Below are 144179 nucleotides of genomic sequence, written 5' to 3' on the forward strand. Positions count from 1 at the left end.
GGGGCCCTGATGTTTTCTTAGTGGTGTGAACATGCCAAATCAGACTTTTTCCCACTTGGATTGGGGCCAGCTGAATATGTCGCTCTACATCTGGTGATCGCTGGCAATGTGGCGACTGTGAAAACAATCAGATCAGGTTCACAGGTGCCTTACAAACATGAATGTGAAGTCTTCAAATGAGGGGAAAAAATGAAATGTGAGCTACTTCAGCTGGCATTTAATCACAAATTGCTTCATTTTGGAGCTAGATCTAGTTTAATAACTCACAGTTGGAATATCTGTGGTGTCAGGAGTCGTGTTGCTCCATGTCCAGCCCACACTGAGTTACATCCAGTCATATTTTCAGGATTTTACACCCTGTCTGTCTGGATTTCTGCCGGAGAGAGAATCCTCAACTGAATCAAGGTAATTAAATGATTGGATTCATGCTAATTAACAACAATGGGGTTCAACTTTCTAATTATCCTTGCTCACACAGCACTCTCTGTAGCCACCCCAAGTGCAAATAAAGCATTCCATCTGCTGGTAATTAGGCTTAATAATTTTAGACAATCGCTCAATGATTTACAATGCACATGCATGATTACAGTCTAAATGTGAGTGCCACGGTGAAATTAGAGCAAAAGCACATCAAGGTTTGCACTCATCACAGTGTAGCTTGCTTTCTTGTATTTTTTTATTTAGTCTTTGCAGAGCAATAAAATAAGACCTTTGTGCATCTTGCAAATATTCAACGTAATGGCTTTTCATTTGCTTAATCTGCAAATTAAACGCCAATTGAGACAAAATTGTTCCGTTCCCTGGCATGGGGACTGTCATCATCCTGAGAGTGCCTTCCTGCAGAGAGTCATTTGCACGAGACAGAGCGCCTCCACCAGGCCCACAGTCAGCCGGCACAGAAAGCCACCTAATGATGGGATGTAGATAATGGTCCTCTTGGAGGAGTGAGTGCCTTTCCAGTTGGCTGCCAGATGCTGGAGATGGAGAAACAGGAGCGATCACACACTGCCACACAAATCATCATGCAGCTAAAACACATCAAGCCAAGCTCTCTCTCTCTCTCTCTCTCTCTCTCTCCTCTCTCTCTCTCTCTCTCTCTCATCTCTCTCCTCTCTCTCTCTCTCCTCTCTCTCTCTCTCTCTCTCTCTCTCTCTCTCTCTCTCTCTCTCTCCTCTCTCTCCTCTCATCTCTCTCTCTCTCTCTCTCTCTCTCTCTCTCTCTCTCTCTCTCTCTCTCTCTCTCTCTCTCTCTCTCTCTGGTCTGAACAGGACCAAACCAAGCATAAAATACCACTTTAATTAAATTAAGCGTTTACTTAGAAACATCTTCTCACAATTAATTTAATCATCAAAAGGTACATGATTCTACTGCCAGGCAAAATTTAGCAGCTTTAATTAACAGGGTAGCAATGTTTAAAGAGTGAGAACACACATTTAATCCATGTAGACACACAAGGTGATGTTAAAACAAAACCAGCTTGTTAGCATATATATATATATATATATATATATATATAGTGTCAGTGCATGAAAAGGTGACGCAGAAGCACGATCACAAGACCAAGCAGATTGTAGAGAAAGAAAAATTTATTTAACACATAATGTTTTTTTTTTTTTTGGGGGGGGGGGATTATTAAAAAACAAACAAACAAACAAAAGACAGTTAAATATCTAATATTTATAAATAGCTGCAAACAAGTAAAATTGGTGACCAGTTTGCACCTTTAAAATATGTATTTGTTTCAAACAATAAAGCTACATCATTTTTGTTTTGTGATCTGTGAATGATAAGAACATTTTGTTATATTTTAACAGGTTTTTACAGTTATTTTAATACTGAGTGATACAAATCTTTGTTACGCCCATCAAGGTCTGTCTGTCTGTTTTTTAGCAGGATTACATCAAAACTACTGCACGGATTTTGATGACATTTTCACCAGACAGATATTAGGCCATGGAAGACTCCATTAAATTCTAGAGGAGATCCAGATCCAGATTTTGGATCAAATTTCACTTTATACAGGCTTTTATATGCCAAAGTACTTCACGGATTCTCACCAAATTTGCACCACATATAGATATTGGGGCATGGAAGACTCCACTGCATTTTGAAGGTGATCTGGATTCTGGATCAGGATTTCGGGTACAGTCTGGGTCAGGATGTGAATCACATATTTTTAAAATTTTGAGTCCTTATCAACCCTTTGGTGGATGACAGGAATCTCAGATTGCTCTTGTTTTGTTGGTGCGTCGTGTAAAAGCGTAGTTGATCCACTGTGGTGACCCTGAAGAACTGAGGCAGCTGAAAGAACAACACATTTGTCTTTGTTTTCTCATGTACCAGGTACTTTGTAAAAGCCTAGTAAAATGTACTGAGTGAACAAAAAGACAAAAGACTGACTACATCCCGCTGAGTTTGTTAACACAATAACTCCACAACAATCTATGCTCTTGTTTTGTAATCTCCAAATTCAAACTGATGACCTTTGATGCACCAGATCAATAGAAAAAGAAACTTCAGGTTCTACCACATGCCATCATGGCTAAAGACTGCTGGATGGATGATGGAAATTGGGAGCAGGTGTGGTTGTCAGTGAGAGAGAGAGAGAGACACTGATTCCATACAGAAATGTGCTAAATCAGAGATGAAACAACACTATCTGATGATCATCTGATCAATCAGATAAGTTTATTCTAATTTACACTTACAGTAAACTCAAATAACACAGTCACAACTCCACACACTATGGGAAGGATTTTTTTATGAATATAGCTGAAGCAGCTCCTTCGTCCTGCTCTCTCTGTGTCTGAACACGTGTGGATCTGAAGTTACATGTAGTATGAAATAATCTCGTTTGTCAATTTCTTTTATCTCCAAAGTCTTGGCCTGGAGGCTTGCGGGTCATTACAAAATTGAAATTTGATTTTCTTTTGATACATTCATGATGAGGCGTGGGGGTGGGGGCTTTAAACACAACATTACTGTCAAAATTATGCTCTACCTAAATCTTTTTGCACACAATGCTAGAAATGTATAAGGATGAATTTGTGGGATCCATTATACATTCTGTACCCATTTATTCTTTGCAGGGTCATTAGAGACAAGAGTCTGAATTTTCTACCATAAACATCTGCAAAATATTTTTGTAAGGTACGTAATGTGAAATTAGATGAATAATGTTCATCTAATTAAAGTGGAAATTAATTATTGAGTGACTTTTAACGCTGCTGTGGGTATGATTCATGGGTGTTTATGAGCAGAAATGGAAGATAGCATTCATAACAGTCTGTTGATTAGTGCATAAATTACCTGTACAACGAATCTATGTGTTTTCATGAGATTAGAAGGAGCACTTCATATCTACATGGGAGCGTGCCCCCTCATGGAGACCACCAGGTTGATACAGTAGCCCAAAAGGGACATACTTTGTCTTTCACATTTTGCAGCATGCCTGGAAGGCAGATTACCTTTCTCAAGAGAAGTCAGGGGAACATGAACCTCTGCATGAAGCATGAAGGGAAACAAAATCATGACTTGTGACACCATAATGCAATCTGCAACCTCACCACTAGATGACACTAACTCCTTCACACTGTGGCATTAAAAGAGACTAGGGCTACAAATTCTGATGATATTCATTGTTGATTCTGTTTGAATGTGTTGAGTATTTATGATTGATAGATTAATAGGTTACAATATTTGCAAAATAAATAAATGAATAAATAAACCAATATGTCAGATCTTTGTGTCCAGCAGTCCAACCCCCCCCCCCCCCCCAAATAAAAAAAATTCATATCGTGATAGACAAGAATTTATTTAATTTTCAAGGTCATATAGGTCAAAGGGCAAAGTAAAAACTGGAAAAATCCCTAACCTTAACATTGAATGAATTTTCCCGTATTCATAACTCTGTCAAAAAAGATCAAATTTCTTTTGTATTTGAGAGCATTATGTAGGATGGTGTTCTTTATCAACTGACAAAGTTTGATCCAGATCTGATCCAGATGACAGATTTTGTGGCCATTTAAATTTAACATTGAAAACTCCTTTTAATGTATATTTTTACATTATATCTTATTCAAACCTGCCCCAATCACTGTCATATTTGAAAGTGGGGTGCAGACTGGTACTCACTATCACCTGACAAAGTTTGATAAGGATTTGCTCCAAATTGTAGAATTTGTGGACATATGAATTTAATATTGAAAAGCCCATTTGATGTACATTTTGCATTATATCTCAATCTAGAGTGTCTCAATCATTCTCATGTGTGACAATGAGGTGCAAACTGGCTGTCAGGCTTATTGGTACAGCATGGCGACACAAATGAAGGATTCATATGACGATAAAACGGTTTAATAAATATCCAGGCAGGGTTCGGTACACAGGTAGGCAGGCTGAGATAAACAACAGGATCCAAAGCATAAGGCAGACAGAGTCAAAAACATGCAGGCAGGTCAAAAACACAGGTAGGCTCAACGGGGGTGGGGGGACAAAAATGCTCAGAAGAAAAGTGCTCAAATGTGGCTCAAGGCTCAACAATCTCACAACCAGATGAAAGGTGTGACTTAAATAGAGAGAGTGATTAGAAGGAAATGCAAGACAGGTGTGTGTGTGTGTGTGTGTGGAAGGATCTGAAAGGGGCGTGGCAGGGAGGAGAGAGGGCAGGAGGGAGACGCACATCACCAAGCATAGACCCAGACTCAAATCATGACATGGGCACTCTCAATGAATGGACCACGTTTGATTTGTATCTCATCCATATTGTGGATTTAGCGGATATTTGATTCTTTTTAATACTGAAAAGCCCTTTTGATCTATATTTTGTACTCGCTGACTTACCCGTTCTATGCACGGGTAACACAAAATTTTAGCCATGTGTTTTAGCCAGATGTTTCCCCAGCTCTATTACATTTCATCCATTTAGCACTTGGGGTTTTACGACCTAACGCCCCTCGCTTCTTGGGAGGCATATCAACAGTCTACCAATCTGCATGCTGTACACAGCAAGTACATTTTAAGTCAATAAATGCATGCCTTAACTCCACGCAGCTCACACTGGCCTTTTTTGGATTCTAATTAAGGTGCACCCTAGCCAGCCGCTACATAGTACACTGAAAAAAATTAAACATGTTTAATTTCTTCCGTCCTACACACGTAGCCCTCAAAATACTGCTATGTAGGGAGCAAAAACTCCGTGTAGAGCTGCTAAAAGTGGGCGTAGCACTGCTCAACTCGGTGTAGACGGTACGCCACAATACGCAGCTCTACATTTGCGCCAGTGTGAAAGGGGCTTAAGTAAAGTGTGATGCTTGCTACCTGACCTGAGTACTGTGAAAACAAAAAGTCTCCAGTGAGCGGGTTGTGATTCTAATATATAAGGTTTTGTGTGTGTGTGTGTGGGTGTGTGTGTGTGCGCGCTTTCAACATAAAAGCCCCAGTGACCGCCCCCTTGGTGCCCTCAGCCACCATAGCAAGTTTGGTGTGGATTGCTTAATTACTCTGGCTGTGCATAGCAAACACACAAGCACACGTGTGCGCACAGTCAGCTTTATATATTATATTATATTATATTTTAGCTTATGAAAAGCCACTTAAATTTTTTTCAAGGTAAAAATTTGTGGAATTGGATCTAGTATTGATGGAGCTTTGCACTCTATGAGCACAGTGTTCTAGTTTCAGTGTGTATTTGTTTTCTGATACACAACCATGTAGTTATTGGCGTGAAGCTGGCTCATGCTACACTGAGTCTCAAAAAGGAAGTGCCAAATTATGAGTCCACAGTGAAGCAGGAAATGTAAAATGTTGAACACTTCCTGGTTTGACAATAAATGAGATCTCGTGGGATTTTGCAGGAATTCAGTGGCAAGTTGAGACTGAAACAAGAAGTACTAAATTTTGAGTCCACAGTGAAACAGGAGATGTCAAATGTTGAACACTTCCTGGCATGGGTGTAGCTGGGTTGCACTGGACTCCCCTGAAATCTAATTGGATACCCCAGGTGCCACCTGGATGATTGACATGCCTTGAAAATTCAGTAAGGTATGTCTTCTATAATATATTCCAATTCTACAGTAAAAATATACTAGTATATACTAAGGCAGTGATTTTCAACCTTTTTTGAGCCGCGGCACCCTTTTTATATTTACAAAATCCTGCGGCACACCACCAACCAAAATAATATTATAATGCTATTACCTCTGGTTTTGCGCAAAACCCAAATATCATTATTATTATTATTAATAGAAAATCGATACAGAAAACACCACATTTCGAAAATCCTCAAGCATTTTGCGCTCTTATCTCAAGTAGGGCTGTCACGATTAGGAATTTCTGGAGACGATTGTCAAATAATTGCGATTGACGAATATATTGTATATATTTTTTTCTTTTTTTCCCCCTTCTTTATATTCTACTATTGTAGTATAATTACACAACTCTGGAAGAACGTTTGGCTTCTGTGAGTGGAGAAACTGGGAATGGTGCAACATTTTAATTTTTATCTTCATTTTACATACAGTCCCAACTTTTTCTGATTTGTGGTTGTTTCTGTTGCATTTCTGAAATTGTTTCTCCTCATCAGTCACATTTTGTGCTTAAACACTGCATTAAGCTCAAGATTGAACAAATAAATACCTTTGGAAAATAACAGCTGTTAAAGTTCAGAGTTCTCACCTGTTTTTTGTGATCTGTGCGTTTGAACATTTTTTTTTTTTTGTGGCTCAGTTCATTCATATATTCTCATTTTTTAAATATGTTTTTAAAGATATATGACCATTTATTTCATCTCATGATCTCATAAATTCAGCAGCCTGTTAACTCCGCGCGCGCGCACACAGACAGGCACACACACACACACACACACACACACACACACACACACACACACACACACACACACACACACACACACACACACACACACACACACACACACACACACACACACACACACACACCGACAGCTCCGCATTTTAGACGGCTTTTGAAGGAGACGACACTGTTTTAATCGGCCGTCAGCCTCCTTGTTATTGTCCCGCCTTAAGACGAGAGCGAGGCTGCAGCACGTTTGACATCAGATTCTGTCGTTTTATGCTTTGTGGATAAAATAAATAATTCACGGTAATCGCGAATATGAAAAATAATCGCGAATATGAAAAATACCCACGGCACCCCTGATGACCCCGGTTGAGAATCACTGTACTAAGGTATATCTAAATATCTAAAAAAGGAAGAGTAGAATAGAAGAGTAGAATAGAGCAGAGTAGAGCCACTTAGGTTCCAACCACTTAGGTGGTTGAAAAGAACCATTTTGAAATCAGTGACACATATTGACTGCTATGTCCCTCCTGTACAGTAGTTGGCACTGTGTTCCATAAAAAGTTCAAATTCACCTTAGAAGAAAAAAAAATATTAGAGCTAGATTTGAATTTGAACACATCGTCTGGACCATGGACTCCTAGTTATATTGGTGAGTAAACAGCCATTTTCTAATGTCTAAAATTATCTTCCTTAAACTCAAACTGATAGCAAATCTCTACAACTTGGTATAAGTTTAATTAAAAATATAAAATACAGCTTTCTCATGGAGTGGTGTAGAGGAGGTTTTTCTTAAAAAAGAGGACCTGAAAGTTCAGTTAATTTGGCCATGTTGTGCAGCCCTATTGTGAACTAGCTGAAACGTTAGTTTTTTTAGCCATACTTATGTTCGCCAGAAACATTTACTGAAAAAAGTCTGAAGGACCTAAACTATATGGTGAGGACTCTTTTCTAGGCATGTGAGATATAAAGAAAATGCTTAAAAATGGTGGGGGTTAAGAGGGCTGTAGTTGGGGGGGGGGGGTCGAAGCTGAAGGTTTTTTTTAGCCATGCTAATGCTCCCCAGAAGCATTTACTGAAAAAAGTCTGAAGGACCTAGATTACATGGTGAGGACTTTTTCCAGGCACGTGAGATGCAAATAAAGAAAATGCTTAAAGGGGGGGGGGGTGTCTGGGGGGCTTTGCTCCCCCAGACACCCCCCATTAGCCATGCTAATGCTCTCCAGAAACATTTACTGAAATAAAGTCTGAAGGACCTAAATGACATGGTGAGATGCTGAAGAGCTTTGCTCGTTCATGTCTGCAACATATGCATATTAGTATGACAAGTATAAAGTTATTGATTCATTCAAACACTGTAAGATCGTACCACAAAATACTTTACAAGGACCCTATAAACTGGTACGTGATCACTTCAGCGACAGTTAAACACAAATGAAATAACTGTCAGCAAAATAGAACTTCTAAGTGGTATTCATTCTGACATTCTGTTCCACATTCATCACTCATCTCATCATGAGTGAGTGATATATATTAATACACAATAGTTAAATTCAAAAATATGCTTAAAGAATATAATACTGCATTTGCAGTGTGGATTCAAGTGTCTTATTGCCCATAAAACATAAAGTTGACGCTGCCATTCCTCCACACTTGTCGCTGAATGTATTCTCATTCGTTCTCTTCAGACCACTGAGCTCTCTGACAGACCACAGGTAGCAGCCAGGTGCTGGGAGAACCTCCCCTCAAAGGCACACATCTGTTTCAAATGGGTCTGGAGAAAAGGTGGCACCTTTTTTAAAATTGCTAAAATGCAAAATCTTTTCTCCTGGCACAAGTGTAGAGCAGAGAAGAGCTGGCGTGAATTGCAGGAGGTGGCAGCAGGCAGAGAGCCAGTTTTTAGCAGTTGGTAAAGATACGGCTGTCTTATTGGCATGCTGGACCAGGTACCCACGCTGTCCTGAGACAGCTGTAAGCCAGTAGCCCATAGCACAGCAATCAGGCGCCTGTTTCTTTAGAAGAATGCTGATGTGCTGCAATCTGCTGCTTTCCGCTTTTTGCAGCCGGTACGTCCATCTTTCCTACATCAGACTGACAGTCTTGGCCTCTATTTCTCATGCCAGATATAGATTCAGAAAACATATTGGAAAAGAGAGTGCATTAAAAAAAAAATCTAAAACTAATGTCGACCTTTGCAAAGAGTAATCTGTTTGCTGAGACAGGTGCTCGCTGTCATCAGTGAGCCAAGTGACCTTTACGTCGCTGTCTCTCTCAGCAAGAGACTAGAAGCATCTATTAATGGAGACCGCCATCATCACTCTTCACTCCAGCAGAAAGTATCAGGGAAACAATGATACTGAATTCATCTTCGTTGTTGCAGAAGCCCTTGTAATACTTCCTCATCAAATATTTCCTGGGGTATAGATAATATGATACACTTGATGTCAAAGAAAAAGGACACAGGAAATCAGTTGGAATAATTAGAAGGCATAATATTGCCCTGATTAATTTAAGCCTTATAATACACTGATTACAGTAGTTTCTGCCCTAATTGTAGCACTCTTTGATAATGAAGTGTATTTTCAGGTTTGAGTTTAAAACACCGCAACTGAAGTAAGTATCTTACATTTTTTTAATATGTTTTCTTGGATTTCTTTTTAAGAGTGCAATGGCTCCCAGATCTGGGGTCTATAGTTGCACCCGAGAGACATTGCTGGCATTGTATCCAAGCGCTGTCTTCAAGATGTTCACTGTTCCCGTAATTGCTGATAGGTGTTCCTCATGGGCACTTGGGTGACCAGAGATTCCCCCTCGGATTTTCTTAAGGTTTTTCTTCATAAACCCTATCACCCCAACCACAACTACAATCACTGTATATATATTTCTTCCAATGACCATGTTGTCTGCAGGTCATTCATGAGATCTTTTGTGATTTCCACCCCCCTTTAGCTCTGTTGAAGCCTGTGTTGTTGTGACTGTGTTTGATCAGACAACAGTCTGCTGTTTGTGTTTTTTGTGATTTCACTGAACTGTGTTGTACTAGAGTTTAATCATGATGTTGTTGATAATAATAAATTAGAAGATAATGAATTTAGGCCGTAGCCACAAAATTAAACTGACAAAACACAACTTTATTGTTGTTTGTCTTTTGGGTCTATATTACTAAGACAAAATATAGTATTACTAATTTCAGAGAATTGATTGTACCTCATCCTCAGGTCAGCCTAGAGAATAAAGGTCTGGGATATTCCCCATACCAGGTTTCCTTTCCTAAAAGCATGTTAAGGTAAAGAATTTACCTTAAAACAGGTCAATCAGTGCCCATGTGGGTAGCAAGACCATTTACTTACCAAGCTGGTGGACTAGAGTGGTACGGAAATTAGGCTGAGGTCATGCAGTGGCGCTGCATGTTGCCTCATTCACCACACTACAGAACTGTCTTGGGTTCTAGATGGCAGCCACCTTAGGCAGACAACGTGTCCATCCTCGCCTCTCGACAGTAACCGTCCATCTTCTTTATCCAGGTAAAAGGTAAACATCCTCTTGGCATTTTCCAGCCAATGAAGTCCTTAACAGTGAGGCGTGTATGCTTGATCATTCCCAGAGAAATGTGCTATATGGCCAAAATGTCATAGTTGAGGCTGATATTTCCTCACATTTGCAGTTCGTAGGTCAAAGGATATTCATGAAAGTCTGAATGATGTTGCCATTGTCTTGCTAGTTAGCATTTGCGTGCAAGGTTGGATTGGCCATTGGGAGTACCAATATTTTTCACGGAGTGCTGATCAATAATGGGCATGGCTGCCATTTTTTTTTTTTTTTTGTGCCTTGCCATGGTAACACTCCCGGTCCAGGGAGAGAGACATGCACCAGGCCACAGAGCTCAGCTGCAGCCTGCAGACACAGCATAGGCCCAGTGGCATGTCTGTCAAAAGAATACCTGACCCAACTGTGGCCCTATGATAAGCTACAGAGGCCCAGGAGTCCCACCCATGCATGTTCTAGACACCTCTCATCCAATCACCTTTAATGATAAGCAATCATAATGAGAGAGAAACAACACAGCAGAACACGAAAAACAAAGTGAGTCACAACATGGAGAAAAAAAAGGAAAGGTGGTCCAAAAAATGGAAGGAAAGAAAAAGCTCTCATGACTGATGCTGCTTAGAGCAGAAAAATTTCAGAGATGTTTGCTGCAGGGGCCAGCCTGGCAGGGGTGCCTGCAGGTCCCTCTCAGCAGCAGCAGCAGGTGCTGTCGGAAAGTGAAAGTGACAGTGGGGCTCCTGCTGATATGGAGGTGGTACAGGAGCAGAACGAGATTGGTGGTGGTGGCAGCGATGATAGCAGTGTGTACCAGCGAGCATGGTTGCACCTACAGGTCTAAGAGATTTACGTTTCCATGTGGACTGTACTGGTGGGCCAGTCTGGACCAAAAAGTCCAGGGCCAAATTTTTGTCCCAGTCCAGTCCTGTTTGCATGTATTCACAGTGGAGGCTTCAACTGTCTCTTAAGATGATTACAGACTATAGACTTAAAATGGGGCTAAAATATTTAAGATACTGATAAGAAACCAGGTCCGATTTGCTGTGCAAAGTGTCTTCAGGCTAACACCTACCCCTTACTGAGTTAGGGACACCATTGTGTAATTTAGTGACAGGTGGGGAGATGCATTTTTTGACAGGTGTGTCATTTCTCTTTGACAGTGCAAGGAACTCTCCTTCACTTCTGCATCATCAGGGTACATTCATCAATGTTTTGGTCATGGTTGTGGTCATGGTTAAGGTTATGGTTAGAGTTAGTGTTTCCTCGCGTGTCACACAGATTACTATGTGTACTAATGTACCATCCATAGACTGTTTATATAGTGGACAAAGCCTGCATGACGTCCTCCGTAGGTGTTCTATAGAGACTAAGAACAGCCGGTATGAAGCCAATGTCTGGGCATCGCCATGTTGGCAGCAGTGCCAATTCTGGCTACATCACCATGAACTTACTAATGCATACAGGAGTGGAGCATGGGTGGCTCAGTGAGTGACAAAGAAACCTCTTTGAGTCTGAACAAGCTAAGCTAACAGGCTACGTCAGTTAGGGTGTTTATTAATTCATATTTTTGGAGGCTGCATGGCAGTTCTCCTCACATTTTCATTTGGTATGGATATTAAAAGTTATGAGCCATTTATTTTCTCAGTGATTGTGCATTAAATGGACATAACAGATCCAGCTACTGACAGCTGCTTAAAGTGCTAACATTGTTAGCATACAACATTAAATGCAAGAGCTTCCCTCAGTGTGAATATTGCAGCAGTGACATCTTAGAAGTTCCGTTAGGACATTTCACGACACAACAAGCCATATTATTCCAAGTATTTGTAATAAAATACCCCACAGCCTCCACAACAGCCACATCCAGCGGACAATGAGTGACTGACACAGTGAGAGACGAATACGTTTGGCTCTGCCGCTGTCACTCAATGTGACCACGCCTTATTTATATATAATGTTATGGCTTAAAATGTCTTAAACTAAGAAGTTAGAAAAAAAAAATCCACCCCCATACAGTTGTTATGGAGGAGGAAACTATATAGAGAGACCAAAACCGTTTTTGTACCAGGCTGGAAACATGTTTACTTCTGCTCTAAAGCTGGACATTTTAACATAGACTGCTATGGGCAGGTGCGCTGTTGTGGAGCTAGTCTCAAGTGGCCAGTCAAGGAACTGCAACTGTTTTCTTCTTCTGGTAGGGCTTCATCTGAGACCACTGAAGCTTACCACTTGGTAGCATCATCACCCTCAAGATACGACAGGCTGAACGCTCACTGTTTGCCCTCTTAATGAAAGAGGGGAAACTATTTGAGTTGTTTCATAATATCCATAACTTGAAATATTCATTATAAAATGTACTCAATAAAACAGAGTTAACTGCAAGTATTATTTTATGTTAACAATTTACAGTAGCGTAGCAATAAGGTATAGTGTCATTTTTTACATTTTTCTTTTAAGATTACCATACTATTCTGAAATCTGAGGTTTGTTATTTTGTCCCAATTTGTTAACTTGAGGTAACTTACATCAACTTTACCTGTCTGCTAACTAAAGAAAGTGTCTCTAAATAAATTTCTTACAAAACAAATGTCACTTGTTTTAAAACAACAAAACTGCCTAAACAAAAAACTAATCCCAATTTAGGTTTGGTTAAAAGTGCATAAGGCTTCTCCTTTTTTAAATGAGACCTTCAACAACATTACCAAAAAGAACTTTTGGTCTTTAAATATGAAGGTCAGTGAGTAATTCACTTCAGGGACTGTATTATGATGGGCGACTGACAGGTTTTGAGACTGATCCAGAAAAAATAGGGTGTGATTCTCCATCTTTTGCATTCTGAGAAACCAACATTTCTAGAGAATGTCTGAAGTTTTGTCTCACTGTGTGACAATGCTGTGAAATGTTGTGTCTGTGTGACAGGCTGGAAAGCACCAAGTTGTTGAGAAACTCCCAATTCAGGATAAAATGATTAAAAAACAGAGAAAATGTTGATAACACTATGTTAAACCCTACTGGGCTTCGTACATGGTATACTTGAAGTCACCCGGTGATTATAATATGCCAGTGATTGCCACAAACATGCCAACCACATGTCTTCTGTGAGATGTGTTCAACTCACTCATTCACCCACCCATGTACATTTTTGCTGTTGAGTGCCAAGTGGAGGACAGCTAATATTAGCACCACCAACAAAAAAGGAAGCAGTAGTTAAGCGCAGGAAGAGTTAAAAATTAAACATTGTAACAGGCCTATCATGTACATTATAAATAAGTTTATTTCTCTTTATTACAGAAACGCGCTCCGTATTAACAGGATTGAGAAAAATCTGCGGTCCACCCTCCGGAGCACTAGGTGGCGGTAATGCACCCAATAGCTGGTTGCTAACAGCCGGAAAAACCAAGAAGACGTGGTGTCAGTTTGTGCGTAGTTTTGCTCAAAATATTATAAATATGTCAAATACGAACGAAAATTCAGAAACGACTGTTCCGTGTGTGGTCATTACAAGCTGCGACAGTACGTTTAAGGAAGAAACCCTGATAAAACGTAAGTTTGGTAACCTAAATAATTGCACGATATGTTAAGCTAATTCGCCGTTAGCCCAGTTGTTGACAGATGATGCTTTCGGGTTGTTTTGTTTATCTTTGACAGTCTGATATAATCACAAAACAGGTATATCTCCTCTCTCGACCTGCCTACTAGTCAGGCCGTGTAACTTAAACAAGCCATATTAGTCAGCTTTTCAGCAAAAGAACACAGCTTTCTTGGATTGTAGCCTAAACAAATCACAGTGAGGTGATGCGTCTTAAAGGCACAAATAAAAGGGAGCAGCTGTTAATAAGGTACCTACCGTGTCCTCTTGTTATTTACATCTTGTGATTATCGCGAGATAAAGAGAGGTTGCAGTAGATACAAATAAAATCAGAAGTTAGGATTAAGGTTATAGTTGTGCATAAACCATGATGTTGGGTCGATAGCAATTAACAAATTGTGTTCAATACCTTATCAATAGGATTGGCTGGTTTTACGTGACTTACGTTCGCATGTGCGCATCTTGAGAATTCCCAACTTGTAACTCGGACTATATGTCAAAAAATTGTCAACAAAACTTGAAGTTGTTAGGTTTTGGAATAATTTGTTCCAATTTGTCTGATCTGATATGTACTTGTATATGGAGCCATTATTGTAGCAAAAGTATTTGCAAATGTGAATTTCGATCTGTGTGTGTGTGTGTACTTAGGTAAAGTTAGAAAGATATTCACAGATTCGAAGTTCACGGCTCAATAGATCTTAAGAGAAACGTTGTAGAAAGACAAACACCACTAGTTTCTAACCTCAGGAAGGTAGACAACGAGCTACAACCTTATTTTTATCCATATGAGCCGTCCTCTGAGCTGAAAAAAATAACGGGCAGGCGGCAGAGAAACGGAAGCTTAGGGACCGTCTACAAAGTGCATACATGGAAAAAAAAGACACCAGAAAATTAATTGAATAAATCATTGTAATAAGGAGTGATATCACCAAATTCACTGCACACATCAGTGGGGTCCTGCTGATTATACTACAGAGCTCAGTTTGGAAAAATGCCATTATAAAAAACATTGCAGAATTTTTTATTTTTTAAATTTTTAATAGCATCAAAGTCACAAGGTGTGGTGTCACCAAATTCACTGCACACAACAGCCATGTCCTGTTGATTATACTACAGCACTCAGTTTGAAAAAAGTCATTTTCAAAAATTTTGGAGAATTTTTTATTGTTTAAATTTTCAATAGCATCAAACTCATAAGGTGTAGTGACACAAAATTCACTGCACACAACAGTGGTGCCCTGCTGATTATACAACAACACTCACTTTGGGAAAGTCATTTTCAAAAATTTTGGAGAATTTTTTTATTGTTTAAATTTTCAATAGCATCAAAGTCACAAGATGTGGTGTCGCCAAATTCACTGCACACAACAGCCATGTCCTGTTGATTATACAACCCCTGGCAATAATTATGGAATCACCGGCCTCGGCGGATGTTCATTCAGTTGTTTAATTTTGTAGAAAAAAAGCAGATCACAGACATGACACAAAACTAAAGTCATTTCAAATGGCAACTTTCTGGCTTTAAGAAACACTGTAAGAAATCAGGAAAAAAAAAATTGTGGCAGTCAGTAACGGTTACTTTTTTAGACCAAGCGGAGGGAAAAAAAAAAGGACTCACTCAATTCTGAGGAATAAATTATGGAATCACCCTGTAAATTTTCATCTCCAAAACTAACGCCTGCATCAAATCAGATCTGCTCGTTAGTCTGCATCTAAAAAGGAGTGATCGCACCTTGGAGAGCTGTTGCACCAAGTGGACTGACATGAATCATGGCTCCAACACGAGAGATGTCAATTGAAACAAAGGAGAGGATTATCAAACTCTTAAAAGACGGTAAATCATCACGCAATGTTGCAAAAGATGTTGGTTGTTCACAGTCAGCTGTGTCTAAATTCTGGACCAAATACAAACAACATGAGAAGGTTGTTAAAGGCAAACATACTGGTAGACCAAGGAAGACATCAAAGCGTCAAGACAGAAAACTTAAAGCAATATGTCTCAAAAATCAAAAATGCACAACAAAACAAATGAGGAACGAATGGGAGGAAACTGGAGTCAACATCTGTGACTGAACTGTAAGAAACCGCCTAAAGAAAATGGGATTTACATACAGAAAAGCTAAACGAAAGCCATCATTAACACCTAAACAGAAGAAAAACAAGGTTACAATGGGCTAAGGAAAAGCAATCGTGGACTGTGGATGACTGGATGAAAGTCATATTCAGTGATGAATCTTGAATCTGCATTGGGCAAGGTGATGATGCTGGAACTTTTGTTTGGTGCCGTTCCAATGAGATTTATAAAGATGACTGCCTGAAGAGAACATGTAAATTTCCACAGTCATTGATGATATGGGGCTGCATGTCAGGTAAAGGCACTGGGGAGATGGCTGTCATTACATCATCAATAAATGCACAAGTTTACGTTGATATTTTGGACACTATTCTTATCCCATCAATTGAAAGGATGTTTGGGGATGATGAAATCATTTTTCGAGATGATAATGCATCTTGCCATAGAGCAAAAACTGTGAAAACATTCCTTGCAAAAAGACACATAGGGTCAATGTCATGGCCTGCAAATAGTCCGGATCTTAATCCAATTGAAAATCTTTGGTGGAAGTTGAAGAAAATGGTCCATGACAAGGCTCCAACCTGCAAAGCTGATCTGGCAACAGCAATCAGAGAAAGTTGGAGCCAGATTGATGAAGAGTACTGTTTGTCACTCATTAAGTCCATGCCTCAGAGACTGCAAGCTGTTATAAAAGCCAGAGGTGGTGCAACAAAATACTAGTGATGTGTTGGAGCGTTCTTTTGTTTTTCATGATTCCATAATTATTTCCTCAGAATTGAGTGATTCCATATTTTTTTCCCTCTGCTTGGTCTAAAAAAGTAACAGTTACTGACTGCCACAATTTTTTTTTCCAGATTTCTTATAGTGTTTCTTAAAGCCAGAAAGTTGCCATTTGAAATGACTTTAGTTTTGTGTCATATCTGTGATCTGCTTTTTTTTTTTTTTACAAAATTAAACAACTGAATGAACATCCTCCGAGGCCAGTGATTCCATAATTTTTGCCAGGGGTTGTACTACAGCACTCAGTTTGGGGTAAAGTAATTTTTAAAAATTTTGGAGAATTTTTGATTGTTTTATTTTCAATAGCATCAAAGTCATAAGGTGTAGTGAAACAAAATTTACTGCACACAACAGTGGTGTCCTGCTGATTATACTACAACACTCACTTTGGGGAAAAAGTCATTGTAAAAAAATTCTGGAGAATTTTCGATTGTTTAAATTTTCAATAGCATCAAAGTCATAAGGTGTAGTGACACAAAATTTACTGCACACTGCAGTAATGCTATTGAATGCTATTGAAAATTTAAACAATCAAAAATTCTCCAAAAAATTTTAAAATGACTTATTCCCAAAGTGAGTGTTGTAGTATAATCAGCAGGACACCACTGTTGTCTGCAGTAAATTTTGTGTCACTACACCTTATGACTTTGATGCAATTGAAAATTTAAACAGTAAAACATTATCCAAACTTTTTGAAAAAGACTTTTTCCAAAACTGAGTGTTGTAGTATAATCAGCAGGACACCCCTGTTGTGTGCAGTAAATTTTGTGTCATTACACCTCATGACTTTGATGCTATTGAAAATAAAAACAATCAAAAATTCTCCAAATTTTTTAATGACTTTTTTCCCAAAGTGAGTTTTGTAGTATAATCAGCAGGACACCACTGTTGTGTGCAGTAAATTTTGTGTCACTACACCTCATGACTTTGATGCTATTGAAAATTTAAACAATAAAAATTCTCTAAAATTTTTGAAAATGACTTTTTCCCCAAAGTGAGTGTTGTAGTATAATCAGCAGGACACCACTGTTGTGTGCAGTAAATCTTGTGTCACTACACCTCATGACTTTGATGCTATTGAAAATTTAAACAGTAAAAAATTCTCCAAATTTTTTTTTTAAAAATGCGATTGAAAATAAAAACAATCAAAAATTCTCCAAAATTTTAGAAAATGACTTTTATCCAAAGTGAGTGTTGTAGTATAATCAACAGGACACCACTGTTGTGTGCAGTGAATTTTGTGACACTACTCCAAATGACTTTGATGCTATTGAAAATAAAAACAATCAAAAATTCTCCAAAATTTTAGAAAATGACTTTTTCCCAAAGTGAGTGTTGTCATATAATCAACAGGACACCACTGTTGTGTGCAGTAAATGTTGTCACTACACCTTATGACTTTGATGCTATTGAAAATTTAAACAATCAAAAATTCTCCCAAATTTTTTTTTTAATTACTTTTTCCCAAAGTGAGTGTTGTAGTATAATCAGCAGGACACCACTGTTGTGTGCAGTAAATTTTGTGTCACTACATCTCATGACTTTGATGCTATTGAAAATTTAAACAATCAAAAATTCTCCAAAAATTTTTTAAATGACTTTTTCCCAAAGTGAGTGTTGTAGTATAATCAGCAGGACACCACTGTTGTGTGCAGTGAATTTTGTGACACTACTCCAAATGACTTTGATGCTATTGAAAATAAAATCAATCAAAAATTCTCCATAATTTTTTTTAAATGACTTTTTTCCCCAAAGTTAGTGTTGTAGTATAATCAGCAGGACACCCCTGTTGTGTGTAGTAAATTTTGTGTCACTACACCTCATGACTTTGATTCTATTGAAAATTTAAACAATAAAAAATTCTCCAAAATGTTTTTTTAAATGACTTTTTCCCAAAGTGAGTGTTGTAGTATAATCAGCAGGACACCACTGTTGTGCAGTAAATTTTGTGTCACTACACCTTATGACTTTGATTCTATTGAAAATTTAAACAATCAAAAATTCTCCAAAATTTTTTTAAAAACGACTTTTTCCCAAAGTGTGTTGTCATATAATCAACAGGACACCACTGTTGTGTGCAGTAAATTTTGTGTCACTACACCTTATGACTTTGATGCTATTGAAAATTTAAACAATCAAAAATTCTCCAAAATTTTTTTTAAATTACTTTTCTCAAAGTGAGTGTTGTAGTATAATCAGCAGGACACCACTGATGTGTGCAGTAAATTTTGTATCACTACACCTCATGACCTTGATGCTATTGAAAATAAAAACAATCAAAAATTCTCCATAATTTTTGAAAATGACTTTTTCCCCAAAGTGAGTGTTGTAGTATAATCAACAGGACACCACTGTTGTGTGCAGTAAATTTTGTGTCACTACACCTTATGACTTTGATTCTATTGAAAAATTTAAACAATCAAAAATTCTCCAATATTTTTTAAATGACTTTTTCCCAAAGTGAGTGTTGTAGTATAATCAGCAGGACACCACTGTTGTGTGCAGTGAATTTTGTGACACTACTCCAAATGACTTTGATGCTATTGAAAATAAAAACAATCAAAAATTCTCCATAATTTTTGAAAATGACTTTTTCCGCAAAGTGAGTGTTGTCATATAATCAACAGGACACCACTGTTGTGTGCAGTAAATTTTGTGTCACTACACCTTATGACTTTAATGCTATTGAAAAATTTAAACAATCAAAAATTCTCCAAAAATTTTTGAAAATGACTTTTTCCCAAAGTGAGTGTTGTAGTATAATCAGCAGGACACCACTGTTGTGTGCAGTAAATTTTGTGTCACTACACCTTATGACTTTGATGCTATTGAAAAATTTAAACAATCAAAAATTCTCCAAAATGTTTTTTTTTAAATGACTTTTTCCCAAAGTGAGTGTTGTAGTATAATCAGCAGGACACCACTGATGTGTGCAGTAAATTTTGTATCACTACACCTCATGACTTTGATGCTATTGAAAATTTAAACAATCAAAAATTCTCAAAACATTTTTAAATGACTTTTTCCCAAAGTGAGTGTTGTAGTATAATCAGCAGGACACCACTGTTGTGTGCAGTAAATTTTGTGTCACTACACCTCACGACTTTGATGCTATTGAAAATTTAAACAATCAAAATTCTCCAAAATTTTTTTAAAACAACTTTTTCCAAAAGTGAGTGTTGTAGTATAAACAGGACACCACTGTTGTATGCAGTAAATTTTGTCACTACACCTTATGACTTTGATGCTATTGAAAAATTTAAACAATCAAAAATTCTCCATAATTTTTGAAAATGACTTTTTCCCCAAAGTTAGTGTTGTAGTATAATCAGCAGGACATCCCTGTTGTGTGTAGTAAATTTTGTGTCACTACACCTTATGACTTTGATGCTATTGAAAATTTAAACAATCAAAAATTCTCCAAAATTTTTTTTTTTAATTACTTTTCCCAAAGTGAGTGTTGTAGTATAATCAGCAGGACACCACTGATGTGTGCAGTAAATTTTGTATCACTACACCTCATGACCTTGATGCTATTGAAAATAAAAACAATCAAAAATTCTCCATAATTTTTGAAAATGACTTTCCCCAAAGTGAGTGTTGTAGTATAATCAACAGGACACCACTGTTGTGTGCAGTAAATTTTGTGTCACTACACCTTATGACTTTGATTCTATTGAAAAATTTAAACAATCAAAAATTCTCCAATATTTTTTAAATGACTTTTTCCCAAAGTGAGTGTTGTAGTATAATCAGCAGGACACCACTGTTGTGTGCAGTGAATTTTGTGACACTACTCCAAATGACTTTGATGCTATTGAAAATGAAAACAATCAAAAATTCTCCATAATTTTTGAAAATGACTTTTTCCGCAAAGTGAGTGTTGTCATATAATCAACAGGACACCACTGTTGTGTGCAGTAAATTTTGTGTCACTACACCTTATGACTTTAATGCTATTGAAAAATTTAAACAATCAAAATTCTCCAAAAATTTTTTTTTAATTACTTTTTCCCAAAGTGAGTGTTGTAGTATAATCAGCAGGACACCCCTGTTGTGTGCAGTGAATTTTGTGTCACTACACCTTATGACTTTGATGCTATTGAAAAATTTAAACAATCAAAAATTCTCCAGAATGTTTTTTTTAAATTACTTTTCCCAAAGTGAGTGTTGTAGTATAATCAGCAGGACACCACTGATGTGTGCAGTAAATTTTGTATCACTACACCTCATGACTTTGATGCTATTGAAAATTTAAACAATCAAAAATTCTCCATAATTTTTGAAAATGACTTTTTCCCAAAGTGAGTGTTGTAGTATAATCAGCAGGACACCACTGTTGTGTGCAGTAAATTTTGTGTCACTACACCTTATGACTTTGATGCTATTGAAAAATTTAAACAATCCAAAATTCTCAAAACATTTTTAAATGACTTTTTCCCAAAGTGAGTGTTGTAGTATAATCAGCAGGACACCACTGTTGTGTGCAGTGAATTTTGTGACACTACTCCAAATGACTTTGATGCTATTGAAAATAAAAACAATCAAAAATTCTCCATAATTTTTGAAAATGACTTTTTCCCAAAGTGAGTGTTGTAGTATAATCAGCAGGACACCACTGTTGTGTGCAGTAAATTTTGTGTCACTACACCTCATGACTTTGATGCTATTGAAAATTTAAACAATCAAAATTCTCCAAAATTTTTTGAAAACAACTTTTTCCAAAAGTGAGTGTTGTAGTATAATCAACAGGACACCACTGTTGTGTGCAGTAAATTTTGTATCACTACACCTCATGACCTTGATGCTATTGAAAATAAAAACAATCAAAAATTCTCCATAATTTTTGAAAATGACTTTTTCCCCAAAGTGAGTGTTGTAGTATAATCAACAGGACACCACTGTTGTGTGCAGTAAATTTTGTGTCACTACACCTTATGACTTTGATTCTATTGAAAAATTTAAACAATCAAAAATTCTCCAATATTTTTTAAATGACTTTTTCCCAAAGTGAGTGTTGTAGTATAATCAGCAGGACACCACTGTTGTGTGCAGTGAATTTTGTGACACTACTCCAAATGACTTTGATGCTATTGAAAATAAAAACAATCAAAAATTCTCCATAATTTTTGAAAATGACTTTTTCCGCAAAGTGAGTGTTGTCATATAATCAACAGGACACCACTGTTGTGTGCAGTGAATTTTGTGTCACTACACCTTATGACTTTGATGCTATTGAAAAATTTAAACAATCAAAAATTCTCCAGAATGTTTTTTTTAAATTACTTTTCCCAAAGTGAGTGTTGTAGTATAATCAGCAGGACACCACTGATGTGTGCAGTAAATTTTGTATCACTACACCTCATGACTTTGATGCTATTGAAAATTTAAACAATCAAAAATTCTCCATAATTTTTGAAAATGACTTTTTCCCCAAAGTGAGTGTTGTAGTATAATCAGCAGGACACCACTGTTGTGTGCAGTAAATTTTGTGTCACTACACCTTATGACTTTGATGCTATTGAAAAATTTAAACAATCAAAAATTCTCCAAAATGTTTTTTTTTAAATGACTTTTTCCCAAAGTGAGTGTTGTAGTATAATCAGCAGGACACCACTGATGTGTGCAGTAAATTTTGTATCACTACACCTCATGACTTTGATGCTATTGAAAATTTAAACAATCCAAAATTCTCAAAACATTTTTAAATGACTTTTTCCCAAAGTGAGTGTTGTAGTATAATCAGCAGGACACCACTGTTGTGTGCAGTGAATTTTGTGACACTACTCCAAATGACTTTGATGCTATTGAAAATAAAAACAATCAAAAATTCTCCATAATTTTTGAAAATGACTTTTTCCCAAAGTGAGTGTTGTAGTATAATCAGCAGGACACCACTGTTGTGTGCAGTAAATTTTGTGTCACTACACCTCATGACTTTGATGCTATTGAAAATTTAAACAATCAAAATTCTCCAAAATTTTTTGAAAACAACTTTTTCCAAAAGTGAGTGTTGTAGTATAATCAACAGGACACCACTGTTGTGTGCAGTAAATTTTGTGTCACTACACCTTATGACTTTGATGCTATTGAAAATAAAATCAATCAAAAATTCTCCATAATTTTTGAAAATGACTTTTTCCCCAAAGTGAGTGTTGTAGTATAATAAGCAGGACACCACTGTTGTATGCAGTAAATTTTGTGTCACTACACCTTATGACTTTGATTCTATTGAAAATTTAAACAATAAAAAATTCTCCAAAATGTTTTTTTAAATGACTTTTTCCCAAAGTGAGTGTTGTAGTATAATCAGCAGGACACCACTGTTGTGCAGTAAATTTTGTGTCACTACACCTTATGACTTTGATGCTATTGAAAATTTAAACAATCAAAAATTCTCCAAAATTTTTTTTAAATTACTTTTCTCAAAGTGAGTGTTGTAGTATAATCAGCAGGACACCACTGATGTGTGCAGTAAATTTTGTATCACTACACCTCATGACTTTGATGCTATTGAAAATTAAAACAATCAAAAATTCTCCATAATTTTTGAAAATGACTTTTTCCGCAAAGTGAGTGTTGTCATATAATCAACAGGACACCACTGTTGTGTGCAGTAAATTTTGTGTCACTACACCTTATGACTTTAATGCTATTGAAAATTTAAACAATCAAAAATTCTCCAAAATTTTTGAAAATGACTTTTTCCCAAAGTGAGTGTTGTAGTATAATCAGCAGGACACCACTGTTGTGTGCAGTAAATTTTGTGTCACTACACCTTATGACTTTGATGCTATTGAAAAATTTAAACAATCAAAAATTCTCCAAAATGTTTTTTTTTAAATGACTTTTTCCCAAAGTGAGTGTTGTAGTATAATCAGCAGGACACCACTGATGTGTGCAGTAAATTTTGTATCACTACACCTCACGACTTTGATGCTATTGAAAATTTAAACAATCAAAATTCTCCAAAATTTTTTTAAAACAACTTTTTCCAAAAGTGAGTGTTGTAGTATAATCAACAGGACACCACTGTTGTATGCAGTAAATTTTGTGTCACTACACCTTATGACTTTGATGCTATTGAAAAATTTAAACAATCAAAAATTCTCCATAATTTTTGAAAATGACTTTTTCCCCAAAGTTAGTGTTGTAGTATAATCAGCAGGACATCCCTGTTGTGTGTAGTAAATTTTGTGTCACTACACCTCATGACTTTGATTCTATTGAAAATTTAAACAATAAAAAATTCTCCAGAATGTTTTTTTTAAATTACTTTTCCCAAAGTGAGTGTTGTAGTATAATCAGCAGGACACCACTGATGTGTGCAGTAAATTTTGTATCACTACACCTCATGACTTTGATGCTATTGAAAATTTAAACAATCAAAAATTCTCCAAAATTTTTTTTAAATTACTTTTCTCAAAGTGAGTGTTGTAGTATAATCAGCAGGACACCACTGATGTGTGCAGTAAATTTTGTATCACTACACCTCATGACCTTGATGCTATTGAAAATTAAAACAATCAAAAATTCTCCATAATTTTTGAAAATGACTTTTCCCCAAAGTGAGTGTTGTAGTATAATCAACAGGACACCACTGTTGTGTGCAGTAAATTTTGTGTCACTACACCTTATGACTTTGATTCTATTGAAAAATTTAAACAATCAAAAATTCTCCAATATTTTTTAAATGACTTTTTCCCAAAGTGAGTGTTGTAGTATAATCAGCAGGACACCACTGTTGTATGCAGTAAATTTTGTGTCACTACACCTTATGACTTTGATTCTATTGAAAATTTAAACAATAAAAAATTCTCCAAAATGTTTTTTTAAATGACTTTTTCCCAAAGTGAGTGTTGTAGTATAATCAGCAGGACACCACTGTTGTGTGCAGTAAATTTTGTGTCACTACACCTTATGACTTTGATGCTATTGAAAAATTTAAACAATCAAAAATTCTCCAAAATTTATGAAAACGACTTTTTCCCAAAGTGAGTGTTGTAGTATAATCAGCAGGACACCACTGTTGTGTGCAGTAAATTTTGTGTCACTACACCTCATGACTTTGATTCTATTGAAAATTTAAACAATCAAAAATTCTCCAAAATTTTTATGAAAACGACTTTTTCCCAAAGTGTGTTGTCATATAATCAACAGGACACCACTGTTGTGTGCAGTAAATTTTGTGTCACTACACCTTATGACTTTGATGCTATTGAAAATTTAAACAATCAAAAATTCTCCAAAAATTTTTGAAAATGACTTTTTCCCAAAGTGAGTGTTGTAGTATAATCAGCAGGACACCACTGATGTGTGCAGTAAATTTTGTATCACTACACCTCATGACCTTGATGCTATTGAAAATAAAAACAATCAAAAATTCTCCATAATTTTTGAAAATGACTTTTTCCGCAAAGTGAGTGTTGTCATATAATCAACAGGACACCACTGTTGTGTGCAGTAAATTTTGTGTCACTACACCTTATGACTTTAATGCTATTGAAAAATTTAAACAATCAAAAATTCTCCAAAAATTTTTGAAAATGACTTTTTCCCAAAGTGAGTGTTGTAGTATAATCAGCAGGACACCACTGTTGTGTGCAGTAAATTTTGTGTCACTACACCTTATGACTTTGATGCTATTGAAAAATTTAAACAATCAAAAATTCTCCAAAATGTTTTTTTTTAAATGACTTTTTCCCAAAGTGAGTGTTGTAGTATAATCAGCAGGACACCACTGATGTGTGCAGTAAATTTTGTATCACTACACCTCACGACTTTGATGCTATTGAAAATTTAAACAATCAAAATTCTCCAAAATTTTTTTAAAACAACTTTTTCCAAAAGTGAGTGTTGTAGTATAATCAACAGGACACCACTGTTGTATGCAGTAAATTTTGTGTCACTACACCTTATGACTTTGATGCTATTGAAAAATTTAAACAATCAAAAATTCTCCATAATTTTTGAAAATGACTTTTTCCCCAAAGTTAGTGTTGTAGTATAATCAGCAGGACATCCCTGTTGTGTGTAGTAAATTTTGTGTCACTACACCTCATGACTTTGATTCTATTGAAAATTTAAACAATCAAAAATTCTCCAAAATTTTTTTTAAATTACTTTTCTCAAAGTGAGTGTTGTAGTATAATCAGCAGGACACCACTGATGTGTGCAGTAAATTTTGTATCACTACACCTCATGACCTTGATGCTATTGAAAATAAAAACAATCAAAAATTCTCCATAATTTTTGAAAATGACTTTCCCCAAAGTGAGTGTTGTAGTATAATCAACAGGACACCACTGTTGTGTGCAGTAAATTTTGTGTCACTACACCTTATGACTTTGATGCTATTGAAAATGAAAACAATCAAAAATTCTCCATAATTTTTTAAATGACTTTTCCCAAAGTGAGTGTTGTAGTATAATCAGCAGGACACCACTGTTGTGTGCAGTGAATTTTGTGACACTACTCCAATGACTTTGATGCTATTGAAAATGAAAACAATCAAAAATTCTCCATAATTTTTGAAAATGACTTTTTCCGCAAAGTGAGTGTTGTCATATAATCAACAGGACACCACTGTTGTGTGCAGTAAATTTTGTGTCACTACACCTTATGACTTTAATGCTATTGAAAAATTTAAACAATCAAAATTCTCCAAAAAATTTTTTTTAATTACTTTTTCCCAAAGTGAGTGTTGTAGTATAATCAGCAGGACACCCCTGTTGTGTGCAGTGAATTTTGTGTCACTACACCTTATGACTTTGATGCTATTGAAAAATTTAAACAATCAAAAATTCTCCAGAATGTTTTTTTTAAATTACTTTTCCCAAAGTGAGTGTTGTAGTATAATCAGCAGGACACCACTGATGTGTGCAGTAAATTTTGTATCACTACACCTCATGACTTTGATGCTATTGAAAATTTAAACAATCAAAAATTCTCCATAATTTTTGAAAATGACTTTTTCCCAAAGTGAGTGTTGTAGTATAATCAGCAGGACACCACTGTTGTGTGCAGTAAATTTTGTGTCACTACACCTTATGACTTTGATGCTATTGAAAAATTTAAACAATCAAAAATTCTCCAAAATGTTTTTTTTTTAAATGACTTTTTCCCAAAGTGAGTGTTGTAGTATAATCAGCAGGACACCACTGATGTGTGCAGTAAATTTTGTATCACTACACCTCATGACTTTGATGCTATTGAAAATTTAAACAATCCAAAATTCTCAAAACATTTTTAAATGACTTTTTCCCAAAGTGAGTGTTGTAGTATAATCAGCAGGACACCACTGTTGTGTGCAGTGAATTTTGTGACACTACTCCAAATGACTTTGATGCTATTGAAAATAAAAACAATCAAAAATTCTACATAATTTTTGAAAATGACTTTTTCCCAAAGTGAGTGTTGTAGTATAATCAGCAGGACACCACTGTTGTGTGCAGTAAATTTTGTGTCACTACACCTCATGACTTTGATGCTATTGAAAATTTAAACAATCAAAATTCTCCAAAATTTTTTGAAAACAACTTTTTCCAAAAGTGAGTGTTGTAGTATAATCAACAGGACACCACTGTTGTGTGCAGTAAATTTTGTGTCACTACACCTTATGACTTTGATGCTATTGAAAATAAAATCAATCAAAAATTCTCCATAATTTTTGAAAATGACTTTTTCCCCAAAGTGAGTGTTGTAGTATAATAAGCAGGACACCACTGTTGTATGCAGTAAATTTTGTGTCACTACACCTTATGACTTTGATGCTATTGAAAAATTTAAACAATCAAAAATTCTCCAATTTTTTTTAAATGACTTTTTCCCCAAAGTTAGTGTTGTAGTATAATCAGCAGGACATCCCTGTTGTGTGTAGTAAATTTTGTGTCACTACACCTCATGACTTTGATTCTATTGAAAATTTAAACAATAAAAATTCTCCAAAATTTTTTTTTAAATGACTTTTTCCCAAAGTGAGTGTTGTAGTATAATCAGCAGGACACCACTGTTGTGCAGTAAATTTTGTGTCACTACACCTCATGACTTTGATGCTATTGAAAATTTAAACAATCAAAAATTCTCAAAACATTTTTAAATGACTTTTTCCCAAAGTGAGTGTTGTAGTATAATCAGCAGGACACCACTGTTGTGTGCAGTGAATTTTGTGACACTACTCCAAATGACTTTGATGCTATTGAAAATAAAAACAATCAAAAATTCTCCATAATTTTTGAAAATGACTTTTTCCCAAAGTGAGTGTTGTAGTATAATCAGCAGGACACCACTGTTGTGTGCAGTAAATTTTGTGTCACTACACCTCATGACTTTGATGCTATTGAAAATTTAAACAATCAAAATTCTCCAAAATTTTTTGAAAACAACTTTTTCCAAAAGTGAGTGTTGTAGTATAATCAACAGGACACCACTGTTGTGTGCAGTAAATTTTGTCACTACACCTTATGACTTTGATGCTATTGAAAATAAAATCAATCAAAAATTCTCCATAATTTTTGAAAATGACTTTTTCCCAAAGTGAGTGTTGTAGTATAATAAGCAGGACACCACTGTTGTATGCAGTAAATTTTGTGTCACTACACCTTATGACTTTGATGCTATTGAAAAATTTAAACAATCAAAAATTCTCCAATTTTTTTTAAATGACTTTTTCCCCAAAGTTAGTGTTGTAGTATAATCAGCAGGACATCCCTGTTGTGTGTAGTAAATTTTGTGTCACTACACCTCATGACTTTGATGCTATTGAAAATAAAAACAATCAACAATTCTCCATAATTTTTGAAAATGACTTTTTCCCAAAGTGAGTGTTGTCATATAATCAACAGGACACCACTGTTGTGTGCAGTAAATTTTGTGTCACTACACCTTATGACTTTAATGCTATTGAAAAATTTAAACAATCAAAAATTCTCCAAATTTTTTTTTAAATTACTTTTTCCCAAAGTGAGTGTTGTAGTATAATCAGCAGGACACCACTGTTGTGTGCAGTGAATTTTGTGTCACTACACCTTATGACTTTGATGCTATTGAAAAATTTAAACAATCAAAAATTCTCCAAATTTTTTTTTAATTACTTTTTCCCAAAGTGAGTGTTGTAGTATAATCAGCAGGACACCCCTGTTGTGTGCAGTGAATTTTGTGTCACTACACCTTATGACTTTGATGCTATTGAAAATTTAAACAATCAAAAATTCTACAAATTTTTTTAAATGACTTTTTTCCCCAAAGTGAGTGTTGTAGTATAATCAGCAGGACACCCCTGTTGTGTGTGTCACTACACCTCATGACTTAGTTGAAATTTTCAATAGCATCAATCACAATTCTCAAAAATGTTTGAAAACAACTTTTTCCAAAAGTGAGTGTTGTAGTATAATCAGCAGGACACCACTGTTGTGTGCAGTGAATTTTGTGACTCTACACCAAATGACTTTGATGCTATTGAAAATTTAAACAATCAAAAATTCTCCAAAAATTTTTTAAATGACTTTTTCCCAAAGTGAGTGTTGTAGTATAATCAGCAGGACACCACTGTTGTGTGCAGTGAATTTTGTGTCACTACACCTCATGACTTTGATGCTATTGAAAATTTAAACAATCAAAAATTCTCCAAAAATTTTTTAAATGACTTTTTCTCAAAGTGAGTGTTGTAGTATAATCAGCAGGACACCACTGTTGTGTGCAGTGAATTTTGTGACACTACTCCAAATGACTTTGATGCTATTGAAAATAAAAACAATCAAATTCTCCATAATTTTTGAAAATGACTTTTTCCCAAAGTGAGTGTTGTAGTATAATCAACAGGACACCACTGTTGTGTGCAGTAAATTTTGTGTCACTACACCTTATGACTTTAATGCTATTGAAAAATTTAAACAATCAAAATTCTCCAAACTTTTTTTTTAAATGACTTTTTCTCAAAGTGAGTGTTGTAGTATAATCAACAGGACACCCCTGTTGTGTGCAGTGAATTTTGTGTCATTACACCTTATGACTTTGATGCTATTGAAAATTTAAACAATAAAAAATTCTCCAAAAGTTTTTTAAAATGACTTTTTCCCAAAGTGAGTGTTGTAGTATAATCAGCAGGACACCACTGTTGTGCAGTAAATTTTGTGTCACTACACCTCATTACTTTGATGCTATTGAAAATTTAAACAATCAAAATTCTCAAAATTTTTTGAAAACGACTTTTTCCAAAAGTGAGTGTTGCAGTATAATCAGCAAGACACCACTGATGTGTGCAGTGAATTTTGTGACACTACTCCAAATGACTTTGATGCTATTGAAAATAAAAACAATCAACAATTCTCCATAATTTTTGAAAATGACTTTTTCCCAAAGTGAGTGTTGTCATATAATCAGCAGGACACCCTGTTGTGTGCAGTGAATTTTGTGTCACTAGACCTTATGACTTTGATGCTATTGAAAAATTTAAACAATCAAAAATTCTCCAAATTTTTTTTTTTAATTACTTTTTCCCAAAGTGAGTGTTGTAGTATAATCAGCAGGTCACCCCTGTTGTGTGCAGTGAATTTTGTGTCACTACACCTTATGACTTTGATGCTATTGAAAATTCAAACAATAAAAAATTCTCCAAAATTTTTTTTTAAAATGACTTTTTCCCAAAGTGAGTGTTGTAGTATAATCAGCAGGACACCACTGTTGTGTGCAGTAAATTTTGTGTCACTACACCTTATGACTTTGATGCTATTGAAAAATTTAAACAATCAAAAATTCTCCAAATTTTTTTTTTAATTACTTTTTCCCAAAGTGAGTGTTGTAGTATAATCAGCAGGACACCCCTGTTGTGTGCAGTGAATTTTGTGTCACTACACCTTATGACTTTGATGCTATTGAAAATTTAAACAATCAAAAATTCTACAAATTTTTTTAAATGACTTTTTTCCCAAAGTGAGTGTTGTAGTATAATCAGCAGGACACCCCTGTTGTGTGTGTCACTACACCTCATGACTTTGTTTAAATTTTCAATAGCATCAATCACAATTCTCAAAAATGTTTGAAAACAACTTTTTCCAAAAGTGAGTGTTGTAGTATAATCAGCAGGACACCACTGTTGTGTGCAGTGAATTTTGTGACTCTACACCAAATGACTTTGATGCTATTGAAAATTTAAACAATCAAAAATTCTCCAAAAATTTTTTTAAATGACTTTTTCCCAAAGTGAGTGTTGTAGTATAATCAGCAGGACACCACTGTTGTGTGCAGTGAATTTTGTGTCACTACACCTCATGACTTTGATGCTATTGAAAATTTAAACAATCAAAAATTCTCCAAAAATTTTTTAAATGACTTTTTCTCAAAGTGAGTGTTGTAGTATAATCAGCAGGACACCACTGTTGTGTGCAGTGAATTTTGTGACACTACTCCAAATGACTTTGATTCTATTGAAAATTTAAACAATCAAAAATTCTCCAAAATTTTTTTTAAATTACTTTTCTCAAAGTGAGTGTTGTAGTATAATCAGCAGGACACCACTGATGTGTGCAGTAAATTTTGTATCACTACACCTCATGACCTTGATGCTATTGAAAATAAAAACAATCAAAAATTCTCCATAATTTTTGAAAATGACTTTCCCCAAAGTGAGTGTTGTAGTATAATCAACAGGACACCACTGTTGTGTGCAGTAAATTTTGTGTCACTACACCTTATGACTTTGATTCTATTGAAAAATTTAAACAATCAAAAATTCTCCAATATTTTTTAAATGACTTTTTCCCAAAGTGAGTGTTGTAGTATAATCAGCAGGACACCACTGTTGTGTGCAGTGAATTTTGTGACACTACTCCAAATGACTTTGATGCTATTGAAAATGAAAACAATCAAAAATTCTCCATAATTTTTGAAAATGACTTTTTCCGCAAAGTGAGTGTTGTCATATAATCAACAGGACACCACTGTTGTGTGCAGTAAATTTTGTGTCACTACACCTTATGACTTTAATGCTATTGAAAAATTTAAACAATCAAAATTCTCCAAAAAAATTTTTTTAATTACTTTTTCCCAAAGTGAGTGTTGTAGTATAATCAGCAGGACACCCCTGTTGTGTGCAGTGAATTTTGTGTCACTACACCTTATGACTTTGATGCTATTGAAAAATTTAAACAATCAAAAATTCTCCAGAATGTTTTTTTTAAATTACTTTTCCCAAAGTGAGTGTTGTAGTATAATCAGCAGGACACCACTGATGTGTGCAGTAAATTTTGTATCACTACACCTCATGACTTTGATGCTATTGAAAATTTAAACAATCAAAAATTCTCCATAATTTTTGAAAATGACTTTTTCCAAAAGTGAGTGTTGTAGTATAATCAGCAGGACACCACTGTTGTGTGCAGTAAATTTTGTGTCACTACACCTTATGACTTTGATGCTATTGAAAAATTTAAACAATCAAAAATTCTCCAAAATGTTTTTTTTTTAAATGACTTTTTCCCAAAGTGAGTGTTGTAGTATAATCAGCAGGACACCACTGATGTGTGCAGTAAATTTTGTATCACTACACCTCATGACTTTGATGCTATTGAAAATTTAAACAATCCAAAATTCTCAAAACATTTTTAAATGACTTTTTCCCAAAGTGAGTGTTGTAGTATAATCAGCAGGACACCACTGTTGTGTGCAGTGAATTTTGTGACACTACTCCAAATGACTTTGATGCTATTGAAAATAAAAACAATCAAAAATTCTACATAATTTTTGAAAATGACTTTTTCCCAAAGTGAGTGTTGTAGTATAATCAGCAGGACACCACTGTTGTGTGCAGTAAATTTTGTGTCACTACACCTCATGACTTTGATGCTATTGAAAATTTAAACAATCAAAATTCTCCAAAATTTTTTGAAAACAACTTTTTCCAAAAGTGAGTGTTGTAGTATAATCAACAGGACACCACTGTTGTGTGCAGTAAATTTTGTGTCACTACACCTTATGACTTTGATGCTATTGAAAATAAAATCAATCAAAAATTCTCCATAATTTTTGAAAATGACTTTTTCCCCAAAGTGAGTGTTGTAGTATAATAAGCAGGACACCACTGTTGTATGCAGTAAATTTTGTGTCACTACACCTTATGACTTTGATGCTATTGAAAAATTTAAACAATCAAAAATTCTCCAATTTTTTTTAAATGACTTTTTCCCCAAAGTTAGTGTTGTAGTATAATCAGCAGGACATCCCTGTTGTGTGTAGTAAATTTTGTGTCACTACACCTCATGACTTTGATTCTATTGAAAATTTAAACAATAAAAAATTCTCCAAAATTTTTTTTTAAATGACTTTTTCCCAAAGTGAGTGTTGTAGTATAATCAGCAGGACACCACTGTTGTGCAGTAAATTTTGTGTCACTACACCTCATGACTTTGATGCTATTGAAAATTTAAACAATCAAAAATTCTCAAAACATTTTTAAATGACTTTTTCCCAAAGTGAGTGTTGTAGTATAATCAGCAGGACACCACTGTTGTGTGCAGTGAATTTTGTGACACTACTCCAAATGACTTTGATGCTATTGAAAATAAAAACAATCAAAAATTCTCCATAATTTTTGAAAATGACTTTTTCCCAAAGTGAGTGTTGTAGTATAATCAGCAGGACACCACTGTTGTGTGCAGTAAATTTTGTGTCACTACACCTCATGACTTTGATGCTATTGAAAATTTAAACAATCAAAATTCTCCAAAATTTTTTGAAAACAACTTTTTCCAAAAGTGAGTGTTGTAGTATAATAAGCAGGACACCACTGTTGTATGCAGTAAATTTTGTGTCACTACACCTTATGACTTTGATGCTATTGAAAAATTTAAACAATCAAAAATTCTCCAATTTTTTTTAAATGACTTTTTCCCCAAAGTTAGTGTTGTAGTATAATCAGCAGGACATCCCTGTTGTGTGTAGTAAATTTTGTGTCACTACACCTCATGACTTTGATGCTATTGAAAATAAAAACAATCAACAATTCTCCATAATTTTTGAAAATGACTTTTTCCCAAAGTGAGTGTTGTCATATAATCAACAGGACACCACTGTTGTGTGCAGTAAATTTTGTGTCACTACACCTTATGACTTTAATGCTATTGAAAAATTTAAACAATCAAAAATTCTCCAAATTTTTTTTTAAATTACTTTTTCCCAAAGTGAGTGTTGTAGTATAATCAGCAGGACACCCTGTTGTGTGCAGTGAATTTTGTGTCACTACACCTTATGACTTTGATGCTATTGAAAAATTCAAACAATAAAAAATTCTCCAAAATTTTTTTTTAAAATGACTTTTTCCCAAAGTGAGTGTTGTAGTATAATCAGCAGGACACCACTGTTGTGTGCAGTAAATTTTGTGTCACTACACCTTATGACTTTGATGCTATTGAAAAATTTAAACAATCAAAAATTCTCCAAATTTTTTTTTAATTACTTTTTCCCAAAGTGAGTGTTGTAGTATAATCAGCAGGACACCCCTGTTGTGTGCAGTGAATTTTGTGTCACTACACCTTATGACTTTGATGCTATTGAAAATTTAAACAATCAAAAATTCTACAAATTTTTTTAAATGACTTTTTTCCCCAAAGTGAGTGTTGTAGTATAATCAGCAGGACACCCCTGTTGTGTGTGTCACTACACCTCATGACTTAGTTGAAATTTTCAATAGCATCAATCACAATTCTCAAAATGTTTGAAAACAACTTTTTCCAAAAGTGAGTGTTGTAGTATAATCAGCAGGACACCACTGTTGTGTGCAGTGAATTTTGTGACTCTACACCAAATGACTTTGATGCTATTGAAAATTTAAACAATCAAAAATTCTCCAAAATTTTTTTAAATGACTTTTTCCCAAAGTGAGTGTTGTAGTATAATCAGCAGGACACCACTGTTGTGTGCAGTGAATTTTGTGTCACTACACCTCATGACTTTGATGCTATTGAAAATTTAAACAATCAAAAATTCTCCAAAAATTTTTTAAATGACTTTTTCTCAAAGTGAGTGTTGTAGTATAATCAGCAGGACACCACTGTTGTGTGCAGTGAATTTTGTGACACTACTCCAAATGACTTTGATGCTATTGAAAATAAAAACAATCAAATTCTCCATAATTTTTGAAAATGACTTTTTCCCAAAGTGAGTGTTGTAGTATAATCAACAGGACACCACTGTTGTGTGCAGTAAATTTTGTCACTACACCTTATGACTTTAATGCTATTGAAAAATTTAAACAATCAAAAATTCTCCAAACTTTTTTTTTTAATTACTTTTTCCCAAAGTGAGTGTTGTAGTATAATCAGCAGGTCACCCCTGTTGTGTGCAGTGAATTTTGTGTCACTACACCTTATGACTTTGATGCTATTGAAAATTCAAACAATAAAAAAATTCTCCAAAATTTTTTTTTAAAATGACTTTTTCCCAAAGTGAGTGTTGTAGTATAATCAGCAGGACACCACTGTTGTGTGCAGTAAATTTTGTGTCACTACACCTTATGACTTTGATGCTATTGAAAAATTTAAACAATCAAAAATTCTCCAAATTTTTTTTTTAATTACTTTTTCCCAAAGTGAGTGTTGTAGTATAATCAGCAGGACACCCCTGTTGTGTGCAGTGAATTTTGTGTCACTACACCTTATGACTTTGATGCTATTGAAAATTTAAACAATCAAAAATTCTACAAATTTTTTTAAATGACTTTTTTCCCAAAGTGAGTGTTGTAGTATAATCAGCAGGACACCCCTGTTGTGTGTGTCACTACACCTCATGACTTTGTTTAAATTTTCAATAGCATCAATCACAATTCTCAAAAATGTTTGAAAACAACTTTTTCCAAAAGTGAGTGTTGTAGTATAATCAGCAGGACACCACTGTTGTGTGCAGTGAATTTTGTGACTCTACACCAAATGACTTTGATGCTATTGAAAATTTAAACAATCAAAAATTCTCCAAAAATTTTTTAAATGACTTTTTCCCAAAGTGAGTGTTGTAGTATAATCAGCAGGACACCACTGTTGTGTGCAGTGAATTTTGTGTCACTACACCTCATGACTTTGATGCTATTGAAAATTTAAACAATCAAAAATTCTCCAAAAATTTTTTAAATGACTTTTTCTCAAAGTGAGTGTTGTAGTATAATCAGCAGGACACCACTGTTGTGTGCAGTGAATTTTGTGACACTACTCCAAATGACTTTGATGCTATTGAAAATAAAAACAATCAGAAATTCTCCATAATTTTTGAAAATGACTTTTTCCCCAAAGTGAGTGTTGTAGTATAATCAACAGGACACCACTGTTGTGTGCAGTAAATTTTGTGTCACTACACCTTATGACTTTAATGCTATTGAAAAATTTAAACAATCAAAAATTCTCCAAACTTTTTTTTTAAATGACTTTTTCTCAAAGTGAGTGTTGTAGTATAATCAACAGGACACCCCTGTTGTGTGCAGTGAATTTTGTGTCATTACACCTTATGACTTTGATGCTATTGAAAATTTAAACAATAAAAAATTCTCCAAAAGTTTTTTAAAATGACTTTTTCCCCAAAGTGAGTGTTGTAGTATAATCAGCAGGACACCACTGTTGTGCAGTAAATTTTGTGTCACTACACCTCATTACTTTGATGCTATTGAAAATTTAAACAATCAAAATTCTCAAAATTTTTTGAAAACGACTTTTTCCAAAAGTGAGTGTTGCAGTATAATCAGCAAGACACCACTGATGTGTGCAGTAAATATTGTGTCACTACACCTTATGACTTTGATGCTATTGAAAATAAAACAATTTAAAATTACTTTTTCCCAAACTGAGTGCTGTAGTATAATCAACAGGACATGGCTGTTGTGTGCAGTGAATTTGGCGACACCACATCTTATGACTTTGATGCTATTGAAAATATAATCAATGAAAAATTCTCCAAATTTTTTTAAAATTACTTTTTTGCAAACTGAGCTCTGTAGTATAATCAGCAGGACCCCACTGATGTGTGCAGTGAATTTGGTGATATCACTCCTTATTACAATGATTTATTCAATAATTTTCTGGTGTCTTTTTTTTTTCCCATGTATGCACTTTGTAGATGGTCCGTAAGCTTCCGTTTCTCTGCCGCCTGCCCGTTCAGATCAGTGTTATTTTTTTCAGCTCAGAGGACGGCTCATGTGGATAAAAATAAGGTTGTAGCTTGTTGTCTACCTTCCTGAGGTTAGAAACTAGTGGTGTTTGTCTTTCTACAATTTTTCTCTTAAGAGCTATTGAGCCGTGAACTTCAAATCTGTGAATATCTTTCTAACTTTACCTAAGTTGTGCGTGTGTGTAACCACATCCACAAATGTGTAAAAAAAAAAAAAAAAAAAAAAATCTGTGTTCGTACTTCGATTCATATGTATGTAACCAGATCCACAAATGTGTAAAATAAATAAATAAAACTCGTGTGTGTGTATTGGCTGTGTTCTTATACGTGACTTTTGCTACACTCCATGTTAGATCTGTAAATGCATGCAGTGATGTGTGTGTGTGTGTGTGTGTGTGTGTGTGTGTGTGTGTGTGTGTGTGTGTGTGTGTGTGTGTGTGTGTGTGTGTGTGTGTGTGTCGCCGTGGCTATTCAACTTCACACTACCAGGGGACGCAAGCAACAATAATATCGGTCACCCCTCCCATTTTAAGCCTGACCACCACTTCAGGTTGGATTCAATGCATTCTGGGTAAAATGTACTGATAAATAAATGTCCTTATTCTGCGGATTGCAGTGCTTTATGCTGCTGCTGTAGTGAACATGTTGAAGTTTTTTCGAGCTTGTTAAAATTATGTCCATAGGTGGTTTTGATGTCTAAATTATGAAACATGATGTCATAAGTGACTGTTTGGGTTGTTTAATGTGCTTCAAAATGCCAAGTTTCATGCTGTTAGAATGTGGTGATGTTGGAATAATCCCACAAATTTCTTCTATTTGTTCACAAAAGCAGACAATTTAACAATTTAACTTTTATTTTGGAGTCTGACTTCTTGTGCGTTTCAATCTTCAAACTAATGTATCACTCCATAAAACAGTTTTAATTTCTTTTATGGAGTGATACATTATCTTAAAGTTATTTAAATCAATGTATCACTTCCTAAAATGTTTTTAATTTGTTTTATGGAGTGATACGTTAGTTTGAATAACTTGAAACTAATGTAAAGTAACACATCACTCCATAAAAAAACACTATATGAAAACAAACTAAGGTATCACTCCATAAAAAAAGTTTACATTTTTTTAATGGAGTGATACATTAGTACGGATACAGATTCAGATTTATTTATTTATTTTTTATTTTTTTACACATTTGGAGATCTGGTTACACACAGATTTTGTTTTACACATTTGTACATCTGGTTACACACTTTTTTTTACACATTTGTGGATCTGGTTACATACGCACGAATTGAAATACAGATTTTTTTTTTACAGACTTGTGAATGTGGTTACTTACACACAACCCAAATACACATTTCCAAATACTTTGCTACAATAATGGCCCCATACTTGTAGCAATGTTTTAAAATTACTTTGTAAAAAAAAAAGAAGGTGAATTTATCCTTTGTAAAAAGTCAATTAAAGCATATTTTACACAATGACACTTTTAATCTTAAGTGTTCTCATTGTTGCGTTTAGAAATCCTCTGTTCCAACACTTTGCCTGAGCCAACCAGGCAGGGGGAAGCGGTCGCCTTTTATCCCTGGACCATCAACAATAAATATTACACGGCTGATGTCAGACTCTGTGTTGTGCCAAGCACATTTCAAGTGTCATCAGAGATTGCACAGACCATGCAAGCTTTCATCGGATATTTTGACAGTACAGTGGTATGTGTCTTCAAAAATGGAGGTGTACTGCTATCTGTCATGTGATAGTACATGTTGTGACCATTATGCATGCATGGCGTTTGCAGAAAGATGGGCTGGAAAAGCTGAATCCTTGGATATCAGTGGTGGAAGATATTGCTCCAGAGGTGCTCATTCTTGTGTGCGACAGAGTCTGTGAGAATGGTTAGTTCTCTGTCACTACCTGGAGTCTGGAAGTTGCAGAATGTAATTTTAGTGATATATGATGGTCTGAATTTGAGTGTTTAATTCTAGGGGTCACAAGACATGCAGCACAACAGTGGTGTTTGGCTCATGCCTTTGAGTTGGTGGAGCTGAATCCACAGGATTTGCCAGATGAAGATGGTAAGTTTATTGCAGAAATAGTAGAAACTGGAACATTAGTCAGTCCACAGAACAATACTGTTCAACTGTTACAGAACCGTTTTTAGTCGGACCCTGTCTGGAGTAGTGCTCACTAGAGTGTATACTGTTATCAAGGGTCAAACAAGTTATATTTTTTTCAAAGTGTTCATTAACTCCTGGATGGTCAGCACAATGTAGCAACTTCCTCCTCATCAAAGTTTACTGCTTTAATCACTTGTTTATTTATTGTACATTATTAGGATATACTGTAACATTTGCGCTGAACTTTTTGTTTTTGTCAGATGACTTTCCAGAGTCAACGGGAGTAAAGAGAATTCTTCAGGCTCTCAATGCCAACGTTTGGTCCAGTGTGGAGATGAAAGATGGTGAGTGACATCACCAGTATGACTAGGATAACACCTTCTGCAGTTGTTTATCTTTAATCTACCTATGCGCAGTATGTGGCAGTGATTGTTGATGTCTGCCTCTTAGGGCACAATCAGGGCTTTGGCCTGATGAGTAGCTTGGTGGGCTCCAGACACAAAACGCGCATTTCCCAGGATGCACCAGTCAGTGACATCTTCTGTTTGTTCATGATTGCCGAGTTCACTTTTTCATTATCTGTATTATCTTTGTTATACACGCAACAAAAATATAAACGCAACACTTTTGGTTTTGCTCCCATTTTGTATGAGATGAACTCAAAGATCTAAAACTTTTTCCACATACACAATATCACCATTTCCCTCAAATATTGTTCACAAACCAGTCTAAATCTGTGATAGTGAGCACTTCTCCTTTGCTGAGATAATCCATCCCACCTCACAGGTGTGCCATATCAAGATGCTGATTAGACACCATGATTAGTGCACAGGTGTGCCTTAGACTGTCCACAATAAAAAGCCACTCTGAAAGGTGCAGTTTTGGTTTTATTGGGGGGGGGATACCAGTCAGTATCTGGTGTGACCACCATTTGCCTCATGCAGTGCAACACATCTCCTTTGCATAGAGTTGATCAGATTGTCAATTGTGGCCTGTGGAATGTTGGTCCACTCCTCTTCAATGGCTGTGAGAAGTTACTGGATATTGGCAGGAACTGGTACACGCTGTCGTATACGCCAGTCCAGAGCATCCCAAACATGCTCAATGGGTGACATGTCCGGTGAGTATGCCGGCCATGCAAGAACTGGGATATTTTCAGCTTCCAAGAATTGTGTACAGATCCTTGCAACATGGGGCCGTGCATTATCCTGCTGCAACATGAGGTGATGTTCTTGGATGGCACAACAATGGGCCTCAGGATCTCGTCACGGTATCTCTGTGCATTCAAAATGCCATCAATAAAATGCACCTGTGTTCTTCGTCCATAACAGACGCCTGCCCATACCATAACCCCACCGCCACCATGGGCCACTCGATCCACAACATTGACATCAGAAAACCGCTCACCCACACGACGCCACACACGCTGTCTGCCATCTGCCCTGAACAGCGTGAACCGGGATTCATCCGTGAAGAGAACACCTCTCCAACGTGCCAAACGCCAGCGTATGTGAGCATTTGCCCACTCAAGTCGGTTACGACGACGAACTGGAGTCAGGTCGAGACCCCGATGAGGATGACGAGCATGCAGATGAGCTTCAATGAGACGGTTTCTGACAGTTTGTGCAGAAATTCTTTGGTTATGCAAACCGATTGTTTCAGCAGCTGTCCGAGTGGCTGGTCTCAGACGATCTTGGAGGTGAACATGCTGGATGTGGAGGTCCTGGGCTGGTGTGGTTACACGTGGTCTGTGGTTGCGAGGCTGGTTGGATGTACTGCCAAATTCTCTGAAACGCCTTTGGAGACGGCTTATGGTAGAGAAATGAACATTTAATACACAGGCAACAGCTCTGGTTGACATTCCTGTTGTCAGCATGCCAATTGCACGCTCCCTCAAATCTTGCGACATCTGTGGCATTGTGCTGTGTGATAAAACTGCACCTTTCAGAGTGGCCTTTTATTGTGGACAGTCTAAGGCACACCTGTGCACTAATCATGGTGTCTAATCGGCATCTTAATATGGCACACCTGTGAGGTGGGATGGATTATCTCAGCAAAGAAGTGCTCACTATCACAGATTTAGACTGGTTTGTGAACAGTATTTGAGGAAAATGGTGATATTGTGTATGTGGAAAAAGTTTTAGATCTTTGAGTTCATCTCATACAAAATGGGAGCAAAACCAAAAGTGTTGCGTTTATATTTTTGTTGAGTGTATTTTCACTGAGGCAGGCTAACCAAAGTTCACTTTCTGTGACAGCCTTCTGGTGTGCCAGTAGAGGGCGCACTTGTCAGTGAAGCTGTGACCCACACAGAGCGCGAGGCAAACACAGAGACCCAGGAAAACGCAGTAGTTGGCAAGTGAACTGTTTTTGATAACGTCTAAAGAAATGGTTCCTATACCACGTTCAGTTAGCAAAAAAAAAAAAAACCTCTTCTTTTACATTCTGTTTATCATGCCCACCTAATTAATAAGTTGTCGCATTGATCCTCACAGATCCAGTGACTGATTTAGACATTCAGGAACTTGCTAACCTCACAGCTGGAGATGCAGATGTAGATCATTTTGAGCGCCTCTTCACCAAATTAAAAGAGATGAAAGGTAATTGGAGTTCTGGTCCTAATCCAAATTATTTTAATGTCATTGTTTTTCCTCTCTCGGTGTAGAAATCAAATTCACTCACTTAAAATGAAATGTTTTGTTTTGCAGACAAAGCTTCATCGCTACCTCATGAGCAAAGAAAGGTTCATGCAGAGAAGGTAAGCAGATGATTACCAACATGTTTTCTTAGTCCAGCAGTGGAGATGAGTGTCTCAGATTGCAGAAGTCGTCTGATCTGCACCCCCATGAAAACGTTTTAAGCAGTCCTCAGTCTCAGCAGTGTGTGATGCTTACATTTGATTTAAACTGAAGCTGGTTCAGTGGGACTCTGATTTTCATGTAATATAACATTATGTTACAAAATGTAATTGCTTACAAGATGCAAACTACATTTCCAGGTGGCAAAAGCTTTTTGGATGGCCATCGGTGGGGATGAAGACGAGATAGACGGGTTGTCGTCGGGTGAGGAGAGTTAACCTGTAATGACTGACTGAGCCATTCTTACTTCTGAATATCAAAACATTTCCCTGGGGTATCATCATGACCCAGCACTCTTTGACCTGTTGCTCCAACTTGAAAAGACAAGGTTATCAAATGTTGCTGTAAGTAGTACAGTGTTAAACATCTGGCTTCTTCAGTGAAGTGACTGAAATCCTGTATTTTAGTATTGTTACTGATTGGAGTAGAGGGCCAATAGATCACCATGACTTCTCTTCTGAGTTACACTTTAAAGCAAATGTTTGAGGGTGATGAAGATGGGGAAAGAAACTTACAATTTATTGTGTGAGGTTTGACTTTAAACATTTGTGTATCCTTCTGGTACAAGTTGTCTCACTTTTTTTTAAGTGGCATAATGTGCCTTATCCTGAAAGTTGCAAGATATGTAATGCAAGTTCTAGTCCTTAACATAAAGACTTAAAGCACCTTTGTTTTCTCTTGTCTGGCTTTGAATTTAAACGATTGTTGAATTCTTACTGAAAAAATTGATAAGCAGTATACATGTTAGTGCACATACAGACCTTGCCCTGACTGATTTAATTCACTCATGTTTTGTTTTGAAACAGCTGGTGATGTAATAATGCCTCTGTTAGTACATACAGCATGTATTGTAGAGTTATGGGTCTAGCAAAGGCTTCAACATGTTCTTCAGCAGTGTTTCAAGCTTCAGTCACTACTCTGCAGTACAGACAGGGCTGTGGCGTCATCCTTTGTCAGGCATTCTATCCATCCTTGAATCCCAGTGTTAGTTTCCCTTTATGTTTCTCCCTGCGGTGCTTGTATTAGCTGAATGAGCACATGATGTGCCTGGGATTCATCAGGTGGATAACACTCTACATTAATTTCATCCACAGCAATTTTCCATGATCTGTCCATAAAACCATCCAGCAGGTAGCAGATGCATCTGTGGGTTGTTGCATAAGCAAAGTTGCTCATGATTGATGTGGCGGATCTTAACCGCTAACTGATCAGTCCGTTGTCTGTATGTGACCTGAGAGAATTAAGAATATTCTCTTAATTTGGTGACTTGAAAGATGATTCTTTTTAAATAACTGCTTACACAAGCTATGGAAGAAATCACTCCCCTCTTCACTCATTCATCCACATTTTTGCTGTACAAGCCGTACATTACTAGTGTGTGTGTAACATATACTATGGTGTAATCCACAGGCTTTGCAATAACTTTAAATTTTGTTTTGTAGACCACAACTGTTTGATTTGTTAAAGAGTTTACATTGTGGTATAAATAAGACACCACTGAATACTTCACATTACCCCAGAGTTCAGTCATTAACGCAAACAGTTTGGCAAAAGCCATGTTTGTAAACTTTTCTAAAGCCCAACTGTACCCTGTAAAAGGCAGCGAGTGTGTAGGTAGATATAGCGGATCAATCCAAAAACCATCTTAGTTTTAACATTAACTACATAATAACCCAAAGACATGTATGTCATCTGATGATCACTGGATGCTGGATTGATGAATCATTAGGAGCAGCTGTGGTCATCTGTGAGAGCCGGTTTCTGCACAGAAATGTAATAAGTCAGAGAAGTAAACTGTTACCAATTGTTTCACAGCTGTTATGTTCCAAGTCATAATATGGTCACTAGTCCACTCAACCCTGTGGAAAGGATTTTGCAAAAACTTAGCTCAAACACGTAGCTTGACACAGTTTGTCTGTCGTGTCCAAAGCCTCGGTCTGCCGGCCCAGACTATGGCTGCTTGTTTATCAAAAGTGGCTTTTTATAGTCAGTTAACAAAGCAATTAAAGACTTTGAAATTTCTTTTATTTAAATTGTCACTGATAACAAATCAATGGCAAATTAAAGTAAAAGACTACATGAACAAAAATGTAAATAAGACGTAGGAGACCACAAATTAAGAGTACCAAAATATACAAGATTTATCAACAAGCTAATGTGCTGTTGTACACAGTTTATTACTGTGTACCCATTTAAAATTGATAACATCAAGACTCTTACATGCTGCAAGTTAAGAATTACCATCATTTCATACAGTGAACAAGGACATTCATCATGTTACACATGCCTTATATTGTAGCTATGTACATATTCAGCATTTATTGGACAAGCACGTTAGTGACTAAAACTAGCTCAACAGTGAACAGTAACCGAGAAGTGCACAATTTATTCTTAAGGAGTACTGAGTAATATGCAGATAAAGAAAATTAATGAATGCTCAAATCACAGATGCCAAACAGTGATAAACGCCTAAATTCAGTCTACAACAAAAGTTCCATGCCTCTGTTATAAAATAACAGTTACTGCAGTAATTAAGCCTACAATTAAGCAATACCTTTAAGGGAATCTATGGCAGAAGTCAGAAGGGTTGACTGTGTTAAGTCATATACAAAGCTATAAATACGTATGTACAATTGTACTCAGACAATAATAAAAATATTCCCCATACAGGACAGTATCCAAAAATAACTTATAAAATGCATTTCTCACTGAGGAAAATAGTTTTCACACAAGGTCTATTAAAGAAAGGTCACCGTCCATGTTCTTAACATGGACAAATAATCATATTTAATAGACAATGTGGCCAGAGTACCTTGTACTTGAAGTATTAGCCACTTCATTATTAATAAAGATGTCCATTGAGTATTTGATAAGTTTTGAACATGACTTGAAATCTCTCAACTTATCCATTCATAATGCCTTGAGTAAAAGCGCTGGCCAGTCAGATGTACTCCAAACCTAAGTGACTTTTAAAGAAAAGAATGTTAAGTTACATTATAATTCTCTTCCATCTAAATCCAGTATATGCTTCCTGATTGAGTGGTACACATTAAGCATAGCATATGCACATTTAGCTAATTCATAGAATCAAAAGTAATGAAAATCTAAGCTGAAAGTGTACCGTAATGTCCAAGATAGGAAACAAGCACATCTTAAAAAAAAAAAAAAAAAAAAAAAATACTAGTTATTGGTATGACACCTGAATGAAGATACTGGTTAAAACGTGTTAAGCTACATATACAACAGAGGTGCCTGAACACAAGGAAACATCAACTGGAGACACTAAATTGTTCTAATAGAAAAGTGCTCTGCAAAGAGAGGAAGAGAGAGAGAGCGAGAGAGGAACAACACTTAGAAATGTGCTGATTCTAAGACACGCTGGAACAGTGGATGCTTGGAGATCCCATCTGTGTGAGCACTTTGTCCAGCCACTGCAAAGGCCCATTGAGATGCAGCTCTATCCAGCAGGGGGTGCTGGTCACTGTTTGACGTCTGCAGAGTAAAGGCAAACAGTTTATCGTTATTGCACTGCCACAGGTTGGCTATGTATGTATTCATTCTAACGCAAAATATAGATGCCTATTGTGCATGTCATTGCACAATGTAACTCTTATTACACACTCATTTTGGTATTAGATACAAGCCAAGCCCCGTATGTGACAGAACACATACAAACTCTGCATTAACTGCACCTTAAGTATGAAATTGATAGTTTTGAAATGGATACACACTCCTGAATTGTCCAGCAGGTGCCAGTGTTCACCAGGAGATCTAGCACAGTGCATGTGTTCATTTTCAAAATACAGGCATTCCAGAGGATTCAAAACAAATTCTGGACACAGACTAAGATGGCAGGTTACCAGCGGCAAACCACAAACTAAGGGCCCAGTCACACGGCACACGACGATTCCTGAACAAAGGGAAAAGGTAAAAAACGTCACAATTCGTTGAGAAAAGGTGGACGAAAGAGCATTTATCACCAAACAGTCTGCGAAGCAAGAGCGCAAAAGGGATGAAAGAGGAAATTAACAAAACCGGAGCTCACGATCTCGACGAAATGCACCTGGAGCCACAGCTGGAGCAGTGTGTGTCTGCGTCTCTGCGTTCCAGGACTCGGCGCTGGGACGGAGCTCATAGCACCTGAGTCCCGGAGAAAATGCAAACAGAATCTCTGGAGATCTGTGTGCACGTCAGTGGACCACCTGCTCTGGTTCCTCGTCCAGAACAAAAGAGGGATCATGTCTATCATTATCAGAATCCACACTGTGCGCTCCGTCTTCCTCCAATTAAAAAAAAAAAAGTGCACCGTGGTCACTGCTATCACTGTATTATGTTCTAAGCCATATATATTTATTTATAACAGAAAACTGCCAAAAGGGAGAATAAATATAAACGTTAGTGTAAAGATGTTTGAATATATCAGAACAGTAAATCAGTGCATGTGAACGCGCGCATTGACTCACATGCAGTTATTTCCACCAGCTGATCACTGATCCACAACGTGAATTTTTCCTTCCAGAACAGCTCTTTATATAATCATTTTGATTCATCTACCTGTTGCCACATGTACAGAAGGCCTGGATTGTCATTCCTACAGTCATATTATTATATTTAATACAAAATAAGCGCACGCAGGAGCTCCTGCTGCCGCTGATGCTTCATTCAAGGGTGATTCTTAGACTACAGGCACTTATGTCCTTTGATCATATTGTATGAAAAACAGAAAAAAGGGGAAATTTCACACTAATATAGTTATCTTTACAATGAAAGTGTGTTAAGAACTTTGTTCTAGGAGTCTATGATGACTTTTTCACCTTTTTTCAGCATCATTATATGCAAATATTGCCGTTTTGTGCTTGTCCCACACCCAGACTTTTGATCTTCAATGATAAAAATGAATGGTAAAGAAACGTTTTTTTTTCTAATGTTTTAAAATATCTCAGAATAAAATATCAGTAAAATAATCAAAACATAATTGGGGTATTCAATGTCATACAACTTTTTTTTTTAAACAAAATGTAGTTGTCCCACACTATTGCCGTAATTTCCACCACAACACAATGTCCCTTTAAACAGTTTGTATGAAAGATTGTTTGGGTAGTTTCTATGGAGATAAACAGTGACATCAGAGCACATGTATATAGCACCAAATCACAACAAACAGTTGCCCCAAGGCGCTTTATATTGTAAGGCAATGGTGTGGTGGAAATTACATTTACAAGGCCAATAGTGCCCGTAGTTAAAGAATCACCCTCAAGTACTGTCAGAAATTACAACTTTTTTGTTGTTTCAAATTCAACAGTTGCTTGTGGCAAAATAATTAATTATATCCACACAAAAGATTAATTCTGGCCTATGTAAGGTGCCTGAGCCCATTGAAGCTGCCCCCCCACACAGATCAAAAAAATCCAAGCAAGCAAGCTGTGTTTGCCCTGTAATTTCCGATGTACATGAACGCAGCAGCAGCCTCAGCGCTCACAAACTGGCTTCTGCGCTGTGTGAAAACGTTCAGCTGCTCCAACGAAGTCAAATTAAACAATAACGTTACAAAAACTACACAAATGCTTAAAAAACGTCAAGAACGACAGCAAAACGAGACACAGACGAATTGAGGTTTTCGTTGCCCTTCGTTCAAAATTTTCAACAGTTTAAAAATCCTGACGAAGCGCCCACTGCAGGAACAAGGCTGCGCAAAGGTTAAACAATGCCAACGACAGTCAATGAAAGTCCAGATTTCTTGTTTCGTCAGGTCTTCGTCACCCTTCGTTAAGTGCCGTGTGACTGGGCCATAAGAGCAGAACAGATGATGTCCTGGTAGAACAAGAAACAGAAGGGGGATAAATATGGCACTGTTTATCTTCCTTAAGACTGAGTTAAGAGGAAGAATTTTTATTTTTTTCCCTCTGCACACACCTTTCATTACTCTTGATTCTATACCATGTACCTTATCTCTTTACATCTGCCACTTAAACTACAAGAATTAGCATTTGAAGTTTCAAAGCAGCATTCCAAGTTGGCCATTGCAGCACCAGTGAAGCGTGGCACCATCCCCAGGCAGAGGTTCTATCTATTCTTTAATTAGAATTTTACTTTCATGTTAGATATTTTTGCTTGTATTGTGATGTTTGGATTCCTTTTCATGCAGACTGCAGAACAATGTTCAAAACACCCATATTTCAAAGACTTCAAAATCTTTCAAACAAGTTATTTGTGTTAAACCCCCCCCCCCCCCCTTTTTTTTTCTTTTTTTTATAAACACCAACCACAGCTGCACCTTCTGTCTATTCTTTAGTTCTGATCTTACTTTCCCATTCTGTTGTGACTGCTCGCTTAATTTGGTGAGTTCCTAGATGATGCCATTTCTTGATTTGAATTATCTTGTTCACAAGCTGGTTGCAAAGGACTATCTCACCCACATTTCTGCTGTCCAAGCCCTACACTGTTACCAGCACAGGCACTATATCCCCCAACTAAGTAATAACTTACAGATATATTACACACTCTCTAAACAGTATACAACAAGCTAGATGGGATTACTTCCATCATCTCTATTCTCCGCACGCCAGGAAGTCTGAGCTACTTGATGTGCTGCGTTTACATCAGCAGGCAGTAGGTGACTGAGTGTGTGGAAGTCCAGCATGGACAGTCATTTACTTCACTAAAAGATGTAGCGTTTTGCACAGAGGGTGCACTCAGTGCTCCTTGATAAACCTTTATAACATACACCTCACAGATCTCTCTTGACCCAATCAGAATGGTGAAATATTAATTATAATAATCTTACAGGCTGGCATTAATTGGTTTTGGTTAAGAAAAAACTAGCTTTTTAAGGTGCCAGACGTCACGGTGTGCCTGTGTGAGTGAGACAGTGTTCAGACTCATTGGCATATTTTTTTCCTCCACATCACGACTGTCCACAGTGTAGTGGGAATCCCCTTTGCACAGGGGGATTGAACATGACCGCATTCTTCTGCGGGGTCTTATGCATAATGTAAGTGATAATCTAATAAAAATATCTTCTTACCTCCCTGGTTTGTTTTCCTGACACAGAAGACTTAAAAAAAAAAAAAATCCCCATTCTTGTCTTTTTCCTCTAACCACTGCCATCTAATCTTGTTCTTCAAGCCGTTATCACAAGACAGGCTGTCCCCTCTTTTCGAAATTGTGAACTCTGCCATTATGTTTTGGATTTTTTTCACCCCAAAATTTCAGAAAGCCTGTGTCCAGAAGAACCATAAAATTAGGGAATGACCCTGTTCTGTCTGATGATTTGCGTATGTTAATGCTGTGTTTTACGGTCGCAAATTGAGTCTTACGTAAAACGGATATTTGCGACCATAAAATCCAGCATTAACGTCCACAAATCAGACACAAGGGGTTATTCCCATTCTAATCCAATTCCATAATTTGCACGGTTTATTTTTCTGTAAGTAATTCAACATGGATCTGTGTTTTCAGCGAAAGACCACTTCACTCAAGGTTACATCTAAACAAGCATAATAATATAGTCCAATTAAAACCGCTATGCAGACCGTAGTTTTAAGGAAATGTTGCTAGATTCCTGGTCCCGAGTCGTCAAATAACCCCCATTATTATTGTACGAGGGCTGTCAATAAAGTAACGGTCCTTTTTATTTTTTTCAAAAACTATATGGATTTCATTCATATGTTTTTACGTCAGACATGCTTGAACCCTCGTGCGCATGCGTGAGTTTTTCCACGCCTGTCGGTGACGTCATTCGCCTGTGAGCACTCCTTGTGGGAGGAGTCGTCCAGCCCCTCGTCGGAATTCCTTTGTCTGAGAAGTTGCTGAGAGACTGGCGCGTTGTTTGATCAAATTTTTTTCTAAACCTGTGAGACACATCGAAGTGGACACGGTTCGAAAATTAAGCTGGTTTTCAGTGAAAATTTTAACAGCTGATGAGAGATTTTGAGGTGATTCTGTCGCTTTAAGGACTTCCCACGGTGCGAGACGTCGCTCAGCGCTCTCAGGCGCCGTCGTCAGCCTGTTCAAGCTGAAAACCTCCACATTTCAGGTTCTATTGATCCAGGACGTCGTGCGAGAACAGAGAAGTTTCAGAAGAAGTCGGTTTCAGCATTTTATCCGGATATTCCACTGTTAAAGGAGATTTTTTTTAATGAAAGACGTGCGGACGGGTCCGCGCGTCGGGACGCAGCCGCCGCGACGCTCCGCCACAGGAAAAACACCTCTGTTGAAAGCCTTAAGGACAAGTTGGAACATGTCCTGCCTGTTAAACAATTTCTCATATACTCACTCCACTGAAAGCCATCAAAAGCTGCCTGGATTTTACAAATGGTTATCAACACGGAGGTGTTTTTCCTGTGCCGCCGCACCGCGTCGGCTGCGTCCCGACGCGCGGATCCGTCCGCACGTCTTTCATTAAAAAAAATCTCCTTTACCAGTGGAATATCCGGATAAAATGCTGAAACCGACTTCTTCTGAAACTTCTCTGTTCTCTCACGACGTCCTGGATCAATAGAGCCTGAAATGTGGAGGTTTTCAGCTTGAACAGGCTGACGACGGCGGCTGAGAGCGCTGAGCGACGTCTCGCACTGTGGGAAGTCCTTAAAGCGACAATCACCTCAAAATCTCTCATCAGCCGTTAAAATTTTCACTGAAAACCAGCTTAATTTTTCGAACCGTGTCCACTTCGATGTGTCTCACAGGTTTAGAAAAAATTTTGATCAAACAACGCGCCAGTCTCTCAGCAACTTCTCAGACAAAGGAATTCCGACGAGGGGCTGGACGACTCCTCCCACAAGGAGTGCTCACAGGCGAATGACGTCACCGACAGGCGTGGAAAAACTCACGCATGCGCACGAGGGTTCAAGCATGTCTGACGTAAAAACATATGAATGAAATCCATATAGTTTTTGGAAAAAAAAAAGGACCCTTACTTTATTGACAGCCCTCGTATTTATCGGTGATCACAGCAGTAATTGCAATATTTACGTCGGTCACTGAAGCTTACCATAGCAACAGCGTCTTCATGCCAAACTGGAAATTCTGTGAGCAGACCCATAGATTTCTCCATCTGGTCAAGCGCTTTGACTAATTCTGTATCCACAGAATCAATTACTTCGTATGATAAATTAAATTCAACAATTTCGGCATTGTCGGCGCTCCACCAGTTTCTCTCTCAGCTGCCAGCACCATTATTGACATCTGCCTAGCAACATGGTCAGGGCGCAGAGTAATACATCAAATGCGAAACAGTTTTGCCACCGTCAACACAATATTTTATGGTCAGAAATCTCACACAATTAACCAATCAGATTTGTGGAACAACTGTAATTGGATTAGAATGCAGATTTAGCCTGCTAGCGTTTGCATGTAAACAGTAAATTCTTCCCAGACAGAATGTGAAACATACGTAAGATCAAAGACTGACCAGTTGTCGTTTCTGTTTAATGGATTATTATAAAAAGTCGGGTCACCGTTTTGGTCCTTTTGCTCAAACCAGCCCCATTTTCTGATTAACTTTAAATCGTCTCCCTGCACAGAACAATGTTTCTTCAATTTGTTTTGTAGTTTCAACACGGCGTGGAGTTCATGGTAAGATATGGAATGGCGTCTCATTGGCTGCCATGTGGACAAGCAGCGGCATGTAACATTTATCCTTCGGCCTCGGATCAGGACGTGAAAACGTCAGACTTAATCCACTGTGTTTCCAAATAATTTTATGGAAAACAAAAATACTTTTGAGTTTATTGGTGGTTTGCAAGCCAACACGGTGCATTACCGCCACCAACTGTTTGGGTGTGGAGCATTTATGGATTCTGACATATGTTATTAAAAATAACCAGGAAACATTCAATAAGTAAAAACCTGCTCAATACTTATATCTCCAAAACACTGCTACACCCTCCGCTCCATTCTTTGTCCACTTGCTTTTCACCTTCAAACTTTGTAATTGTCAAGATTTTAAACACTCAGAACCTCTCAGTTTGTCTTGTTGAGCTTGGGGCACAAATTCCATGTCCCAGCCTGTTCCACAAAAAGCGAGAAGCGAGGGGCAGTGAGCACTCAACAGTTTACTGAGTGATAACATCACAGGCTGGGACAAAGACGGTGCCATATGGGCTGCCTGCTACGGCAGGTGTTTTATTGTACCTTTAAGAAATAAACAAATTTTCAGTCTAAGCTGTTGAATGCAGACTTGAACTTCACAGTTGAATTAATGTGAAATATTAAAAGGTCAAGAAGCAGCTTGAAGACATTTAACTACAGATCTGGTGTTTTGTGACAGAATAAAGTTAAAAAAAAAAAAAAAAAAGCAGACTGGGTGGTTGCTCCACTTTGGAAGTTGTACTATAGTTGGAAATGTCAAGAGTTTGATACAGGTTTTGTTTTGTTACCAGAGGCCAAAATATGGCATTGGGTATTGCGAAGACTTTGCGTCTCTCCAGTCCTATTACTGCCAGGGTCTTCAAATTCACAGGGAACATTCTTGGGACACAGACCTTGGACAAGTTCAAAGATGGCTAAGCTTGACCTATATTAAGAGGTCACATTCTGTTTCCTATTATGATCATATGACCGACAGCATGAATCATGCAAATCTGCTTTATTTGTGGTGGGGGGGTGGTGGGGTCAGGATTCTGGCAAGGACACGGTGACAGCCAATCAGAGTAGAGAGGCACCATGACATCACTGGCTGGTCTCTCTCTGGCTACTAATCCAACATGACGGAATCCGCTCTGAAACAGCTGCATTTCTGTGTAAATCCAACATATGTCTCATATTACGTTAAAGCTAGCAAGAACTCAGCACTTCTAAAATTGAAAACTCTGTTTTTATAACCTGATAACACCTCCGGAGTGATTTACAAGACATCTCGCGGACGTCAGCGTGCATGCGCATCACACACACTCAAAGGTATCTTCCGGTCTTTTCAAAAGCTCATGTATACGCCCATGCACACTGTCCTGCAGATGGTGTTAAAGGTGAATAGAAAATTGACTGATTGATTGAGTTAATTCTGTAACCTCATATGGCCAAGGGTATTTTGGGGCTGCATTTTATACGTATATAATGTTCTTGATTTATTCTCAAAAACTGTTTTATGAAAAGAACCATTGGGGCAATAACAAGAAAAGACAAAAACATGCACTGCACTCAAGGAAGTAGAAATACTTATTTACCTGTATTCTGCTCCCCACCCTTTGACAAAACTCATGCGAATGGTGCACATCCTAGTGAGTTGGTATACGGCCTCAAAGCCCTGGTTAACGGACTGAGTGAGTAGAGCAGCAAACTCCTGGTTGTTAAAGATCTTCAGATTACAGCCTGAAAAGACATTATGATTATATTACCACAAATTTAAACAAAAACAAAAAGAAATTGTCTGTCACAAAATGATTTGTGATCTGGTTTTGCTGAGAGGAGGGAGGAGAATCACGATGGACGATGAAACGTTGAAAGCAGCCAACAACGCCAGGTTAGAAACTGAATGCCATATAAACAATAACTTTAGATCAAGGGTGGGCCAGAAGGGTCAACTCGGTGCAGGTTTTCTTTGGTTCCAATGACCTAAGCAGGTGATGTCATAGATGATCAGGACTTTAAGATGAAGGAAGGAGCTCATTAAGAAAATCAGCTGCTGAGGTTGATCACTTGCAACAAAAACATGCACGTTCTTGCTCCTTGTACCCCATACTAGATGGCCCATTCTACAAACAGTGACTGGGTTGTTTAGTCCAGACAACAGGACCATTTGAATGGAATATTTATTTCACCTGATGTCACACTGCCCCAGTTGCTACATCTTAACCACCAAAGACAAAAATATCAAACTGATTCTAACAATTGATTCTCCCCCTCCCCAGGGCTGTGAAATCTGAGGAAAATTTGCAGGGGATCTGGGGGGGGGGGGGGGGGGGGGTGCACAGCGTCCAGGAGCTGGGGTCTAGGGCCCTGTGGGGCCCCAGAATTAAATTTTTATCTAATGATACTTTTTCAGCATCTCCTGGAAGAACAAATCTCAAAATTACTGTATATTTAAATGATCCTACATTCAACCTTTTATTTGACCTGTCAATGATGATGTTGAAATAACAGAATATGACATGGAAGTAGGACCTGGAATGATTTTCCTTTTAATTGTAAACAAAATTATGCATTAACTCAGAATAATTAAACTACATGAAATTAATGACGACTGAAAAGACTGTTACAGCATTTCAAAAACCACAGCTAAAGCTTGTAGAATACGAATATTTGGAAAATCATGGTAAAATATCAATAACATACCTTATAGGTATGTAAAAAGTCACTTATATTCTTCTTAAATTCATGCAGCCTAAATCCATTCAAAGCCACAATGTCTTTTTTACAATGAAAGAAAGTCTGGATTAGCGAAAAAAAGTCATAATTTTGTCTAAAATCCTGTTTGAACAGCAGAATGTTTATTTTCCAGGGAGAGAAAAATTCTTACTGTGTTTCCTGAGAGGGCACAGTTCACTTTTCCCGTTTCTTTTATCTTTCAGGTGTGTTGATGAAGCCAGCGACAATTCCACGGATTCTTGTCGTTATAAGACTTGTTTAAACAGTCTTTCTTGCCATCTTCTCTCTGTGCGACATCGCTCCGTGACACAGGCATGCTGCACAATTCTTTTAAAAACTTGAACGCTCCAAAAGTTTGCGATGTCCACATGCTACATTTAACTTAAGCGCCGCACAGGAGCCACACAGCGTCGCCGCAGCAACCAACCAGTCCTGCTTTACGACAACTGTCGTAACAGCTATGCTTTGAGCAGCATTTTTCCTCTGCGGATCCGAGGAAACTGATTTGTATCTGTAACACATAGATCAGTGTCCGCGGACTTATAAAACTTACAAGATGTCGTAAAAAAAGAGAACGCTTTGCGATAAGCATTTTAAAAACTCAGTGATGTTCACGATTAAAGAGTACATCACTAACACACACCCCCCCCCCCCCCCCCCCCCCCCCCCCCCCCCCCCGCCCATGATGAAATCCGCGGAATTCCGCGGATCCGCGGAGTTTTCACAGCCCTGCCTCCCACATAGTTTCTTGGCTAGCTTTTGGCATTTTTTTTTCTTTTACTATGGTTTTATGTATTGGGGACATGTTTTCTCTCATTCTGACCTGGAGGGATTTTGCAGACTGTTGCAGGATGCCAACCATAGCGCTGGTTACAGTTGGGACTCTGGACAAAGATGGCACTGTCACTGAGACATTCTGCAAACACCTCTCCACCGATGTAGTACAACCTCACACCCCGTCCTGGAAAAGAAAGAGAACTTAGTTCACTGGTTCCAGGGGTTCCTTGATTTTGCCACCTACCACTGCACAAGGTTGATGCATGTACAGTGCATTTGAAAGTAGTCACAATGCTTTACTTTTTCCACATTTTGTTATGTTACAGCCTTATTTTAAAATGGACTGAATTCATTTTTCTCTTAAAATTCTACTCACAACACCCCATAATAACAACATAAAGGTTTTTTGCAAATCTACATATAAAAAAAAAAGAAGAAAGAACTCACATGTACATACATATTCACACCCTTTGTTCAATACTTTGTTGATGCACAATTACAGCCTCAAGTATTCTTGGATATGATGCCACAAGCTTGGCACACCTATCTTTGGGCGGTTTTGCCCATTCTTTGTTTGCAGCACCTCTCAAAGCTCCATCAGGATAGATGGGGAGCATCGGTGCACAGCCATTTTCAGATCTCTCAAGAGATGTTCAACCGGATTCTGGTCTGGCCACTCAAGGACATTCAGAGAGTTGTCTTGAAGCCACTCCTTTGATATCTTAGCTGAGTGCTTAGCGTCATTGTCCTGCTGAAATATGAACTGTCACCCCAGTCTGAGGTCCAGAGCACTCTGGAGCAGGTTTTCATCCAGGATGTCTCTGTGCATTGCTGTATTCATCTTTCCCTTAATCCTGACTAGTCTCCCAGTTCCTATTGCTAAAAAAACATCCCCACAGCACCATACTTCACCACCACCATGCTTCACTGTAGGGATCATGCCTGGTTTCCTCCAAACGTGACGTGGCATTCACGCCAAAGAGTTCAATCTTTGTCTCATCAGACCAGAGAATTTTGTTTCTTGTGGCCAGAGAGTCCTTCAGGTGTCATTTGGAAAACTCCAGGTGGGCTGCCTTGTGCCTTTTACTAGAGGAGTGGCTTCTGTCTGGCCACTCTACCACACAGGCATGACTGGTGGATTGCTGCAGAGATGGCTGTTCTTCTGGAAGGGTCTCCTCTGTCCACAGAGGAATGCTGGAGCTCTGACAGAGTGCCCACTGGTTCTTGGTCACCTCTGATTAAGGCCCTTTTCACCTGATAACTGTTTAGACGGGCGGCCAGCTCTAGGAAGAGTCCTGGTGGATCTGAACTTATTCCATTTACGGAGGCCACTGTGCTCATTGGGACCTTCAAAGCAGCAGAAATGTTTCTCTACCCTTCCTCAGATTTGTGTCTCGAGACAATCCTTTCTCTGAGGTCTCCAGACAATTCCTTTGACTTCATGTTTGGTTTGTGCTCTGACATGCACTGTCAGACCTTATATGTAGACAGGTGTCATTTCCAAATCATGTCCAATCAACTGAATTTACTCCAGGTGGACTCCAAGTAAACTGTAGAAACATCTCAAGGATGATCAATGGAAACAGGACGCACCTGAGCTCAATTCTGAGCTTCATGGCAAAGGCTGTGAATACTTATGTACATGCGATTTCTTTATTTTTTTTTTTTAATAAGTTTGCAAAAATCTTATACAGCTCCCATTGTCATGGGGTATCATGTAGAATTTTGAGGGAAAAAAATGAATTTCATCCATTTTGGAATAAGGCTGTAATATAACAATATGCAGAAAACGTTAAGTGCTGTGAATAATTTCTGGATGCACTGCACCTGCTGCATGTTGCAATGTTGCATGCTATTACATTCAGTTCCAATAGGTGTTACAGGGTGACCAGGAAAAAGGCCATTCAGCCATAATGTGTCCTGTTAATGCTGACCTTTAATGCAAAGGAAGCACACCTTCAACATGGGGGTGGTAACAACCATATTTGCCAACCATGTCATGAAGTCTCATTTCGTGAATTTTTTTTCCGAGCGCTGTATAACCTGCTCCTAAAACTGATCAATATAATTTACAGTGAATTGAAAGACAAAACTTGAATGTAGGGATGTTGCCGCTCAGATGAGATCACAGTTTAAGGGGAAATAAAAAAAGTTAAAGAATAATGAAAAGAAGGTGTCTGATGTTTAAATAACATTTTAAAATAGAATTTGTTTCACTAAATTGCGATATGAACAGTACTAGTGAATAAAAATACTAAACATCATAAAAAGTATTTTGAAAAGAAATAAAACAGACCCAAGTTTTACTTCAAATTCTTTTTTTGAAATGAGGATGTCTACATTGTCTGGTGAGAGGATAAGAACAATTATTTTTATAGCACCTTCAGGATAAATACAACTTAGAAAAGGTCGTGAAAGGGTATTTTTTCAGAGTTCAGTGGACTCTCGGCCACTGACCTGAGGACAGACCTGGTCTCTTCTGTGACCAGTTCTCCTCTGATTGCAGGGGATAGAGCGGTTTCTCCTGAAACCAGCTCTCCTCTGTCTGTAGAGGCTAGAACTGTGTGTCTACTACATTTAACAGGTAGGCTCTAAAATCTTTGATATCAGACTTTAAAAATGTTTATTAACTGTTAAATCTTTATTCATTAAGCTTGCAATAATATGTTAGCGGTCTAAAAATTATCTGATCAAAATTTATCAGAAAATAATTGATCCGATGATGGTTTTCAAAGTTATCTGAAAAGCTAATCCGATAATGAAAACATTAGCTTCACTAATTAGCGGTTATCGGATTAGTGGAACTGTGCCCTCCACTGGCTTGGACTCTTAAATCCATTAACCTTTATAGGCTGTCTCTGTAACGGAGTACAAACAGTGGAGACTATCTGCCTTCAAGTTAGCATGACAACTCTGTCACACTATTGGTAAACTTGGCAATGAACCCACAGATCAGTTGTGTGCCAAATTGTGAAGAGCAGTCTGTTTGAATCACGGATCAACTATGATCCGTTACACCATGACCTGAAAGTCTTGCTGGATTGATCGGAACCAATGCAAGTCGCAGTGACTAGACTGGTGTGGGAATAGAGAACCAGATAAAAATTTTTCAGTCCATTGGAATCTTGTGCTTCAGACATTGTCAATTCAGGTACATTTTTCTGACACTTTTTCACTGCAAAAATGTGTCACATTTGGCATCATAACTGTTTCTACAATGAACTTTTGGTGATTTGTATATTATTTTTAATGACTGGGTTTTAGTTTGCATTTCTTACAGAGGGGCCAGGTGTGTCACTTGGTTACAATAGTATGAAAACATTCCCTTAAGTGTTAGTTAGTTGGTAGCAGTCAGGTCTGTGCATAAGTCCAGCCCAGTCCTTATAAAGCCTCACCAAGCTAAAGGTAAATAGCATGTAGCTGGCTCTGAAATTAGCTTATTAACCTATTTATGAGCAAATAATGCACTCCAGAAATGTGTTCATCAGGTAATGTCAGGTTGGTATTCAATCACCGATTTTTACCCAAGGCCAAAATGTGGCCATAGAGTATTGCCAAGGCCTTGTGTCCATCTGTCCATCCGTGCTCAGCTTAAGTCCAGTCCTCTTACTGCCAGGGTCTTCAAATTCGCAGGGAGCATTCTTGGGACACAGACCTTGGACAAGTTCAAAGATTGCTAACATTGACCTATATTATGAGGTCTAAAGGTCACATTCTCTTTCCTATTTTTATGTTCATACGGCCAGGGTATTTTAGCATTGTGTATTAATATTAAAATTTTTAAGTTGAAGTTGTAGCATTCAAGGTTAGTATATTATTACAGCCACATAAACACAACGGGGAGCAGCAATCCTAACATCATTTCTCCTGTGATGTCATGTCACATGGTAGCAACAAGCTGGAAGAGCACAACAAACCAGCAAGATGGCACTGATTAGCTTGTTTTGGGACGGCACCCTTTCCCGAAGCATCCAGGCTCATCAAGCAATGGGAGAATGCTTTTGAGGCAAGACATACAATGAAGATGACACACAACTGGGAAATTTCGATGATAAAAGGGCAAGTTCAAGCCAGTATTAAAGACAAAAGTTATGGTGAATTTCTGATTATAATCATGGAATGTTTATTATTTGGTTGCACTCGGCATCAAAGCACTGATCCATATTTTGGGATGCAGCAGTATAAGTTGGTGTGTTGTTACATGCTGGGTTAGAAAAGTACATCCAGACAAATGTACACTCAATCACTTTATTACAGTGAGGAAAATAAGTACTTGAACACCCTGTGATTTTGAAAGTTCTCCCATTTAGAAATCATGGAGGGGTTTGAAATTTTCATCTTAGGTGCATGTCCACTGTGAGAGACATAATCTAAAAAAATAATAAATCCGGAAATCACAATGTATGATTTTTTTTTTTTTTAATACTTTATTTGTCAATATGGGCCAACATCTCTGAGGACTGTTTACAACACCTTCTTGAATCTATGCCATGAACAATTAAGGCAACTGTAACACAAAAGGGGCCTGGTGAGCGTATTTATTAAGGTATCTGATTGGTACTGGCAGATATTGAAGGTTCCAGTATCTATTTATCGGACCTGAAAAGGCTGTGGTGTGCCATCTGTAATTAATAGATATGGCACAAACCTTTCAGTCCCTCCCTTGACAGGCTGTACACACAACGTTTGCACTGTTAATCCTAAATGTGGTCACAGTATATACTACAAAGTGTATTTGCGGAGCGCATACTTTGACTACCGTAATAACAGCCAATAATTATTGCTGTCAGAGGAAAGATTTTCAGGGCTGTGAAATGAAAATTGTGAAATCCGAGGAAAATTTGCAGGGGGTCTGGGGGGGGGGGGGGGGGGGGCAGCCCCCCATGGGCGGGGGTCTGGGGCCCTGTGGGGCCCCAAAATTAAATTTTTATCTAATGATACTTTTTCAGCATCTCCTGGAAGAACAAATCTCAAAATTAGTGGATATTTAGATGATCCTACATTCAACCTTTTATTTGACCCGTCAATGATGATGTTGAAATAACAGAAAATGACGTGGAAGTAGGACCTGGAATGATTTTCCTTTTAATTGTAAACCAAATTATGCATTAACTCAGAACAATTAAACTACATGAAATTTATGAAGACTGAAAAGACTGTTACAGCATTTCAAAAACCACAGCTAAAGCTTGTAGAATATATGGAAAATCATGGTAAAATATCAATAACATACCTTATAGTAAAAAATCACTTATATTCTTGTGTAAATTCATGCAGCCTAATCCATTCAAAGCCACAATGTCTTTTTTACAATAAAGAAAGTCTAGATTAGTGGAAAGAAAAAAAAAAAAAAAAATCACAATCTTGTCTAAAAATCCTGTTTGAACAGCAGAATATTTATTTTCCAGGGAGATAAAAATTCTTACCGTGTTTTCCTGAGAGGGCACAATTCACTTTTCCTGTTTCTTTTATCTTTCAGATGTGTTGATGAAGCCAGCGACAATTCCACAGATTCTTGTCCTTTTTTCAAACAGTCTTTCTCGCCATCTTCTCTCTGTGCGACGTCGGTCCGTGACATAGACATGCTGCACAAATCTTCTTTTAAAAACTTGAAAGCTCTAAAAGTTTTGGATATCCACATGCTAAGTTTAGCTTAAGCGTTGCACAGGAGCCACACAGCGTCGCCACAGCAACCAACCAGTCCTGCTTTACGACAACTGTCGTAACAGCTACTCTTTGAGTGGCATTTTTCCTCCGCGAAAGTCCGCAGATCCGAGGAAACTGATTCATATTTGTAACACACAGATCAGTGTCCGGACTTATAAAACTTACACGATGTCGTAAAAAAGAGAACGCTTTGCGATAAGCATTTTAAAAACTTAGTGATGTTCACGATTAAAGAGTACATCACTGACACCCCACCCCCCTCCCCACGATGAAATCCGCGGAATTCTGCGGAGTTTTCACAGCCCTGGATTTTAGACTTGGGTTTACAGGTTGTTGTGATATCATGAGGGCAGGGCTTGAAACAATGGGAAAAAAGAATGATTTTGATTCTGAACAAAAAAAAATAGTTTCTCCACTACAAAATCTTTATAATCCATCTCCTATGTTTTCAGTGATCATGCACACAGTCAGGCAGGAGTGATAACCTCCTGCCCCGAGAAATGCTGGAAAAGAAACAGGAGAAAATAAATGATTTCCATTTTGTTTGTTCAAAAATGAAATGATGTATGGCCAGAATTTCTTTGATGTCTGTGCAATTCTTTCTAGTCTTGATATGCTGCAGTATTCACAAAATGATTAGTGCCCATTTCCTTTTCAGATTGTGTGTTTTAGTAAATATTTTATAGTTTCCAAAAATATATATCCACAAGTCACACCATTGAAAAGTCTGACCAACAGTTTTACTTTATGAGATTTTTTTTCTGGGCCCTTTTAGGTCACTGCACATTATTTATTTTGTGCTGTCACGTGCATAAAAGGTGAATTCATCAAAGCACATGCAGTCACTAGGAAATGAAATCATTACCGATATAGCTGCGTGTTAGTTCTACTGCAGAGTTGCGGTTGACGTTGGACAGCAAACCCAGGCAGAAGCGCTCAGAATTGGAAGGGTCTGTAAATCCATCAACTGTGAGTGAAGGCTGAGAGGCATGAAAGGTCTCTCCGACACGCTGGTTCAGCTCGTAGTAGGAGATGGAACACCAGAAGGCCGACTCACAGTACGTCACAGGCTGTACGTCTGTGTGAACAGGTTACAGGAAGACATCAACAGCTGCAAGCTCAAATTAAATCAAAGAAAAAGGAATTAAGATGATAACCTTTACAGTGGTGCATGTTCAGACAATGTGAGCTTATAAAGATGTGCATGACTCAGTTAAACTGCCTTCAAATTTTTTTTTTTTTTTTTATTCACAAAGTTTTTCTCTCATGACTCTCACGGCCCCAACCAGCAATCAGTGAGACAGAAAATACTTTTTTTTTAAAGCACTGACCTTGTGACTTTTAACATATGTAGAATAAATCAGCAACGGGATATTATTTTATTGCAGTAATTTCTGGCTGCCCTTCTCACAGATGAGGAAAGGTCAAAGACAGACTCCATTCATTGTAGACTTTCTCTGTTACTGCCCTGAGGCAGACCTGTGCCTGTTTCTCACACAGTGCGCCCTCACTTACATGCTCCTACACTCGCTGCTAACAACATACTTTGGTCTATGACACTCATCAACCACATCACACAGGGGACAAGAAGATTTATTTTGCCTGCTACAGAGGAGATTCTGTTTGATAGGCCTCCACAAGAAACCTTTATAGGACAAAGAGAGGTTATGATAGGACTTAATCATGCATTGTTCTGGAGTGGTTAAATGCTTAAGGTGCCTTTGACACTTGCACAAATTTGATTCCTGCACTGACGGGCATTGTTGCGTGCCAGTGAATAAACTCGTTGTAAACTGTGCGTGAACTGTGTGCGGCTGCATGCCACTGCGCAAAGAAGATTTTGAAATATTCAACTTCTGGCACGCATTAATTTTGTGAACTAATCGTGAACGTTGCTCAATCTATTTGTAAATGCTGTGTGTCCATGCATCTCATTGTATGCAGGGCATCTGAGCGATTAGAATGAAATGTTACATCTATAACAAGAGCATACCCAGATTTTTGACGCCCGCCAATCCGGATCAGGATCACCTCCCAAATTCAGTGGAGTCTTCCATGGCCTAATAACTATGTGTGGTACAAATCTGGTGAGAATCCATGAAGTAGTTTTGACGTAATCCTTCAAAGCCTGTATAAAGTGAAATCTTGATCCACAGTCTGGATCACCTTCAAAATTTGATGGAGTCTTCCATGGCCTAATATATATGTGTGGTGAAAATTTCGCCAAAATCTGTGCAGTAGTTTTGATGTAATCTTAATAGACAGACAAATAATTAAATAAATAAATGATTTTATGAATAAACGGAATTTTACAGATACATTAGCTAACTCATAAGAAGTTAATGGAAAATGTAACGGTTTTACCTATCCACTATAATATATATTATAATTAATCACCAAATGCATACCAGATTCCAAATGCATTCTCCAGCACGCAACGCGCACGAGCCAACCTGCAACTATAGATAATTTCTCTGCGATTCTGGGAGCGATGAGAGATGGTTTCATCAGCCAAATTCTGAGAGCAAATGTGTCATCAGCTGCAAAATAATTATTTTATATAGTGTGGCATCAAATGGAATAAAGCGGGAAGCATTGGCAAGACGAACTGCAGTGCAGGGATCAAGTTCGTGCAAGTGTCAAGGCACCTTTACGTTCATGCTCTTATACTTACACTGATAAAGTACATGGTATGAAGTACATACCCCAATTAGGCCACCAGGATGTCTATATGAATGTGGTGTCACATGTTCCAACCATGAGAGTGCACTTAATAAAGTAATGCACTTAAAAAAAAAAATTCTCTTTGTAGCGGGTTTTGTCTGTGCTTACCAAGATTACTGTCTGCTGGTGACAGGGGATTCGGTGACAGGCTGGGTGAACCTGACACGGTACAAAAAAGACAGGGTCACTGTGATCATAAGCATAATTAAAACATTATGAGACCATGACATCAATTCTTGTCTTCTACCTGTATCCATGCTGTGGTTGAGTTGGGGATCATTTGTCTCACCATCTTCACTCAGGTACCCAGGTGGAGGAGTTTCTGAAAAAGAAAGACCCACTCCTGATTTCACGTTTTTCACTTTACTAAATAAACATTTAAAATACTGCTTCACTGATTTTACTGTAGCTGTTAGTAAGATCTTGAATTCAATCCCTTTTAACATTGCTGTAGCAAGTCTGGAAGCACGCACCACAGGACGCTGCCGCCGAGGGTCCGAGATGGCAACTGCTCAGGTGGACAACTGGTACATCACCACATCTCGAAAGTTAGCCTTTATATGCTGCAGCCAAGTGAAACACAGGTGACCCCTTGGCCTTTTCCACCCATTGCAGTGCTTAATACCTGTGTGCTGGATCATGCCCAGAGAAGCACGATACCTGCTAAAATGTCATAGCTGACATTCCCTCACAATGCAATTAACACTACTCATCTGTGTCTCCTTAAGTAACCCATCGTTTGACACAAAGTCATTCCAACAATAACCAAGGATTGTCCAAAGAGACCTAGTATATGGTATGTCTTTGCCTTAAGTCATTGGTTAGTGTCCAAGTCCCACAACGATGCAATAAGGCAAGAAGGACTAAAGACTCAGACCTCCATTCTTCAGTAAAGGTATCAGCATTGCCAAACACCTGTGTCAAGCAAACTCATGACTCCATAAACTCCTCCCAGGCATCTCTCAACACTCAAAACTTGAGAACCCAGAGCCACGAATGTCAAAGCCGAGGCAAGTTAATGTCTTCACAAGTTCTACACTTTCACCTCATACATATAGTTCTCATGACAAAGTCCAAGAGGTACTACAAGACAGGATTTTAGGTTTGGCCCTGGATTATCTCAAACCTAGTAGATGCAACTCCTCACTCAGCTTTTCAAGTGCTACCAATAATTCTGCAAAGTTCACAGCACAGTATGGCCCACATAGTCATAGACAATAAAACTTCCCTTTGCCAACAAACACAACTAAACCACTAGCTTCCACAATGCTACCCACATCCTCACTCAGGGGGAGGAGGAGTAACATGAAGACAGAGCTGGGAATGAGAGGAACAGTAGTAGCCGGTAAACCCGTATGTCTGGTATTCATATTGTGCATTTATATTTATATCGGCAAACTGTGTTTCTTTTTTACTTTCACTTTTGATACTCTGTGTGCTTCTTACCCTGTGTGCTGCTGGAACCTCAATTTCCCTGAGGGAGACTTCCCAAGGGATCAATAAAGTTCTATCTCATCTAATCTCTAATCTAACCCAGTCCATGTGAGCCCTGAACAGTATAGGAGCCACCACACATTCATGACAGAAGCCAGAATTCATTGGGGGAAAAAAATTCATAGATTCTGGCCCCCTCCACATAGCACTCACAGTACCTGTGTCTAGGTAAGTAAGTCCCTTTAGATGCTCCCTTGATTGCACTCAGGGTCACCACTGCAAATCCAAGTTGAATCTGCATGTTGAATTTGCACAGGTTTTATGCCAGATGCCCTTTCTGATGCAACTCCACATTACATGGCAAAATGTGGCAGGACTGGGGTTTGAACCGGGAACCTTCCATACTGAAACCAAGGGCACTAACCACTTGGTCACCACCCCTGCACCGTGTATAGGATGGTTATAATATTCACCAATTTCCTGAAGAGCTCATGAATTCTCAGGCTCTGTTTGAGAGCAGCCTGGTCAACCAAATCACACACTTTGCAAGAATCAACATAGACCGAATATAACGGGTTTGCACCAGTTGCTATATGGCAACTAACTGGGACTAAATTCTGTTGACATCCTTGTAATCCACATAGGCCAGCACAGAAAGCATTGTAATAACTCTGTAGTCATTGCAATCCAGATGAACATTTCATTTCCAAAGTGGATAAAGAATCATACCAATAAGCACCACTGATAATGGCAAGAACAACGATAAAATGTTATCAATTCCCATCCATAGTACTGGGACAAGAATGAGAACCCATAGTGGCTTCCAGACTATAAACACATCCAATTCTTTCAACAAAACTGGAATGAAAACTCCCTTGTACCACCGTTTGTGACAAAACAACTTCAGTGACATTTCTTCCGATTTCTTCTTTTTTTTTACACTCATATTCTAGCACATCTGATCAAGTCAGTTGTGATCAATAATGGCCAATTCTGATCAGTTGGTATATCCCTAAAAAAGACTAAATGACTATTCACCACCCACAGTCTTGTTATATCTCATCTGAACAATGTAACTGAATAAATGTTTTGATTATGTGTTCAGGTTTCTCACCAGGAATATAGTTACTCTGAGGCTCGATACCAGCTGGGAAGTTGGTGTTCTCTGGAATGGAGTGGCTGTAGTCATCCAATGGTGGAAACTCTGTCGGGATATCTGTATGTCGTGGTACTAGGACAGGGGGCAAAACTGGACATACACAGATACATTCAATATGTCCGAGTCCATGTCTTGAGAATAGTAAAACCATTATTTTGGGTCATACACTCACTTGGTGTCTCAACCCTCTGGTAATGGTAGGGGTTGACACATACTTCATCCTTTTTGGTGTGGAAGGCGAATTCACAGAGTTCCACAGCCCTTAGCTCATGGTGAGACTGCAGATCTGGCCAACGCCACAAGCGGCAATAGATCACATGAGGAAGACCTTTTCTGTGGGAGACCTGTAGACGCCCATCTAAAGACCTGAAGCACAGCACCAGTAAGACTGTCATGACACAGTACATCACTAATATGTTCACTCTTGCTTTACATCAACAAAATTTCTCAAAGTACATACCAGTTGTATTTACTATTTGAACTTGGGTCATATATTTATGGTGGGTAAAAATATATACTATAAATAATGACAAATGTGCGCATTTTGTGCTACACAGTGCACATTACCTTCTTTAACAGTATATAAACCACAACAAGTATGCCCTTTTATAGTCTGAAGAAATAAGTCCTACATAGGCTGAGGGCCATTATTTGAAGCAGATGAGAGTCTATGGCTTCCCCTGGATGGGATGGAAGTCTGAAGGCAAGTTAATTTCCCAGGCAAGGCTGGTACCCATTTGCAGCAGGGCTGACTGAGGCAATGCTGATAAAGTAACTTGTCCAAGGAAACAGACTGGTAACATGACTGGAAATCAAAGCCAGGTCTACATACAACCCCTGGCAAAAAATTATGGAATCACCAGCCTTGGAGGATGTTCATTCAGTTGTTTAATTTTGTAGATAAAAAGCAGATCACAGACATGACACAAAACTAAAGTAATTTCAAATGGCAACTTTCTGGCTTTAAGAAACACTATAAGAAATCAGGAAAAAAAAAACTGTGGCAGTCAGTAACGGTTACTTTTTAGACCAAGCAGAGGGGAAAAAAATATGGACTCACTCAATTCTGAGGAAAAAGTATGGAATCATGAAAAACAAAAGAACGCGCCAAACACATCACTAGTATTTTGTTGCACCACCTCTGGCTTTTATAACAGGGTGCAGTCTCTGAGGCATGGACTTAATGAGTGGCAAACAGTACTCTTCATCAATCTGGCTCCAACTTTCTCTGATTGCTGTTGCCAGATCAGCTTTGCAGGTTGGAGCCTTGTCATGGACCATTTTCTTCAACTTCCACCAAAGATTTTTAACTGGATTAAGATCTGGACTATTTGCAGGCCATGACATTGACCCTATGTGTCTTTTTGCAAGGAATGTTTTCACAGTTTTTGCTCTATGGCAAGATGCATTATCATCTTGAGAAATGATTTCATCATCCCCAAACATCCTTCCAATTGATGGGATAAGTAAAGTGTCCAAAATATCAACGAAAACTTGTGCATTTATTGATGATGTAATGACAGCCAGTTCCCCAGTGCCTTTACCTGACATGCAGCCCCATATCATCAATGACTGTGGAAATTTACATGTTCTCTTCAGGCAGTCATCTTTATAAATCTCACTGGAACGGCACCAAACAAAAAGTTCCAGCATCATCACCTTGCCCAATGCAGATTCGAGATTCATCACTGAATTTGACTTTCATCCAGTCATCCACAGTCCACGATTGCTTTTCCTTAGCCCATTGTAACCTTGTTTTTTTCTCTTTAGGTGTTAATGATGGCTTTTCTGTATGTAAATCCCATTTCCTTTAGGCGGTTTCTTACAGTTCGGTCACAGACGTTGACTCCAGTTTCCTCCCATTCGTTCCTCATTTGTTTTGTTGTGCATTTTCGATTTTTGAGACATGAGATTCAAGATTCATCACTGAATGACTTTCATCCAGTCATCCACAGTCCACGATTGCTTTTCCTTTTGGAGACATATTGCTTTAAGTTTTCTGTCTTGACGCTTTGATGTCTTCCTTGGTCTACCAGTATGTTTGCCTTTAACAACCTTCCCATGTTGTTTGTATTTGGTCCAGAGTTTAGATACAACTGACTGAACAACCACATCTTTTGCAACATTGCATGATGATTTACCCTCTTTTAAGAGTTTGATAATCCTCTCCTTGTTTCAATTGACATCTCTCGTGTTGGAGCCATGATTCATGTCAGTCCACTTGGTGCAACAGCTCTCCAAGGTGTGATCACTCGTTTTTTAGATGCAGACTAACGAGCAGATCTGATTTGATGCAGGTGTTAGTTTTGGGGGATGAAAATTTACAGGGTGATTCCATAATTTTTTCCTCAGAATTGAGTGAGTCCATATTTTTTTCCCTCTGCTTGGTCTAAAAAAGTAACCGTTACTGACTGCCGCAATTTTTTTTTTCCTGATTTCTTATAGTGTTTCTTAAAGCCAGAAAGTTGCCATTTGAAATTACTTTAGTTTTGTGTCATGTCTGTAATCTGCTTTTTTTTATACAAAATTAAACAACTGAATGAACATCCTCCAAGGCCGGTGATTCCATAATTTTTGCCAGGGGTTGTAGTGGTAGCCCACTTCCTTATCCCAATTGGCTGCCTGCTCTTCCTCTATAGGAAAATAAAAGCAATGTACAATCCAATTGTGGTATGGTAGTAAATCACACTCAAGCCACATTATTGCAGGAATCAAATGAGGTGAAATCATAAAATGAAGGTAAAAATTCCTTATACAAATGTCTGACTGGATTGGCTTTTTGTAGTTACACTCATTTTATAATTTGAAAAAGTAATGCTTTTTCAATAAAATCATTATTATTATTATAATACTATATTTTGTGCTGGAAATTCAACCTGTCTCTCATGCAACCCGCTTAATTTCTAGCGAGTGATCTAGCCCAACAGTCTGGAAACTGCAATTTTTGGGGTGCTGTCATATCGTGGCAGACGCAATGTCTGACAGCACTAACAAATATAATCCTATAATTGGTCAAATTTCTTACCTCCAGACCAGGAGTGGAACAGAAAGCAAGTTGTAAAAAACAATACAAATTAAATAAAGGAATTTATTTAATCTTTACCCTGTTGTTGTTGATTACTATAATTCAATTACTTTTTCCTCAATCACTTCATTCAAAAGATTTTTTAAATCTGAAAAATAAAATAAAATCCCATTGACCCATGGGGAGGCTGAGATCCCCCCACTAATTATATATTGCTTATCAGTTGCTAGTATTGGATCAGTATTGAGTTTTACTGGCAGTACTATTGCAGCCATGCACACACACAAAATGTAACGTGTCTGCAGTATCAACATAGAATGAAACAATTTTACCATTCAAACAAATATTTTCATCAAACCTGCAATGGAACGTGTTTTCCAATACAATTTTGGTGTTTGATGACGTTTACTGCAATCACTTTTCAGTGTAAAAGACATGTTTTGCAATGAATAATGAAAATATAGTCAAAATGTACATATCAAAGCCTGCATGTGAATAAATCTGGCAGAATCTTGGCTTGCACAAGAACATACTGAGTTTATATTCTTCAGATGTAAAACACTGATCTAATAATTCTGCAGCCACTTCTGTGGAATGGCCATCTTCCATAATTAACACTCTAAAATAAAGTCATGGTTTATGTTTTGAATGACAACACACAAACTTTAATTTTAACCTCTGTTGGTATCAAAGTAAATGTTTTGAGGTCACTGAGGATTTCTAAGATGTTAATGTTTGCAGAGAACATGCCAAAAAACTTTACTGATCTCATTCCAACTCAAAGATTTTTTTTAATGCTTCTAGGGCAAAGTTTGCTTTTTATTTACTAACACACACATGAAAGACTGTCTTTTGTGCTAATCACTCCTTCAGTCCTAACACAGAGGCACCAGTCACGGCAATGTGTGGACCATTCTAAAATGCAAACACCAAACACTGAATAAAAACAACATTTTGCAATACAAACAAAAATGGAACACGTCGCCACATCATCCACCCAGTGCCAAGCAGTCTGCAGTGCAGTGAACAACGCATCCGGAAAGCATTCACAGCGCTTCACTTTGTCCACATTTTGTAATGTTACAGCCTTATTCCAAGATGGATGAAATTAATTTTTTTTCCTCAAAATTCTATACACAACTCCCCATAATGACAAAGTCAAATAAGGTTGTTGTTTTTGCTTTTTATATATCTGTAAATGGAAGTTCAAATGGACCAGGACTCCTCCTTGAGCTGCCCCCTTCCCGTCGCTTTCGAAAGCAACTGGGGGGGGCTAAGTTAGGGAGCTCCAGCATTCTTCTGTGGAGAAAGGAGAAGCTTTCAGAAGGACAACCACCTCTGCAGTAATCCATCAATCAGGCCTGTATGGTAAAGTGGCCAGACAGAAACCACTCCTTAGTCAAAGGTACATGGCAGCCCGCCTGGAGTTGTATTCTCAGACCACAAGAAACAAAATTCTCTGGTCTGCTGAGACAAAGCTTGAACTCTTTGGTGTGCATGCCAGGTGTCATGTTTGGAAGAAACCAGGCACCATCCCTCCAGTGAAGCATCATGCTGTGGGATGTTTTTTCACTGGCAGGAACTGGGGAGACTAGTCAGGATTGAGGAAAAGATGATGTACAGAGACAATGATGCAATGATGTGCAGAGACATCCTGGATGAAAACCTGCTCTTGATCTCAGACTGGGGCGATGGTTCATTTTTCAACAGGACAATGACTCTGAGCACACAGCCAAGATACAAAAGGAGTGGCTTCAGGACAACTTTGTGAATGTCCTTGAGTGGCCCAACCACAGCCCAGACCTGAATCTGATTAAACATCTCTGGAGAGATCTGAAAATACCTGTGCACCGATGCTGCCCATCCTGATGGAGTTTGAGAGATGCTGCCAAGAGGAATGGGCAAAACTGCCCAAAGATAGGTGTGCCAAGCATGTGGTGTCATATTCAAGACTTGAGCCTGTAATTGCTGCCAAAGGTGCATCAATAAAGTATTGAGCAAAGGGTGTGAATACTTATGTACATGTGATTTCTCATTTTTTTTTTTTTTTTTTTTTTTTTTTTTAATGTGCAAACATTTAAAAAAAAAAATACCTTTTTCATGTCATTATGGGGTGTTGTGAGTATAATTTTGAGGGGAAAAAATAAATTTCATCCATTCTGGAATAAGGCTGTCCTCTTACACATACTGGTGTGTCTGTGGTCATGTTTGTCTAAATATGAGGTCTGGTCAGCACAGTGATGTGCATTAGTATAATGTGGAAGTAGAAAGCCATTGCACTAAAAACCCAGCAAAAAAAAAAAACTTGGTCTAAAGTCAAGCGCAATTTGTGGCATTTAAATATAGCAAAATCAGGCGCAACTTACACATCTGAGAACTTATACAATGCTTGTATTCACCTTATTCAGCCACGCCCACTTTTACAACAGAGGCATTTCCGTTAGTCTTAAGACTTCTGGTGAGCGGTGTTTTCAATATAGAACAATGGAAGTCATTCCATGGGTAGAAACAAAAACCTTTTTGAAAAGCTCAAAGGGATCAACTCTGGCTCACCCACGGGTCATAACAGAGTGGGAGGATGACATGAAAAAGTGCCTCTCAATTATTTTTAACTACTTTGTGTTGTCACTCGGCGTGGACGGTTTAGCTATGAAGAACATGCAGCAGCGCAAAGCTCGTATAAATGCACAATCAAGTTAAAATGCTACCTGACAAGTAGTACCACCGCAATGCCAAGATTATGTAATGTTAATATACATATGGTGTTATTTCATGCAGTGCTTGGCTGTATCAAACACCAGAAAATGAGTAAATAAGATAGCAGCTAACGCTACAAACACAGCTTACCCGTTTGTCTCACTAGCATCTGCCGTGGCTTCTTCAACGGAGCATTGTAGCCCAACCATTTCTCTGGGTAAAGATCAAGTGGTGTGGGGTTTTTTTTCTCCATAAAATGAAAAGAACAGCCATAGGGACGTTTGGGTGGATTTTTCAAATTCTGCGCCTTTATCCAGCACCGGAGATCCTCGTCGTTCGATGGAGGAGGGAACAAATTAAATGCTGGTCCACAGCACTCAGATCTCTCCTTTCCATGAAAATTCAGCAAGGTTTATCTTTTATTATACATTATAATTATTCTATTTTTACTCTCTCATAGCTGATACTGCCATCATATACACATCTTGTAAATTGTTTTATATACATAAAATTACGAATATTACCATCAGCTGGTACTTTGGTGAGAATCCATGTCACAGTGCTCTGCGTAACAAAGTACAAAAAAAAAAAAAAAAGAGCGTAGAGCAGAAAGTGGCTTCTTGGAACCTGATAGCAGTCAGGTGACCTTGTTAAAATGGCTGATTTTTAAAAAAAATGGTTTTTATATTTTCCATGTCTGTGACTTCAGCCATAGAAAGCCTAGTAAACAGTGTTAATAATTTAATGTTGTTGGTATGTCAAAATGACAGAGCATTTCTCTGTGTTGCTGCATGAATGAACCAGATCTACACACATATTTGGTTGGTCATATATTACGATGCAACTACAGTATAAGATAATGTTGAAATACAATGCACATTAGGGTTTTTATTTTTATTTGCCAGAGCAGTGTGGATAATCAGCAGACTTGGCTGCAGTGAATGTGGGCTGGGCAATGAAATTTCTGTGCTTGATTAATGATTGCTGCACTCAATTTCACAAATGGCCAAAATCGACAAATTGCTTGAGCCACCCCTAGTCGATTTACCGGTAAATTCTCCCAATGGCCAAAATTTGTCATCCCGCGAGATTAACAATACAGTTGATGACCTGTTCCCATATGCACTGCACGTGGGTAGCTGATGCAGAAAGAATGAATGAATGTCCTTTATTTAACCAGGTTAAAAAAAAAAAAAGCATTGAGATTCAAAGCTCCTTTTTCAAAAAAGACCTTGCCAAAGGGCAGCACAAAATGGATTTTCACACACTACAGAAAAAAACAAAAACAAGAGTGGGCTTACATGATTACAACCCCTGGCAAAAATTATGGAATCACCGGCCCTCGGAGGATGTTCATTCAGTTGTTTAATTTTGTAGAAGAAAAGCAGATCACAGACATGACACAAAACTAAAGTCATTTCAAATGGCAACTTTCTGGCTTTAAGAACACTATAAGAAATCAGGAAAAAAAAATTGTGGCAGTCAGTAACGGTTACTTTTTTTAGACCAAGCAGAGGGAAAAAAATATGGACTCACTCAATTCTGAGGAAAAAATTATGGAATCACCCTGTAAATTTTCATCCCCCAAAACTAACACCTGCATCAAATCAGATCTGCTCATTAGTCTGCATCTAAAAACGAGTGATCACACCTTGGAAAGCTGTTGCACCAAGTGGACTGACATGAATCATGGCTCCAACACGAGAGATGTCAATTGAAACAAAGGAGAGGATTATCAAACTCTTAAAAGAGGGTAAATCATCACGCAATGTTGCAAAAGATGTTGGTTGTTCACACTCAGCTGTGTCTAAACTCTGGACCAATACAAACAACATGGGAAGGTTGTTAAGGCAACATACTGGTAGACCAAGGAAGACATCAAAGCGTCAAGACAGAAAACTTAAAGCAATATGTCTCAAATATCGAAAATGCACAACAAAACAAATGAGGAACAAATGGGAGGAAACTGGAGTCAACGTCTGTGACCGAACTGTAAGAAACCGCCTAAAGGAAATGGGATTTACATACAGAAAAGCTAAACGAAAGCCATCATTAACACCTAAACAGAAAAAAAACAAGGTTACATGAGCTAAGGAAAAGCAATATTGGACTGTGGATGACTGGATGAAAGTCATATTCAGTGATGAATCTCGAATCTGCATTGGGCAAGGTGATGATGCTGGAACTTTTATTTGGTGCTGTTCCAATGAGATTTATAAAGATGACTGCCTGAAGAGAACATGTAAATTTCCACAGTCATTGATGATACGGGCCTGCATGTCACGTAAAGGCACTGGGGAGATGGCTGTCATTACGTCATCAATAAATGCACAAGTTTACGTTGATATTTGGACACTTTTCTATCCCATCAATGAAAGGATGTTTGGGGATGATGAAATCATTTCTCAAGATGATAATGCATGTTGCCATAGAGCAAAAACTGTGGAAAACATTCCTTGCAAAAAGACACATAGGGTCAATGTCATGGCCTGCAAATAGTCCGGATCTTAATCCAATTGAAAATCTTTGGTGGAAGTTGGAGAAAATGGTCCATGACAAGGCTCCAACCTGCAAAGCTGATCTGGCAACAGCAATCAGAGAAAGTTGGAGCCAGATTGATGAAGAGTACTGTTTGTCACTCATTAAGTCCATGCCTCAGAGACTGCAAGCTGTTATAAAAGCCAGAGGTGGTGCAACAAAATACTAGTGATGTGTTGGAGCATTTTTGTTTTTCATGATTCCATAATTTTTTTCCTCAGAATTGAGTGATTCCATATTTTTTTTTCCCTCTGCTTGGTCTAAAAATAATAACATACAAGGAACCGTGATGTACATGAGAGCTGCAACCAGTCATAAAACACAAAGCACAGTTGTATACAGTATCCAATTTCTTTAAAAACTAATCATGAGCATTCATAAAAAGCAGGAACAAAGTCATTTGGCGTGATGAGACCAAAATTTAACTTTTTGGCCACAGCCACAAACATTACATTTGGAGAGGAGTCAACAACACCTGTGATGAAAGGTACACCCTTCCTACTGTGAAACATGGAGGTGGATCACTGATGTTTTGGTTAGGGATGCACCGATCCACAATTTTTCACGTCTAATCCAATCCCGATGCCTGAATGTGGATATCTGCCGATACCGATACATTTCCGATCTGATACCAGAGCTCTGTTTGCTTTAATATTATTATCATTATTATTATCATTATTGTTGATTTTATATGAGAATTTTCTTAAAAAAATAAAAATAAAAAATTGCCAGAAAGTGTATTTAAGATGAAAGCCGAGATCTGATGTTTTGGTGAAAGAATTAAGTACTTTTATTTTTTATAGCCTTATTTTTATAGACTTAAAGAGAAAAGACAGCTCTCTCTCTCTCTCACTCACTCACTCCCTCAAACAGCTGCACAAACTTCAACTTTTTGGAACATGAACCCTTTCAACTGTAAATAAATGTTATCATCAGCGACGCTCACACACAGAATTTTAATGGAGACTTTTTCCCTTTCAGCGGACAGAATCCTCTGTTTGCTGTCCTCCTCGTGGCACACTGAGCTGGCATTTTACAGCCTCAGGACAGTTGAAGCGACTAACTTTATAGCACACATTTTCAGCAGCAATTCCGTTAACTTTTCAGAAAATCCGTGCTGGACAAACAGACAATTTGAGCCCACGAGCAGCAGAAATTTGCCACTAACCGCAGCTAGAACACTGCGGAAGAGAGCTCTCTCAAACAGCCCGACTCCAGAAAACCTCCTCCCTCCTCCCGCTCGCCAGTAAACAAGCAGAGAGCAAACAACAGCAGTTGAGAGGATTCACAGTGGCTCGTCTCCCATATTGGAAAATGTCACAGGTTGGATCTGTATTTTCCGATACATGAATGCCATCGGTATTGGAACACAATACCGATCCGGGATTGGATCGGTCCCATCCCTAGTTTTGGGGATGTGCAAGCTACAAAGGCACAGGAAACTTCGTCAAAATTGATGGAAGGATGAATGGAGCATGTTATCAGAAATACTGGAAGAAAAATTGCAGTCATCAGCAGTCATAAAAGCTGCATATGGGACGTACTTGGACACTCCGTACGAAAAAAAAATCAACAATTCTGCAAGGGTACATAAACCTTAAGCACAACTGTACATGTGCATATGACCAAAACAGAAATATTAATTAAAAAACACACACACACACACATATATATACACATATACAGATATACATTATTACATATATACATATACATATATATACACACACACACACACTATATCAGGGATGTCAATCATAGTAATACATTTTAGACGCTGTGGGAAGGATAATTTAGTAATTTGGTCAGGGTAATTCAATTTGTGATTTATATAGCTCCAAATCACAACAAAGCTGCATCAAGGCACTTCACACAAGTAAGGTCTAACCTTGCAAACTCCTAGAGCAAGCACACAGGCAACAGTGGTAAGGAAAAACTCCCTCTGATGATACTGAGGAGAAACCTCAAGCAGACTAGGCTCAGAGGGGTGCTTAAGGTCAGTTGAGGATTATGCTAGATAACAGTTTAGATACACCATAGATCACATTACTGGTTCCACTTTGAAGCTATGATATCATTGCTATGAAGGGAATGTCATTACAGAGTTCAGGCTGGGATCATAAGTTGGCCACAGTTTGAAATATAATCGCTTAGAAGAAGAAGAACAAGAAAAAAACCCTGTTCCTTCCATTCCCCTTTATCCAGATCTGCCCCAACATTATTCATTTTCACGTTTTACAACTTTAGCAGAACTCGGTTCATTAGCTATAAAGTAATCGTGCTAACAAGCCAACAACAGACGCGCGCATGGAAAAAGAAACAATCTGTACACCCTACTTGGCTCGCGGTTTTAAAAACAACAACAATAAAGTGCCAGTTATAGGCACTCAGCAACAATGAATGGAGCCTGTCTCAGTGTGTTGTTCGTTCAGTCAAGCTCACACACGTGGTTCACTGGCCTTTTTCAAGACTGTATAAGCTGAAGTGCACAGAGAGGCAAACACCATCCAGAGAGCTGTGGAGCGCAAAGCTGAGGCAGCTGGAAGAAGAGAATTTTCCACATCACTGAAGCTCCAACTACTATTTTATTATAATTCTAAATAGCTCAGTGAACAGGTGCCACAACAGCAATGTGTGATAAAACTAGTTTGTAATTCTTAGCTTCCTAAGGAGGGGGGAAAAAAAAACAAACAAACAAAGAGTATGACGGAAATAGTTATGTGAGAGAGCAAAGTAACCAAGCTTTGAAAATCTGAGGTGAAAATGGTGCCACTCTGGGGCTACCTGAGGGGGAAAATCGTTGTTTTTGTATTTTTCCTGAAAGCGAGAGTAATCGTAAAGAACAAATTTACACGGTCTTTTTGACCTTTTCTCATAAAAGTGTACTTTAATGGATGTTTTCCTCTTAACTTTACTTCAAAACACATTCTAAGTCAAACATTAAACTTGAAGCCAAAAAGCAAATGATGAATGCATATTTGTAAGGACTCTTCTTTGGAAAAATACCCCGTACAAACGAGCATCAGCTTCTTCAGTTTGTTGTGTTCCGCATTAGGCTGGGACACGTCAGTTCTTTTGACTGTTTGAGCATCTGTCATAGCGTCCCGAGGTAGAGTTGAATTTGGTTGAACTTAAGACTGACACAGAGCAGTGGGGTACATGTGGACCAGTGCACAGCAACAGTGCATCAAAAGTATGAGAGCGCAGTGCCCCTGTTTCACCATCCAAAAAAAACCCCATGGTATTTACACTGTCCAGCTTTTGTCATTATGACAAAGCTTGTTCATAAAGCTCAAAAATAGGGTTGGGTAGTGCACGACTTCATCATCCATCAGCAGTGGTTGGCCAAAATCACACCACCTTTGTGATTGCCACGCCGCCATCCTGCAACACACAAATTCCACTGTCCCTGCTGTAACACAAATGTAACTATATTATAAAAGCCATGTGGCCTCTGTGTGGGTGTATACTTATGTGCATACGTGCGTATGACAAGTTTGAGATGGTATGTTCCATCTTTCACCTCATGACATATTGTGCACATATTCGTACCATTGAACTCAAACATTCATTATTTGTATATTATTTGTTCAACTTCATAATGTTATTTGTAGGGCCTTGCACTTTTTGCGTGAAGGTCATGTTGAAAGTTTCTGTGACTCAAACATATGCATCAAAACATTTTAAGAAAGTTGCTGCTAGAGCCCCGCCGTCAGCGCTCGTCTGCCCGCCTTTGAGGCCCGTTAGCTCCGTGGCTGCTACCTGCTGTTGGAGCCCCGCCATCAGCATTCGTCTGCTGCTGCTGGAACACTGCCGTCGGCACTCGTCTGCCTGCCTTCGAGGTCTGACAGCCCCGCGGTTGCTGCTGGAACATCGCCGTCGGCCCTCGTCAACTATGTTTGGTGGCTGGAGTGGATTGATGGAATTAATGTAGTGAGTGCAAGTTATTCTATTTTCTAATTATGGGGACTAAAAAGGGAACTGCGGTTATGGAGGAAGAACTGGAGGAAATTAGAAAAATGTTAAATGAGATGTCGGCGCAAATGAAACCTATTAAAGAGGTGGCGGATCAATTAAAAAATTTTTTCACAGCAACAACAAAAAATATTGGAATTAACGAAGCAAGTTGCTGAATTACAAAAGGTAAATGAAGAGAAGGACAAGTCAATAAAACTTATGGAAAAATCGCATTGCCAACCTTGAGCAACAGACTAGGTCAAATGATCTCATCACGGGTTTGGACATTAAACCTTGGAGTTATGCAAGAGCAGTGGCTCCAGGAGGGGAGCCCTTTGAGTTGGACAACCAATCTGTGGAGGAACAGGTGATCTCTTTTCTGAGTCCAGGGGACCAGGAGGCAGAGCTGTGGTCTTATACACCTCTCTGCAGCTTCTCTCCCCCTGCCATCCCCCTATTACCCCATCCCCATAGAGACGGTGCCTGCTCCCAGACCACCAATAACTAGCAAAAATCTATTTAAGCATAAAAATTCAAAAAGAAAAAATAATATAGCACCTTCAATTGCACCACAGACTAAAACAGTTAAATGTGGTCTATTAAACATTAGGTCTCTTTCTTCTAAGTCCCTGTTGGTAAATGATATAATAATTGATCAACGTATTGATTTATTCTGCCTAACAGAAACTTGGTTACAGCAGGATGAATATGTTAGTTTAAATGAGTCAACACCCCCGAGTCACACTAACTGTCAGAATGCTCGTAGCACGGGCCGTGGCGGAGGATTAGCAGCAATCTTCCATTCCAGCTTATTAATTAATCAAAAACCTAGACAGAGCTTTAATTCATTTGAAAGCTTGTCTCTTAGTCTTGTCCATCCAAATTGGAAGTCCCAAAAAACAGTTTTATTTGTTATATCTATCGTCCACCTGGTCGTTACTGTGAGTTTCTCTGTGAATTTTCAGACCTTTTGTCTGCACCTATCTTTGGGCGGTTTGCCCATTCTTTGTTTGCAGCACCTCTCAAAGCTCCATCAGGATAGATGGGAGCATCGGTGCACAGCCATTTTCAGATCTCTCAAGAGATGTTCAACGGATTCTGGTCTGGCCACTCAAGGACATTCAGAGAGTTGTCTTGAAGCCACTCCTTTGATATCTTAGCTGAGTGCTTAGCGTCATTGTCCTGCTGAAATATGAACTGTCACCCCAGTCTGAGGTCCAGAGCAATCTGGAGCAGGTTTTCACAGGATGTCTCTGTGCATTGCTGTATTCATCTTCCTTAATCCTGACTAGTCTCCCAGTTCCTATTGCTAAAAAAACATCCCCACAGCACCATACTTCACCACCACCATGCTTCACTGTAGGGATCATGCCTGGTTTCCTCCAAACGTGACGTGGCATTCACGCCAAAGAGTTCAATCTTTGTCTCATCAGACCAGAGAATTTTGTTTCTTGTGGCCAGAGAGTCCTTCAGGTGTCATTTGGAAAACTCCAGGTGGGCTGCCTTGTGCCTTTTACTAGAGGAGTGGCTTCTGTCTGGCCACTCTACCCACAGGCATGACTGGTGGATTGCTGCAGAGATGGCTGTCTTCTGGAAGGGTCTCCTCTGTCACAGAGGAATGCTGGAGCTCTGACAGAGTGCCCACTGGTTCTTGGTCACCTCTGATTAAGGCCCTTTTCACCTGATAACTGTTTAGACGGGCGGCCAGCTCTAGGAAGAGTCCTGGTGGATCTGAACTTATTCCATTTACGGAGGCCACTGTGCTCATTGGGACCTTCAAAGCAGCAGAAATGTTTCTCTACCCTTCCTCAGATTGTGTCTCGAGACAATCCTTTCTCTGAGGTCTCCAGACAATTCCTTTGACTTCATGTTTGGTTTGTGCTCTGACATGCACTGTCAGACCTTATATGTAGACAGGTGTCATTTCCAAATCATGTCCAATCAACTGAATTTACTCCAGGTGGACTCCAAGTAAACTGTAGAAACATCTCAAGGATGATCAATGGAAACAGGACGCACCTGAGCTCAATTCTGAGCTTCATGGCAAAGGCTGTGAATACTTATGTACATGCGATTTCTTTATTTTTTTTTTTAATAAGTTTGCAAAAATCTTATACAGCTCCCATTGTCATGGGGTATCATGTAGAATTTTGAGGGAAAAAAATGAATTTCATCCATTTTGGAATAAGGCTGTAATAAACAATATGCAGAAAACGTTAAGTGCTGTGAATAATTTCTGGATGCACTGCACCTGCTGCATGTTGCAATGTTGCATGCTATTACATTCAGTTCCAATAGGTGTTACAGGGTGACCAGGAAAAAGGCCATTCAGCCATAATGTGTCCTGTTAATGCTGACCTTTAATGCAAAGGAAGCACACCTTCAACATGGGGGTGGTAACAACCATATTTGCCAACCATGTCATGAAGTCTCATTTCGTGAATTTTTTTTCCGAGCGCTGTATAACCTGCTCCTAAAACTGATCAATATAATTTACAGTGAATTGAAAGACAAAACTTGAATGTAGGGATGTTGCCGCTCAGATGAGATCACAGTTTAAGGGGAAATAAAAAAGTTAAAGAATAATGAAAGAAGGTGTCTGATGTTTAAATAACATTTTAAAATAGAATTTGTTTCACTAAATTGCGATATGAACAGTACTAGTGAATAAAAATACTAAACATCATAAAAAGTATTTTGAAAAGAAATAAAACAGACCCAAGTTTTACTTCAAATTCTTTTTTTGAAATGAGGATGTCTACATTGTCTGGTGAGAGGATAAGAACAATTATTTTTATAGCACCTTCAGGATAAATACAACTTAGAAAAGGTCGTGAAAGGGTATTTTTTCAGAGTTCAGTGGACTCTCGGCCACTGACCTGAGGACAGACCTGGTCTTCTGTGACCAGTTCTCCTCTGATTGCAGGGGATAGAGCGGTTTCTCCTGAAACCAGCTCTCCTCTGTCTGTAGAGGCTAGAACTGTGTGTCTACTACATTTAACAGGTAGGCTCTAAAATCTTTGATATCAGACTTTAAAAATGTTTATTAACTGTTAAATCTTTATTCATTAAGCTTGCAATAATATGTTAGCGGTCTAAAAATTATCTGATCAAAATTTATCAGAAAATAATTGATCCGATGATGGTTTTCAAAGTTATCTGAAAAGCTAATCCGATAATGAAAACATTAGCTTCTAATATAGCGGTTATCGGATTAGTGGAACTGTGCCCTCCACTGGCTTGGACTCTTAAATCCATTAACCTTTATAGGCTGTCTCTGTAACGGAGTACAAACAGTGGAGACTATCTGCCTTCAAGTTAGCATGACAACTCTGTCACACTATTGGTAAACTTGGCAATGAACCCACAGATCAGTTGTGTGCCAAATTGTGAAGAGCAGTCTGTTTGAATCACGGATCAACTATGATCCGTTACACCATGACCTGAAAGTCTTGCTGGATTGATCGGAACCAATGCAAGTCGCAGTGACTAGACTGGTGTGGGAATAGAGAACCAGATAAAAATTTTTCAGTCCATTGGAATCTTGTGCTTCAGACATTGTCAATTCAGGTACATTTTTCTGACACTTTTTCACTGCAAAAATGTGTCACATTTGGCATCATAACTGTTTCTACACTGAACTTTTGGTGATTTGTATATTATTTTTAATGACTGGGTTTTAGTTTGCATTTCTTACAGAGGGGCCAGGGTGTCACTTGGTTACAATAGTATGAAAACATTCCCTTAAGTGTTAGTTAGTTGGTAGCAGTCAGGTCTGTGCATAAGTCCAGCCCAGTCCTTATAAAGCCTCACCAAGCTAAAGGTAAATAGCATGTAGCTGGCTCTGAAATTAGCTTATTAACCTATTTATGAGCAAATAATGCACTCCAGAAATGTGTTCATCAGGTAATGTCAGGTTGGTATTCAATCACCGATTTTTACCCAAGGCCAAAATGTGGCCATAGAGTATTGCCAAGGCCTTGTGTCCATCTGTCCATCCGTGCTCAGCTTAAGTCCAGTCCTCTTACTGCCAGGGTCTTCAAATTCGCAGGGAGCATTCTTGGGACACAGACCTTGGACAAGTTCAAAGATTGCTAACATTGACCTATATTATGAGGTCTAAAGGTCACATCTCTTTCCTATTTTTATGTTCATACGGCCAGGGTATTTTAGCATTGTGTATTAATATTAAAATTTTTAAGTTGAAGTTGTAGCATTCAAGGTTAGTATATTATTACAGCCACATAAACACAACGGGGAGCAGCAATCCTAACATCATTTCTCCTGTGATGTCATGTCACATGGTAGCAACAAGCTGGAAGAGCACAACAAACCAGCAAGATGGCACTGATTAGCTTGTTTTGGGACGGCACCCTTTCCCGAAGCATCCAGGCTCATCAAGCAATGGGAGAATGCTTTTGAGGCAAGACATACAATGAAGATGACACACAACTGGGAAATTTCGATGATAAAAGGGCAAGTTCAAGCCAGTATTAAAGACAAAAGTTATGGTGAATTTCTGATTATAATCATGGAATGTTATTATTTGGTTGCACTCGGCATCAAAGCACTGATCCATATTTTGGGATGCAGCAGTATAAGTTGGTGTGTTGTTACATGGGTTAGAAAAGTACATCCAGACAAATGTACACTCAATCACTTTATTACAGTGAGGAAAATAAGTACTTGAACACCCTGTGATTTTGAAAGTTCTCCCATTTAGAAATCATGGAGGGGTTTGAAATTTTCATCTTAGGTGCATGTCCACTGTGAGAGACATAATCTAAAAAAATAATAAATCCGGAAATCACAATGTATGATTTTTTTTTTTTTTAATACTTTATTTGTCAATATGGGCCAACATCTCTGAGGACTGTTTACAACACCTTCTTGAATCTATGCCATGAACAATTAAGGCAACTGTAACACAAAAGGGGCCTGGTGAGCGTATTTATTAAGGTATCTGATTGGTACTGGCAGATATTGAAGGTTCCAGTATCTATTTATCGGACCTGAAAAGGCTGTGGTGTGCCATCTGTAATTAATAGATATGGCACAAACCTTTCAGTCCCTCCCTTGACAGGCTGTACACACAACGTTTGCACTGTTAATCCTAAATGTGGTCACAGTATATACTACAAAGTGTATTTGCGGAGCGCATACTTTGACTACCGTAATAACAGCCAATAATTATTGCTGTCAGAGGAAAGATTTTCAGGGCTGTGAAATGAAAATTGTGAAATCCGAGGAAAATTTGCAGGGGGTGGGGGGGGGGGGGGGGTGGCAGCTCCCCATGAGCTGGGGTCTGGGGCCCTGTGGGGCCCCAAAATTAAATTTTTATCTAATGATACTTTTTCAGCATCTCCTGGAAGAACAAATCTCAAAATTAGTGGATATTTAGATGATCCTACATTCAACCTTTTATTTGAACCCCGTCACTGATGATGTTGAAATAACAGAAAATGACGTGGAAGTAGGACCTTGAATGATTTTCCTTTAATTGTAAACCAAATTATGCATTAACTCAGAACAATTAAACTACATGAAATTTATGAAGACTGAAAAGACTGTTACAGCATTTCAAAAACCACAGCTAAAGCTTGTAGAATATATGGAAAATCATGGTAAAATATCAATAACATACCTTATAGTAAAAAATCACTTATATTCTTGTGTAAATTCATGCAGCCTAAATCCATTCAAAGCCACAATGTCTTTTTTACAATAAAAGAAAGTCTAGATTAGTGGAAAGAAAAAAAAAAAAAAATCACAATCTTGTCTAAAAATCCTGTTTGAACAGCAGAATATTTATTTTCCAGGGAGATAAAAATTCTTTACCGTGTTTTCCTGAGAGGCACATTCACTTTTCCTGTTTTTTTATCTTTCAGATGGTGTTGATGAGCCAGCGACAATTCCACAGATTCTTGTCCTTTTTTCAAACAGTCTTTCTCGCCATCTTCTCTCTGTGCGACGTCGGTCCGTGGACATAGACATGCTGCACAAATCTTCTTTTAAAAACTTAAAGCTCTAAAAGTTTTGGATATCCACATGCTAAGTTTAGCTTAAGCGTTGCACAGGAGCCACACAGCGTCGCCACAGCAACCAACCAGTCCTGCTTTACGACAACTGTCGTAACAGCTACTCTTTGAGTGGCATTTTTCCTCCGCGAAAGTCCGCAGATCCGAGGAAACTGATTCATATTTGTAACACACAGATCAGTGTCCGGACTTATAAAACTTACACGATGTCGTAAAAAAGAGAACGCTTGCGATAAGCATTTTAAAAACTTAGTGATGTTCACGATTAAAGAGTACATCACTGACACCCCACCCCCCTCCCCACGATGAAATCCGCGGAATTCTGCGGAGTTTTCACAGCCCTGGATTTTAGACTTGGGTTTACAGGTTGTTGTGATATCATGAGGGCAGGGCTTGAAACAATGGAAAAAAGAATGATTTTGATTCTGAACAAAAAAAAATAGTTTCTCCACTACAAAATCTTTATAATCCATCTCCGATGTTGTTCAGGTGATCATGCACACAGGCAGGCAGGAGTGATAACCTCCTGCCCCGAGAAATGCTGGAAAAAGAAACAGGAGAAAATAAATGATTTCCAGTTTGTTTGTTCAAAAATGAAATGATTAGGCCAGAAAATTTGCTTGATGTCTGTGCAATTCTTTCTAGTCTTGATATAGCTGCAGTATTCACAAAATGATTAGTGCCCATTTCCTTTTCAGATTGTGTGTTTTAGTAAATATTTATAGTTTCCAAAAATATATCCACAAGTCACACCATTGAAAAAGTCCTGACCAACAGTTTTACGTTATGAGATTTTTTTTCTGGGCCCTTTTAGGTCACTGCACATTATTATTTTGTGCTGTCACGTGCATAAAAGGTGAATTCAATCAAAGCACATGCATCACTATGAAATGAAAATCATTACCGATATAGCTGCGTGTTAGTTCTAAACTGCAGAGATTGCGGTTGACGTTGGGCGCAACCCAGGCAGAAGCGTCAGAATTGGAAGGGTCTGTAAATCCATCAACTGTGAGTGAAGGCGGAGAGGCATGAAAGGTCTCTCCGACACGCTGGTTCAGCTCGTAGTAGTAGATGGACCACCAGAAGGCCGACTCACAGTACGTCACAGTCTGTACGTCGTGTGTGAACAGGTTACAGGAAGACATCAACAGCTTGCAAGCTCAAATTAAATCAAAGAAAAAGGAATTAAGATGATAACCTTTACAGTGGTGCATGTTCAGACAATGTGAGCTTATAAGATGTGCATGACTCAGTTTAAACTGCCTTCAAATTTTTTTTTTTTTTTATTCACAAAGTTTTCCTCATGACTCTCACGGCCCCAACCACAATCAGTGAGACAGAAAATACTTTTTTTTTAAAGCCTGACCTTGTGACTTTTAACATATGTAGAATAAATCAGCAACGGGATATTATTTTATTGCAGTAATTTCTGGCTGCCCTTCTCACAGATGAGGAAAGGTCAAAGACAGACTCCATTCATTGGTAGACTTTCTCTGTTTACTGCCCGAGGCAGACCTGTGCCTGTTTCTCACACAGTGCGCCCTCACTTACATGCTCCTACACTCGCTGCTACAACATACTTTGGTCTATGACACTCATCAACCACTCACACAGGGGACAAGAAGATTTATTTTGCCTGCTACAGAGGAGATTCTGTTTGATAGGCCTCCACAGAAACCTTTATAGACAAAGAGAGGTTATGAGTACTTAATCATGCATTGTTCTGGAGTGGTTAAATCTTAGGGTGCCTTTGACACTTGCACAATTTGATTCCTGCACTGACGGGCATTGTTGCGTGCCAGTGAATAAACTCGTTGTAAACCTGTGCGTGAACTTGTGCGGCTGCATGCCACTGCGCAAAGAAGATTTTGAAATATTCAACTTCTGGCACGCATTAATTTTGTGAACTAATCGTGAACGTTGCTCAATCTATTTGTAAATGCTGTGTGTCCATGCATCTCATTGTATGCAGGGCATCTGAGCGATTAGAATGAAATGTTACATCTATAACAAGAGCATACCCAGATTTTGACGCCCGCCAATCCGGATCAGGATCACCTCCCAATTCAGTGGAGTCTTCCATGGCCTAATAACTATGTGTGTACAAATCTGGTGAGAATCCATGAAGTAGTTTTGACGTAATCCTTCAAAGCCTGTATAAAGTGAAATCTTGATCCACAGTCTGGATCACCTTCAAATTTGATGGAGTCTTCCATGGCCTAATATATATGTGTGGTGAAAATTTCGCCAAAATCTGTGCAGTAGTTTTGATGTAATCTTAATAGACAGACAAATAATTAAATAAATAAATGATTTTATGAATAAACGAATTTTACAGATACATAGCTAACTCATAAGAAGTTAATGGAAAATGTAACGGTTTTACCTATCCACTATAATATATATTATAATTAATCACCAAATGCATACCAGATTCCAAATGCATTCTCCAGCACGCAACGCGCACGAGCCAACCTGCAACTATAGATAATTTCTCTGCGATTCTGGGAGCGATGAGAGATGGGTTTCATCAGCCAAATTCTGAGAGCAAATGTGTCATCAGCTGCAAAATAATTATTTTATATATGTGTGGCATCAAATGGAATAAAGCGGGAAAGCATTGGCAAAGACGAACTGCAGTGCAGGGATCAGTTCGTGCAAGTGTCAAGGCACCTTTAAGTTCCTGCTCTTATACTTACACTGATAAAGTAAATGGTATGAAGTACAGACCCCAATTAGGCCACCAGGATGTCTATATGAATGTGGTGTCACATGTGCCAAACCATGAGAGTGCACTTAATAAAGTAATGCACTTAAAAAAAAAATTCTCTTTGTAGCGGGTTTTGTCTGTGCTTACCAATGATTACTGTCTGCTGGTGACAGGGGGATTCGGTGACAGGCTGGGTGAACCTGACACGGTACAAAAAAGACAGGGTCACTGTGATCATAAGCATAATTAAAACATTATGAGACCATGACAATCAATTCTTGTCTTCTACCTGTATCCATGCTGTGGTTGAGTTGGGGATCATTTGTCTCACCATCTTCACTCAGTACCCAGGTGGAGGAGTTTCTGAAAAGAAAGACCCCTCCTGATTTCACGTTTTTCACTTTACTAAATAAACATTTAAAATACTGCTTCACATGATTTTACTGTAGCTGTTAGTAAGATCTTGAATTCAATCCCTTTTAACATTGCTGTAGCAAGTCTGGAAGCACGCACCACAGGACGCTGCGCCGAGGGTCCGAGATGGCAACTGCTCAGGTGGACAACTGGTACATCACCACATCTCGAAAGTTAGCCTTTATATGCTGCAGCCAAGTGAAACACAGGTGACCCCTTGGCCTTTCCACCCATTGCAGTGCTTAAATACCTGTTGCTGGATCATGCCCAGAGAAGCACGATACCTGCTAAAATGTCATAGCTGACATTCCCTCACAATGCAATTAACACTACTCATCTGTGTCTCCTTAAGTAACCCATCGTTGACACAAAGTCATTCCATACAATAACCAAGGATTGTCCAAGAGACCTAGTATATGGTATGTCTTTGCCTTAAGTCATTGGTTAGTGTCCAGTCCCACAACGATGCAATAAGGCAAGAAGGACTAAAGACTCAGACCTCCATTCTTCAGTAAAGGTATCAGCATTGCCAAACACCTGTGTCAAGCAAACTCATGACTCCATAAACCTCCTCCCAGGCATCTCTCAACACTCAAAACTTGAGAACCCAGAGCCACGAATGTCAAAGCCGAGGCAAGTTAATGTCTTCACAAGTTCTACACTTTCACCTCATACATATAGTTCTCATGACAAGTCCAAGAGGTACTACAAGACAGGATTTTAGGTTTGGCCTGGATTATCTCAAACCTAGTAGATGCAACTCCTCACTCAGCTTTTCAAGTGCTACCAATAATTCTGCAAAGTTCACAGCACAGTATGGCCCACATAGTCATAGACAATAAAACTTCCCTTTGCCAACAAACACAACTAAACCACTAGCTTCCACAATGCTACCCTCACTCAGGGGGAGGAGGAGTAACATGAAGACAGAGCTGGGAATGAGGAACAGTAGTAGCCGGTAAACCCGTATGTCTGGTATTCATATTGTGCATTTATTTATATCGGCAAACTGTGTTTCTTTTTACTTTCACTTTTGATACTCTGTGTGCTTCTTACCCTGTGTGCTGCTGGAACCTCAATTTCCCTGAGGGAGACTTCCCAAGGGATCAATAAAGTTCTATCTCATCTAATCTCTAATCTAACCCAGTCCATGTGAGCCCTGAACAGTATAGGAGCCACCACACATTCATGACAGAAGCCAGAATTCATTGGGGGAAAAAAATTCATAGATTCTGGCCCCCTCCACATAGCACTCACAGTACCTGTGTCTAGGTAAGTAAGTCCCTTTAGATGCTCCCTTGATTGCACTCAGGGTCACCACTGCAAATCCAAGTTGAATCTGCATGTTGAATTTGCACAGGTTTTATGCCAGATGCCCTTTCTGATGCAACTCCACATTACATGGCAAAATGTGGCAGGACTGGGGTTTGAACCGGGAACCTTCCATACTGAAACCAAGGGCACTAACCACTTGGTCACCACCCCTGCACCGTGTATAGGATGGTTATAATATCACCAATTTCCTGAAGAGCTCATGAATTCTCAGGCTCTGTTTGAGAGCAGCCTGGTCAACCAAATCACACACTTTGCAAGAATCAACATAGACCGAATATAACGGGTTTGCACCAGTTGCTATATGGCAACTAACTGGGACTAAATTCTGTTGACATCCTTGTAATCCACATAGGCCAGCACAGAAAGCATTGTAATAACTCTGTAGTCATTGCATCCAGATGAACATTTCATTTCCAAAGTGGATAAAGAATCATACCAATAAGCACCACTGATAATGGCAAGAACAACGATAAATGTGTATCAATTCCCATCCATAGTACTGGGACAAGAATGAGAACCCATAGTGCTTCCAGACTATAAACACATCCAATTCTTTCAACAAAACTGGAATGAAAACTCCCTTGTACCACCGTTTGTGACAAAACAACTTCAGTGACATTTCTTCCGATTTCTTCTTTTTTTTTTACACTCATATTCTAGCACATCTGATCAAGTCAGTTGTGATCAATATGGGCCAATTCTGATCAGTTGGTATATCCCTAAAAAAGACTAAATGACTATTCACCACCCACAGTCTTGTTATATCTCATCTGAACAATGTAACTGAATAAATGTTTTGATTATGTGTTCAGGTTTCTCACCAGGAATATAGTTACTCTGAGGCTCGATACCAGCTGGGAAGTTGGTGTTCTCTGGAATGGAGTGGCTGTAGTCATCCAATGGTGGAAACTCTGTCGGGATATCTGTATGTCGTGGTACTAGGACAGGGGGCAAAACTGGACATACACAGATACATTCAATATGTCCGAGTCCATGTCTTGAGAATAGTAAAACCATTATTTTGGGTCATACACTCACTTGGTGTCTCACCCTCTGGTAATGGTAGGGGTTGACACATACTTCATCCTTTTGTGTGGGAAGGCGAAATTCACAGAGTTCCACAGCCCTTAGCTCATGGTGAGACTGCAGATCTGGCCAACGCCACAAGCGCAATAGATCACATGAGGAAGACCTTTTCTGTGGGAGACCTGTAGACCGCCCATCTAAAGACCTGAAGCACAGCACCAGTAAGACTGTCATGACACAGTACATCACTAATATGTTCACTCTTGCTTTACATCAACAAAATTTCTCAAAGTACATACCAGTTGTATTTACTATTTGAACTTGGGTCATATATTTATGGTGGGTAAAAATATATACTATAAATAATGACAAATGTGCGCATTTTGTGCTACACAGTGCACATTACCTTCTTAACAGTATATAAACCACAACAAGTATGGCCCTTTTATAGTCTGAAGAAATAAGTCCTACATAGGCTGAGGGCCATTATTTGAAGCAGATGAGAGTCTATGGCTTCCCCTGGATGGGATGGAAGTCCTGAAGGCAAGTTAATTTCCCAGGCAAGGCTGGTACCCATTTGCAGCAGGGCTGACTGAGGCAATGCTGATAAAGTAACTTGTCCAAGGAAACAGACTGGTAACATGACTGGAAATCAAAGCCAGGTCTACATACAACCCCTGGCAAAAAATTATGGAATCACCAGCCTTGGAGGATGTTCATTCAGTTGTTTAATTTTGTAGATAAAAAGCAGATCACAGACATGACACAAAACTAAAGTAATTTCAAATGGCAACTTTCTGGCTTTAAGAAACACTATAAGAAATCAGGAAAAAAAAAACTGTGGCAGTCAGTAACGGTTACTTTTTAGACCAAGCAGAGGGGAAAAAAATATGGACTCACTCAATTCTGAGGAAAAAAGTATGGAATCATGAAAAACAAAAGAACGCGCCAACACATCACTAGTATTTTGTTGCACCACCTCTGGCTTTTATAACAGGTTGCAGTCTCTGAGGCATGGACTTAATGAGTGACAAACAGTACTCTTCATCAATCTGGCTCCAACTTTCTCTGATTGCTGTTGCCAGATCAGCTTTGCAGGTTGGAGCCTTGTCATGGACCATTTTCTTCAACTTCCACCAAAGATTTTTAACTGGATTAAGATCTGGACTATTTGCAGGCCATGACATTGACCCTATGTGTCTTTTTGCAAGGAATGTTTTCACAGTTTTTGCTCTATGGCAAGATGCATTATCATCTTGAGAAATGATTTCATCATCCCCAAACATCCTTCCAATTGATGGGATAAGTAAAGTGTCCAAAATATCAACGAAAACTTGTGCATTTATTGATGATGTAATGACAGCCAGTTCCCCAGTGCCTTTACCTGACATGCAGCCCCATATCATCAATGACTGTGGAAATTTACATGTTCTCTTCAGGCAGTCATCTTTATAAATCTCACTGGAACGGCACCAAACAAAAGTTCCAGCATCATCACCTTGCCCAATGCAGATTCGAGATTCATCACTGAATTTGACTTTCATCCAGTCATCCACAGTCCACGATTGCTTTTCCCTTAGCCCATTGTAACCTTGTTTTTTTCTCTTTAGGTGTTAATGATGGCTTTTCTGTATGTAAATCCCATTTCCTTTAGGCGGTTTCTTACAGTTCGGTCACAGACGTTGACTCCAGTTTCCTCCCATTCGTTCCTCATTTGTTTTGTTGTGCATTTTCGATTTTTGAGACATGAGATTCAAGATTCATCACTGAATGACTTTCATCCAGTCATCCACAGTCCACGATTGCTTTTCCTTTTGGAGACATATTGCTTTAAGTTTTCTGTCTTGACGCTTTGATGTCTTCCTTGGTCTACCAGTATGTTTGCCTTTAACAACCTTCCCATGTTGTTTGTATTTGGTCCAGAGTTTAGATACAACTGACTGAACAACCAACATCTTTTGCAACATTGCATGATGATTTACCCTCTTTTAAGAGTTTGATAATCCTCTCCTTTGTTTCAATTGACATCTCTCGTGTTGGAGCCATGATTCATGTCAGTCCACTTGGTGCAACAGCTCTCCAAGGTGTGATCACTCGTTTTTAGATGCAGACTAACGAGCAGATCTGATTTGATGCAGGTGTTAGTTTTGGGGGATGAAAATTTACAGGGTGATTCCATAATTTTTTCCTCAGAATTGAGTGAGTCCATATTTTTTTCCCTCTGCTTGGTCTAAAAAAGTAACCGTTACTGACTGCCGCAATTTTTTTTTTCCTGATTTCTTATAGTGTTTCTTAAAGCCAGAAAGTTGCCATTTGAAATTACTTTAGTTTTGTGTCATGTCTGTAATCTGCTTTTTTTTATACAAAATTAAACAACTGAATGAACATCCTCCAAGGCCGGTGATTCCATAATTTTTGCCAGGGGTTGTAGTGGTAGCCCAATTCCTTATCCCAATTGGCTGCCTGCTCTTCCTCTATAGGAAAATAAAAGCAATGTACAATCCAATTGTGGTATGGTAGTAAATCACACTCAAGCCACATTATTGCAGGAATCAAATGAGGTGAAATCATAAAAATGAAGGTAAAAATTCCTTATACAAATGTCTGACTGGATTGGCTTTTTGTAGTTACACTCATTTTATAATTTGAAAAAGTAATGCTTTTTCAATAAAATCATTATTATTATTATAATACTATATTTTGTGCTGGAAATTCAACCTGTCTCTCATGCAACCGCTTAATTTCTAGCGAGTGATCTAGCCCAACAGTCTGGAAACTGCAATTTTTGGGTGCTGTCATATCGTGGCAGACGCAATGTCTGACAGCACTAACAAATATAATCCTATAATTGGTCAAATTTCTTACCTCCAGACCAGGAGTGGAACAGAAAGCAAGTTGTAAAAAACAATACAAATTAAATAAAGGAATTTATTTAATCTTTACCCTGTTGTTGTTGATTACTATAATTCAATTACTTTTTCCTCAATCACTTCATTCAAAAGATTTTTTAAATCTGAAAAATAAAATAAAAATCCCATTGACCCATGGGGAGGCTGAGATCCCCCCACTAATTATATATTGCTTATCAGTTGCTAGTATTGGATCAGTATTGAGTTTTACTGGCAGTACTATTGCAGCCATGCACACACACAAAATGTAACGTGTCTGCAGTATCAACATAGAATGAAACAATTTTACCATTCAAACAAATATTTTCATCAAACCTGCAATGGAACGTGTTTTCCAATACAATTTTGGTGTTTGATGACGTTTACTGCAATTCACTTTTCAGTGTAAAAGACATGTTTTGCAATGAATAATGAAAATATAGTCAAAATGTACATATCAAAGCCTGCATGTGAATAAATCTGGCAGAATCTTGGCTTGCACAAGAACATACTGAGTTTATATTCTTCAGATGTAAAACACTGATCTAATAATTCTGCAGCCACTTCTGTGGAATGGCCATCTTCCATAATTAACACTCTAAAATAAAGTCATGGTTTATGTTTTGAATGACAACACACAAACTTTAATTTTAACCTCTGTTGGTATCAAAGTAAATGTTTTGAGGTCACTGAGGATTTCTAAGATGTTAATGTTTGCAGAGAACATGCCAAAAACTTTACTGATCTCATTCCAACTCAAAAGATTTTTTTTTAATGCTTCTAGGGCAAAGTTTGCTTTTTATTTACTAACACACACATGAAAGACTGTCTTTTGTGCTAATCACTCCTTCAGTCCTAACACAGAGGCACCAGTCACGGCAATGTGTGGACCATTCTAAAATGCAAACACCAAACACTGAATAAAAACAACATTTTGCAATACAAACAAAAATGGAACACGTCGCCACATCATCCACCCAGTGCCAAGCAGTCTGCAGTGCAGTGAACAACGCATCCGGAAAGCATTCACAGCGCTTCACTTTGTCCAAATTTTGTAATGTTACAGCCTTATTCCAAGATGGATGAAATTAATTTTTTTTCCTCAAAATTCTATACACAACTCCCCATAATGACAAAGTCAAATAAGGTTGTTGTTTTTTGCTTTTTATATATCTGTAAATGGAAGTTCAAATGGACCAGGACTCCTCCTTGAGCTGCCCCCTTCCCGTCGCTTTCGAAAGCAACTGGGGGGGGCTAAGTTAGGGAGCTCCAGCATTCTTCTGTGGAGAAAGGAGAAGCTTTCAGAAGGACAACCACCTCTGCAGTAATCCATCAATCAGGCCTGTATGGTAAAGTGGCCAGACAGAAACCACTCCTTAGTCAAAGGTACATGGCAGCCCGCCTGGAGTTGTATTCTCAGACCACAAGAAACAAAATTCTCTGGTCTGCTGAGACAAAGCTTGAACTCTTTGGTGTGCATGCCAGGTGTCATGTTTGGAAGAAACCAGGCACCATCCCTCCAGTGAAGCATCATGCTGTGGGGATGTTTTTCACTGGCAGGAACTGGGAGACTAGTCAGGATTGAGGAAAAGATGATGTACAGAGACAATGATGCAATGATGTGCAGAGACATCCTGGATGAAAACCTGCTCTTGATCTCAGACTGGGGCGATGGTTCATTTTTCAACAGGACAATGACTCTGAGCACACAGCCAAGATACAAAAGGAGTGGCTTCAGGACAACTTTGTGAATGTCCTTGAGTGGCCCAACCACAGCCCAGACCTGAATCTGATTAAACATCTCTGGAGAGATCTGAAAATACCTGTGCACCGATGCTGCCCATCCTGATGGAGTTTGAGAGATGCTGCCAAGAGGAATGGGCAAAACTGCCCAAAGATAGGTGTGCCAAGCATGTGGTGTCATATTCAAGACTTGAGCCTGTAATTGCTGCCAAAGGTGCATCAATAAAGTATTGAGCAAAGGGTGTGATACTTATGTACATGTGATTTCTCATTTTTTTTTTTTTTTTTTTTTTTTTTTAATGTGCAAACATTTAAAAAAAAAATACCTTTTTCATGTCATTATGGGGTGTTGTGAGTATAATTTTGAGGGGAAAAAATGAATTTCATCCATTCTGGAATAAGGCTGTCCTCTTACACATACTGGTGTGTCTGTGGTCATGTTTGTCTAAATATGAGGTCTGGTCAGACACAGTGATTGTGCATTAGTATAATGTGGAAGTAGAAAGCCATTGCACTAAAAACCAGCAAAAAAAAAAAACTTGGTCTAAGTCAAGCGCAATTTGTGGCATTTAAATATAGCAAAATCAGGCGCAACTTACACATCTGAGAACTTATACAATGCTTGTATTCACCTTATTCAGCCACGCCCACTTTTTTAAACAGAGGCATTTCCGTTAGTCTTAAGACTTCTGGTGAGCGGTGTGTTTCAATACTAGAACAATGGAAGTCATTCCATGGGTAGAAACAAAAACCTTTTTGAAAAGCTCAAAGGGATCAACTCTGGCTCACCCACGGGTCATAACAGAGTGGGAGGATGACATGAAAAAGTGCCTCTCAATTATTTTTAACTACTTTGTGTTGTCACTCGGCGTGGACGGTTTAGCTATGAAGAACATGCAGCAGCGCAAAGCTCGTATAAATGCACAATCAAGTTAAAATGCTACCTGACAAGTAGTACCACCGCAATGCCAAGATTATGTAATGTTAATATACATATGGTGTTATTTCATGCAGTGCTTGGCTGTATCAAACACCAGAAAATGAGTAAATAAGATAGCAGCTAACGCTACAAACACAGCTTACCCGTTTGTCTCACTAGCATCTGCCGTGGCTTCTTCAACGGAGCATTGTAGCCCAACCATTTCTCTGGGTAAAGATCAAGTGGTGTGGGGTTTTTTTCTCCATAAAATGAAAAGAACAGCCATAGGGACGTTTGGGTGGATTTTTCAAATTCTGCGCCTTATCAGCACCGGAGATCCTCGTCGTTCGATGGAGGAGGGAACAAATTAAATGCTGGTCCACAGCACTCAGATCTCTCCTTTCCATGAAAATTCAGCAAGGTTATCTTTTATTATACATTATAATATTCTATTTTTACTCTCTCATAGCTGATACTGCCATCATATACACATCTTGTAAATTGTTTATAATACATAAAATTACGAATATTACCATCAGCTGGTACTTTGGTGAGAGATCCATGTCACAGTGCTCTGCGTAACAAAGGTACAAAAAAAAAAAAAAAAGAGCGTAGAGCAGAAAGTGGCTTCTTGGAACCTGATAGCAGTCAGGTGACCTTGTTAAAATGGCTGATTTTTAAAAAAATGGTTTTTATATTTTCCATGTCTGTGACTTCAGCCATAGAAAGCCTAGTAAACAGTGTTAATAATTTAATGTTGTTGGTATGTCAAAATGACAGAGCATTTCTCTGTGTTGCTGCATGAATGAACCAGATCTACACACATATTTGGTTGGTCATATATTACGATGCAACTACAGTATAAGATAATGTTGAAATACAATGCACATTAGGGTTTTTATTTTTATTTGCCAGAGCAGTGTGGATAATCAGCAGACTTGGCTGCAGTGAATGTGGGCTGGGCAATGAAATTTCTGTGCTTGATTAATGATTGCTGCACTCAATTTCACAATGGCCAAAATCGACAAATTGCTGAGCCACCCCTAGTCGATTTACCGGTAAATTCTCCCAATGGCCAAAATTTGTCATCCCGCGAGATTAACAATACAGTTGATGACCTGTTCCCATATGCACTGCACGTGGGTAGCTGATGCAGAAAGAATGAATGAATGTCCTTTATTTAACCAGGTTAAAAAAAAAAAAAAGCATTGAGATTTCAAAGCTCCTTTTTCAAAAAAGACCTTGCCAAAAGGGCAGCACAAAATGGATTTTCACACACTACAGAAAAAAAACAAAACAAGAGTGGGCTTACATGATTACAACCCCTGGCAAAAATTATGGAATCACCGGCCTCGGAGGATGTTCATTCAGTTGTTTAATTTTGTAGAAGAAAAGCAGATCACAGACATGACACAAAACTAAAGTCATTTCAAATGGCAACTTTCTGGCTTTAAGAAACACTATAAGAAATCAGGAAAAAAAATTGTGGCAGTCAGTAACGGTTACTTTTTTTAGACCAAGCAGAGGGAAAAAAATATGGACTCACTCAATTCTGAGGAAAAAATTATGGAATCACCCTGTAAATTTTCATCCCCCAAAACTAACACCTGCATCAAATCAGATCTGCTCATTAGTCTGCATCTAAAAACGAGTGATCACACCTTGGAAAGCTGTTGCACCAAGTGGACTGACATGAATCATGGCTCCACACGAGAGATGTCAATTGAAACAAAGGAGAGGATTATCAAACTCTTAAAAGAGGGTAAATCATCACGCAATGTTGCAAAAGATGTTGGTTGTTCACACTCAGCTGTGTCTAAACTCTGGACCAAATACAAACAACATGGGAAGGTTGTTAAAGGCAAACATACTGGTAGACCAAGGAAGACATCAAAGCGTCAAGACAGAAAACTTAAAGCAATATGTCTCAAATATCGAAAATGCACAACAAAACAAATGAGGAACAAATGGGAGGAAACTGGAGTCAACGTCTGTGACCGAACTGTAAGAAACCGCCTAAAGGAAATGGGATTTACATACAGAAAAGCTAAACGAAAGCCATCATTAACACCTAAACAGAAAAAAACAAGGTTACAATGAGCTAAGGAAAAGCAATATTGGACTGTGGATGACTGGATGAAAGTCATATTCAGTGATGAATCTCGAATCTGCATTGGGCAAGGTGATGATGCTGGAACTTTTATTTGGTGCTGTTCCAATGAGATTTATAAAGATGACTGCCTGAAGAGAACATGTAAATTTCCACAGGTCATTGATGATACGGGCCTGCATGTCACGTAAAGGCACTGGGGAGATGGCTGTCATTACGTCATCAATAAATGCACAAGTTTACGTTGATATTTTGGACACTTTTCTTATCCCATCAATTGAAAGGATGTTTGGGGATGATGAAATCATTTCTCAAGATGATAATGCATGTTGCCATAGAGCAAAAACTGTGAAAACATTCCTTGCAAAAAGACACATAGGGTCAATGTCATGGCCTGCAAATAGTCCGGATCTTAATCCAATTGAAAATCTTTGGTGGAAGTTGGAGAAAATGGTCCATGACAAGGCTCCAACCTGCAAAGCTGATCTGGCAACAGCAATCAGAGAAAGTTGGAGCCAGATTGATGAAGAGTACTGTTTGTCACTCATTAAGTCCATGCCTCAGAGACTGCAAGCTGTTATAAAAGCCAGAGGTGGTGCAACAAAATACTAGTGATGTGTTGGAGCATTTTTGTTTTTCATGATTCCATAATTTTTTCCTCAGAATTGAGTGATTCCATATTTTTTTTTCCCTCTGCTTGGTCTAAAAATAATAACATACAAGGAACCGTGATGTACATGAGAGCTGCAACCAGTCATAAAACACAAAGCACAGTTGTATACAGTATCCAATTTCTTTAAAACTAATCATGAGCATTCATAAAAGCAGGAACAAAGTCATTTGGCGTGATGAGACCAAATTAACTTTTTGGCCACAGCCACAAACATTACATTTGGAGAGGAGTCAACAACACCTGTGATGAAAGGTACACCCTTCCTACTGTGAAACATGGAGGTGGATCACTGATGTTTTGGTTAGGGATGCACCGATCCACAATTTTTCACGTCTAATCCAATCCCGATGCCTGAATGTGGATATCTGCCGATACCGATACATTTCCGATCTGATACCAGAGCTCTGTTTGCTTTAATATTATTATCATTATTATTATCATTATTGTTGATTTTATATGAGAATTTTCTTAAAAAATAAAATAAAAAATTGCCAGAAAGTGTATTTAAGATGAAAGCCGAGATCTGATGTTTTGGTGAAAGAATTAAGTACTTTTATTTTTTATAGCCTTATTTTTATAGACTTAAAGAGAAAAGACAGCTCTCTCTCTCTCTCACTCACTCACTCCCTCAAACAGCTGCACAAACTTCAAACTTTTTGGAAACATGAACCCTTTCAACTGTAAAATAAATGTTATCATCAGCGACGCTCACACACAGAATTTTAATGGAGACTTTTTCCCTTTCAGCGGACAGAATCTCTGTTTGCTGTCCTCCTCGTGGCACACTGAGCTGGCATTTTACAGCCTCAGGACAGTGAAGCGACTAACTTTATAGCACACATTTTCAGCAGCAATTCCGTTAACTTTTCAGAAAATCCGTGCTGGACAAACAGACAATTTGAGCCCACGAGCAGCAGAAATTTGCCACTAACCGCAGCTAGAACACTGCGGAAGAGAGCTCTCTCAACAGCCCGACTCCAGAAAACCTCCTCCCTCCTCCCGCTCGCCAGTAAACAAGCAGAGAGCAAACAACAGCAGTTGAGAGGATTCACAGTGGCTCGTCTCCCATATTGGAAAATGTCACAGGTTGGATCTGTATTTTCCGATACATGAATGCCATCGGTATTGGAACACAATACCGATCCGGGATTGGATCGGTCCCATCCCTAGTTTTGGGGATGTGCAAGCTACAAAGGCACAGGAAACTTCGTCAAAATTGATGGAAGGATGAATGGAGCATGTTATCAGAAAATACTGGAAGAAAAATTGCAGTCATCAGCAGTCATAAAAGCTGCATATGGGACGTACTTGGACACTCCGTACGAAAAAAAAATCAACAATTCTGCAAGGGTACATAAACCTTTAAGCACAACTGTACATGTGCATATGACCAAAAACAGAAAATATTAATTAAAAAAAACACACACACACACACATATATATATACACATATACATATATACATATATACATATATACATATACATATATATACACACACACACACATATATCAGGGATGTCAATCATAGTAATACATTTTAGACGCTGTGGAAGGATTAATTTAGTAATTTGGTCAGGGTCAATTCAATTTGTGATTTATATAGCTCCAAATCACAACAAAGCTGCATCAAGGCACTTCACACAAGTAAGGTCTAACCTTGCAAACTCCTAGAGCAAGCACACAGGCAACAGTGGTAAGGAAAAACTCCCTCTGATGATACTGAGGAAGAAACCTCAAGCAGACTAGGCTCAGAGGGGTGCTTAAGGTCAGTTGAGGATTATGCTAGATAACAGTTTAGATACACCATAGATCACATTACTGGTTCCACTTTGAAGCTATGATATCATTGCTATGAAGGGAATGTCATTACAGAGTTCAGGCTGGGATCATAAGTTGGCCACAGTTTGAAATATAATCGCTTAGAAGAAGAAGAACAAGAAAAAAACCCTGTTCCTTCCATTCCCCTTTATCCAGATCTGCCCCAACATTATTCATTTTCACGTTTTACCAACTTTAGCAGAACTCGGTTCATTAGCTATAAAGTAATCGTGCTAACAAGCCAACAACAGACGCGCGCATGGAAAAAGAAACAATCTGTACACCCTACTTGGCTCGCGGTTTTAAAAACAACAACAATAAAGTGCCAGTTATAGGCACTCAGCAACAATGAATGGAGCCTGTCTCAGTGTGTTTGTTCGTTCATTCAAGCTCACACACGTGGTTCACTGGCCTTTTTCAAGACTGTATAAGCTGAAGTGCACAGAGAGGCAAACACCATCCAGAGAGCTGTGGAGCGCAAAGCTGAGGCAGCTGGAAGAAGAGAATTTTCCACATCACTGAAGCTCCAACTACTATTTTATTATAATTCTAAATAGCTCAGTGAACAGGTGCCACAACAGCAATGTGTGATAAAACTAGTTTGTAATTCTTAGCTTCCTAAGGAGGGGGGAAAAAAAACAAACAAACAAAGAGTATGACGGAAATAGTTATGTGAGAGAGCAAAGTAACCAAGCTTTTGAAAATCTGAGGTGAAAATGGTGCACTCTGGGGCTACCTGAGGGGGAAAATCGTTGTTTTTGTATTTTTCCTGAAAAGCGAGAGTAATCGTAAAGAACAAATTTACACGGTCTTTTTGACCTTTTCTCATAAAAGTGTACTTTAATGGATGTTTTCCTCTTAACTTTACTTCAAAACACATTCTAAGTCAAACATTAAACTTGAAGCCAAAAAGCAAATGATGAATGCATATTTGTAAGGACTCTTCTTTGGAAAAATACCCCGTACAAAACGAGCATCAGCTTCTTCAGTTTGTTGTGTTCCGCATTAGGCTGGACACGTCAGTTCTTTTGACTGTTTGAGCATCTGTCATAGCGTCCCGAGGTTAGAGTTGAATTTGGTTGAACTTAAGACTGACACAGAGCAGTGGGGGTACATGTGGACCAGTGCACAGCAACAGTGCATCAAAAGTATGAGAGCGCAGTGCCCCTGTTCACCACTCCAAAAAAAACCCCATGGTATTTACACTGTCCAGCTTTTGTCATTATGACAAAGCTTGTTCATAAAGCTCAAAAATAGGGTTGGGTAGTTGCACGACTTCATCATCCATCAGCAGTGGTTGGCCAAAATCACACCACCTTTGTGATGCCACGCCGCCATCCTGCAACAAACACAAATTCCACTGTCCCTGCTGTAACACAAATGTAACTATATTATAAAAGCCATGTGGCCTCTGTGTGGGTGTATACTTATGTGCATACGTGCGTATGACAAGTTTGAATGGTATGTTCCATCTTTCACCTCATGACATATTGTGCACATATTCGTACCATTGAACTCAAACATTCATTATTTGTATATTATTTGTTCAACTTCATAATGTTATTTGTAGGGCCTTGCACTTTTTGCGTGAAGGTCATGTTGAAAGTTTCTGTGACTCAAACATATGCATCAAAACATTTTAAGAAAGTTGCTGCTAGAGCCCCGCCGTCAGCGCTCGTCTGCCCGCCTTTGAGGCCCGTTAGCTCCGTGGCTGCTACTGCTGTTGGAGCCCCGCCATCAGCATTCGTCTGCTGCTGCTGGAACACTGCCGTCGGCACTCGTCTGCCTGCCTTCGAGGTCTGACAGCCCCGCGGTTGCTGCTGGAACATCGCCGTCGGCCCTCGTCAACTATGTTTGGTGGCTGGAGTGGATTGATGGAATTAATGTAGTGAGTGCAAGTTATTCTATTTTCTAATTATGGGGACTAAAAAGGGAACTGCGGTTATGGAGGAAGAACTGGAGGAAATTAGAAAAATGTTAAATGAGATGTCGGCGCAAATGAAACCTATTAAAGAGGTGGCGGATCAATTAAAAAATTTTTTCACAGCAACAACAAAAATATTGGAATTAACGAAGCAAGTTGCTGAATTACAAAAGGTAAATGAGAGAAGGACAAGTCAATAAAACTTATGGAAAAATCGCATTGCCAACCTTGAGCAACAGACTAGGTCAAATGATCTCATCACGGGTTTGGACATTAACCTTGGAGTTATGCAAGAGCAGTGGCTCCAGGAGGGGAGCCCTTGAGTTGGACAACCAATCTGTGGAGGAACAGGTGATCTCTTTTCTGAGTCCAGGGGACCAGGAGGCAGAGCTGTGGTCTTATACACCTCTCTGCAGCTTCTCTCCCCCTGCCATCCCCCTATTACCCCATCCCCATAGAGACGGTGCCTGCTCCCAGACCACCAATAACTAGCAAAAATCTATTTAAGCATAAAAATTCAAAAAGAAAAAATAATATAGCACCTTCAATTGCACCACAGACTAAAACAGTAAATGTGGTCTATTAAACATTAGGTCTCTTTCTTCTAAGTCCCTGTTGGTAAATGATATAATAATTGATCAACGTATTGATTTATTCTGCCTAACAGAAACTTGGTTACAGCAGGATGAATATGTTAGTTTAAATGAGTCAACACCCCCGAGTCACACTAACTGTCAGAATGCTCGTAGCACGGGCCGTGGCGGAGGATTAGCAGCAATCTTCCATTCCAGCTTATTAATTAATCAAAAACCTAGACAGAGCTTTAATTCATTTGAAAGCTTGTCTCTTAGTCTTGTCCATCCAAATTGGAAGTCCCAAAAAACAGTTTTATTGTTATTATCTATCGTCCACCTGGTCGTTACTGTGAGTTTCTCTGTGAATTTTCAGACCTTTTGTCTGACTTAGTGTTTAGCTCAGATAAGATAATTATAGTGGGCGATTTTAACATCCACACAGATGCTGAGAATGACAGCCTCAACACTGCATTTAATCTATTATTAGACTCTATCGGCTTTGCTCAAAAAGTAAATGAGTCCACCCACCACTTTAATCATATTTTAGATCTTGTTCTGACTTATGGTATGGAAATAGAAGACTTAACAGTATTCCCTGAAAACTCCCTTTTGTCTGATCATTTTTTAATAACATTTACATTTACCCTGATGGACTACCCTGCAGTGGGGAATAAGTTTCATTACACTAGAAGTCTTTCAGAAAGCGCTGTAACTAGGTTTAAGGATATGATTCCTTCTTTATGTTCTCTAATGTCATATACCAACACAGAGCAGAGTAGCTACCTAAACTCTGTAAGGGAGTTAGAGTATCTTGTCAATAGTTTTACATCCTCATTGAAGACAACTTTGGATGCTGTAGCTCCTCTGAAAAAGAGAGCTTTAAATCAGAAGTGTCTGACTCCGTGGTATAACTCACAAACTCGTAGCTTAAAGCTGATAACCCGTAAGTTGGAGAGGAAATGGCGTCTCACTAATTTAGAAGATCTTCACTTAGCCTGGAAAAAGAGTTTGTTGCTCTATAAGAAAGCCCTTCGTGAAGCTAGGACATCTTTCTACTCATCACTAATTGAAGAAAATAAGAACAACCCCAGGTTTCTTTTCAGCACTGTAGCCAGGCTGACAAAGAGTCAGAGCTCTATTGAGCTGAGTATTCCATTACTTTAACTAGTAATGACTTCATGACTTTCTTGCTAACAAAATTTTGACTATTAGAGAAAAAATTACTCATAACCATCCCAAAGATGTATCGTTATCTTTGGCTGCTTTCAGTGATGCCGGTATTGGTTAGACTCTTTCTCTCCGATTGTTCTGTCTGAGTTATTTTCATTAGTTACTTCATCCAAACCATCAACATGCTTATTAGACCCCATTCCTGCCAGGCTGCTCAAGGAAGTCCTACCATTATTTAATGCTTCAATCTTAAATATGATCAATCTATCTTTGTTAGTTGGTTATGTACCACAGGCCTTTAAGGTGGCAGTAATTAAACCATTACTTAAAAAGCCATCACTTGACCCAGCTATCTTAGCTAATTATAGGCCAATCTCCAACCTTCCTTTTCTCTCAAAGATTCTTGAGAGGGTAGTTGTAAAACAGCTAACTGATCACCTGCAGAGGAATGGTCTATTTGAAGAGTTTCAGTCAGGTTTTAGAATTCATCATAGTACAGAAACAGCATTAGTGAAGGTTACAAATGATCTTCTTATGGCTTCGGACAGTGGACTTATCTCTGTGCCTGTTCTGTTGGACCTTAGTGCTGCTTTTGATACTGTTGACCATAAAATTTTATTACAGAGATTAGAGCATGTCATAGGTATTAAAGGCATTGCGCTGCGGTGGTTTGAATCATATTTGTCTAATAGATTACAATTTGTTCATGTAAATGGGGAATCTTCTTCACAGACTAAAGTTAATTATGGAGTTCCACAAGGTTCTGTGCTAGGACCAATTTTATTCACTTTATACATGCTTCCCTTGGGCAGTATTATTAGACGGTATTGCTTAAATTTTCATTGTTACGCAGATGATACCCAGCTTTATCTATCCATGAAGCCAGAGGATACGCACCAATTAGCTAAACTGCAGGATTGTCTTACAGACATAAAGACATGGATGACCTCTAATTTCCTGCTTTTAAACTCAGATAAAACTGAAGTTATTGTACTTGCCCCACAAATCTTAGAAGCATGGTGTCTAACCAGATCGTTACTCTGGATGGCATTTCCCTGATCTCTAGTAATACTGTGAGAAATCTTGGAGTTATTTTTGATCAGGATATGTCATTCAAAGCGCATATTAAACAAATATGTAGGACTGCCTTTTTGCATTTACGCAATATCTCTAAATCAGAAAGGTCTTGTCTCAGAGTGATGCTGAAAAACTAATTCATGCATTTATTTCCTCTAGGCTGGACTATTGTAATTCATTATTATCAGGTTGTCCTAAAAGTTCCCTAAAAAGCCTTCAGTTGGTTCAGAATGCTGCAGCTAGAGTACTGACGGGGACTAGCAGGAGAGAGCATATCTCACCCGTGTTGGCCTCCCTTCATTGGCTTCCTGTTAATGCTAGAATAGAATTTAAAATTCTTCTTCTTACTTATAAGGTTTTGAATAATCAGGTCCCATCTTATCTTAGGGACCTCGTAGTACCATATTACCCCATTAGAGCGCTTCGCTCTCAGACTGCGGGCTTACTTGTAGTTCCTAGGGTTTGTAAGAGTAGAATGGGAGGCAGAGCCTTCAGCTTTCAGGCTCCTCTCCTGTGGAACCAGCTCCCAATTCAGATCAGGGAGACAGATACCCTCTCTACTTTTAAGATTAGGCTTAAAACTTTCCTTTTCGCTAAGGCTTATAGTTAGGGCTGGATCGGGTGACCCTGGACCATCCCTTGGTTATGTTGCTTTAGACGTAGACTGTGTTTCATAATTATTGTATGGCCTTGCCTTGCAATGTGGAGCGCCTTGGGGCAGCTGTTTGTTGTGATTTGGCGCTATACAAGAAAAAAGTTGATTGATTGATTGAGTGCTAAAGGAATTTCGATAAACTCTGGAGACATTGAAAACTGTCACCTTTTACCCCGGAGAGGTCAAACTCAATCTAAAGTCACAGTATTGAGGTTTGTAAATAGAAAACAGAAGATTGCGGTTCTCAAGCAAGCAAAAAAACTTAAGGGAACTAATATGTACATAAATGAACACTTGACCAAAAAGAATTCAGATCTTGCAAGACAAGCTCGACTCCTAAAAAAGCAAAATAAGATACAGGCCACATGGACATTAAATTGCTAAATTGAGGGATATGACTTTTTTGCAATAAACAGGAAGAATAAATGAGGTGGTGGTGTGGCACTTTATGTAAGTTCTAATCACCAATGTGAAATTATACATAGTATGTCATTTTCCTTGTAAAATATCATGGAATGTGTTACAGTTGAAATTAAATGTAAAAAAAAAAAAAAATCAAAAAATCTAATTATAAGCTGCGTTTATAGAGCTCCAGGATCAGATATCAATATACTTTTGTGGATAGACTGACTGACATGTACAACACAATTAATAACAAGCTTTTGTTGGTCTGTGGAGACTTTAATATTGATTTTTTAAACCCTTATGGTCAATTACAAATAACTGAATTTATAAACTCTATGTTTTGTATGGGTCTATATCCTGTGATCACACATCCAACCAGGATAACTAGGAACACATCAACACTCAATGACAACATATTAACAAATGCCATTGTAGGGAATATAACAAGTGGAATACTTATTTCCGATGTCAATGATCACTTGCCAGTTTTTATAGCTTTTCAATCATCAGTGGACAGCGTGCACCAAACAAAAACTGTACATTTTATTAGGAAAATAAATGTTAATATTGTGAACTTCAGAAGTGATGTATTGCGCCAGAATTGTTGTGAAATTTATTGTGATGATGTTGATGAATCATATGAATAATTTATTTCTATTGTATCTAATCTGTATGATAAACATGGTCCGTGGGTGCCTAAAACCGGAGATACACAAAGGACTGATAAACCTTGGGTTACAAAGGGACTCCTGAATGCATGTAAAAAGAAAAATTATTGTACAAGCAGTTTTTAAAATTTAGAACTAATGAAGCCGATAGGAAATATAAGACATATAAAAATAAATTAACAAACATTATGCGATTGTGTAAGAAGCAGCATTACTGCGATTTGTTGGAGAAAAGTAAAACTAACATTAGGGGAACCTAGAAGCTCTTGGGCGAAATCATTAAAAAGAAAAAAGTTGTTAAAGATTATCCATCTTACTTTTATATAGACTCTGATAAAATTGTAAAAGGAAATAAAATTACTGCTGATTATTTTAATGATTATTTTGTTAATGTTGGTAAAAAATTTATCAAACTCAATTGCAACTACGGCGAAGTGTTCTATGGACAACTGTAAATTAATTAATAAAAAAATTCAGGATTCAGTGTTTATTAGAGAAACGGATGAAAAAGAAATTTTTAACATAGTTCATAAAATTAAGGGAAAAAAAATCCACTGACATTGATAGCTTTGATATGGTTTTGATTAAGAACATTATTGACTGTATTATCAAACCCTTAACATATATTTGTAACCTGTCACTCATGACTGGGAAATTTCCCTCCAGAATGAAAATTGCTAAGGTGATACCATTGTTTAAATCTGGTGATAAATGTTTTTTCAAATTATAGGCCAATCTCTTTGTTACCACAGGTTTCTAAAATTCTGGAAAAAAAATATTTGTAAAGAGGTTGAACGATTTTATAGAAAAACATCATATACTTAACGAACAGCAGTATGGTTTCAGAGAAAAAAAAAAAAATCGAACAACTTCTTTGGCTTTAATATACTTTGTGAAACAAGTTACAAACGCAATAGAGAAGAAGCAATACAGCAATACATTGTTGGGTTTGTTTTGTTTTTTTTTTGTTTACTTACTTGATCATATCGTATTATTGGAAAAATTACAGATGTATGGTATTAGAGGACTGGCCTTTAACTGGACAGCTAGTTATTTATGTAATAGATATCAGTATGTTCACCTTGGTGGGATAAAATTGAATTTTTGAGGATTACATGTGGAGTGCCCCAGGGGTCAGTTCTCGGGCCATTATTGTTTTTGCTGTATATTAATGATATAGGTTTGGTTTCTAAGTCTTTGGGTTGTATTTTGTTTGCTGATGATACAACTGTGATTGGTAGTGGAGATAATTTGAGACAGCTCTTGGACTTGGTGGAGAGGGAACTGCAATAATTTAAATACTGGTTTGACTCTAATAAATGATCACTTCATTTCGGTAAAACTAAGTGCATTATATTTGGAAATAAGCCTAGAAATGTAAGCACTAAATTATTGTTGAATGGTATTGAAATTGAATCTCAAACTACATTTCTTGGAGTTTTTGTTGATGACAAGCTCAGCTGGAAAACTCATATAAAACATATTGAGTCCAAAATATCAAAAGTTATTGCTATCTTGTACAAAGTACAATAATTTCTCCCCCAACATCTGTTGGTTTCATTGTATCACTCATTACTTGTCCCTTATATGACTTACTGCATTGAAGTTTGGGGAAATACATATAAAACAAATACTAATCCAATATTTCCATTACAAAAAAAAGCTGTAAGAGTGATAAGTAAAAAACCATATCGTAAACCAACAAATTCACTGTTTGTTCATCTTCAGTTTTTGAAATTTTATGACTTGGTTGATTATTTTACAATACAGATAATGTATAAAGTTTAAAATGGACTTTTGTCTCAACATGTCCAGAAGCTGTTTAAAATGAGAGTCCAGTTATAATTTGCATGGATCTTTGGTGTTTGATAGAAGAAAGATTCGAACTACTGCTTAAAGTCATTGCATTTCCATAAAGGTGTGTGGAATGACTGTTCAGATTGTATTAAAGTATCTAGTACATTGGCTTGTTTTAAAAGACTGTATAAAAATAATATATTAACTTGTTATAGTTTGCGTAATTAAGTAAGTTGCCTGTGTGGCTATTTTTTGTTTGTCTGTTGTATTACTTTGTTTCACTGCGTTACATTGCTGAGTGGTAATTGTTTTTCGTGTTCATTTTTTGTTTGTACACAGAAACTGATGTACGGGGTGGGCGTTTATAAGCTTTTGCTTCTGCCCACACCCTTTCAGCTGCACTAAATTGGTAAACTGAGTTTTGTTCAATGTTTTAAATTTGTTTTCTCTTGACTTGTTTTGTAAATGAGAGATTTTGTTTGTGTGTGCTGAATAAATCATTCATTCAAAAAAAGTTTGGTGTTAAGACTGACACCTTTTACTGCAAGCAAATATCGGCCTCAAATATCTTTATCGGCCTCCAAACCTTGCCGATAGTCAGTATCGGCCCTTAAAAATCCATATCGGTCGACCCCAACAAAGCACCCCACCCCCGATTTCATCATCCATTGCAATGTTTTGCTGTAGACATTATCTTATAATAAATGCAGACATCGCCCAAGCCTCCTTTGCAAACACTACTCAGACAAAGAATCCTTCACTCAACCCAATTTGATTACAGGTGAAAAGCCAACTAATAGGCCTGGGCCATTTGAATATCTGAGCACTTCATCTTTTACAGTGTATATGTCAGATAAACTTAAGTCAACATTGTCCTTCTGAGAACATCCTCTGCTGTGCTCTATTCATGTGATTTGCCTCTTTGAATCGTCAGTGCAGCACTTCTCGTCCCACCATAGAGAGAGAGAAAAAAAAAACCACTTATCAAAAGGTTGTGCATGCATTTCAGCAAATGTTTCAGCAGCACAATTTCCCTCAGAGGGGGTTGTAACCCCCTCGCATGGCTACGAGCTTTCCAAATTGCTCAGGAAATACGTTATGTAAGCAAATAGTGCTCTGTATTCTGAAAAAACCTTGCTGGCAAACCTCTGCTGCTCCTTGTTGACCTTTTTCACACAGTGGAAGAGAGTCACCTGTGTTTTTTCTATGATTAAAAGTTGAAATATTTGCTTTAAAAAACAGGGCCGGTATGATTTAAATTGTTAAAAAAAAAATCATTATAAACTTTTTTTTAGAAATCAGTACTTAAAACAGAAATATGAAATCAGTACCATTAATTAATGGTACTTGTACATGTTGTATGTGCACCTTTATGTTTTAACGTGTCGATAAAAATTATAACTCATGATATTATTGTATAGTCTCATTTAGAAGAGTGAAATAAATAAAAATAAAAAGTCGATTTAAATCAATAGAAGTCCATTTAGATCGAAAAAGAAGAAATTCATCAGTAAGAAGGAATGGATCTGTTACCTTTGTGTGGATGTGCACAAATTCATCCTAGTAGCAGAAGTCGTGTGCACAGGAGAAATGCTCAAGGTGTTACATCTCCCTGAAGTTGGGGTCTCCCTTCTTACCCAGCTGTCACTGCAGCCCTCAACCACACGTTTTTGTGATGGATGCATTGGATAACGACCTTTGCTTTCTCCTATCATCATCATCACTGACAACTACTGTTGATCCAGAAATATACTGTAATTTCATTAATTACACAACAGAAGGGTCCACAATGTGATTTGATTATAAATGTACCTCACTGGTGCAATATTGCTTGAAAGAAAATGCAAATAAATTACTTCATATGTGCACTGCTTGGTATGAAATTGTAATATGTCTGGTATGTACCGATGGCATATTTAATTTGACTTACATATCAACAGAAACAAGCACAAACAGAGATTTCTGACGTCCGCCAATCCGGATCCAGATCACCTCCAAAATGCAGTGGAGTCTTCCATGTCCTTATATCTATCTGTGGTGCAAATTTGGTGAGAATTTGTGAAGTTGTTTTGAAGTAATCCTTCAAAGTCTATATAAAGGGAAATCTTGATCCAGATCCGGATAACTTCCAAAATTCAGTAGAGTCTTCCATGGCCTAATATGTATCTGTGGTGCAAATTTGGTGAGAATCTGTGATGCAAATTTGTTGAGAATCTGTGAAGTAGTTTTGACGTAATCCTTCAAAGCCTATATAAAGTGAAATCTTGATCCAAAATCCAGATCACCTCTAAAACATAATGGAGTCTCCCATGGCCTAATATGTATTTGTGTTGAAAGATTTGTCAAAATCCATGCAATAGTTTTGACATAATCTTGCTAACAGATAGACAGACAGACTATGACTATAATGGTGAAAGTAAATATGGCTTACCATCTAATCTAATGCCATCGGTTCCACATATGACAAACCAAACCATTAAATAAATGCAACATATGATGGCTGATTCCTCCAGTGCAACTTAGCAGGCTTACGCAGTCACTTCTAACTAGTGCCGCATAATTAATCCCATTTTCATCATCATCGAGATATGAGCTTGCACAGTAAACATCAAAAAAGACCAAGGTGCAGTAAATAAGAAAAATAATTTTATTTGTGCATGCCATGATGTGAGCGCTCCAGCTTCCCCCCACATTCATAGACATGCAGGTTATGCCTGGTTTACACGACAAGATAATATGCCGATTTCTGACCCAATCTTCCCCTTCCGACAATCTTAAGGAAGCCCCGACTGTTGTGATAGCTCTAAAGATAATCTTACCAGATATTCCTGCTTATAGTGCTCTAGTCTGCTCAGAAGGATGTCAGAACTTCTCAGACCTCATTTCGTGAATATTCCACACGTTGGATTGTGTTGACCCGATATCCCAGCGTGCGGGGTGTACCCTGAGCACAAACAAGCACGCAGCCTGTTGAATTTGACGGGTAGCCAATCTGATAGGGAGGTGATGAAAGCATGGAGGGGAATCCAAAATTCTTTACTCTGAAGTCACGTTTAATCTCAAGAGGTTTTGTGAGATTTCCCGTCTGACCTGGGAATGTTTGTGAGTGAAATCCGATCGTGCGTTGCTGTATTGTCTTTACCATGTGGCTGCACACCACACACTGTATGACCAAAACTGTTATAGCTATGATTTTTTAATCACCATGTGTGGGGTCTCTCAGGTATTGAAAATCTACCCACAATTTTAAAATCTTGCCCTGTGAACCAGGCATTAGGTGAAGTGGAAACTTTAATTAATTGATTAAGCTGTGTGAAAAATGACTGCTGTCCTCTTAACTGTGATTTTAGTTCCCTCACCTTTCTTTTTCTCAGCTCACTTTTCAGAGGGAACTCAGTGTCGTAGTTTTTGTGAACAGGTCGAAAGTGTCTCTCCACATTTCCCTTCTTTGAAGCGGCAGCTCAGACAAACGCATTTCGAATACGACATGGTGAAAAAAAAGTCGTCCTCCTATTCCACATGGAAGTGGTACCTTTTTGGCTTCTTACTTGGTCCACCTGATCCGCAGGACGTGCCACTCAGGCCTATTGTATGTAGCACAGATTCCATCACGTACAATTTGGCCAAGCACCTCAAGTGGATCTTGGCTCCTCTAGTGGGTAATAGGGGTGTCGGAAAAAATCGATTCACGTCCGAATCGCGATTCTTATTTATTACGATTCTGAATCGATCCAAAATGTCCAAGAATCGATTTTTTAAAAGCATTTTTTAAACATAATCTTGCTTACTCGCTGCGTGTACTGTTTGTCAGGCAACGGCTTCTGTACAACAGGGTCACCGTGAGGGTGGGGGTGGTCCGGCGTGCTTCAAACACTCGTGCGCTGCAGAGACACACAGGAATGACTCATGATGTTTTGGTGGCTTTGGGAGCGGTTGGGAAGTGGGCTTGCCGCTTCTGAGGAGCAGCGAATCAAAGAGCCACGAGCCAAATCGAACCATTGCTTCAGTGATTCACGCTTTAAACTGGAGTTGCGCTGCAGAAACGGTTGATTACACGGTCCAAAATTATATCGTAACGGGCCGTAACGCCTGTTACGATAGCTCGCTAGCTGGCGCGAGGCTAGTGTGAAGTGTCTCCGCCTGTGAGCGCTTTGTGACGGTGGAGGAGCTCAGTGGCACCCGCTGCTCGGTAGGGACAGAAACTGCGATAGAAGTCAGTCTCCAAACACAAGCAGCTACAAAAAAACCACCAGAAATAGAAGCTCGATTTGTCGCTAGTCGTTTTTAACAAAGAAAATGCCGCTAAGAGGATTAGGAAAGTCTCCGTTTCAACTCAGAAAAGAATGAAAATGCTCCCACAGATGTTTACACCAAAAGATCGCTGATTTGCTCATTTCGCTGTCAATCAAAAGGATTCAGCCTAAGACAGATCATCCAATCATCATGCAGAAGCTGAGTGTCCAGGCCAGCCGAGGCCAGCCCACTGCCCCATAAACCCCCAGACACGCTAAGCGTCCGATGGGCGGGACAAAGCCCAGCATTTATCCAATGACTCGTCTCGTTTCGCTGCATGCTTTGTTTCGCTGTTACAGCACTGTGAAGCTGGGAGAGTTCAGTGGCTGTAGCTGAAGGCAAACGTTTGGGCGCATTTTGGATTTTATTATTTGCTGTGTAAGAAGGAGCTTGACATGACTTATGCAATGTGCAGAATCTGCAAAATGAAAGTCAAGTACTTCGGAAACATTTCAAATCCGCAAGCCCACATGCTACGCTATCACCCGGAGCTAAAAGGAGCGCTGCAGTATTATCTGCCGACTACTGACGAGTGCTTGCTAACCTGCCAGCCAACTCCGAATGAGCAAAGCAGATAAGTAAATTTACATCTAGAATCACTTGATTAACCTTGTAAAGCTGCATTTTCTTAAACGTAAAAATTTTTTAAGTAATATAACTATTTCTCAGAGCTCTTTGAATCGAAAATAGATTCTGAATCGAATCATCTCCCCAAGAATCTGAATCGAATTGAATCGTGAGTTGTTGTACGATTCACATCCCTACTGGGTAACCCAGAACACCATGTGGAGAACACACAAGATTTTGTGAACAAGATCAAGGACCTGCAGCTGGAGGCAGATGAAACAATCGTGTCATTTGATGTGACTTCGTTGTTCACCTGCATCCCCACCGCTGAGGCCGTCTCAGCTGTGAGGCAGAGACTGCTGGAGGATGTGTCTCTACTTGAAAGGACCAAACTCACACCAGACCACATCTGCCAACTCTTGGAGATCTGTCTTAAGACCACGTATTTCCTGTTTAGGGGGAATTACTACAGGCAGATTCATGGTTGTGCGATGGGGTCTCCAGTATCCCCCATTGTGGCCAATCTGTACATGGAGCGAGTGGAGAAGACAGCCTTGACGTCTTCATGGGCATCTCTCCCAGTCACTGGTTCAGATATGTTGATGACACATGGGTTAAAATCAAGCAACAGGAAGTTGAGGACTTTACAGAACACATCAACTCGGTGGACGCCAATATCAAGTTCACACGTGAGGATGCCAGAAACAACCATTTAACCTTCTTGGACTGTGATGTTACAATTGGAGAGAACAGGCGGCTCCAGACAGGGGTTTACAGAAAACCAACTCACACTGACCAATATCTGCTCTTTGGCTCAAACCACCCCCTTGAACACAAGCTCGGGGTGATCAGGACGCTTCAACACAGAGCCCTACAGGTGCCCACAACTGCAGAGGGAAGGGCTAAAGAGCAACAACTTGTCCGGAAAGCCCTCACAGTATGTGGGTACCCACGATGGTCCCTGGACAAAGTGCAGAAGTCCCAGAGAACAGAGACCAGATAGACAGGAGACGGAGACAAGAAGAAGATGAGTGTCTCTCCCTTATTTAGCAGGAGTAGGGGAAAAACTACAGAGGATCTTCAGACAGCACAAAATCCCAGTTTACTTTAAACCGGTTAACACCTTCAGACAGAAATTAGTTCACCCTAAGGACAGGATCCCTAGTTACAAACAGAGCAATGTAGTGTATTCTATCAGATGTCAGGAAAAACTGTAACGAACACTACATAGGTGAGACTAAGCAACCTTTACACAAAAGACTATACCAGCACCGCAGAGAGGGCACCAGTGGACCTCAGTCTGCAGTTCATCTCCACCTTAAAGACACTAACCACACGTTTGAGGACAAGGAAGTTAAAATATTAGCCAGAGAGAAGAAATGGTTTGAGAGAGGGGTCAAGGAGGAATTCTTTGTGAAATGTTTGAAACCCAGCCTTAACCGGGGAGGGTGTCTGAGACACACATTTATCCCCTGTTTACAATGGGGTACTCAGATCAAAGCAGTTTCAGTCTTTTGTTCATGGTAATGAGTCATTCACGGCATCAGCAGAGTCGTCAAGGGGAGCCATCAGGAGAGGGACAGCTGCCCTGTCATTAGGAGGGTGCTAACTAGAGCACAATAGGTGCTAATTAGAGCTATTGTTTAGTCACTAACCTATAGCAGTCTGCCTCTCGGTAGGAGGGGTCTGGTTAGGTTTAAAACTCCAGCTTTTGTGACTTCTTGATTATTCTTCTCTACAAGAGTCAAGACAGAAGTCAGACCACCAGAGCAAGAATTTTAGCTGAGGAAGCTTCTGCGATTTGAAGCAAAACGTCCTCGCGTCAAGCAACCCAGTCCAGTCGAAGATTCAAGCTTCTCTACTATGGAAACCACCTGGACAACTGAGAGCCTACACAGAAACATTGCGGCCGTAAGCGCAGGCGGTCGATGTAATCCTTGGTCAGTCAAGCTGCACCTGAACGTGAGCACAACCTGTGAAAAACTGGGCTCTGGACTGTAGCTTTTCCACAAAAGCCACACTGAAAACTTGACTTAAAGTGCACATAGAGTGGAGAGCAGCCAGCGGACCAAACCGTGTGTTTTTTAAAAATAGACAAACACACTGCTTTGTTTTAAATGCGCAGTAAGCTATTTCAGATCAGTGTGGCCCTCTTTCTCTTAAAAGACTATTTTACTCTGTGTGACACAGGAGACGTTACAGCACCACACACAGGCCTGGCATATGTACTACAACGTTCAATGGAGCTTTAAGGCACAGAATTTGCCTCAAACATTTTTTGTAATCGAATTATTCGAGTTACTCGACTAATCATTTCAGCCCTAGTCCGCATAAGTTTTTTTCCCCCTGCCGCCCAGCTCTAAGCAGAAGGACGAGAAATCCAAACGCGCTGACCATGCAATACTCCCCCTGTGAGCTTTACGTGATGTAAAAAGTAACCGATGTAGCAATAGTCAGAATCCGAGCCGAGTGTTCTGAAAAAAGATTTGCAAAAACGCATTTGAATCGCATTTCAAACTACCGACAAATGAGACTTGAAACAGATCTAGAAAAAAACAGATTCCATGCAACTTAACTGTTCAGACCTTGCAGCATGCAATCAGATACAAATTGGATACACACATGAAATCACATTTTTACAGGTAGCCCACGTCACACCATGCTTTTGATGTCAGGTGACTCTTTCTATATGTCACGTGACCTGTAATAGCAGAAAAAGCGTCTCCATTGGTTTTACAAAATGTCTTTTTTGAATTACTTTGGAAAACAACCTCATCCAAGCATAAATAATTTGAGATATTTGAGTTTTATCAAAATAAAAGTGTTTCCATAAAATTTATTTTGAATTTGCGACTTCAAATTGTGCAATTTGGAGGGTAATGGGCACCCACTTAGCATAAAAAGTTCAAAACATTTTTACAGTTTGAGGAAGTTTTGTCTTTATTTAGTACAGTTGCATAGGGGATACATTTATTGCCAGTATTTTTTAATTACAGGTTTAAATTGTAAAATTTACATAAATATATGTGTGTAAAACCATTTACATATTCATTGTAATTTTGACAGAATTCCCCTGGCAACCACATCTGCCAGAATTTTTCTGTAAAAACAAATGGATTTTTTTTTTTACAGTGTAAAAGCTGAATTTTATTTGTCTGCTTATGAAACAGATTTTTTTTAATATCATGTATTGAATGAGAGAAGGGGGTAATTGTTTGTAAGATATTTGTGAAACTCAACTTAAGTTTTGCGCTCAGAATGTCTCAATATTGCATAAGTGAGCAACAGGATGAATGCGTGTAATCGGGGATCCACAAATGCTGAATTACACTTCACAAGCAGAATTTACAGTTTTGCTTTTTTTTTTTTACAAATGAAAAAAATGAGATATTTACAATTATTATATACCTATAAATGATACAAAAATACAATTGGATAAAACACTAAAGAATAAATAGCAATACACCCTTGTGATATTTTTCCCAAACCGGTAATATTTTTTATACCACCCGAGTAAAACCCACAAAATGAATGTCGCCTTGGTAATCAGCCAATCCATACATATGTTGTGATGTCATGGCACGTGCGATCCTAGATACTGTCAATGTGTACTTTAATACACCTGTTTCTGTTCTATTCAATGACATTATTCAATGTTTGTCGTAGATATTTTCAATGTCTTATTACAACTGTTTGGAAATGTTCTATTTAATAAAATTCTGATTGCAATTGACAGCATTTATTACTATTGCCGTTAGTGTACATGTATATGATAAAATCGTTATCAAGTTGTTCACCAGTGAATATGGCTTTATACAAACCATACATGGTTTTCTTCAGGGTTTTAAAAAGCCATATTCATTGGTGAATAACTTGATAACTGATAATACCTATTTTTGTAAAAACCCACACAAAAGCTACAAAACAGAAATTGTGTTTGTGGATCACAATACATGTGTACAAATCGAGGAATATTTGTAAATCGATCTCTGTGCATTTGCGGGTATGACAGTGTTGCTTTGTGTGACTTGCGAGCCGTTTATGGATTTCTGCAGTTTTGCACTCAGAAGGTTTCAATATTGCGTAACTGAGCAAAGTGATGAATGTGTGTAATCAGGGATTCACAAATGTTCTATCGCACTTCGCAAACAGAATTTTCAGTTTTGCAAATGTCTTTTTTGTATTTTACAAATGAAAAAAAATGATATATTTATACATATTTATTTGTAAAAACCCACACAAACGTTACAAATCAGAAATTTGCGTTTGTGTATAAATCAAGGGATGTTTGTAAATCACCCTCTGAGCATTTACAAGTATCGATGAGGCAAATGTAACTCCATATTTAAATCAAATCAAATTTATTAATTTATATAGCGCCAATTCACGACAAAATCGTCTCAAGGCGCTTCACAACATAAAAAACAATAAAAAATTTAAAACACAATAAAAACAACCATAAAAGAAAAACAGCAGTAAAAGAATACAAGATTAAAAACACATCATAACACTAATGATAAAACAGGGAAAATAAATGAGTCTTTAAACGTGATTTAAAGGTCTCCACAGTGTCCGACTGCCGAATGTGTGCCGGCAGATTGTTCCACAGAGCTGGGGCACGATAGGAGAAAGCTCTGTGACCGGCAGACTTTTTATTCACCCTAGGAACACACAGAAGTCCTGCACCCTGAGAACGCAGGGCCCGAGCTGGTACATAGGGGCTTATCAAGTCAGCCAGATAAGGAGGTGCAAGTCCATGAACAATTTTATAAACTAAAATCAGTACTTTAAAATCCGATCTTGCAGAAACAGGAAGCCAGTGCAGGGACGCCAAGATTGGCGTAATGTGGTCAAATTTTCTGCTCCGTGTCAAAAGTCTGGCAGCAGCATTCTGAACCAATTGAAGACCCCTGATCCTGGACTGCGGTAAGCCAGAGAATAGAGCATTACAATAGTCCAATCTAGAAGAGACAAACGCATGAATCAAAGTCTCAGCATCAGCCATAGACAGAATAGGACGAATCCTCGCTATATTTCGCAAATGGAAGAAGGCAGTCCTTGTAATGTCTCTAATGTGGAGATCAAAGGACAACGCAGGATCAAAAATTACTCCAAGGTTCCTCACTTTATCCGTATGATGTATAACACACGGACCTAAGCTAAATGCTAGCTGATCAAATTGATGCCGATATCTCGCTGGACCAAAAACCATAACTTCAGTCTTATCAGAATTTAAAAGTAGGAAGTTACTAGACATCCAACTTCTTACTGATGCAAGACAATCTTCCAAGGATTTTATGTGAATAAGATTACCAGCAGTTATTGGCATATACAATTGAGTGTCATCATCATAGCAATGAAAGGGAATCCCAAAACGCTGCAATATATTCCCGAGGGGTGCTACATAAAGAGAAAAAAGCAAGGGGCCCAAAACGGATCCCTGAGGAACCCCATACTTCATGTCTCTACGATCGGAGGAGGTTCCATTACACAATACACAGTAGGAACGACTGGACAGGTACGACGTCAACCATGCAAGAGCAGTTCCAGTAATCCCAAAGTGATTCTCCAGCCTATTGAGTAGAATATGGTAATCCACAGTATCAAATGGAGCACTAAGATCCAGCAGCACCAGGACCGTAGTGATATCCGAGTCCATTGCTCGCAAAAGGTCATTCACTACTTTAGTAAGTGCTGTCTCTGTGGAGTGAAAATTTCTAAAAGCGGACTGCAGTGGCTCAAAAAGATTATTCTCAGTGAGGTAGTCCACGAGCTGTCGCAAGACCACTTTTTCCAGGATTTTAGAACAAAATGACAGATTTGATATCGGTCTATAATTCTTCAATACACTTAGGGTCGAGATTAGATTTTTAAGTAATGGTTTGATCACTGCAGACTTAAAACACTTAGGAACAGATCCAGAAATGAATGAGAGATTTATAATTTCCAGCACAGTTGGTCCAAGAATGGGCCACAGGTCCTTAAACAGTTTTTTGGTATAGGATCAATTAAACAGATTGTGCTTTTAGTAGACGTCACAAGCTTCGTCAGTGCTTCTAGCGAGATATCATCAAAATCTGTAAATCTGGATACCACCTCAGTGGGCGCATCCACCTCCACAGCAGTATGCAGTGGTTGGGCCAAAGCCTGCTGAGATATACTCAACCTAATATCCTCAATTTTCTTCTCGAAGTAATCCAAGAAGTCCTGTGCTGAGAAAGAAGAGTGAATAACAGGTGGCTGTCCATGAATAAGAAGTGCTACAGTTTCAAACAAAAACTTGGAATTATGCTTATTTTTATTAATCAATTCAGAATAATTGGCACGCTTTGTAGCCAGTAGTGCCTGCTTATAATCCAAGACAGCATCTCGCCATGCAAGATGGAACACCTCTAACTTAGAACTACGCCATTTCCGTTCAAAACCTCGAGCCTTCTGCCTAAGGTCACGCAGGTAAACATTAAACCAAGGTGAGTATGCCTTGGGAAGGCGTGTCCTTAAGAGAGGAGGCGCATTTTTTTCAAGGCATATTTATCCAACTTTATCTGCGCGCAGACATCCTGAGTTACAGCAAAACCTCTGCTCAGGACCCGAGAAAACAGTGAACACAATTCCAACACCAGCAGATGAGAACGACTTGGACATTTGACAAACAATGACCGCTAACTTGCACAGCATTCCTTCACTCTCAGGCTGAGCAACAGGATCTAAAGTATTGCATGGGAGCAACATTAAGTATAAAATCCATATTCGTCAATCTCAAAATACCGAGTTTGTTAGACTTCCCCCAACCCCAGTGTGTAACCGGTGAAAGATTTTTTGGAAAAACGGCTCAGTTTGTACAAACTAATGACCGGTTTAAGAGGGTGAGCGGGGTTAGCTAAGTTTGCTATTCGCTAGCTTCGACTTAATTTGTCTTAGAGATAAAACTATCCAGCATGCTACTACTGCACAACGTAAATCATTTTAATAGTCAGTAAAATAAACAAATTGCGCTCAAAATGCGGTCGAATATCAAAGTACTAATTCTGCCGCTTATTAGCAATAGCTGCTTGGCTAACACTAGCGTAGCCGTGCGGAGCTAACCTTACCTGGGTATGGTTATGCACTTCGTGTTGACATTCTGCGTTGTTATGACTTTTTCCAACTCGTCCAACTGTCCCGTCTTCTTCAGCTTCTTCACCAGACTTTTGACAGCCTTTTCGCACCATTTCTCCTCCTGGCCGTTCTGTTCTCCCTTCTTCCAGCCGAGCAGCCTCTTCACGATCGGAGGGGTGAAGGGTAATATAGACATTTTTAACCCTAACGGTACTTAATAATAGATTTAATTCTGCCTCCTGACTGCACACTGCGTTGTTTCAACCGAAAACACCCAGGAGGAGAGTTAACAAAGAGCTCCAGGACGTTCAGCGGCTTGCGTCACAGATTCAGTCCGATCAGGGCGAGCAGCTGCGTGCAGTCAGTGTGCACCTCCTGCTGCTGCTGCTGCTCCTCCTCCTTGCTCAGCTGGTCTGTACTCAAATCTGCATCAATGCAAGTTCCTCAGAATGTGTTAACCACCAAATCCATAGTGTTAAAAGTTGCTTATTTTACACCAGTTTACCTTGGTAGTTGTAGTTTTCCCCATATTCAACATTTGCTTACTAGTTGTCTGTAATTCATGCCTGTTAGTTTTTGCACTCTGAATGGAAGTCATGTTCTGTGACTCAAGAATTAGAGAGAGAGTTGCAGATTTATGAATCAGGAATAAGGCCAAATACTGTGTGGGGTTGAGACATGAGCAATGAAGGGAGTGCAGGAGAAGTTGTTCAGATCTATGAGAATGTGATTGTGCCGCATATCACGGCATGAATAGAGCTGCAATGATTAGTCAACGAATAAAAAAGACCCTTTACTGTCATTGTACCTATCTATATATGTTCTCCACTGAGATTGCAATAGCCAATCACAGATTAGCCTTTCTGTCCATCATTTACCTGTATTTTGGCATGCTTGGCACCAGAAAGTTATGTTGGATCCAAAAGGATCCAAAAAGGCTAGGACCAAAAGTTATATTGGATCTGTTCCCACTGACCAATAGCGTTAGAGCTTACTGCCAACAGCTAGCCAATCAGAGTGCGGCATACGAAGGTCAGGAACTAGCTGACAGACGCTGGTTGAAAAAATGGCAACAAACATGTCAACAACAGCAGAAAATTGTCTGCCAGCGAGGTTTGCTGAGTTCACAGAGGAGGAACTGGTGGAAATATTGAACTCCAAGGATGCCAAAAACACTAAGAAGGTACTCTGAATCAATCATATGCTGTTCACAACAAATTTGCTTAATTTGGGAGGGGATCTACAGAGGATCTTCAGAAGGAAGTTAAAATCTTAGCCAGAGAGAAGAAATGGTTTGAGAGAGGGTTCAAGGAGGCATTGTGAAACAGTTGAACCCAGCCTTAATCCAATATAACTTTTCTTCATCCAATATTTCTCTATGTTGGACTCCTTACCATCCATTATTTGTATAATATATATACATACAACAAAATTTGTCCTTTGCATTTAACCCATCCTAATTACAGGAGCATTGGGCAGCCACAGTCCGGCACCCGGGGATCAACTCCAGATGTAGAGACTCTGCCTTTGGGACAGAAAAAGCAGCGGACCCTAAGTAAGCATGTTTTTGATTGTGGGAGGAAACCAGGGTGCAGAGTGGAAACCCACACAGACATGTGGGAAGCGATCCCACGACCTTCTTGCTGTGAGGCATCATTGCTAACCACTAAGCCAGTAGAGTGGAATAGTGGTTTAATCAACAACTATTTTCAAAATCGATTGTTTAGAGTGTTTTTGTGTGGGGAGGAGCAAAAAACATATTTTTTATTTCTGCTTCTCAAATGTGTGTATTTTCAAGGTTTCTTTTCTTTCCCTCGGACAGTAACCTGAATATCTTTCAGTTGTGGAAAAAACAAGACTACAGAAAATAAACTACAGAGGATCTTCAGAAGGAAGTTAAAATCTTAGCCAGAGAGAAGAAATGGTTTGAGAGAGGGTTCAAGGAGGCATTGTGAAACAGTTGAACCCAGCCTTAACCAGGGAGGGGGTCTGAGACACGCTTTGGCCCCTGTTTACAATGGGGTACTCAGGTCAAAGCAGTTTCAGTCTTTTGTTCATGGTAATGAGTCATTCATGTCATCAGGAGAGTCGTCAAGGGAGCCAGCAGGAGAGGCGTCCATCCCATCATTAGGAGGGACAGCTGCCCTGTCATTAGGAGGGACAGCTGCCCTGTCATTAGGAGGGTGCTAACTAGAGCACAATAGGTGCTAATTAGAGCTATTGTTTAGTCACTAGCCCACAGCAGTCTGCCTCTCGGTAGGAGGGGTCTGGTTAGGTTTAAAATTCCAGCTTTTGTGGCTTCTGTTTATTCTTCTTTACAAGAGTCAAGACAGAAGTCAGACTACCAGAGCAAGAATTTTAGCTGAGGAAGCTTCTGCGATTTGAAGCAAAACGTCCTCGCGTCAAGCAAACCAGTCCAGTCGAAGATTCAAGCTTCTCTACTCCACCTGGACAACTGAGAGCCTACACAGAAAAAACAAGACGTTTCAGCATGTCATTTTGAGCTTTGGGAAACAGTGATTGACAGTTTTCATCATTTTATGACTTTTTTTAATCAAACAACTAATTGATTAATCAAGAAAATAATGAACAGATTAACCAAATATGGAAATAATCAGTTGTAGCCCTACACATGAACTACACTATGAATCCATTCACACTATGACGTGAGGTGTCTGACACTATAGCCTGATGTAGCAGATTCTCAAAAATCTCTGCAAAACACCGGAGAAGGCTCGCTCCAGGGGTACAAAATTTCCTGTTTTCAACACAGGTCAACATATCTCATCAGAGGGCAATGTACTGGCAGAGCTCAACGCTTGGCAATAAATAGTACACTGACTGACTATAGTTATACTGGCCATAGATCAACTTTCTCCATTAAAGAATGGCTGCTTTGGTAGCGCATTCCACAGATCATTTGTGTAGCTTGTCGGGGCTCATCTAGACTCAAGATTTGAGAAGTGGAAGTACGTCTCAGATCTTGACTGGATTAGATGAACATCAGTGCTACCCGACAGACATCAACTTAGCTACTGGGGATTCTGGTGGACCTCGGTGCTGCTCAGTCAGTGGCGGCGCCAGGAAATGTTTGTTGGGGGGGCTGAGTGGGGGCTGGGGTAAAAGTTGGAGGGGCTCCACAAAATGTCGTCAAAATGTACAATATATAGTAATTTGCTTTATAAATACCAGGGTATATGTTTTAGTCACCCATACTCCTCTAAAATGTGCTATCAATGCACACACACATCACTTAGAATGATTGCAAGTTCAGTAAACTTGCACATGGGTATAAATAAAGATAAGTGAAGTTTTAAGAGTGGCCATAATAAATATTTAGGAAACCTAAGTTTTTGGAGTATGGCGTTAAATTTGTCTCATTAATACTTGCAAATGCACAGAGGGTGATTTACAAATATCCTTTGATTTGTACACATGCTTTGTGATCCACAAACACAAATTTCTGATTTGTAACTTGTGTGTGGGTTTTTTACAAATAAATGTTTATTTGCAAAACTAAAAATTCTGTTTGTGAAGGGTGATTCAGCATTGGTGGATCACCGAACACACACATTCATCACTTTGCTCAGTTACACAATATTAAGACATTCTCAGTGCAAAACTGCAGTTGAGATCCACAAATATGTCAGTCGCTATTCACATTATTGGCAGAATCACTGGGGGGGGGGGGGTGCTTGGCTCATTATTGGGTGGGCTTAAGCCCCCCCCAAGCCCCCCCTTGGTACCACCATTGTGCTCAGTGGTAAGCAACCTTTCAGTCTCTGTCAGCAAACACCGGGCTAATTGTCAAAGTGTGAATGGACTATATGGAACCACTTTGGGTCCTGGATGGCAACCACCCTGGGAGGCAATACGTCCATCCCCACCTCTTGATTGTAGTCATTTATCTGCAACAGCCAGGTGAAATGTATGTGCCTACTTGGCCTTCTCCAGTTGCTGGGGTCCTCAACACTGAAGTACCTGTGTGCTGGATCATGTCCAAGACACCCATCACAAGGCCAAAAGCAGCTGATGTTCCATCACAATACAAGCCTCATCTTAGCATCCCAAAGTAACCATTTCACAAAGGTATTCCAGTGGTACCCAAGGATCCTCTGAAGAGACCTGGTAACAAAGACCTATAGTTGCTGACTTAGATCACTGATATGTGTCCATTCATACAACTATGCAAAGACAGAAAGTACCAGTGCTCTAAATGCTTCCACCTTCATTCTTCTGTAAATGTACCGGCATCGCCAAACACCTCTGTCCAGTGACCTCATGACTCCATAAGCTCTTCCTAGGTGTCTCTCCTAGGTGTCTGTCCTAGGTGTGTATAAGAAAGGCCAGAGCCAACTGTACTTCCTCAGGAGGCTCAGAGCTTTCAATGTCTGCAGAAATATGTTGCACATGTTTTATCACTCAGCATAAAGATGTTGTACTCATTGTTTGCACTGTAAAAAAGCAATGTTTACTGTTTCCTAAGGGATTATTAAAGTTCTGATTCTTATTCTCTCAATCTCATCCATGCCTCTAGGACCTAGTGGCATGAATGTCACTGCTGAGGTAAGATAATCTCTCAACAAGTTTGAAAGTTTCACAGCATCCAAATACACTTCTGATGGCCTAAGCCAAGGGAGGTATTGAAATCTGTATCTTTGTGTTGATCCAGGATAACCACATACCCAGAAACTGAGAACAAACAATGTGGCAAAAATGTTAATGCTGAGACAGATGTGTGGAATTGCAAAGCTGTACAGAATAAGACGTGAGGCTCAGGTTCGATGAAAAATAAAGACAGTTGTCTAAGAAAGTACAGTCAGGTGGGATGAAATGCTTTGGACACAAGATTAAAAAGATGATGAGAATGAAAACTGTTTAATTTGTCAGTCCATATAAAAATGCCTGGTAAAATTTTCCAGAGCATAAACTGGTATCTTCTGATATCTTGTGTCATATGAGCCACTGTCCAAAATCAACAAGTTTTCTCATTTGAGTAGCAGAAACCATTGAATGGCATTTTTGCCTGATAAATTACTTCAGCAGTTAAAAGTTTCTCTGAAAAACTATTCGGTTAAGCAAATAGTCATCTTCCCTTTAAACACTGTGTCTTATCATCATCATACGCTGCCTGAACTTCAAAATCAAGAATCAAGAAACAAATGTTGCAGTCTGGGATGGGGTTGGTAAGGTTAGACCTTACTCCCTTGAAGCGCCTTGAGGCAGCACTGTTGTGATTTGGTGCTATATAAATAAAATAAAATGAACTGGGATGTGTCCACAAACATGATCCAGATAGAAGACGCTTTGTATCACCGCATGAAAATTATTTAATTTCAGCTCACATGCACCTTTCCAGACATGGAGGAGATGAGCATGCCCTGGGCTTGGATTTTACGGTATTACTGAGAAGTGCACTTCTGCCTTCTGCCGCCAATGTGCAGTAGTCAATCTCTGCTATAAATATCCTTTCAAGCACCTGCCCTCTTTTCCTTCTCTTAATAGCTTCTATTAATGCTGCCTGTTTTTGTTGACACATCTGGCATAGATTCTTGCATCCTTCTTCTTGAATATCTTGCTAACTTGGTGGTGTTATGTAAAGTGACAGCGTGTAGGATTTAGTGTGATCGATCTCAAGGTCAAGTTGCAGACTGCATTATGCTCTCATGGTCACATTTTTGTTACTCTTCACGTTTAAACTTCATTCAGGGTTCCTTGCATTATCTTGTAATAAGCAACATGATTGATCCTCACAAAAATGAGGGTTCTGAAACTTGTTAGCCTACACTAGGAAACAGTAGACAGCGTATAGGGGAACAACCACTGATTCCGCTTTGGTTTTTGTTGTTGTTTTTAAGTCTGCCAGGCACACTGCAAAATACAAAAGCAGTTATGTTCCCTTTTGGCTATTGTATCATCATGGTGGCCTCCATGAGGGGGGCCACTTCCATGTGGATATCAAGGGCTCATTCTAAGCTTAATAGCCAAGTGGCCTCTATGTACATGTGTGTTTATAACTTCGATCATGGACAAACTAGGGAGAGCTGGCATTTGCCATTTGGTATGCTTTTGTATTTTGGGTCAAGGATGAACACTGCAAAAACAGAAAGTTGATAGGACTAATATTTTGGAGAAATTAGGGATATTACATAACAACAGTAAACAATGGACACTGATAATTAAATTCTGGACTCACGCCATTCCAGCAGGGGGTGGTAAATCATCTATACGTTAAAAGCGAAGCACCCTCTGTGTATGTCTGTGCATGTGTGTAACTTTGATCACCGAGAGCTGGGGAGAGCAGCTAAAGACTAAGCTAAAGCTAAAGACCAGAACTCTACCAGGTCAGCCAAAGGGGAATTCCCCGTTAGCCAAGCTAGCGGGAACGACTTTTCAATCCGGACTTCATCTTGCAACACACCATTGATCAGTCAAGCTCTGAACAAAGGAAATATCTCAATCTTGCCAGTTCTAAAACATGAAATCAACTAAGTGTGCTAAATAATAAATACATTTATTCACAAACTTTCTCATTTTAATTGCTTCCACTTTCATTTAAAATCATTATAGAAACTTTGCATAATTTGATAATTTACTGTCACCCTTAAAATTGTCAGCTACCTATTTTATAAACACTACCCAATGTAGAACCCGTAGCTCCCCACGGACAACGCGCGGGTGAATGTTATATTATTTATGTTGATAAACACCCCCAAACCCAACAGACTGTAGTTTTAACCTGAGTGCACCTTACTCACTGTAAACTCTAAAGGTTTCCAATTTTACTCTGTACTTTGAAATTATGTTTAATGATCAATATGTCTTATTCAAGGTAGGGGTGGTGGCCAAGTGGTTAATGCACAGTTCGAATCCCACCCCTACCACATTTCTCCATGTAATGTGGAGTTGTGTCAGGACTCAGGAAGGGCATCCGGCGTAAAAATTTGTGCCAATTCAACATGCAGATCCACCTTGGATTTGCTGTGGCGACCCTGAGTACAAAACAAGGGAGCAGCCGAAGGGACTTACTATCTCTTATTCAAGGTAAGAAAAATATTCATTTTAAACTAGCGTGTTGCCCATGGAAATCCACAAGCTCTTGATTGGATTGTGTTTATAAAATAGGTAGCTGACATTTTTCACGGGTGGTAATAAATTATGCAAAGTTTCTATATTGACTTGGAATGGAGTGTGAGTTCAGAATGTTTTTAGAACCTTAGACCTCAACAGTTTTTAGAAGAACGCAACCTTTTTATTTCCTGTTAATTACGTACTTTATTCTCTTAATGTATTTATGAATTATTTAGGCTGTTGTTATGATATACATACTATTATTATTATTATCATTATTGTTATCAGTATTATTATTATTTTATTATTACTTTATTATTACTTCTATTTTGTCATTTGATTTTTAAATGGACCACAATGGAAATAAGTGTTTTCACTTTCTTTTGTCATCCGTGTATTTTTAAGGTATTTACAGTTATATTATGTATAACTGTTACATTGAACTTACTAAATAAAATCATGTATGCACGCGCACTCATGCTTTAGATGTAAAGATGATTTGCCACACCCTGCTGGAATGGCGTGTGATTCCAGAATTTAATTAGCAGTGTTGTAATGTATCGAAGTGCAAATACTTCGCTACTGTAGTTACATAGAATTTAGATCTGTACTTTACTTTGTTATTGTTGGGGAAGTGTCGTGACACGGACCCACAACAGGGGGTGTTAATGAAGGGACAATGGAATAGCCAAAAAGTAACAATTTAATGTTGTGAAGGTGCACAACGTGATACAGACAGATACAATATGTGTTATATCAATCCAACCAAAAGGTGACGTGTGGCAGGCTCGAAGATAGGAGACGTCCGGTGAGAGAGAAGCCGGAACCCACACAAGCCTCACCACCAACGGACCTGAAGAACACCGGAGCCGCCAAGCCCTGCGCCCCAGGTGGCCACTGTCTTCAGCAGTCAGACCCGGTACTGCTGGCAGAAAACAGAAACAGTTCTGGATAAGTGTGAGTCCGCAAACTCAGTAATCCCACAGTCTGTGTTCAGTTAAGGAGGGAGAACCTCCACCTCCAATCACACACTCGTGCAGCTCCTGAGTTAACCACTTGTCTGAGTGGGGTGTGAGGCGAAGCCGTCACAGTCCACACCCAAACGCCAACTCCACAGATAAGGCACACCACAGGAAAACGGCTGCAAAAAGAGATCAGACTAATACTCAAAGTTTAGTCAGCAGAGAAAATTACCTGTATGGTAGACGATTTCTCGGCGAGGAAGTGGAGTTGCAGTCCGGTCTTTATAGTGGTGGTGATGGGTGACAGCTGGTGTTGATTGATGACAGCTGTCACCTCCAGCGGCTCCGACGCCCTCTCGTGCTTGGAGCCCGCACTCCAAGCAGGGCGCCATCTGGTGGTGCTGGGCCAGCAGTACCTCCTCTTCAGCGGCCCACACAACAGGACCCTCCCCTCAATGGGCGCCAGGACCAGGTTTATCCGGGTGCCGGGCGTAGAAGTCGGCCAGGAGGGCCGGGTCCAGGATGAAGCTCCTTTTCACCCAGGAGCGTTCCTCGGGACCATACCCCTCCCAGTCCACCAGATACTGGAAGCCCCGACCCTTGCGACGGACGTCCAGAAGCCGACAGCACGGTCCACAGCCGGCTCCCCCGTCGATGATCCGGGCAGGAGGTGGTGCAGGTCCAGGGGTGCAGAGCGGTGAGGTGTGGTATGGTTTGATCCGGGACACGTGGAAAACAGGATGGATCCGCAGTGAAGCTGGCAGCCGTAGCTTCACTGCGGCCGGGCTGAGGACCTTGGTGATGGGAAAGGGTCTGATATATCTGTCCTTCAGCTTGTGTGATTCCACTTGAAGGGGGATGTCCTTTGTTGATAACCATACCTCCTGCCCAGGCTGGTATGCAGGGGCCGGGGAACGCCGGCGGTCTGCATGGGCCTTGGCCCTCGTCCGGGCCTTCAACAGGGCAGAACGGGCAGTCCGCCACACCCAGCGGCACCTCCTGAGGTGGGCCTGGACCGAGGGCACACCGACCTCACCATCCACAAGCGGAAACAATGGGGGCTGATACCCCAAACACACCTCGAACGGGGAGAGGCCGGTGGCAGATGACACTTGGCTGTTGTGGGCGTACTCAATCCAGGCCAGATGGGTACTCCAGGCCGTCGGGTGCGCGGAGGTAACGCAACGGAGGGCCTGCTCCAACTCCTGGTTGGCCCGCTCTGCCTGTCTGTTCGTCTGGGGGTGATACCCAGACGAGAGACTCACGGTGGCCCCCAGTTCCTTGCAAAAACTCCTCCAGACCTGAGAGGAGAACTGAGGGCCACGGTCTGAGACGATGTCCGCTGGTATCCCATGCAGACGCATGACGTGGTGGACCAGGAGGTCTGCTGTCTCCTGGGCGGTAGGGAGCTTCGGGAGGGCCACGAAGTGGGCCGCCTTGGAGAACCGGTCCACTATCGTCAAGATGGTGGTGTGGCCCTGGGACGGCGGGAGGCCCGTGACAAAGTCCAGGCCAATGTGGGACCAGGGGCGATGAAGCACCGGTAGGGGTCGGAGGAGTCCTGAGGTCCTCTTGTGGTCTGCTTTGCCCCTGGCGCAGGTGGTGCAGGCCTGGACGTAGTCCCGGACGTCGGCTTCCATAGACGCCCACCAGAAGCGCTACTGGACTACCGCCATGGTCCTACGCACTCCAGGATGACAGGAGAGTTTGGACCCATGGCAGAAGTCCAAAACCACAGCTCTGGCCTCTGGTGGGACGTACAGCTTGTTCTTCGGGCCGGTCCCCGGGTCCGGGTTCCGTGCCAGGGCCTCCCGGACGGTCTTCTCCACGTCCCAGGTGAGGGTGGCCACGACAGTGGACTCGGAGATGATGGTTTCTGGGGGGTCTGACATCTCGGCCCCGACTTCCTCTTCATGCACCCGGGACAGTGCATCCGACCGTTGGTTCTTGGTCCCAGGGCGGTACGTAATCTGGAAGTCAAAGCGCCCGAAGAACAGTGACCAGTGGGCTTGCCTGGGGTTCAACCGCTTGGCGGTCCGGATGTACTCCAGGTTCCGATGGGCCGTGAAAACCGTGAAGGGCACCGTCGCTCCCTCCAACAGGTGTCTCCACTCTTCAAGAGCCTCCTTCACCGCCAAGAGTTCCCGATTGCTGACGTCATAATTCCTCTCAGCCGGGGTCAACCTGCGGGAAAAATAGGCACAAGGGTGGAGGACCTTATCGGACTCCCCACTCTGGGACAGCACGGCTCCTATCCCTGAGTCAGAGGCATCCACTTCCACTGTGAACTGGCGAGTAGGATCGGGCTGCACCAGAACTGGCACAGTCGAGAACCGGCGTTTCAACTCCCTAAACGCGGCTTTGCACCGATCCGACCAGGTGAAGGGGACTTTAGTGGAGGTCAGGGCTGTCAGGGGGCTAACTACCTGACTGTAGCCCTTAATGAACCTCCTGTAGAAATTTGCAAAGCCGAGGAACTGTTGCAGTTTCCTACGGCTTGTTGGGTGGGGCCAGTCTCTCACCGCCGCAACCTTGGCCGGATCAGGGGCGACGGAGTTGGAGGAGATTATGAACCCCAGGAAGGACAAAGAGTGCGGTGGAACTCGCACTTCTCGCCCTTCACAAACAGCCGGTTCTCCAACAACCGCTGTAGGACCTGACGTACATGCTTGACATGAGTCTCAGGGTCCGGAGAAAAGATGAGGATGTCGTCTAGATACACGAAGACAAACCGGTGCAGGAAGTCCCGCAAGACGTCATTAACCAAAGCTTGGAACGTCGCGGGGGCATTTGTGAGGTCGAACGGCATGACCAGGTACTCAAAGTGACCTAAGGGGGTGTTAAATGCCGTCTTCCACTCGTCTCCCTTCCGGATCCGAACCAGGTGGTACGCATTCCTAAGATCAAGTTTGGTAAATATTTGGGCTCCATGCAGGGGCGTGAACACCGAATCCAACAGAGGTAACGGGTATCGGTTGCGAACCGTAATGTCGTTCAGCCCTCTGTAATCAATGCATGGACGGAGTCCGCCGTCCTTTTTACCCACAAAAAAAGAAACCAGCACCCATCGGGGAGGTGGAGTTCCGGATCAACCCGGCAGCTAACGAGTCCCGGATGTAGGTCTCCATTGATTCGCGTTCCGGACGTGAGAGGTTGTACAGCCTCCTGGATGGGTACTCAGCGCCCGGAATCAAATCGATGGCACAATCGTATGGTCGGTGCGGGGGAAGGGCGAGTGCCAGATCTTTGCTGAAGACGTCAGCAAGATCGTGGTACTCACATGGCACCGCCGTCAGATTGGGCGGGACTTTGACCTCCTCCTTAGCTATCTCACCGGGTGGAACCGAGGATCCTAAACACTCCCGGTGGCAGGTTTCGCTCCACTGCGTCACAACCCCAGATGGCCAATCAATCCGGGGATTGTGTTTCAACACCCATGGAAAACCCAAAATCACTCGGGAGGTAGAAGGTGTTACAAAAAACACTATCTCCTCCCTGTGATTCCCAGACACCACCAAAGTCACTGGCTGTGTCTGGTGTGTGATTAATGGAAGAAGAGTGCCATCTAGTGCTCGTACCTTCACAGGGGAAGGCAGAGCCACCAGAGGGAGCCCTACTTCCTTTGCCCATCTGCTGTCCAGCAGATTCCCTTCTGACCCCGTGTCTATAAGTGCTGGGGCTTGAAGGGTTAAATCCTCACAACGGATTGTGACTGGGATTCGTGCTGATTTTCGGGGTTCCCCCGCGTGCGTGTTATGGCCCACCCTTAGCCCAGTTTCTAAGGACGGGCATTGTAGTTTGACCGTTTGGGACAGTTCCTCTGTATATGACTGTTAGACCCACAGAAAAAACACTCCCCGCGGGCCTGCCTCCCTTGTCTGTCCTTTGATTTTATTTTGGCCCTGCTCGTGTCCATAGCTTCGTCAGCAGGGGGAGCTGTAGCCACACGGGGCCCTCTGGCTGTGGAGCGTGGGGACGACGGCACCTTTTCGGACCCGGAAGGAAGAGGGACAGCCCGTGCCCGGTCACGCCCCCCGCCCTGCTCCCGACGGTGTTCCTCTAAAGGGTTGTCTAAGCGTATAACCAGGTCGACAAGCCCGTCAAAATCCCGCGGTTCCTTCTTAGCCAGCAGGTGCTCCTTCAGGACCGGAGACAGTCCGTTTATGAAGGCGGCGCGGAGTGCAACGGTATTCCAGCCGGACCTCGCAGCCGCGATGCGGAAGTCGACTGCATACTCGGCTGCACTCCGGGCCCCTGTCGCATTGACAGTAGCATGCTCGAAGCAGTCTCGCCTCTGTTGGGATGATCAAAAACCTGTTTGAACTCCCTTACAAACCCAGCGTATGACGTTAGGAGCCGTGAGTTCTGCTCCCAGAGCGCCGTAGCCCAGGCGCGTGCCTCTCCTCGAAGCAAATTGATGACATAAGCCACCCAGCTAGCGTCTGATGCGTACATGACGGGATGCTGTGCAAAGATGAGCGAGCACTGCATCAGGAAGTCCGCGCACGTCTCAACACAACCTCCGTACGGCTCCGGAGGGCTTATGTATGCTTCAGGGGATGGTGGGGGGGGGGGGGGGGGGGGGGGGTCGTTGAACGACCAGTGGAACGTTTGTGTCTGACAAAGGATCAGCAGGAGGAGGTGCTGCAGCAGCGCCTTGATCGCGCGCCTCCACCCTGGCGGTGAGAGCCTCCATCCTCCGATTGAGGATAACGTTCTGCTCGGTGACCAGATCCAACCGAGCAGTGAAAGCGGTCAGTATTTGCTGCAGCTCCCCTAACACGCCTCCTGCTGGTGCCTGTGCACCTTGCTCTTCCATTGGCCGTTCAGGCTCGAGTTGACGCCCCTCGGGATCCATGACGCTGGCCGAGAAATCCTGTTGGGGAAGTGTCGTGACACGGACCCACAACAGGGGTGTTAATGAAGGGACAATGGAATAGCCAAAAAGTAACAATTTAATGTTGTGAAGGTGCACAACGTGATACAGACAGATACAAATATGTGTTATATCAATCCAACAAAGGGTGACGTGTGGCAGGCTCGAAGATAGGAGACGTCCGGTGAGAGAGAAGCCGGAACCCACACAAGCCTCACCACCAACGGACCTGAAGAACACCGGAGCCGCCAAGCCCTGTGCCCCAGGTGGCCACTGTCTTCAGCAGTCAGACCCGGTACTGCTGGCAGAAAACAGAAACAGTTCTGGATGGGTGTGAGTCCGCACACTCAGTAATCCCACAGTCTGTGTTCAGTTAAGGAGGGAGAACCTCCACCTCCAATCACACACTCGTGCAGCTCCTGAGTTAACCACTTATCTGAGTGGGGTGTGAGGCGAAGCCGTCGCAGTCCACACCAAACGCCAACTCCACAGATAAGGCACACCACAGGAAAACGGCTGCAAAAAGAGATCAGACTAATACTCAAAGTTAAGTCAGCAGAGAAAATTACCTGTATGGTAGACGATTTCTCGGCGAGGAGGTGGAGTTGCAGTCCGGTCTTTATAGTGGTGGTGATGGGTGACAGCTGGTGTTGATTGATGACAGCTGTCACCTCCAGCGGCTCCGACGCCCTCTCGTGCTTGGAGCCCGCACTCCAAGCAGGGCGCCATCTGGTGGTGGTGGGCCAGCAGTACCTCCTCTTCAGCGGCCCACACAACAGTTATTTACATTCTGGTGACTTTCACTTTTACTCCACTACATTTCCTCAATAAAATGAATAGTTTTACTCCGATACATTTCCTTTAAAAATCTTCATTACTCGTTACAATATAAAAGTAGAAGAAATTAGATTGGACAATGCCTGTTTTCAGAGGGGAAAGTAAGCCGAAAAAAAAATGAAAAGTTGAATCTGTGCCCCCTGGTGAGGAAGAGAAGACTGTGGAGGGTAAAAACCGTCTGTGCTTTGGACGCCAAATGTGCATACGCTGACGCACACACACATACACTGGAGGAGTGCAGCGCACTATCGGAGTTAACACACACATAAGGGGAAAACCACCGACAAAACGAGCTGGTGTGTCTTTCATTTTATTTATCTTATTTGAAATGTTCACGGACAAGCGCTGCGTAAAAGCGGTGCCGCGTTTTGGATTTGAGAGTGCAAAGAGCGCTGCGTCTGGTTGCTTTGCAGTGGTTGATGGTGGTGATGCTTGGAAAGTTGTTTTTTTTTTTTTTACTTTTCCTTAAACTTAGCACAAATGTGTAGCTATGACTGTTCTATTTCACAAGAGCCTAGCTGTTGTGTTTAACAGAAACGTGTGTGTGGGTCTTCCAGGAAAATGACTGTGTGGTCTTCAGAAAAAGAATGGTACTCATCCCGATACCAATTGCTCTGCCAGAGGTGGAGCCAGCCTTTTATAGGGGCTGAGGCTCCCTCCTGGTTTTTCCAGACACCACACTGACTTTCTTTTTGTGTTACCTCACTCGCTTTGGATTTTACTTTTACTCATTACTTTTACTTAAAGTACATTTTATATGAGAAATTTACAGTACTTTTGATACTTAAGTACAGTAAATGTCAGATACATTAAGACTTTTACTCAAGTAATATTTTTAAAGGAGACTTCAACTTTTACCAAAGTAATTTTATGGGAAGATACTTGTACTTTCATGCAAGTATCACTTTGAGGTACTTTATACAAGACTGGTAATTAGCAACGTACATTGTTCAGTGTTTTTCGCTATTATCTGTAGTTTCTCCGGCATTCATCCTTGACCCAAAATACATAAGCATACCAAACAGCAAATGTTAGCTCTTCCCAGTTTGTCTGTTATTGAAGTTATACATATGTATGTACGCACGCAGAGCTTTTTGTCATATCTGCATTCTGCGGCAAGCAGGTGCTCTTTTTTTTTACACACACCCACAAACAGAGACAGTGGCAAAAGACATTACAGTTTTCACTCATGGTAACAGCAATATGGCACTTAATTCAGTCATAGTAATGGTAACATGATCCTTAACTAAACCGACTAAACAATTGAACTACAAAAACACAATAAATCAATAACACTAACAACACTGTTAAACTAACATGAACCACAATAAAATTTTAAACCCCAAAACCTGAACTCCCATGGTGCATTGTAGCATAATGTTCATTGTTCACTGTTGTTAGCTAATATCAGTAATTTCTCCAAAAATATTAGTCTTATCAACTTTCTGTTTTCACAGCGTTCATCCTCTGGCCAGTTTCTCCGTGATCGAAGCCATACACACGCATGCACTCACACACGCACAGAGAGGCCACATAGCTATTATAATATAGATGATAAAATGTTGGATGTGTGTTGACAGTGGACAACCACAGCATGCACCAGGAGGTTGTTGGTACACATGTGAGTGCAAATCAAATAAAATGAAAAGTAAATACATGTTTTAGATATGATTTGCAAGTGATACAGCCTGTAGAATGGCGAGCAATTTGAGGGTCGGTTCCACTGCTGGGGGACACGGGATGGACAGCTGGCCGGGTGCAACTTTGCATGTTTCTCCGTGTGTGTGAGATTGAGAAATGGGGGGTTTGTATCGTCTGTGTCAGACAGGGGGGCAGATGGGCCTCAGCAGGCGGATGACGGGTCTTAGGGGCAGAGCAAGAATGGTTTTGGACAAAAGGCACGACGGCTGGCAGCATAAGCAATGAGTGTGGACAATCTGATGGATAACAATGGGATTGTGAGTTTGTGACAGACCCCTCATAAGCAACGTGGGAAACAACCAGGTTTCTGATCAGCCAGTACTGCTGTCGCATCCAGGGAATGTAGTGATATCAGGACATAACTCGCCCAGCTCCACAATAAAAGCAATTCTCCAAGACGAATGCCAGCGCATTATGATTAAAAAAAATAGAGTGGCTCACTGTGACTGTCTGGAAACCTGCAATTGCTGCTGCAGCTAATTGTAGTGTGTTAGAAACAGCCCTAAAAAGAGGGTGTGGTGCAGTTTGCCCTACAATCTCTGCCTCCTTTTTAATCTGCCGTCACACTGCAAGCTGTTATCTGTAGCATGTAGCCATCAATCTCACCCCAGACATAAGTACCTCCAAATCTGGGGCAGTGTAGACTTCCCTCCCTCCAAACCGCCCTGATATCTTGTTTCTTTAGTTTTAAACTCTTAAAAGGGTCACAACCTCCTCAGTGTCTGACACTTCACCATGTCTCCTCTGTCTTCCATCCAGCCTCATGCTTTGCTCACAAGTCCCTTGTTTATCACATTCCTCGGTACTCTGACATGTACGTACAAGTTTCCCTTCAGTGTACAGTGATGGAGTTATTGATTCCTTAAGCTGTAAGCCAAACGTCTTACGTTCAGGTCCTTAAGTATTTGGGCTGTTTTGCCTCTGTACAACACCACAGTGGAGTCGAATATAAATCATCAAGATGCGCTTGTCAACCTCAGCTTTAATCCAGGGAGTTTTAATAAAACTATAGTATCATATTAATTAGACAAAGTAAATACAAGGATTAATTTTTAAAGAAATCATCACTTTACTTCTGACAAGTCGTGGAGACATGAACATTTCCAAGCCACTGAATATGTCTTGAACTTAATTTAAATCAATCATTAAGAAATACAAACAGTGTGGTCCTGAACAGGTGCATATCCTGAAAAGGTCTACAGAGTGCATTATCAAAATCATGGACTGTGTACGTATATACTGCATGTGGTTCTTAAAAACTAGTGACTGTGCAACTCTGAATAAGGTACAGGCTTCTGTGGCTGTGAGGAGAGAAAGTATGAATTCAACTTTTGTCTGTTGCATCACCAGTTACAGCTTCACGGTAGAGCGACACAGAGACTTCTGGAAAATTATAGCACAATGTTCACATCTTCTTTTCAAGAAAAGTCTTCTTTCTTCCGTTCCATCATGAAGTTGTACAACTGGTGATGGACCAAACAAAATTTGCATGATGCACACTTTCTCCAATTGCAGTTACCAAGGCCTGTATTTCTTTCAGAGTTGTCATGGGTGTCTTGGTGGCTTCCTTCACAAGCCTCCTTCTTGCACTGTCACTACATTTTTGAGAACGCTCGGAATTCCTCCGCACGTCTGTCTCAATTTGCTGAAAAAGTGCTGATGTCCACATCTTTTCACAATTCCTGTGCTAGTCCAGACGACGTCCCGGATAAAACACAGCGTCCAGTTTGGAAATGAACGGCACATTCCACTTTTAACGAGGAGTTTTTGTCATGGAAAGGAGCGGACGTTTCGCGCGAAACTCCGTTTCGGAGTGCCAGAAGGATAAGCTGGGACATGTCCACCTCTCCACAATTTCTCTGATACTCACTCGACTGGTAAGCACTGAAAGGCATGTCCCAGCTTGTCCTTCTGGCACTCCGAAACAGAGGTGTTCTTTGCCTCTCTTGCCGTCGTGACGCGCGAAGCGTCCGCTCCTTTCCATGACAAAAACTCCTCGTTAAAAGTGGAATGTGCCGTTCATTTCCAAACTGGGCGCTGTGTTTTATCCGGGACGTCGTCTGGACTAGCACAGGAATTGTGAAAAGATGTGGATATCGGGTGCCGCGACGCGCAAAGCAACACCGTGATGAAGCGTCACAGAACATGTTCTGGCATGTCCAGGCTCGTCCACAATTTCTTGGATAATCACTCGACTGAAAAACCACGACAGCTGTCTGAATGCCATCTCAAAGCCGTCCTGTGAGACCAAAACAGAGGTGGTTTTGTGTCGGTCCAGCAGCAAATCCATCGTGACACGCGAAGCGTCCGTTCGGCTTTCCATGACAAAATCTCTTGTTAAAAGTGAAATCTGCAGGAAAATAGTTGATGTCCAACTCTTGTGATAACCAGAGAAATTGCACACGATGGTCATGGATCCACAGAGCGATCCGTTTAGAAATGAAATGGTCACTCAGCCTGTCGATGGCAGTGGAGTTGCGCTGCAGACCAAACCCTGAATATCCATAAGACTTTAGTTGTACGTCTGTATGACTCTGATACTCGGAAAAATACGTATAATTTATGGACAATCTGTTGTTGACATGTATGCGCAAAAAGGAATGGGCAAAACTGCCCAAAGATAGGTGCGCCAAGCTTGTGGCATCATATTTAAGAAGACTGACCTGTAATTGCTGCCAAAGGTGCATCAACAAAGTACTGAGCAAGGGGGTGAATAATTATGTACATGTGATTTCTTAGCTTTATATTTTTAATAAATTTGCAAAAAATTTAAAAGCATTTTTCATGTTGTCATTGTGGGGTGTTGTGAGTACAATTTTGATGGAAAAATGAATTCACCCCATTTTGGAATAAGTCTGTAACATAACAAAATGTGGAAAAAGTAAAGCATTGTGAATACTTTCCAGATGCACTGTATATGTAGACAGGTGTGTTCCTTTCAAAATCATGTCCAGTCAACTGAATTTACCCCAGGTGGACTCCAATTAAGCTGTAGAAACTTCTCAAGGATGATCAGTGGAAACAGGATGCACCCGAGCTCAATTTTGACCTTCATGGCAAAGGCTGTGAATACTTTTGTACATATGATTTCACAGCTTTTTATTTTTAATAAATTTGCAAAAATCTAAAAAACAAAAAAAAACAAACCTTTTTTCGCATTGTCATTATGGGGTACTGTGTGTAGAAGTTTGAGGTTAAAAAATGCATTTCCTGTTGGGAAAGTGTAGGAACACGGACCCACAACAGGGGGCGCAAATGAACGGACAATGGAATAGGTCAAATAACAACACTTTACTGTTGCGAACGTGCACAACAAACACAACAAATTACAACAATGGACAAAGTTCAATTCACAAAGGTGTCGTGTGGGCAGGCTCGAATGATAGAGAGACGCCTCTCCAAAGTAGAAACCGGAACCACACGGTTTCCTCCGCCACAGGACCCCGGGAATACTGGAGCCGCCAAGTTCCGAACTCCCAGGTGGCCACTGCCTCCGCGTGTCGGACCTGGTACTGCTGGCGAGGAACAAGAACACAATTAACGTGGGCGCGTTTGCACCCAGCAACCTGTACGGCAGGGAAGCTACCTCCACCTCTCGTTGGAGAAAAAAGTCTGCAATCACTCACAAAAATCACAAAGGTTACTGTCAAGCAGTCAGCTGAGAGATTATTACCTTCCAGGTAGAACGATATCTCGGCGATGAGGTGGAGATGCCGTCCTGCTGATATACCCCAGTGATAATTGCCGTCACTTGTCTCAGGTGATGGGTGACAGCTGTTACCGAGGCTGCTCCTGTGGCGCGGCGGCGCCCTCTGGTGGGGGTGGGCCAGCAGTACCTCCTCTTCAGCGGCCCCACACACAGGACCCACCCCCTCAACGGGCGCCACCGGGCTTGTCCGGGTGGCGACGGTAGAAGTCGCCAGGAGGGCCGGGTCCAGGATGAAGCTCTTCTTCACCCAGGAGCGTTCTTCGGGACCATACCCCTCCCAGTCCACCAGATATTGAAAGCCCCGGCCCATCCGACGGACGTCCAACAAACCGGCGCACTGTCCAGCCGGCTCGCCATCGATGATCCGGGCAGGAGGTGGTGCCGGACCGGGTGTACACAGGGGCGAGGTGGATGGGGCTTGAGCTTCGACACATGAAACACAGGATGGATCCGCAGTGAGGCTGGAAGCTGAAGCCTCACTGCGGCGGGATTGATGACCTTGAGGATTTTAAACGGTCCTATGTACCTGTCCGGTAGTTTAGGGGAGGCCACTTGTAGTGGGATGTCCTTTGTGGACAACCACACTTCCTGCCCGGGGCGATACGTAGGGGCCGGGGTCCGCCGCCGGTCTGCATGGGTCTTCGCCCTCATCCGGGCCTTCAACAAAGCAGAACGGGCGGCGCGCCACACCCGACGGCACTTCCGCAGGTGGGCCTGGACCGAGGGCACACCGACCTCCCCCTCAACCACCGGAACAACGGGGCTGATACCCCAAACACACCTCAAAGGGGAGAGGCCGGTGGCTGATGACACTTGACTGTTGTGGGCGTACTCGATCCAGGCCAGATGAGTACTCCAGGCCGCCGGGTGCGGCGGCTGTCACACAACGCAGTGTTTGCTCCATTTCTTGATTGGCCCGCTCTGCTTGCCCGTTGGTCTGGGGGTGATACCCGGACGAGAGACTGACCGTGGCCCCCCAGTTCCCGCAAAAGCTCCTCCAGCATGCGAGGAGAACTGGGGACCGCGATCGGAGACGATGTCTATGGTATCCCATGCAGGCGGACGACGTGGTGGACCAGGAGGTCCGCCGTCTCCTGGGCCGTAGGGAGCTTCGGGAGGGCCACGAAGTGGGCCGCCTTGGAGAATCGGTCCACTAATCGTGAGGATCACGGTGTTATCCCTGGGACGGCGGGAGGCCCGTGACAAAATCCAGGCCGATGTGGGACCAGGGGCGATGAGGCACGGGCAGCGGCTGTAGCAGTCCCGGAGCCTTGCGATGGTCGGCCTTGCCCCTGGCACAGGTGGTACAGGCCTGGATATAGTCCCGGACGTCGGCCTCCAGGGACGCCCACCAGAAGCGCTGCCGGACAACTGCCACGGTTCTTCGCACCCCTGGGTGACAGGAGAGCTTAGAGCCGTGACAGAAGTCCAGGACTGCAGCCCTTGCCTCTGGTGGGACGTAAAGTCTGTTCTTTGGTCCAGTCCCGGGGTCCGGGCTTCGTGCCAGGGCCTCCCGGACGGTTCTCTCTACGTCCCAGGTGAGGGTGGCCACGATAGTGGACTCCGGGATGATGGGTTCCGGTGGATCCGACAACTCCGCTTTGACCTCGTCTTCGTGTACCCGGGACAAGGCATCCGACTTCTGGTTCTTGGTCCCGGGTCGGTAGGTGATGCGGAAGTCAAAACGGCCGAAGAACAGTGACCAGCGGGCTTGCCTGGGATTCAGCCGCTTGGCGGTCCTGATATATTCCAGGTTCCGGTGGTCAGTGAAAACCGTGAATGGCACGGACGTTCCCTCCAACAGGTGTCTCCACTCTTCAAGAGCCTCTTTCACCGCAAGGAGTTCTCGGTTGCCGACGTCATAGTTCCGTTCAGCCGGGGTCAACCTGCGGGAAAAATAGGCACACGGATGAAGGACCTTATCGGTCTTCCCACTCTGGGACAGCACAGCTCCTATCCCTGAGTCCGAGGCATCCACTTCAACCACTAACTGGCGACTAGGATCGGGCTGCACCAGAACGGGTGCAGACGAGAAGCGCCGTTTCAACTCCTTGAACGTGGCATCGCAACGATCCGACCAGGTGAAGGGGACTTTTGGTGAGGTCAGGGCTGTCAGGGGGCTAGCAACCTGGCTGTAGCCCTTAATGAACCTCCTGTAGAAATTCGCAAAGCCGAGGAACTGTTGCAGCTTCCTACGGCTTGTGGGTTGGGGCCAGTCTCTCACCGCTGCAACCTTGGCCGGATCAGGAGCGACGGAGTTGGGGGAGATGATGAACCCCAGGAAGGACAAAGAAGTGCGGTGAAACTCACACTTCTCGCCCTTAACAAACAGCCGGTTCTCCAATAACCGCTGCAGGACCTGACGTACATGTCGGACATGGGTCTCAGGATCCGGAGAAAAGATGAGTATGTCGTCTAAATATACGAAGACGAATCGGTGCAGGAAGTCCCGCAAGACATCATTAACCAATGCTTGGAACGTCGCGGGAGCATTTGTAAGACCGAACGGCATGACCAGGTACTCAAAATGACCTAACGGGGTGTTAAATGCCGTCTTCCACTCGTCTCCCTTCCGGATCCGAACCAGGTGATACGCATTCCTAAGATCAAGCTTGGTGAATATCTTGGCTCCATGCAGGGGCGTGAACACCGAATCCAACAAGGGTAAGGGGTATCGGTTACGAACCGTGATTTCGTTCAGCCCCCTGTAATCAATGCATGGACGTAATCCGCCATCCTTTTTCCCCACAAAAAAGAAACCCGCACCCATCGGGGAGGTGGAATTCCGGATCAACCCGGCAGCCAAAGAGTCCCGGATGTAGGTCTCCATTGATTCGCGGTCAGGTCGTGAGAGGTTGTACAGCCTGCTGGACGGGAACTCAACGCCTGGAACCAAATCAATGGCACAATCATACGGGCGGTGCGGGGGAAGGGTGAGTGCCAGATCCTTGCTGAACACCTCCGCAAGGTCATGGTACTGCACCGGCACCGTCCCTAGATTGGGCGGGGCTCTGACCTCCTCCCTGGCCTGGGAACCGGGAGGAACCGAGGAACCTAAACATACCCGATGGCAGGTCTCGCTCACTGTACCACTACCCCCGGACGGCCAATCGAGTCCGGGGATTGTGCTTCAACATCCAGGGAAAACCTAAAATCACACACGGGAGGTGGCCGGAGTTACAAAAAACTCGATCTCCTCCCGGTGATTCCCCGACACCACCAGAGTTACTGGTGGTGTCCTTGTGGGTGATTGGAGGGAGTAAGGGAGCCATCTAGTGCCCGTACCTGCACAGGCAGGTAAGCGCCACCAGAGGGAACCCTATCTCCCTGGCCCATTTGCTATCAAGCAATTCCCTTCTGAGCCCGTGTCCACCAGTGCTGGGGCCTTCAGGGTTAAATCCCATAAAGGATTGTAACTGGGAGTTGGGTGGCGATGTGGGTGTGTCCCACGTGAACGTCTCGGCCCCCCCTAGCCCAGTGGCTAGGGGCGGGCGTTGGTGTTTAACCGTTCGGCCGTCTCGTACCTGATGCGCAATCGAGCCACAAACAAACACGCTCCGCGGGCCAGCCTCCTTGTGTGACCGTGCCCTAAATTTGCCCTACTCGTGTCATAGCTTCGTCAGCAGGGGGAGCTGTGATCGCACGGAGCGCAGGGGCCGTGGAGCGTGGGGGAGGGCGGAACGCGGTCGGAACCGAAGGGAGAGGGACGACCGTGCCTGGCCACGCCCTGCGTCTCGTTCCCGACGGCGCTCATTTAACCGATTGTCTAATCGTATGACAAGATCGATAAGCCCATCCAAATCCCGCGGTTCGTCCTTAGCCACCAGGTGCTCCTTGAGGACCAATGACAGTCCGTTTACGAAGGCGGCGCGGAGGGCAGTGCTATTCCAGCCGGACCTCGCAGCCGCGATGCGGAAGTCGACTGCATAGGCAGCTGCGCTCCGCGCCCCTGTCTCATTGACAGCAGCACGCTGAAGCGGTCTCTCCTCTATTAGGGTGATCGAACACTGTTCTGAGCTCCCTCACAAACCCATCATAGGTCAGAAGGAGCCGTGAACTTTGCTCCCAGAGCGCTGTAGCCCAAGCGCGTGCCTCACCACGAAGCAGATTTATCACATAAGCTACTTTGCTAGCGTCGGTCGCGTACATGACGGGACGCTGTGCGAAGACCGAGCGAACACTGCATAAGGAAATCCGCGCACGTCTCCACACAGCCTCCGTACGGCTCTGGGGGGCTTATGGTATGCTTCAGGGATGGTGGGGGGGGGGTCGTTGGACAACCAGTGGAACGTCGCTGTCACGCACAGGGTCTACGGGAGGGAGAGCCGCAGCGGCGCCCGGAGGGCGCGCTTCCACCTGCGCGGCGAGAGCCTCCACCCTGCGGTTCAGGAGGGCGTTTTGCTCGGCCATCAAGTCTAACCGAGTCGTGAAAGCGGTGAGGATCCGCTGCAACTCACCGATTACCCCTCCTGCGGACGCCTGTGCGCCTTGTTCTTCCATTGGCCGTTCAACAGCCGGTTGACGCCCCTCGGGATCCATGACGCTGGCCGAGATATCCTGTTGGGAAAGTGTAGGAACACGGACCCACAACAGGGGCGCAAATGAACGGACAATGGAATAGGTCAAATAACAACACTTTACTGTTGCGAACGTGCACACAAACACAACAAATTACAACAATGGACAAAGTTCAATTCACAAAGGTGTCGTGTGGGCAGGCTCGAAGATAGGAGACGCCTCTCCAAGTAGAACCGAACCACACGGTTCCTCCGCCACAGGACCCCGGGAATACTGGAGCCGCCAAGTTCCGAACTCCCAGGTGGCCACTGCCTCCGCGTGTCGGACCTGGTACTGCTGGCGAGGAACAGAACACAATTAACGTGGGCGCGTTTGCACCCAGCAACCTGTACG

The 144179-nt window shown here is 40.2% G+C and overlaps 2 protein-coding genes across 3 annotated transcripts; one reads left to right on the forward strand and one right to left on the reverse strand.

Annotated features, from left to right (window-relative positions):
* The first annotated feature begins 13721 nt into the window (after positions 1 to 13721).
* aagab (alpha and gamma adaptin binding protein) lies at positions 13722 to 42592 on the forward strand. Its single transcript, XM_034176405.1, has 10 exons — positions 13722 to 13905; positions 38469 to 38659; positions 38746 to 38842; positions 38933 to 39022; positions 39325 to 39408; positions 39515 to 39591; positions 41323 to 41419; positions 41560 to 41664; positions 41773 to 41822; positions 42063 to 42592. Exons 1-10 carry the CDS (start codon positions 13812 to 13814, stop codon positions 42138 to 42140), a joined length of 963 nt encoding a protein of 320 aa, XP_034032296.1. The 5' UTR covers positions 13722 to 13811; the 3' UTR covers positions 42141 to 42592.
* Positions 42593 to 45060: 2468 nt separating this feature from the next.
* smad3b (SMAD family member 3b) lies at positions 45061 to 120510 on the reverse strand. 2 transcript variants are annotated; one of them, XM_034176407.1, is made up of 10 exons: positions 120106 to 120510; positions 66162 to 66355; positions 65945 to 66079; positions 63644 to 63718; positions 63505 to 63555; positions 61538 to 61750; positions 55052 to 55189; positions 53088 to 53232; positions 45274 to 45414; positions 45061 to 45073 (listed from the first exon to the last, which is right to left on the reverse strand). In XM_034176407.1, the coding sequence occupies exons 1-9, from the start codon at positions 120306 to 120308 to the stop codon at positions 45291 to 45293; spliced, it is 1278 nt and encodes a 425-aa protein (XP_034032298.1). In that variant the 5' UTR covers positions 120309 to 120510; the 3' UTR covers positions 45061 to 45073; positions 45274 to 45290. The 2 variants fall into 2 exon arrangements, with proteins under 2 accessions (XP_034032298.1, XP_034032297.1); XM_034176406.1 differs by lacking the exon at positions 45061 to 45073 and having other exon boundaries at positions 45095 to 45414.
* Between the last annotated feature and the right edge of the window lie 23669 nt (positions 120511 to 144179).

Source organism: Thalassophryne amazonica, chromosome 8 (assembly GCF_902500255.1).
Source record: "Thalassophryne amazonica chromosome 8, fThaAma1.1, whole genome shotgun sequence".
NCBI classification, from domain to species: Eukaryota; Metazoa; Chordata; class Actinopteri; order Batrachoidiformes; family Batrachoididae; genus Thalassophryne; species Thalassophryne amazonica.

Bases quoted from the DNA above. Each gene is read 5' to 3' on its own strand.
- smad3b (XM_034176407.1), bottom strand. From the start codon at position 120,308: ATGTCTATATTACCCTTCACCCCTCCGATCGTGAAGAGGCTGCTCGGC. The intron at 63,719-65,944 runs GTGAGAAACCTG...TTTCTTTTTCAG, and splicing joins TCAGAGTAACTATATTCCTG to AAACTCCTCCACCTGGGTAC. The intron at 63,556-63,643 runs GTAGAAGACAAG...GTACCGTGTCAG, and splicing joins CAACCACAGCATGGATACAG to GTTCACCCAGCCTGTCACCG.
- aagab (XM_034176405.1), top strand. From the start codon at position 13,812: ATGTCAAATACGAACGAAAATTCAGAAACGACTGTTCCGTGTGTGGTC. The intron at 38,843-38,932 runs GTTAGTTCTCTG...GTTTAATTCTAG, and splicing joins CGACAGAGTCTGTGAGAATG to GGGTCACAAGACATGCAGCA. The intron at 41,823-42,062 runs GTAAGCAGATGA...CTACATTTCCAG, and splicing joins GAAAGGTTCATGCAGAGAAG to GTGGCAAAAGCTTTTTGGAT.